Source organism: Camelus bactrianus, chromosome X, assembly GCF_048773025.1.
Source record: "Camelus bactrianus isolate YW-2024 breed Bactrian camel chromosome X, ASM4877302v1, whole genome shotgun sequence".
Lineage (NCBI taxonomy): Eukaryota > Metazoa > Chordata > Mammalia > Artiodactyla > Camelidae > Camelus > Camelus bactrianus.
Genome location: NC_133575.1, coordinates 62,043,875 through 62,188,053, shown reverse-complemented (window position 1 = coordinate 62,188,053; position 144,179 = coordinate 62,043,875).

Below are 144,179 nucleotides of genomic sequence, written 5' to 3'. Positions count from 1 at the left end.
CTCCCTTAGGTGTTGACTGTTTACCTGAATTAGGAACCAGGGCCCCCAGGAACGGATTGAGCTTAGTTGCATGGGGCATTGCTAAGTGCCCTGGGCTGGAAACAAACAGACCAAGACTCCTAGGCCTACCTCTGTCTCAAATCACTTCTTGTGAGACCTGTTTTCTCTCATCTAGAAAGCAAAGATAGCAGTGGCTTCCTAGCCTGCATCCATAGGGTTTTGTGCAGAAAATAAAAAATCCTATCAAAAAATAAATGATAGAAAGTATGGAATAAACTTGTTAAACCCACAAATTCTCAGCCCTAGCCCCAGGGCACAGTCAGTCACTGATTAGGGGTAAGAGTGCTCCAAGAGGGACAATGGAGCAGTTAAAACATGCATTGCCTTCCCAGAACTCATTGTCCACTTTGTTTCCTGGGTCTGAAAGTTATCTAAATTGAGGTGATGGAGGTGCGTGTGTGTGAAGAATATGTGTGAGTAGAGTTCTTCCCCCTGCAGACATGAGAAAGTTCTGGGCATGAGCTCATATGTGTATGAGCAAACATTGGAGTAGGGGGACTAGGGATGCCAATAGGAATAATGGCTAATATGCCAAAAATGTATGAATCACATCTATGTACAAAGTACAGCAGTACCCATTCTCACCCAGCCCTCTTTTCTACTTGCTATTAACTCCTTCAACAAGACCACCCTTTGCTGAGACTTGTACAAGGAAAAAATCCCTTCTCATTGTGATCCTGGTTCAGCTCCAGTCTATGAAAGCAGCCAAGGAGCCCAGGTTCTGCCTTCCAGGAGCTCACATCTCTAATAGGGAAAAGAGACATCCACAGACTTGAAGAAGTAACTGGCTATTTAAGGCATGTTTGATTTGAGCAAAGGGACATCTACATGGAAGTTTCACCAACCAATGAATATGTGAATCTGAAGTTGCATAAAAAGGTCAAGTCTGGAGGTAGGGATTTGAGACTCATCTTGAAAGAGATCATTGTTAAAGCCAAGGGAGTAAATAGGATCTCTCAGAGATCTGAGGGATACCTTCTAGGGCAAGAATGGAAGAGGGCCAAGGATGGACTCCTGGGCCCAATTACTTTGAGAAATGGGAGGAAGAAGTAGAATGGTTTAACCAAGAAGAGTGAGAAAGAGCACTCAGAAAGTAGAAGTAGAACCAAAAGAATATCTTCATAAAAGTCAAGGGAAGAGAGTTGTTAGAAAGGGGGTAAGCACAGATAAAAGTAATCAAGGAAATGAGCACAGAATAAAGGCTATTTGATTTGGTGACGTTTGAAAGAATTAAGCCTTGAGGGCAAAAATCTAGACAGCAGAGAACTAAAGGCCCTATAGGTAGGGTTGCCAGAGCTGACACCCAGGTTTGAAAGATTTGCAGGCCAATTCAGGATGGAGGGAGCAGCTGGATTCTTACATGAATAGCAAGGTCAAGGAAGGGATGTTCAAGGAGAAGGAGAGCTGGACTTTTTGCCCTTCCTATCATTCTCTTATCAAGGTCATCTTAGACTCCCTGGCCTCCTTCCTGTCTTCTTCTGAACTTATCCCACTTCCTGCCTTTTCCTATCCTGTTTCTAATAAGCTACAATGAAATTTACTGAAGAAATATAGAACCACAGCAAACAGTTGCCTTCTGATCCCAACTGGGATCTGCCTACTGTCCAACACATTTTCTAGTCATTTCATGTTCACTCCCCAAAGCAATGGTTTCAGTTCTGATCTGCTTCCTTTTATGCACTGACCTCCATCCATTCTTTCTTGGCAAATGATCTCACTTGCTAAACCTACAAGATAGTCTTATCAGGCCCAAACTCCTTCCACTCTAACCTCAAATATCTCAAACTCTATGCTCTTGCTTTCATGCTCTTCTTTCCTCCTGTCTTTGAGGAGAATACCAGTGCCCCAATCCACACCTTCAGTTCACTTTCCCATAGTACCCCTTCAGAGCTCCAGAGCTCTGTTCCTTCATTTTATCTCCTCTCAGATTGATTTAGATGTGTGCATCTTGTCTCCCCAACAAACCTTTCTGGCAGAAACTGTGTTCCATAGTTTCCACAGCAAAGCTTATAAAGAGAAATTGGCTTGAGAGGGCAACCTGATTTCAAGCATTAAGTACACTATAAATCCCTGGAAAACTGGCTTCTGATAAGCAGTTTAGCATAGTTGTTAAGAGCAAATACTTCAGAGCCAGACTACTTGGATTAGAATCCTGGTTCCATCATTACTAGCTGTACGATCTTGGACAATTTACTTTTTTCAAACTTTCAAACATATGCAAAAGTTGGAAGACTTTTTACAGTGAATACCTTTATGTCTACCACTAGATTCTACCACTAACATTTTACTGTACTTGTTTATATATATATATATGTATATACACATATACTTACTATCCATCCATCAGACCACCCTTGTGTTGTTTTATCTCATAGTATGTTGCAGACATCAGCACTTTAGAATGCATGTTATTAACTACAGTTTAGGATAATTTGCATTTAATTTCTCTGTGCTTCAGTTTCCTCATCCATAAAACAGGGATAATAATAGTATCTACCTCAAAAAAAATCTGGGGGAAGGTTAATACATGTAAACACTTAGAATAGTGCCTGCATATAGAAAATAGTCAAAAAAGTTACTTATTACTGTTATTACTTTAGCAAATCCCACTCAACTGCTCCTAAGAGAAGCAGGCCAGTGGGCCAGTATTGCATCTTCTCCTTTCTCTGTTATCGCCACATTCACACATAGTCATAAGTTGTCTTTTAGGCCTTCCAAGGTCTCCACACCAATACAAGTTTATCCTTCCTCCCCAAAGAGACAACTTCTTCCAACCTTCACAACCCTAGGCACTCAGTCCCAATGGTTTGAAACCATAGAGCTTCCTTCTTGCCTCTGTGACTCCTTTCTTATCTGTCTTTGCTGCATCCTGGTCTAGGTCACTTGGACAGAACACTTGCAAAGGGCTAGAAAGGTCTTTGTCAAAGGAAGGGTCTTTCTTCTACACCATACTTCCTTTGATTCTATCTCAAATCGGAGTCCAATCTAACTTAAAAATCACAGGTTGGGGAAAAAAATGACTGGAATTTTGCCCTGTAAGCCAAAGAAGCAACTTTGGGTAGCAAGGAGGGAATGGCACAGATCATGACTAAAGGCATTCCTCCCCTATCCAAGAGGAGCCATGTTACTGAAAAGACTTGCCTAACAATCCAATCACACTCCCTGTTATTATACGTGACTGACTGGGGAAAGCCTTAAACCAAAGGAACATATTCCACCCACTGCCCTGGAAAATTTTCTCTCCAGGCCCCATTGCCATACTTCTTGACAAAGTTGCATGTACTAAGCAGAATTCTAAGATGGTCCTCCAAGATTCCTGGCCCCTGGTGTACACATCTTCTCCCATTTATTCAATCAAACACTAATTATGGTTGCTGCTGTGAAGTGATTTTGTAGATGCAATTAAATTAATCAATCAGTTGACTTTATTTTAGGGAGATAATCCTGGGTGAGCCTGATTTAATTAGGTGAGCACTTAAACAGAAACATTCAAATCAGCAGAGGTTTTCCCATTCATCTTGGAGAGGCAAATAGCCATGTGAATTGCCTGTGGAGGAGGCCACATGACAAAGACCTAGGGGGCAGCCTATAGAAACTGAGAGTGGTACCCAATCAACAGCCAGAAAGAAAATGGAGACCTCGGTCTTACAATCACAAGGAAGTAAATTATGCTAAAAAATTAGTGAGTTTAGCAATTCTCCTATGAAGACATATGAATGGCCAATAGGCACATGAAAAAATGCTCAATATCACTAATTATCAGAGAAATGCAAATCAAAACTACAATGAGGTATAATCTCACACCAGTCAGAATGGCCATCATTCGAAAGTCCACAAATGATAAATGCTGGAGAGGCTGTGGAGAAAAGGGAACCCTCCTACACTGTTGGTGGGAATGCAGTTTGGTGAAACCATTGTGGAAAACAGTATGGAGATTCATCAAAAAACTAAAAATAGATTTACCATATGCTCCATTAATCCCACTCCTGGGCATATATCCAGAAGGAATCCTACTTCAAAATGACACCTGCACCTCAATGTTCATAGCAGCACTATTTACAGTAGCCAAGACATGGAAACAACCTAAATGTCCATCAACAGATGACCAGATAAAGATGTTGTGGTATATTTATACAATGGAATACTATTCAGCCATAAAAACCAACAACATAACGCCATTTGCAGCAACATGGATGCTCCTGGAGAATGTCATTCTAAGTGAAGTAAGGCAGAAAGAGAAAGGAAAATACCATATGATATCACTCACATGTGGAATCTTTAAAAAAAAGACAAATGAACTTATTTATAAAACAGAAACAGATTCACAGACATAGAAAAAAAACTTATGGTTACCAGTGGGGAAGAGGTTGGGAAGGGATAAATTGGGAGTTTGAGATTTGCAGATATGATTGGTATATATAAAATAGATAAACAAGTTTATACTGTATAGCATAGGGAACTATATTCAATATCTTGTAGTAGCTTACAGTGAAAAAGAATATGAAAACAAATATATGTATATTCATATATAACTGAAACATTGTGCTATACACCAGAAATTGACACAACATTGTAAATTGACTATACTTCAAAAAAAAAAAAAAATCAGTGAACTTAGAAGAGGACCCTAAGCCTTTAATGAAATTGCAGCCCTGTGGACATCTCAATGTCAGTCAGGTGAGAACCTGAACAGAGGATGCAGCTAATCTGTACCTGGACCCTGATGCATAGAAACTATGAGGTAATGTTTGTGTTGTTTTAAGTCACTGAATTTGTGGTAATTTGTTACACAGCAATAGAAAACTAGTACAGTGTGGAAAATCCCTCTTTTCCCTTAGTTCACTGAAGACAATTGGAATTTGTCAGAAAGAGATTTTTTTCCCAGGAAACCAAGGACAAACAAAACAAACACCAACACACACCGGGCTAATTTTATATATAACATTGAACTCTGATCCAAAAGTAACTCAGGTTGGCCTGTTTGACATTTCTGATGGGACATAACATCCCATTTCTTTCTTCTTATGCCTCATTACTGTCTGGGGTGAAGGAGTCAATACTAAAGCAAGGCATTGAGACACAGAACTCCAGGTTCTGGGCTATGTCTTTTTTTCCTTCCAAAGCCTCCCTAGTCTTGAACAGAAATTCCCTTTCCATTTCTGTCCTGAAGATTAGTCTTTGGGGTTACATAACCTTTACACACCCTTCTGCATCAAACTTGCAGTCACTTCTCCAGCTAATCAGAGATATTTTCAGGACCCTGGCCACTGGAAATCTTACCTTCTCTCCTGACCTAGGCTGCCCTGTGATCTGTGGACTGAAGCTTATTCACCAGCCAGTTTGTAGATTTGTGCTCTTTAGCTAAGTGAAAACAACTGCAAATTAAAACATCATGGCGCTTGAGTGAAGTAAGTCAGACAAAGACAAATATCGTATGATATCACTTATATGTGGAATCTGAAAAAAATGATACAAATTTTATTTACAAACCAAAAACAGACTCAGACATAGAAAACAAATTATAGTTACCAAAGGGGAAAGGGAAGGGGGGCATAAATTAGGGGTTGGAGATTAACAGACACATTACTGTATATAAAATAGATAAACAACAAGGACGTACTGTGTAATGCAGGAAACTATATTCAATTTCTTACAATAACATATAATAGAAAAGAATCTGAAAAGAATATATATATATATATATCTGAATCACTTTGCTGTACACCTGAAACTAACACTGTAAATTAACTACATTTCAATTAAAAAAAACTTCAGGGCAGTGCCTCCTTCATCCCTGCTTATAAGATCAAATGTGCCTCCAGAAGCTGCTTTATTCTCTTGAAACAAGGTGACATTCTTCAACTCCAGTCTCCTCAAAATCCATGAAAATTTCCTAAGATCATGCTTAGAGGGTACAATTGAGGTTTGTATAATACTTTATAGGATACATAAAACTTTACAGTCACCAACTATCAGAGCTAGAAGTGACCTTAGAGATCATCTAACTCTGTGGTATTCAAATGTGACTTGTCACCAGAATCCACTGGGGAGATTGTTTGGTACATATTCTGTGTCTCACACTCAGACATCAGCATTCAGGACACCTAGGGTACAACTCAGGACACTGTCATTTTAAAAAATGTCTCCAGCTGATTTTGATGCTTTGGAAACTAATGCTTCTATTTTTCTTCCTTCCAGATACGTGGCTGTCTGTTCCTATATCACTGTGAGATATAGCCCTGTTGAAGGCTGTCAGCTCTACTTTTGGTTCAATTCACTGTCATCTTATTTTTTGAAGCCATGAATGGTAAAAGCAATGGTTAGCAATAATGATTTTAGGAAGAAAAAAAGGTATTTAATCCTCACAAAAACTCTGTGATGTGGGAGTATTATTGTCTCCATTTTATAGATGAGAAAACTGAGGAAAAAGTAACTTGATCAGGGTCACATAACCCTGCAATGAAAATGAAGTTTCCTAAGTGTAGAGTTCCCTTTACTTCTTCCCTGATGACATTATTAGCCAAGTGATGGTGACTTCCCAGTGAGGCTGGGGAAAGGGCTGGAATAGAAGGGAATATCAGGCAGGAACCAGTGAGCAAAGCAGAGGGAACTAGGGAACTGGTTCTCAATCTGGGGTGATTTTTGTCCCTTAGGGGACATTTGGCAATGTCTGGAGACATTTTAAGTTGTCACAACTGTGTCAGAGTCTGTGACTGGGCAAGGGGGTGCTACTGGCATCTAATGGGTAGAGGCCAGGGATGCTGATGGACATCCTGTAATGCACAGGACAGCCCCTTCCACCCACACATGTTTGCATACAAAAGAATTATCAGATCCAAAATGTCAAGAGTGCCAAGGTTATGAAATCTTGACCTAGAGTGTAAGAAATTGGCTGAATATGGGGGAATACTCTTATTTTGGCTAAAAATAGGAAATGAGGTAGAAATTAAGGCAAGGGAGGAATGCCAGGGGCCAGGCACCACAATGTCCAGCCCCTGCCCAAAGGGGTCTCAGATAAGCCATGGAGGTCCTTTGCTTAAGAGCCCTAAAAATGATGTGCCAATTCTCCCCTTGTCTGGAACTTTTGAAAGAGGACTTTAGAACCACACTTCCCATCAGTCTTAGAAGAACTGTCCACACTACTATGAGTGAGAGAAACTTACCCTCACAAAGGAGAGAAGACTCAACAGAAAGGGGCACGGAGAAAAAAAGCAGAGAAACAGAAACAGAGACATGGGCAGCATGCAGAGAGAACAAGCTTCAGAATATGCACAGGAGATAGTCAAAAGAGATTCCACTTGGATATTCACAAAATAAATCATATAAGTGGGAAAAATTAATCTAAAAGACAAATGTTTTTGAGGTAGGAGGAAGCCGAAGAACATCAGGGCTAAGAGATATCTAGCCTTGCTAACCAATGAGCCCAGGGTTGGCCTTAACCTATGGTATGAGTTGCAGAGATCATTCTGGGGATGCCTGGACCATCCCAAGGTTCAACTGGGGCAGAGGGAGATCGGGCTTTCTATGCAGGGTTCTAGTCATTAGGGGAAAAAATACCCTGATCTTGGCAGATTGGCAGTGGGCGGCCTAGAGAGGATCTTGAAACATGATCCTGGAGAATCGGCCAATATGATTGGTGAAGGATAGATGAAAGAAATGAAATCTGGACTGCAAAAAACCTGAGGAGGGAAATGATGGCAGCCTGCATGTATTTGGACTGTGTAAACACAGCTAAACAGAATGACTAGGGATGGAGATGGGGGAATCACGAGCAAGAGGGTGCTGAGTCTCAGTGGGAGAAGGAACAAAAAGGGATTTCAGGACGCTAAAGATCATTTCTACCTGCATTCCAAATGTGTTTAGGCTGATCCTGGGTGCCCAAAACAACTCTTAGCTTAGTCAGTAGAGAGGATAAGGATCAGGTCATGATCACGTTTGTATCACTTCATACCACCCAACCTTTCTTTACCCAAAGTTGTCTCTGTAATATAGTAAACTCTCAAGGAAATATAAAGTTCTGGGGAAAGAGAGGTCCCTTCCAGGTAAGGTGGGCAGAGAAGGCTTCACAAAGGTTGATTTCCTGACTCCATTTATTGAACAAATCTTTACTAAAGGCCAAAGTGTACAGAAGATTGTGCTAGGAAATATTGGGAATACAAAGGAAATACTGGACATTGTTCTTGTCTTCCAATAACAATTAACATCCTTCAGGAAAATAAGTCAACAGAGCCATATAATGTTAGTTGTATCACTGTTTATCACTAATAAAGGCAGGAAGTACATGCAAAGAAATCCTAGGATGCTCAGATAATCTGACAGCTGACTTCAGAGAAGGCACTGAGACATAATGTCCAGTGAGACTTCTTGGAGGAGCGGGCCCTTGATGATAGGTGTTTAATAAGGGTGAAAGAAAAAAGAAAGGTCTGTCCAGAGGAACAGAACAACCAAGAACAGTAGGTGTAAAACAATATCTCATTAAAAAACAGGGATGGGAGGATCCTTCCTGACGATTCTCAATTCATTCTCCAAAAGTGACTACAGAATAGATTACTTAGCTTTCTGTCTACTGATAAGGTCAGCTTTCAAACACTCCTTTACTAAGGTGGATAAAGCCTTCCCTGACTTGGCCCTGGACTTATTTTGGCTTCCTTTCCACAATGGCCCAACTGGCTGGCTCCTCACAATTGCTCTCTGATAGGTGGATTGTGTTGTATCACCAGCCATCTGGGGTTACTAAATGAATAAATATCTGTCTAGTCATGTTATGTCAGGACACCTAGAAAGCTGAGTGATTTAATTTCAATAAGCATGATGTAGAGATGTGTTCTTGGCCTTATGCCTGAGGAATGTTAACAGATATAAACCCCCCAAAGAGTTGTGACTACAACTGAGAGCCAATTTGGGGCCTCCAATGGAAGGAGGGAAGAAAATCCCATGCCCCTTCCAAATTTGTCTGGTATTTGTAGCTACCAGGTTGCAGGAGCTGCTTTTGCCTATTTTTACTATAAGCACAATGAAAGGATATTAAACTACTTAAAGGAAGGTGGTATTTTGCTTTGGCACCTAAAACATCTTACTCTCAATAGAAAATTCTTCCACTATACATTGAATATAGTCAACACTGTAGGACAAGAGTTACTATAATGGGAAAGGGGAACAGACCAATGGTTCCTCTTACCACAGCCTGCAACCTTTCTCTGTAATGACTTGCCTGGTTCCCTGCCCAGGTATTCCTCTGTGCCACACAGCTACAGGCACTTTGTTCATTCATTCATTCGTTCAACAATTTTTACCAAGCAAAAGCTATGTCCTAGGTACTGGGGTATCAGGTACTGGGAGTCCAATCAATGAAAGAAATCCTAGTCCCTGTCCCCCTGAAGCTTACATTCTACTGGAGGAGACAGACATTTAAAAACTATGCAAATAAACATATAACCTGTGATCAGTGCTATGAAGGAAATGAACCAAAGTGCAGGTGATTCTCATTATTCACAGTAGTTATACTCTATAAAGTTGCTGCCAACACTAAATTAGTGAATTCTGAACCATTACTCTTGGGAAGTACAGAGTTAATTTCCTGTCAGCTGCTCGTCACAGTACTTTTATCAACTGATCAATACTTTGCTTTACGTTTGTCTCTATTTAAAGGCAGTTTATTTAATATAAATTGTTGACTCATTAACATTGAACTCACAGCCAACGTCACTATAATGCATGTCTGAATAAAGCTTATCTAACACACATATTTTTTCTGTAAGACATCAGAGTCTTGTGCTTAGGAACACTAGACAACACTTCAGTACTAGGCATGAAGGTTATTTTAAATAGCAAAATCACCAACAAAAAGCACACAAAAGGGGAAACATGGCACTAAACAGACTGCAAAAATATTCTTGCTTACAGTATGAAAGCTGAAAACAGAAAGCAGAGTATTGCCCTATTCATCTTCAGCTGGGAACACACACTTTGGATAACACAAAATTCCACTGCTCTGTGCCTGTTTATGAATGACTGGCAAAGTGCTATGAATATTTTAAAAATTCTTTATTCAATTTAATTTATTTAAACAAAATAAAGTTCTCCCCACCCCCACCTCTTGCAACCACCATCTGTTTTCTGTATCTATGAGTTTTTTAAAATATATAATATTCCACATATAAGAGAGATCGTATGGTATTTGTCTTTCTCTCTCTGACTTATTTTAGTTAGCATAATGCCCTTGAGGTCCATCCATATTGTGGCAAATGGTAAAACATCATTCTTTTTTTTATGGTTAAATAATACACAATTTCTTTATCCATTTATCTATTGATGGACATATCTTGGCTATTGTAAATAATGCTGCAATGAACATGGAGGTGCAAATATCTTTTCAAGTTAAAGTTTTCAATTTCTTCAGATAAATACACAAAGTGAAATTGCTGGATCATATGGTAGTTCTATTTTAAATTTTTTGAATAGTCAAAGCAATCTTGTTTGCCATAATAGTTGTATCAATTTGCATTTCCACCAACAAGTGCATAAGGGTTTCTTTGTCTCCACATCCTCACCAACACTTGTTATTTCTTACATTTTCGATACTAGCCATTCTAAAATGTGTGAGGTGATATCCCACTGTGGCTTTGATTTGAATTTCCCTGATCACTAATGATGCAGCCCATTTTTCATGAACTTCTTGGACATCTGTATGTCTTCTTTGGAAAAATGTCTATTCAGATCTTCTGCATATTTTTAGTCAGTTTTATTTTTGCTATTGAGTTGTATAGATAGATAGATAGATAGATAGATAGATAGATAGATAGATAGATAGAGAGATAGACAGAGAGAGAGATAGATAGATTAGCCCCTTACCCTACCAGATATATGATTTGCAATGATTTTCTCCCATTCAGTAGGTTGCCTTTTCATTTTGTTGCCATTTCCTTTGCTGTGCATAAGCCTTTTAGTTTGCTGTAGTCTTACTTGTTTATTTTTGCTTTTGTTGCCTTTGCTTTTGATGTCAGATTCAATAAATCATCACCAAGACCTATGTGAGGGACATTACCACCTATGTTTTACTCTAGAAGTTTTATAGCCTCAGGTCTTATGTTCAAGTCTTTAAACCATTTTGAGCTCATTTTGGCATGTGGTGTAAGATAGTGGCCCAGTTTTACTCTTACATGTGGCTATCCAATTCTCTCAACACTATTTATTGAAGAGATTGTTCTTTCACCATGCATATTCTTGGCTCTTTTGTCATAAGTTAATTGGCCATATATACATGGGTTTATTTCTGGTCTCTCTATTCTGTTCCAACAATCTATGTGTCTGTTTTTATGCCCAAGCTGGACTGTTTTAATTACTATACCTTTGTAATATACTTTGAAATCAGGCATTGTGATGCCTTCAGCTTTTTTCCCCCTCAAATTGCTTTGACTATTCAAGGTCTTCAGTGTTTCCATACAAATTATGGTATTGTTTGTTCTTTTTCTGTGAAAAATACCATTGGAATTTTGATAGAGATTGCATTGAATTTGGAGATTGCTTTGGGTAGTATGAACATTTTAACAATATTAATTCCTCCAATCCATGTGCATGGAGTATCTTTCCATTTATTTGTGTCTTCAGTTTCTTTCATCAATATCTTATAGTTTTTAACGTACAAGTTTTTCATCTGCTGTCTAAATTTTTTCCTTGGTGTTTTATTCTTTTTGATGCAATTGTAAATAGAACTGTTTTCTTAATTTCTTTTTCTGATACTTTGTTATTAATGTATAAAAATGCAACAGATTTATATACATTGATTTTCTATCCTGCAACTTTGCTGAATTCTTTTATTAGTTCTACTAGGTTTTTTTGATGGAATCTTTAGGATATTCTATATATAATATTATGTCATTTGCAAATAGTGACAGTTTTACTTCTTAATTTCCAATTTAGATGCTTTTTATTTCTTTTCCTTGCCTAATTTCTCTGGCTAGAACTTCCAACACTATGTTGAATAAAAGTGGGGAGAGTGGATATTCTTGTCTTAGAGGAACAGATTTCAGCTTTTCACTATTGAGTATGATGTTAGCTGTGGGCTTGTCATACATGAACTTTATTATATTGAGGTGTGTTCCTTTTATACCCAGTTTGTTGAGATTCTTCATCATAAATGGATGTTAAATTTGTCAAATGCTTTATCTGCATCTATTGAGATAATCATATGATTTCTAGCCTTCATTTTGTTAATGTGGTGTATCACATTTATCCACTTGCTAATGTTGAACCATCCTTGTATTCCTGGAATAAATCCCACTTGATCATGGTGTATGAAAATTTTAATGTAGTGTTGAATTCTGTTTGCTAATATTTTGCTGATAATTTTTACATTTATGTTCACCAGGAAATTGGCCTGTAATTTTCTTTCCTTTCTTTATTCCTTCCTTTATCCTCTCCTCCTCCTTCTTCTTCTCCTCCTTCTTCTTCTCCTCCTTCTCCTCCTCCTCCTCCTCCTCCTCCTCCTCCTCCTCCTCCTTCTCCTTCTCCCTCTCCTTCTTCTTCCATCCTTGTCTGGTTTTGGTATCAGTGTAATGCAGGCCTCATAAAGTGTGTTTGGAAGAGTTTTCCCTACTTGTATTTTTTGGAAGAGTTTGAGAAGAAATGTTATTAATTTTTCTTTAAATGTTTGGTAGAATTCACCAGTGAAGCCATCTGGCCCTGGACTTTTATTTTCTGGGAAGTTTTTGAATACTGATTCAATATTCTTGCTGGAAATCAATCTGTTCAGATTTCTATTTCACTATGATTCAGTCTTGATAGATTACACATTTCTAGGAATTTATCCATTTCTTCTAGGTTGTCCAATTTTTGTAATATAATTATTTATAGTAGTCTCTTATGATCCTTTGTATTTCTGTGATATCAGTTATAATACCTCCCCTTTCATTTCTGATTTTATTTATTCGAGTCCTCTCTTTTTTTCTTGGTGAGTCTAGATAAAGGTTTGTCAATTTTGCTTATCTTTTCAAAGAAGCAGCTTTTAGTTCTATTGACTTTTATGTATCATCATTTTAGTCTCTATTTTATTTATTTCTGCTCTTATCTTTCTTATTTCCTTCCTTCTAACTTTGGCTTCATTTGTTCTTTTTCTAATTTCTTGTGGAGTAAAGTTAGGTTGTTTATTTCAGACTCTTCTTGTTTCTTGAAGTAGATATTTATCACTATGAACCTCCCTCTTAGAATTGCTTTTGCTGTATCTCATAAATTTTGGTATGTTTTATTTCCATTTTCATTTGTCTCAAGGTATTTTTTTTAAATTTGCTTTGATTTCTTCTTTGATCCATTGGTTGTTCAGTAGCATGCTATTTAATACCCACATATTTGTGAATTTTCCATTTTCATCTTGTAATAGGTTTCTAGTTTCATACCATTGTGGTTGGAAAAGATGCTTGATATGATTTCAGTCCTCTTAAAGCTATTAAGACTTGTTTTGTGGTATAACATATGATCTATCTTGGAAAATATTCCATTTACACTTGAGAAGAATATGTATTAAGTTACTTTTAGATGAGATTTTCTGTGAATATCTGAGTCTACCTAATCTAACATGTCGTTTAAGGCTGAAGTTTCCTTATTGATTTTCTGTCCGTCTGATTTAATCATTGATGTAAGTGAGGTTTTAAAACCTCTACCTACTATTACTATACTACTGTCTATATATCCTTCTAGATCTGTTAATATTTACTTTATATCTTTAAGTGTTCCTATGTTGGGTGCATCAGTATTTATAAATGTTATATCATCTTGTTGGATTCACCCATTTATCATTATGTAACACTCTTCTTTGTCTATTATTTATTTAAAATCTATCTTGCCTGAGGTAAGTATAGATGTTTCAACTTTATTTTGGTTTCCATTTGATTGGAGTATCTTTTTCCATTCTTTAAGTCTGTGTGTATATTTACATCTAAAGTGTGTCTCTTGTAGGCAGCATATAGATGGGTTTTGCTTTTTGGCCATTCAGCCACTCTATGTCTTTTGATTGGACAATTTAGTCCATTTACATTTAATTATTGACAGGTACGTGCTTATTTTGTTAATTTTGTTAATTGTTTTCTAGCTGTTTTTGTAGTTCTCTTATTTTTTTCTTCTCTTGCTCTCTTCTTTTGTAGTTTGATGACTTTTATTAGTGGCATACTTTCATTCCATTCTCTTTATCTTTTGTGTATTTAATATAGGTTGTTGTTTTGTAGTTACCATAAGGATTACATATAACAACATATATCAATCACAGTCTATTTTAAGTTGATAACAACTTGAGTTTGAGCCCATTCTAAAGTGCAAAAGTTTTCTCACCTCCATGCCAATGTTTTATGATTTTGATGTCACATTTTACATCTTTTAGCTTATGTATCCCTTAACTGACTACAGGCACACCTCAGAGATTTTGTGTGTTAAGTTCCAATAAAGTGAGTGACACAAGTTTTTTGGCTTCCCAGTGCATATAAAAGTTGTGTTTACACTATGCTGTAATCCATTAAGTAGGCAATAACATTATGTCTAAAAAAAGACAATGTCCAAAAATACTTAATTACAAAATATTACTAAAAAATGCTAACCATCATCTCACTGAAGTGAGTTAATCTTTTTGCTTGTGGAGGGTCTCACCTCAATATTGATGGTTGCTCACTGATTAGGGTGATGATTGCTGATGGTTGGGGTGGCTGTGGCAATTTCTTAAAATAAGACAACAATGAAGTTTGCCACATCAACTGGCTCTTCCTTTCATGAACAATTTCACTATAGCATGTAATGCTGTTTGAAAGCATTTTATCCACAGTAGAACTTCTTTCAAAATTGGAGGCGATTCTCTCAAACTCTGCCACTGCTTTAGCAACCGAGTTTATGTAATGTTCTAAATCATTTGTCATTTCCACAATCTTCTCAGCATCTTCACCAGGAGTAGATTCCATCTCAAGAAACCACTGTCTGCTCATCCCTAAAAAGCAACTCCTCATCTATTAAAGTTTATCATGAGATTGCAGCAATTCAGTCACACTTCAGGCTCTACTTCCAATTGTACTCCTCTCGCTATTTCCACATCTGCAGTGACTTCCTCCACTGAAGACTTGAATCCTTCAAAGTCATCCATGAGGGTTGGAATCAACTTCTTCCCAGCTCCTATTAATGTTGATATCTTGACCTCTTCCCATGTGTCCTTAATGGTACCTAGAATGGTGAATCCTTTCCAGGAAGTTTCCAATTAACCTTGCCCAGATCTATCAGAGGAATCACAATCTATGACAGCTTTAGCTTTACAAAATGTGCTTCCTGAATAATAAGACTTGAAAGTCAAAATGACTTCTTGATCCATGGGCTGCCTAATGGATGTTGTGTTAGCAGGCTTGAAAACAGCATTACTCTCATTGTACATCTCCATCTGAGCTCTTGGGTGACTGGGTGCATTGTCAACGAGCAGTAATATTTTGAAAGGAATCTTTTTCTCTGACCAGTATGTCTCAATCATGAGCTTAAAATAGTCAGGAAACCATGAGTGAACAGGCTTTGTTGTTCCACAGGCAGAGTAGATTTAGCATAATCCTGAAGGGCTGTGGAATTTTCAGAATGGTCAATGAGCATTGGCTTCAGCTTGAAGTCACCAGCTGCATTAACCCCTAATGAAAGAGTCAGCCCATCCTTTGAAGCTTTGAAGCCAGGCATTGACTTCTCTTCTCTAGCTATGAAAGTCCTAGATGGCATTTTCTTCCAATATAAGGCTGCTTTGTCTACATCGGAAACATGTTGTTTAGTGTAGTCACCTTTATTAATGATCTTAGCTAGATCTGGATAACTTGCTGCAGCTGCTATATCACCACTTGCTGCTCCACCTTGCACTTTTATGTTATGGAGATGGCTTCTTTCCTTAAACCCCATGATCCAACCCCTGCTAGCTTCAAGCTTTTCTCCTGCAGCTTCCTCACCTCTCTCAGCCTTCACAGAATTGAAGAGAGTTAGGGCCTTGCTCTGGATTAGGCTTTGGCTTATGGGGATGTTGTGGCTGGTTTGATTTTCTATCTGGGTCACTACAACTTTCTCCAAATCAGCAATAAGTCTGTTTTACTTCCTTATCATTTGTGTGTTCACTGGAGTAGCACTTTTAATTTCCTTCCAGAACTTTTGCTTTGCATTCACAACTTGGCTGTCTGGCATGAGAGGCCAAGCTTTCAGCCTATCTTGGCTTTTGACATGCCTTCCTCACTAAGCTTAATCATTTCTAGCTGTTGATTGAAAGTGAGAGATGTGCGACTCCTCCTTTCACTTGAATACTTAAAGGCCATTGTAAGGTTATTAACTGGCCTAATTTAAATATTGTTGCCTCTCAGGGAATAGGAAGGCCCAAGGTGAGGGAGAAAGATGGAGGAATGGCTGATCAGTGGAGCAGTCAGAACACATGACATTTATCCATAAATTTTGCCACCTTATAGGGGTGTGGTCCACGGTGCCCCCCAAAAATTACAATTGTAACATCAAAGATCACTGATCACAGATCACCATAACAAATATAACAATAATGAAAGTGTTCAAATATTGGGAGGATTATCAAAATGTGATATGGAGACATGAAGTGAGCAAATGCTTTTGGAGAAATGGTGCCAGTAGACTAGCTCGATGAAGGGTTGCCACCAACCTTCAATTTGTACAAAACACAGTATCTGTGAAGCACAGTCAAGCAAAGGGCAATAGAACGAGGTATGCCTGTATAACCACTATGTTCTATGTTAGATCCCCAGAACTTATTTATCTTATCACTGAAATTTTTTACTCTTTGACCAACGATCCAAGTGTCTGTCAATGACTGAATGGGTAAAGAAAATGTGGGATAACTATACAATGGAATATTATTCAGTCATGAGAAAGAAAGAAATTCTTCCATTTGTGACAACATGGATGAACTTGGAGGGCATTGAGTGATATAGACCAGACACAGAAATACAGATACTGTATGATATCGCTTATATGTGGGATGTAAAAAGTCAAACTCTCAGAACCAAAGAGTAGAATGGTGGTTGCCAGTGGCTGTGGCAGGAAAAGTAGGGAAATGGGGGACTTTCAGTGTTAAAAGTGAGAATGTCCTGGACCTACTTGCCCTAAAACAGGTTGCCCGAAAACTGGCACCCCTGTTAGCAGAGATGGTGAAAGGGCCTGAGGAATGCTTTACAGCCCTCTGGTTTAGATGAAAATAAAATGTTGTTTCTAGCTGGGATAGCAGAAAAACATTCAGAAAGGAAGACAGGCAGAAAAAAATTCTGAGGGATTCTGGGCAATTAAAGCCATTGTCAAGATGCTGGTGAATGGTAAACTGTCAGAGGAGACAAAGACTATCTTTTGGTGTAAACCTGGGCTTTATAAGTGTTAAGAGGTGCCATCTAGAGAAGGTGAAATTTTTGGAAGCAGCAGCAGCAGAAATTTTGCTACAAAGCACAAAGAATACACATACTAATTAGGAAATGGGGAAGAACTGGGTTTCTGGCTCTGAGTGTAGGGCTAGATTGATGGCTTGCTCTATTTTGAGGCTGACAGAGGTTATCACACCTAGATCTTAAATGGTCGACAGATGTTAGATTTCCTTTGGGACCTGTATTCAAGATAAGGCATTAATTCAAATGTGTACTGAATGCCTATAATGAACTAGGTCAAATGCTAGAGTTTGTTAGGGATAAAATGGTAAACAAGACTGACATGATCTCTACCTCTATGGCAGGTGATCATTTAAGTGCTACAAGAGAAGTATGGGGCCTCAGAGAGAATACAGGAGAGACCCCCAACATGCCTTGGGAATCAGGGATAGCTTTCCAGAGGAAGGGAGGTTTAAGCATAGGCCTTGAGGACAAATAAGGATCAGCTTGGTGATCAGATGGGGGAAAGGCAACCCAGGCATAGGGAATAGCATGGGCCAAAAAAAAGGGAGAGAACATGTACATTTGAAGAATTGTGATATGGTTCACTATAGCTAGAGTAGGCTGTAATTCTCCAAGTGTGGTCCACAGACCATTTGCATCAGAGCTACACAGGCTGCTTCTTAAAATAATGAAGATTCCCAGGCTCACTGTATATCTGTGGTGGGGTTTGTGAATCTGCATTTCAATTTGTTCCCTTGGTGATTCTGATGCATTATAATGTTCTGTATAATCTATATGGCAAACATCTATACAGTCATGCATCAAGAAAAATGATGTGTGTGTGTGTGTTTGCATGCATATGTGTATACTTAGGAGCCAAATAGAAGGTTAGAGAGGGAGTGAGGCATTAAATTTTTGAAAAGCTTCTTTCCAAACTTTTACTGTATTTACTGTAAAGTTATACAAGTTGAAAGCTTCTCTCCCTAAGGCCAATATCTCCAGGGCTCAGCTACCCCAGGCCTCTCTACATGGCTGAGGTGATCGATATCTGGGTACACCTGTAATCCTTTTAGGGCATACTGATTAGGAAGCTCTTCAGGTGGCCATGATAAGGAGTACAGACTTTGTTCAATAGGCAATGGGGATCCACTGAAAGGTTTTAGGAAGAAAGTGACTGGAACCAATTTGTTGTTTAGAAAAATTATTCAGTTTACAGCAGGAGACTGGATTAGAGTGGGGCAAGGCTGAAGATGAGGAAATTAGTTAGGAGAATATTGCAGTAGCTAAATTCTTCAACTTATCTGGCCTGATAAATAAAAATATATTATTTTATTCAATGATTACAGGTTAACAACACTCTCCTCATCCCCCTGTTTTCTTTATGCCTGATATAATCAGGCACTCATGAGGGTCAGCAGTTGCAAGATTTTGTTCACATTTGAATTTAATTGATTATGATGGCAAACATTTATCCTCACACCTGAAGGTTTTTTTTTAACATTTTAAAAATTGAGTTATAGTCATTTTACAATGTTGTGTCAAATTCCTGTGTAGAGCACAATTTTTCAGTTATACATGAACATACATATGTTCATTGTCACAAACCATAAGGGAAGACCTCTATTACCTTCAACATCTCATATTTACAATTTAAGAATCTTCAGGTGTCGACCTCTATTACCTTCAACATCTCATATTTACAATTTAAGAATCTTCAGGTGTCACAAAAAAAGTGACATCTTAAGTTTCTTAAATTGTAAATATTAGATGTTGAAGTAATAGAGGTCTTCCCTTATGGTTTGCTCTGGGATACCCTCTCATTGAATGGAAGAGGTGAGATCAGAATCTCTGAGATGGAGTGCAAAATCAGAAGTCAGGAAGATGCCAATTGGCACATAGATCTGAATAATCAGAAGTACCAGAAAACAAGAGGTAGCTGGCAGGGGGAAAAAAGTGCCCAAAGTAAATGGGGCATATTCTGGCTGACCCCAGATTAAGGTAATCTCAAGGGCACAGAGGGATTTGCAGAGGGCAGTGGTGTATGAGCCTCAGGATTTGAAAAGCTATTTGTCTATGAAGCATTTCTTATTTGGGGAGGAACTGATTCGTTTGGAGAGGAACCTGGCTCCTGGAGATGTGTGGTGTGGTCTCACCTCCTGGAGCCCACCTGGCCTGCTCAGGGTCAGTCTTCCCACCCTAATTAAGACTTTTGCTGCAGGTAAAGAAATGGCTGCTGCCATCCAGAGCAAATTAGTCACAAATAAATCTGATCCTCATTCTGTCTCTTGGCTCCCCATAAATGCCTGAAGCCCACGGTTGGAGTTGGTATGTACTTTTAATTATTTCAAGAGCTGGCATCCCTTGCCTCATAGTAAAAGTGTCATGAAATTACTGTAAGGTTGCATGAGTTCGGGCCATAAATCTTATTCACTTCAGCTACATCTCATACCTTAATTCACTAGAGTATAAAATGCCATTTCCACTGGTTCATAGTTCACTTGATCATAATTAAATGACCTCAGAGGGCAGTAATTCATTGAGACTCTGGCTTTGATGTGACACAAATAACAAACTTGGTTTGCCATGTGGACATGTTCCTCCACACTTTTACATTGGCCACAGACCTCGTGGAGCATATAATGTTGGCTTTTTGGTGTGGGTATGTGCTCTGGTTACATGGAACATCTGGGCCACAGATGTGGTTGAGGGGACCAGCTAAATGGCCCCCTATGGAATTTTGTTGCACCATCTTCAGGCCCCCCTAGTCCTTCCCTTGGTTCTTTTTAGTTCTCCAAAGAATGAGTGTTTGCCCGATGTTGATAAGAAGGTGATGAGGGCACTTCCTTTTTCAGCTTCTCATCCTCGTGTTATTCTCTTTCTGAAAAGACTAAGGGATCAGTGGTTCAAGGACTTTCAGACTTTATCTCCAGATATAAGTCTCCCTAAGCTCATGTCCCTAATCATGATGTGTTTCCTGGGATCCAGCCTCAAGACCACAGCTCTGGAGGCCATTCCCATTTGGACATTCCACTTAATTTGGCAAAACTTTGTTGTCTTCCCATGCAGATGGATTCCTCTCATCTTCCCCATCATCATCAGTGGCACTACCATCCTTGTGAACTCTGAAGTTCTAACCCCTGAAGCTTGCAGTAGGTAGAATAGTGCCTCCAAACCTCCAAAGATGTCCGTACCCTAATTGCAGAACCTGTGAATATGTTCAGTTACATGGCAAAGGAGAATTAAGGTTGCAGGAATCAAGGAATTAAGTTTGCTCATCAGCTGACCTTTAGATGGGAAAGTCTCCTGGATTATCAGGTGAGCCCAATGTAACCACAAGGGTCCCTAAAAGGGGAAGGGGGAGGCAGAGGGAGAGTTACAAACAGATGTGACTAGGAACAAAAGGTTCAGAGTGAGGCAATGCTGCTGGCTTTGAAGATGGAAGAAGAGGGTAATGAGACAAGGAATGTGGGTGGCCTCTTAAAGCTGGAAAGGAGCAAGGAAAAGAATTCTCAACTAGAACCTCCAAAAAAGGAATTTAGCTCTACTGACATCTTGATTTCAGCCCAGTGAGACCCATGTCAGACTTTTGACTTACAAAACTGTAAGGTAATACATTTATGTTGTTTTAAGCCACCCAGTTTGGGGTAATTTGTTATAGTGGCAATGGAAAACAAAGCCCATTTTGACTTTTCTCTTTCACCATAACTAATCAGATGGTAAATCTTGTGAATCCTTTTTCAGCCACATCTCTCAGATTCTTCCCTCGATATTTTCCACCTGCTTTACAACTTGGTTTGTTTCATGGACTCCAAGGTTCTTTGTGCTAAATGGTCCTATATATGGATACTTTAAGAATTATTATCAAATATGATTTTCATCATATTCTCAAGAATGAGTTATGGCCTTATATTGCTTCAATTCCCAAATTCTTCTTCTGGCCTCTAAAGTTTTACCATTAGAATATGGGATTCACAAGAAAGCACCTTGCTATCTATAAATCATTTATACAAATGTAAGGAATTGCTATTAAAAATAAGGTACTTCAATCTCTATTGCCTCCTAATGAGGCCAATATCTTGCTTTCTTTCCTGTTCAGACAAGCTACTATCACACAGGGAAGAAACCTGACACAGCTCTGTGCTCACATCCCACCATACTATTGTTTTATACATGCTGTCAATAGATCAGTTTTTCAAGTGTTCTTTTTTTTTTTTTTAAAGAAAAGCTTCCTGTTTCAGTTACCCATTGCTGTGCAGCACCCTGAAACTTAGTAGTTTGAAACAACAACGATTTATTAACTCTTATGATGTTGTAGGTTGGCTGGGTGGCTCTTCTGTTCCAGTGATATTTTTTTGGATCATTCTTGTCTGAGTTCAGCTGGTGGGGTACCTTGGTTCTCCTCATGTATTTTCTCTCTGCATGATACCTTTCAAGGCCTTGCTAAATAGCCTCTTTCCCATCCAGCAGGATTAGCGCAGGTTCTGTTATAGCATGACTGCTGGGCTCTAAGAAGGAGTATTTCAAGAAGACAGGCTTCTATTTGTATCATGGTTGCTAATATTTCATTGGCCAAAACAAGTCACAAGGTCAAGCCCAGTGTCAATACTGGGAATGACTCAAGGGCATAAACACTGGCAAGAGTGGTTCATTGGGAGCTAGCTACCCATATAAATTTATCATAGTTTCCTTTCTGTTTTTTCAAAACTTGTTTCTAATCAATAGACTATTTTTTAGAGCAGTTTTAGGTTTACAGAAAAGTTGAACATACAGCGTAGTTCCTGTATACCTTCCCCATAGAGTTTCTCTTTTTCTTATTTTTATTTATTTTGGACAAATAAAATTGTATGTAATTTAAGGTAAACAGTGTGACTTTTTTTTAAAGTATTTTTTATTTTTTTGAGGGGGGAGGTAATTAGGTTTGTTTATTTATTTACTTAATGGAGGTGCTGGGGATTGAACCCAGGACCTCATGCATGCTAAGCATGTGCTCTACCAATTGAGCTAAACCCTCTCCCCCTTACAATGTGATGTTTTGATATGTGTATACATTGTGAAATGATTACCAGAATCAAACTACTTAACATATCCATTATCTCTCATAGGTACAATTTTGTGTGTGTCTGTGTGGTGATAAAACATTTGAGATCTACTTTTTAAGCAAATTTCAAGGGTACAATACAGTATTACTATGGCCACCATGTTGTACATTAGGTCTCCAGAACTCATAACTGAAAGTTTGTACCCTTTGATTGCTATCTCCCCTTTCTTCCCACCCCAAGACTCTAGTAACCACCATCATATTCTCGCTATAAGTTCAACTTTTTTTAAGATTCTATATATAAATGAAATCATGTGATATTTGTCTTTCGTGGCTTCTTTCACTTAGCATAATGTCCTCCAGTTTCATCCATGTTGTCTTGTGGATTTCTTACTTTTTAAAGGCTGAATAATTTTGCATAAGTGTGGTACATTTGTTACAACTGAGGAACCAATATTGATACATTATTATTAATTGAAATCCATAGTTTACCTTAAGGGTCACATTGTGGTATAAAGTTCTGTAGGTTGTGACAAATGCGTAATGTGATGTATCCAACATTACAATATCATACAAAATAGTTGCACTATGTTAAAAATCCCTTGAGCTCCACCTAGTCATCCCTCCCTCCATCCCCAGTCCCTGGGAACCACTAATCTTTTTCCCATCTCCACAGTTTTGCCTTTTCTGGAATGTCATATACTTGAAATCCTGCAGTATGTGGTCTTTCCAGATGGACTTTTCACTTAGAAATATGCATTTAAGTTTCCCTTTCCCATTTGTTTCCCTTTCCCTTTTGTTGGTATTTTGTGGCACAAGCAGGACAGAGGTAGACCTGACTATAGCCCCAGGGCCTTCTCCCACTTGGAATTTCTGCTAGGCATTGTTTGTGGAAGACATTTGAATAGCTTTTAATGAGGAACCCAGACAGGATGGGAAAATAAGCAGATAATCATGCCAGCCACTGGATATGTCTGCCTAAGTTCTGAATAACAGCTGTGGTAGATTGTTAAAGTAATTGTCCCTAATGAGTCATGCCTTCTGGGATCTCTGCACTTTTATGATTCCCTCCCACATGGATGCTTGGCTGAGTAACTTGCTTTGACCAGTGGAATATTAATAAATGTGACACAAACAGAAGCTTGAAAAACCTTTGTGTTGTGTGGTTGCCTTCTCTTGCTCCAGGGAACTCTTCTGCCACCATATGAAAAAGACCAGGCTTTGAGGATGAGAGACCTTGAGGATGAGTGACCACAGTGAGAGGCCCAGCTGACAGCACCTACTGCCACACAAATGAGTAAGGACATCTTACACTATCCAGCTCCACCTGAGCTTTGGATAGATATGAACACATGAGTGACCCAAGAGAATCCAGCAGAAGCAGTACCCTGCTGAGTCCAGCCCAAATTCCTGATTCCCAACATTTGTGAGCATAATTAAATGGTGGTTTCTTGCTACTACGTTTTGTGGTGGTTTGTTACATAGTAATAAATAATTGCTACAAGAGCTATCTAATTTCAAGTTACCTGTTATGGGCCGTTGTCTAAAACTGGTCTGCCTGTAAATGGGCTGCCAGCACCTGTCTGAGCACACAGGGAAGAGTAATTAAACACTTAGGGAACTAAAAATGTATGTTCTTTTGAAATTAGGAAATGTTCTTAATGATGGTTTCATTTTTTTGAACTCTGAAAATATCTTCCTGTTAAATTTGTTTCATAGCTCCTTAGGCACTTTATTTAAATCCCTTTAAATCCCCCCTCCCCAGTTTAAAGAAACATCCTTGTTGAATGCCCCTCTCCTAAGCAGCTGGTGATAGTTCTAACTTCCCTTAGTATCAACATGGCTTGCCCAGAGGTGACAGCATCATATACACTCACCTGTGTGGTACTGACTTTGCATCTATGACAAGGTTGTTTGCTTTTGCCAACTTTTAAAAAATCTACACCCTTTAGGTACTGTCATTTAAAGTTCTAATTACAATTATTTGTAGCTGTTTTCTTTCTGCTTCCAAGTGAGGGCAGTACTATAGCATAGTGATTAAAAGGATATATGCTGGAGTCAGATTTCATGGGTTTTTGTTGCAGCTCCCCTATTTACTAGCTGCGTGATCTTGGACAAGTTATTTAGCTTCATTATGCTTCAATTGCCGCATCTGTAAAATGGGCATTATAACCTATTTCCTAAGGCTGAGATGATTAAAATTATGTAATTCACATAAAGCATTTACAATAGTGCCTAGCACATATTCTCAATCAATATTAGCTGTTGTTTATTATGTAATATGGACAGGGTCTCAGGGCCTAAAAGCAGCTTTCTGTTGGGCCAGGCCTCTCTTAGAAAAAACTTTTAAACATTGGGTCTTTATTAAGACCCTACCATAGGCAAAATCCTCTGCTAGGGGAATAAAAACAGAGCTTGTGTAGGGAGCATGGCTACCTGACATTCTATTCTTCTCTGCCAAGGTCCTTGTTCACTTAGTCGGTGAATGTGTCCTTATTACAGTTGCTGAGGGCCTGCTGTGGAGAATATGGAAAATCACTACACACTATCCTTTGTTCTCAAGGAGCTTCCAGGAAAAATTAAATAACAAAGATAAAAAGACAGGATATGATAGAGGACAATCTATGCTATGTGCCAAGTGACAATAAGTGTTGTAGAATTTCAGAGAAGGGAGAGAGCTGTGAGGCTAAAGGAGGGAAGGCAGACTTCCTAAAAGAAGTAATGCTTGAGCCAGGCCCTGAAGGATTTATTAGGTAGAAAGGAGGAAGGAAGCCATACCAGGCAGGGTATACAGTCTAAGCAAAGCCAGAGGCTGATGTGGCTAAGTGAATTCAGGTAACTGAAGAGACCATTAAGGGATGTGCCAAGGGACCCTCAGCTTGCAGTGTTTTGAGTTTTCCCCATATTTACCCCCCACCTTTTATCTTCTTCCATTACTTCTAGCACAGCTGGTTCCCTCCAAAGCTTCTTCCTAATAAGACAGCATTGTGGGGATTTATTTAACCTGGCAGGTTGAAAGGTTGTTCAGCCCAAGTTCAAGCTCCCTAAGGGCTCTTACTAAGTTGCTGTCTAGCCACGAATGTTCTGTGCATATTCAAGCATGTATTTACTGTTTACTGTATAGAATAAAATGTTCTAGGGAAGAAGAAAGCCATAACTTCTGTAAGAAGTTTGTAGCAGAAGTCAAATTCTAAAGCTGGTTAAAAAAAGTCCTGGGGTCATTAAGAGAAAATTTTGAGCATCCTAAGGCAAATTAACTTCTACACAGCTGTGTGTTCCAAAGAGCAGCAAAATTAGATAGGAGAGGAAACAGTTGGAGAGAAGGTCTCCTTATAAGAAAGCAAAATCATGGAGCTTCATCTGTAGATGTTCCAGGGCATCCAGGCTAGGTATGCATAAGGAATTTTGATGTGGGAATTTTTCTTTATCTAACTGAAACAAGGTGAAAGAAGAGAAGAGTCAAGTGGAACTTAAAATGTTTTTTCCTCAGTACAAAAAAGATGCAGGACAAGTACTCTGAGGGTTCTGAAATCTAAATGGGAGCCTAGTAAGGAGGCCACTCATGACTTTCTCTCTTGCAATTTCTAAGAATATGAAGTAGGTTCAGGTATAGCTCAGTGGTAGAGCATGTGCTTAGCATGCATGAGGTCCTGGGTTCAATCACCAGTTCCTCCATTAAATAAATAAATAAACCTAATTACCTCCCCCACAAAGGAATATGAAGCAACAGAAATTTAATAGTCACAAAGCAGATGGTACAAAAATGTAACCTTTCTTTTAATATTACAGAGCTCAACTTTGCTCTGAACTCAGCTTAGATCCATACAGTGTTTTTTTCCCCCAACAATTAGTATAATTATTATATCAGACCACCTGGTCTCTTGGGCATTGTGGGTTCAACTTGCTGCTGGGGATTATAAATGTTGCTAGGCCCTTATCTAGTCAAGAGGTACTTTGATGTCTACTCTTCTGGATCATTAATCCTTCTTTTAGTATTTTGATGCTCTCTTTCTCCCAACAGAAGTTGAGGAACCCTCTGCTTCTTTCTCTACATCCTGTAAGTGTGTGCAAGCTCCCGCAGGACTTCCCTCAGGCTCACCTGCCTTGCCTCTACTTTCAGTCCTAACTACTCCATAGCTTTCACTTCATATTATGCAAAGCAGCAGGGGCTTTGTGGCTACTTTGTGAGGCTTGTAGTCTCCCTAGGCCATGGCTGGGGAAGCAGGGAACAAGCCTTATATGTTATTTTATTCCCCTAAAGCCCATGAGATTTTGATCCTATGGGGCAAGTCAAGAGAATCAATTCTCAATTCCTTTCCTTCCATCTGTCCCCATCCTTTCCTTCTCCAGCCTTAAAAGACTTCCTTTTTTTCCCATGGGGTGGGAAGTTTCCATACATTATAACTTGCATTCTCAGTTCTCTGATTTACTTGATGGAAAGTCCTTCAAGTTTGGTTACTGAAATTTTAAAAAGTCAGCTTTTTACACTTCTGAGAATAACCTTTCTCCTCTTTAAAAGGCTGAATTTTAAGATTGTTGTCTTTATATGGACTTTTCAAAAGTGTAGTTAGAAACTTGAAGCTGAGCAATGACTTTTGTTTTAGGGACCACATGTCTTTCTTCTTTTTCAGAAGTCACAGTTTCTGGGATCTAGTCTTAATGATAGAATGTCTAGAACAGTGGTACTCATCTAGGGTTGATTTTTGTCCTCCAGGAAACATTTGATGATATCTGGAGACCTTTTTGATTGTCACAACTAGTGGCTGGTGTTACTGGTATCTACTGGGTAGAAACCAGGGATGCTGCTCAACATCCTGCAATGCACAGGACAGTTCCCTACAATGTTAAGAATGCTTAGGTTGAGAAACCCTTGTCTAGGCCCACACAGTTAATGACCAAGAAGGCAAAACTTATTGAATGATCTTTTAATATGTCACCCTACTGCTTTCACCTTGAAAGGTCTAACTTCCTAAGGAGGGACCCAAGTCTAGCAAGAGTCATTGTATTAAACAAATGCACTAAAGTGATATAGGTGTTGAGATCTCATCAAGTTGATACTAGCATTTTTTTAACCTAACACTGTTCACTGTATCCTTTAAACTTAGGAAACTTAGTACTGAGTGATTGGTTAGTATTTAAACTTTTCAATTTAACAAATATTAGGTCACAAGTATTGTCTGTGTTTTCAGTTGTATCTGCCAACCCCCACCTGCCTACAAGTTTTCTCATAAAGCCACATGAAGGCAACATTGTCCACTTAGTGGGAGCCTTCTGAATTGTAATGCCTACAAAGAACTAATTAGCCTTCACAGTATTGGACTTGATAAATTTAAAAATATAACATGATAACAAATATATGGCAAAGATGATCATGTATCTCCCAAACTGGAGCATATCTGACAGTAAATGGGGGTGCTATTAAATAATCATATCAGGACCATAGTTATAAACTGGGACTATCCAGAGCAAATCCTACTCATAGCCCTCTTGAAGGTGACTACCAAAAAAATATCCAATTACTTCCTCATGAAGTGTTAGCTGCTAACAGCTTACAATGTGTCTTCTTCTAGAGGGAGTTGTTTTCACATGGGGCTTTAGGAGACAAGAGAGCCTTTGAGATCTAAAATAACACAGTGATGATACTAGGGTTGACAGACAATGGGGAAATTGGGAATGGAAATAGTTTTCTGGGGCTCTTCAAATTCTACTAGGCAAGTGGTGACCTTCTCTGCCAATCTTTTGGGAGAAGTCCGTAGTTCTGGGCTCCTATGGAACCCTTCCTTGATGACAACTCTCTTCTCTACAAGCGGATCATTTAAAGTGACCATGTAACTGAACCAGGCAAGTCATCTTGACTAATTAGTGCTAGAAGATGCCCAGCTTATAAGTAAGGTAGGTAGTTGCTGTTTGGTTTCCAGAGCTAATTTAACACCAGCAGATGGTGCTAAAATGTAGTTTCTCCCTCTTAAAATAAATATCTAAAATTTACTTAAAATCATAGAACAGAAAAATGTAGGCATATTAATTGCTCTGGGAAATTCAGATGAAGGTGGTGCTCATCATCATTTAACTTCGTTGAACAGAGCTCCACCTGAAACCTAGGGGGCCTCTTCCACCCATACATTCAGGCTCCTTTCAAGCTAAATCACTTTTCTTCCACTAGGAGTATCACCTATAGGAAGGTAACTAAAGCACAGATTTTTCACCTCATGCTCTTATTGGGAGGCAAAACTCAACCAAATATCTATGTAGCTCAGTGAAAGATGATTATTTGCTACTTTTTGGGGATTTTAGTACTTCTTGGGGTTTTCTTCCCAGCAAAGCACTAGTCTCCTAAGGAAAAAAATAGTTATTCTCAATTTATGACTCTTTCTTTACAGACATACAGAACATTGGTGCTTGTAGGGCACTTAGCAAGCATGCAAATCAGTAGCATTCTAAGTATTTTTAGCATTAGAACCATTTTTTCCCCAAATGGAATGTTTCGTGGAAGCCCAATATATAAAACAGATAGAAGCTGAACTGCTGTGCTGAAAATGTGTGTTGAGGAGGGAGGGGTGGTTCTAAATTTTTGCCCTCTTGGTGTCTCCTTGTCTTTCTCATCCATGAGGTAGCCCTTGAGCCATGAGCTCAAGCCATGACCCTGTGTCTGAATCCTAGGGCTCCACAGAATTCTTTGAAAACTCTGATTGCATTCCAACTCCCTCATTTACATACTGAGAAACTGAGTTCAGTGAGGGAAAATGCTCAAGGATATAAAAGATGACTGGAAAGTCCAGTTAGTTTGGTTGGCAGTGCCAGAGTCCATGTGCATGTACAGAGCATGTAGGAGAGCTCTGGTTCTCTGGGGCCTCTGGTGACTGGGGGTAGATGTGCACACAGGTCTTATCTTACTTATAAGAATATTTGATAGTCTGATAGAGCTCATTTAGTTCATTCCCCTTGGAGAAGTGTAACCTCTCTACCTCTGTCAAAGATACCCTTGGGGAAATACCTTATGACCTTCTGATATATCCCCTGTCTGGGTATATGTGGTGTACTCGTGGTTTGGCCCGAGGAAATTTGTGAAATCTTCCATTTAGCTTAAGGCAAATGGACCTCCTTCTCCTGTAGGCACTTGGGCTTTTATGCTAGGGAGAAAAAGACCTGATCTTATTCAGGCCAAGATGCTCCCTTTGAATGTTCTATCTTCAACCAAATTGAACCTCTTTATTCCTTTTATATATAATGCAAGCTCTCCATCCTTTGAACAGAGATGCCACTGCCTATGGGCCCTACATTTTGGGAGAGGAGACCAAGACAGATATCTAGAGATTTATGCTTTCTCAGTGAGGAGGGAACCTGAGGTTTTGAAGTAGGAGACTCCATTACCCACGGTACCAAGGGTTAGTGGAGAAACAGGCTTTAAACCAGAATGCATGGCCCATGATATATATATGCCATGGCAGGCATCATATTCAAAAAACCTTTATCAGGTTCTCAAACATGATGCCAGATGACCTTAGGGCCTCAGGTGAGTGGTCTCCCCCATAATGTGAATGGGACCCCGTGGAGTTGTGTGACCCTGAGGTACTGGATGTTATTAGAGTTTATAGCCCCAACTTCTGGGAGAGTGTATTCTAGCATGGATGTGTTTGTGTGAACAAATCGTGATTATTAGGACAAAAATGGTCCTTAGAGGTTATCTAGTTCAACCCTGTGATTTTACAGATGGATTTTAAAAGCCTAAATAATAGAAAGAGCTTTCTCATGATCACAGACATGGTGGCAGAATTTGGACCAGAAGCCAAGCTTCCTAAGTCCCTCTGATTGCCCTCACCAGTGTACATGCTACTCTTCTACATGTGTAAAGGCCATGAAGCCAGCTCCCTAGATTGAAATGAAGTTCCATGAATGGCACTGAAGTTTTTACACCTTCACTTGTCATTTGAAGGGTGAGAAGCAAATTGAGGAGGTTGCTAAAGGAGCTGGTGTACCTGGAAGGGCTGGGGAATACTACCTGGCTTCATCATACCAACCCAGGAAGACCTCAGCTCAGGTTAGTGCTGGAGACTTTGCTAAGAATAAGGTGAATGGAAAAATAGGCTTGAAAGATTAATAGGAAGAACGTGAACATTGAAAAAAATCTTACTCATTGCTCAGCAAGCTCTAAGGCTACCCTCAGTGCTGGTGGATAAAACCCAAACACTGGCAGATTTTCTTCTCATCACAGTCAGACTTGAGCACCCGAGATAACTTAATATACTGAAATAATGCAATTAAGCAGAATTCTCATGCCCAGCTTCCAGTCTCACTCACTTTAACAAATACAATTTGGATGACATCATGAAAAACAACATTCTTCTTGTGAGTGGATGTAGATTACAAGAAAAATGATCACATGGTTTAGCCTTGGCAAGCAGAAAGAAAGCACTAAATTTGGCCCTTATGAAAATGTGTTCTGTAAATGGCTGGTGCTTACACAAGTGATAGGGCTTGTTTAACATTGTGCTCGTGTACATGTGTGTGCGCGCGTGAGTTTTTCTATGTATCTGCCCATGCGTATGACCCTGACCAGCATCACCTTAATTCTAGGTCATAGATTTAGATGTCAGCTTTCAAAGCAGTCTTATTTATCCTAAGCCCTTTGTCCTGCAGATGATAAACAACAAGAATGAGAACTGGGCAGTGACTTGTCCAAGGTCATGCAATGCATCAATGACAAAACCTGGGCTAGAACATAAGTCTCCTGCCTGCCACTTTCGTGTTCTCCCTTCTCTCCCTTACTTAACACTGGGCTGATGTGATTGGGACACTCCTCCCAAGAGCTATTATAGTCAACTTTTGTCGTACTTTTATAAAAAGTTATCTCTTTATTTGCTTTAAACAGTGGCTTTTGCCTATTGTCCTGGAAACAGTATCTTTTACCATACCAACAGGGATTATCTGGAGCCTAGAGTTGGCCTGTGTTAAGCTGAAAAAGCCCCTATTGCTTTAAAGATAAGTCCCTGGTGAGGCAGAAAGGTGAGCAAGGAGGGCAGTGTGCGTATAGTTACAAGAGGCTGTATGATGGGTAGCTCTAAATTTGAAGGCAAATGATCCCTTGAAGTAGATGACAGTGGCCAAAAGGGAGTTTGGTGTGACTGTTGTGATTGGTTTAACAATCATTTATTGTGTCAACTTTATATCAGGTTCTTTGGAATAGTGGAAGAACACAGCCTTTAACCTCTAAATGTACAACTAAAATTCTACCTAGACCACTTGCTAGAGGTGGGATCTCAGTCAAGCCATCCCAGCTCTCTGATCCTTGGTTTCATCATTTATTAAATAGGAAGTGTAATAGTATCTACCTTCTAGGGTTGTTGGGAGGACTTTAGATGAAATAGTATATGTAAAGTACTATACAGTTTCTGGTATACACTGAGTGTGGAATAAATGTTCTTTACCTGATGTATGGAATGGATAGATGAAGATGTAGTCCCTGGCCTTAGGGGATGTACAGCCTAAAAAGGGAAATAAGCCATGTATTCAAATGACTTATACATTTTTATAATTTGATCTCATTAGATTTCCTTATAAGTGGCAAACAGTACTAATTATCTACTGAATAGGTAATTTCTTAATTCCTTAATTTTTCCTTTAGTAAAATTCCCCTGACTTTATTTGGGGCTGTGATAGGCCCACTTAAAAATTTTGATTTCTTGAGAGCCTTTGCAGCTAAAGGTAATCATATCAAAGGTAATGTGATACAGTTCTTCCTAATGAGATGTAAATGGAAGTCTACAGGGCAAGACTTCTGGGAAAATAATAGTTTTCTTGACAATTCTTGCTGACTTGCCCCATTTGATCTTTTCTCCTTCCTGCCTGGAATGCATATGTTATGTCTAGAGTTGTAGCAGCCATCTTGTAACATGAGATATTGTGGGGCTGCTGTATCTGCCCTGGACTGCATACCATCAGACTTCTGGTTTCATGAGAAAATAAACTCTTTTCTGATTTAAGTCACTGGACTTAGGTTTATATCACATGCAGTTGAACACAATTCTAACTGGCACAATAGAATTTCGGAGATTTTTTTTCACATGTACTGGAATTTTGTGTTAGAATTTGAGAAAATATAGCAACTGTTCTTAAAAAAAACCCCATACTTTTGGAGGTGGCTGGGCACTTTCATTTGGGCCAAAACTGAAAGATGTTCTCTGACCAGATATTTTAGTTCCCTTTCCAATAAGAAGGACTTCATAAGATACAAAAGGGCATTCAAACTCATGTTTTGGGTCTCTCTCATCAGGTGAGTCCACTAGTAATAGGAATTTTGTTGTAGTGTCATCTTTGTTCCAGATATACTGATAGGTTTAGTATAGGAAGTAAAAGGTGAGGCCATGACCTAGCTAATGAAACAGTCCAGTAATAATGGGGCTAAACAATTAGAAGAGAGATTCTTGGTTGAAAGCATATTGATGATGGAAACTAGTATGTAAACAATAGGGAACACTTTTGGAATTGTTTAGCTTTGTCCCTGATCAGCACTCCTAGGGATCCAAATCTGTTCTGAGGTGCCTTGGTGTCTCAGAGAGTGGGGTGCCAATATAAGTATTTGCTTTCAGGATAGCCTTTGCTGTTTCTATCCCCTTTACCCTAGCCCTTCTCCAAAGGGTATAGTCTAAGGTAGAAAGGGCTTGGTACCTCAGGAAGACACAGAGAAAGGGTGTGGGAATTCAGACCTTCAGAAACCCAGAAGACTTTTTGGCAAAGGTGACATTAGAACTGGAAATTAAAGGATGGACTGTATTTGTTCATGGGCAAAAGGTAGTGGGCAGGGGAAGAGGATATCCCAGGCAGAGGGGAAAAGAGTGAATAAAAGCAGATGTGGGAAGTATGGTCTTGCATGATGAGCAGGGTTGATACTTTGGGAATTTAGAGACATTAAGGAAACTTCAAAAGTGCCTTATGCAACCTCACTCACCTCTAGAGTTTTTCCTGGGTTTGACAATGTATCCTAGTTCTAGGCAGCATGCAAATCAGATATGTCACCGCCTTCCCCATTCAAAATTGCCATGGCCTCTCTTCAAATTTACAGCAACACCCACATTTCACACTATGGTGATAAAAAGAATTTGCAGATACTATTTGTAAGCACTCATGCAAATGCTCTTTGAGGAGTTACCAGATTCTAGAAAGTACAGATTAAAAAACTAGATGTCAATGCTCAGCAACATTTTAGAATTGATTAGTAAACTGATGGCCTGTGAGGATCCAGAAAAGGAAGGGATCATTAGGAGCCAGCCTACCGAAAGAAGTCAATTTCTTCTCTGGATGTGGTTTACTAGACTTCTAGACGAGGAGAACTCTTTAGTAATAATGTATATTGATTTCAGTAAATTTTCTCTGTGACATCTTGGTGTACAGAATGCAGAAACATGGGCTGAATTGTGCAACAGTACAAAGTTCATAATTTGAACCACAAAATTGTTGATTTATGTTTTATGTCAGCCTAAAGGAGATCTCTAGTGGAGATGGTCCTTTTCTAGTGAACATTTTAATAATAATATAGATGAAGACATAGACAGTGAGCTGATCAGTTGCAGCTGATGGAAAGCTGAGAGAAAGAGCTAATATGTTGAATGTCAGAATCAAGATATAAAAAATAGTTGGACAGGCTGGAATAACAAGTCAAAACAAACACAACAACACTAAATAGGAACAAAATATGTCCTACTTTTGCAGCAGCAAATGTCTAAGACAGGGAGATCTGACTGGATTTCTTGTAGCTAAGACTTGGGAGTTGTAATTGACAACAAACTCAGTATGAGCCAAAATTATGACATGGCTGCTAAAAAAAATCTACCGCAATCACAGGTTGCTTTTTCCATATGCACATCAAAGGAGGGCTACCTCCAGGGTAATATAGACCTCAAGAGAATTTTCTACCCTTGATTTTCAGGGCACAGTACTCTCCTGGTTCTCCTACTGCTTCTTGGTTATTCAGTCTCATTTGAAAACTCTTCCCTTGTCTCCTCCGTCCAAGGTTTATTGACGTATAATGGATAGATAAAAATTGCATATATTTAAAGTATACAATGTGGTGTTTTGATGTATGTATACATTGTGAAACAATTACCACAATCAAGCTAATTAGCATAGGCTTCCCCAGAGTTTAATTTTTCATTCTGTTCTTTTTTCAGTCTGTATTTTGTCCTAGGGTAAGCTCATCTATTCCCATACTTTTCCTGTATACTGAGACTCCAAATCTATATTCCTCTTCTTCATCCTCATTGTTGCTACTTTAGTCCAGGCTTTTGTTGTCTCTCACCTAGACTACTGAAGTAGCCCCTTAACTGGACCTCCTTCTGCATTCTCATTGCTTTTACTCTGTCTTCCATACAAACACTGGCGTTGTCTTTTTAAGTCAGAGGATTGATCCTGTCACTCTTCTCCCTTGACAATTCCTAAATAATTCAATTTAAAATCCATCATCTGGCATTCAAGGGCCCTCACAATTAAGCCCCTGCCACTTTTTTCTTTCTTTTTTTTTTTTTTTAACATTTTTTATTGATTTATAATCATTTTACAATGTTGTGTCAAATTCCAGTGTAGGGCACAATTTTTCAATTATGCATGAACATATATATATTCATTGTCACATTCTTTTCTCTGTGAGCTACCATAAGATCTTGTACATATTTCCCTGTGCTATACAGTATAATCTTGTTTATCTATTCTACAATTTTGAAATCCCAGTCTATCTCTTCCCACCCCCCACCCCCTTGGCAACCACAAGTCTGTATTCTATGTCTATGAGTCTATTTCTGTTCTGTATTTATGCTTTGTTTGTTTGTTTGTTTTAGATTCCACATATGAGCGATCTCATATGGTATTTTTCTTTCTCTTTCTGGCTTACTTCACTTAGAATGACATTCTCCAGGAGCATCCATGTTGCTGCAAATGGCGTTTTGTTGTCAGTTTTTATGGCTGAGTAGTATTCCATTGTATAAATATACCACTTCTTCTTTATCCAGTCGTCTGTTGATGGACATTTAGGCTGTTTCCATGTCTTGGCTATTGTAAATAGTGCTGCTATGAACATTGGGGTGCAGGTATCATCCTGAAGTAGGGTTCCTTCTGGATATAAGTCCAGGAGTGGGATTCCTGGGTCATGTGGTAAGTCTATTCCTAGTCTTTTGAGGAATCTCCATACTGATTTCCACAGTGTCTGTACCAAACTGCATTCCCACCAGCAGTGTAGGAGGGTTCCCTTTTCTCCACAGCCTCTCCAGCATTTGTCATTCGTGGATTTTTGAATGATGGCCATTCTGACTGGTGTGAGGTGATACCTCATTGTAGTTTTGATTTGCATTTCTCTGATAATTAGTGATATTGAGCATTTTTTCATGTGCTTTTTGATCATTTGTATGTCTTCCTTGGAGAATTGCTTGTTTAGGTCTTCTGCCCATTTTTGGACTGGGTTGTTTATTTTCTTCTTATTGAGTCGTATGAGCTGCTTATATATTCTGGAGATCAAGCCTTTGTCGGTTTCATTTGCAAAAATTTTTCCCATTCCGTAGGTTGTCTTTTTGTTTTACTTATGGTTTCCTTTGCTGTGCAGAAGCTTGTAAGTTTCATTAGGTCCCATTTGTTTATTCTTGCTTTTATTTCTTCTAGGAGAAAATTTTTGAGGTATATGTCAGATAATGTTTTGCCTATATTTTCCTCTAGGAGGTTTATTGTATCTTGTCTTACGTTTAAGTCTTTGATCCATTTTGAGTTGATTTTTGTGTACGGTGTAAGGGAGTGTTCTAGCTTCATTGTTTTACATGCCGCTGTCCATTTTTCCCAACAGCATTTGCTGAAGAGACTGGTTTTATTCCATTGTATATTCTTGCCTCCTTTGTTGAAGATTAGTTGACCACCTGCCACTTTTTTCTGATGTCATCTTTCATTACATTTCTCCAGGAATCCTACATAAAGTCACTAAACATCTAATGAGCACTGGGCCAGGGCTACAATGCCATCTCCTTCAGTCACAGTTGATTACTCACTCATAGCTCAATACTTCACTTACCTGTCTGCCTTCATGTCTTTGCTTATGATGTTCTCTCAGCCCTGATTTAGCCTTATCCTCATTTCTAGCTACTGAAATAAAACTCAGTCTTCAAGCCTTAGCTCCAGTGCTATTTCTCTCTGAAGTTGGCCATGATCTCCCAATCACACTGAATGGTACTTTTCTTTTCCATCCCTTAGCTCTTTGCTTGCACATTATCATATTATTTCATTCCTCCTGGTTGGTATTAATATTTATTATGTACATATCTGTCTATCCTCCTGAACTGTAAACTAAACCTTAATCACTATGCTATGCTTCTAAGTAAACATCTGTCTGTTTGTTAAGTAAAGACAATAGCACTTTTAATAGATTCTGGTAAAGGGATTGGGAGTACAGCCTCAGTTAAAGAGTATCATACCTTGCCCTATTTCTGGGACCCACCATGCTGGATAAGAAGCATGAGAGCTCCCCTAGATACTCTTCTTCAATGCATAACTTAGTTGGTGGGCTGGGGAGTGTTCTTGGAGAAAGTAATATGATCAATGTAATAAAAGAACTGCAATGAAGTCATGCTGATGGGAATTGCCAGCAGCAAGGGGCTGGCTCTCACTCTCTGGGGGATGCCAAAAGCGTAATGAGTCTCTTTGTAAGGAGGACGAAAGAAGGAGAAGGAAATTATCTATACAGATGAGAACCTTCTTCCTCCCTAAGACTTTTCTGTTTTTTTTAAAAATTGAAGTATAGTTGATTTACAATGTTGTGTGAATTTCTGGTGTACAGCATAATGATTCGTATATATATGAATTATATAATTTATATTTTATAAATTTTATATATATATATATATACACACACACACATATTGCTTTCCATGTTCTTTTTCATTGTAGGCCATTACAGGTATTGAATAAGATCCCTGTGCTGTACAGTAGGACCCTGTTATTTATCCATTTTATATATAGTAGTTAGTATCTACAAATTCCAAACTCCCAATTTATCCCCCTACCCCTTTTCCTCCCTGGTAACCATAAGTTTGATTTCTATGTCTGATTCTGTTTCTGTTTTGTAAATAAGTACATTTGTCTCTGTTTTTTTAGAATCCACATATAAGTGATATCATATGGTATTCTCCTTTCTTTTTCTGATTCACTTCACTTAGTATGATGATCTCCGGGTCCATCCATGTTGCTGCAAATGGCATTATTTTATTTTTACTTTCTTTTATGGCTGATATATATATATATATCACAACTTCTTTTTTTTTTAAATTTTTTATTGATTTATAATCATTTTACAGTATTGTGTCAAATTCCAGTGTAGAGGACAATTTTTCAGTTATACGTGAACGTATATATATTCATTGTCACATTTTTTCCTCTGTGAGCTACCATAAAATCTTGTATATATTTCCCTGTGCTATACAGTATAATCTTGTTTATCTATTCTACAATTTTGAATTACTTCTTTATCCAGTCATCTGTCAATGGACATTTAGGTTGCTTCCATGTCTTGGCTATTGTAAACAGTGCCACTATGAACACTGGGGTGCATGCATCTTTTAGAATTATTTTCCTCCAGATATATGCCCAGGAGTAGGACTGTTGTATCATAGGGTAAGTCTATTTTCAGTTTTTTAAAGAATCTCCATACTGTTTTCCATAATGGCTGCACCAAACTACATTCACATCAGCAATATAGGAGGATTCCCTTTTCTCCACACACTCTCCAGCATTTATCATTTATGGGCTTTTCAGTCATAACCATTCTGACTGGTGTGAGGTGTTACCTCGCTGTAGCTTTGATTTGAGTTTTTCTAATAGCAATATTGAGCAGTTTTTCATGTGCCTATTGGCCATTTGTATGTTTTCATTGGAGATATGTTTGTTTAGGTCTTCAGCCCATTTTTTGATTGGGTTGTTTGTGTTTTTGTCATTGAGGTTTATGAGCTGTTTGTATAGTCTGGAAATTAGGCCCTTGTCAGTTGCATCATTTGCAAGTATTTTCTCCCATTCCATAGGTTGTCTTTTCATTTTGTTTATGATTTCTTTTGCTGTGCCAAAGCTTTTTTTCCTTTTTAAACATTTTTTAAATTGAATAATTGTCATTTCACAATGTTGTGTCAAATTCTAGTGTAGAGCACAATTTTTCAGTTATACATGAACATACACATATTCATTGTCACATTTTTTTTTCGCTGTGAGCTACAACAAGAGCTTGTATATATTTCCCTGTGCTATACAGTATAATCTTGTTTATCTATTCTACATTTTAAAATCCCAGCCTGTCCCTTCTCACGCCCCGTCCCATTGGCAACCACAAGTTTGTATTCTATGTCTATGTGTCTGCCTCTGTTCTGTATTTATGTTTGTTTTTTTTTTGTTTTTTTTTTTGTTTTTTTTTTAGATTCCACACATGAGTGATCTCATACAGTATCTTTCTGTCTCATTCTGGCTTACTTCACTCAGAATGACACTCTCTAGGAATATCCATGTTGCTGCAAATGGCATTATGTTGTTGATTTTTGTGGCTGAATAGCATTCCATTGTACAAATACACCACGTCTTCTTTATCCACTCAACTGCTGATGGACATTTAGGCTGTTTCCATGTCTTGGCTATTGTAAATAGTGCTGCTGTGAACATTGGGGTGCAAGTGCCATTTTGAAGTAGGGTTCCTTCTGGATATATGCCCAGGAGCGGGATGAATGGGTCATATGGTAAGTCTATTCCTAGTCTTTTGAGGAATCTCCATACTGTTTTCCACAGTGGCTAACCTTGCTTCCCTCTCCCACTCTTAATGATTTAGATGTCTTCTTTTATAATTTGGTGTTTCTTCTATTTGTAATTCATGGTAGTTATCTCCTTTCCAGTTATGAATTTCTCATTTTTGTAGCATCCTGCTTCTTTTCTATTTAGAGTAGACCTGTCAATATTTCTTTTAGCATGGGTTTAGTACTGCTAAACTCTTTTAGTTTTTGCTTGTCTGTGAAATTCTTTATCTCTCCTATTCTAAAGGATAGCCTTGCTGGATAGAGTATCCTAGGCTGCATCTTTTTTTTTCATTCAGGACTTTGAATATATCTTGCCACTCCCTTCTGGCCTGTAGTGTTTGTGTAGAGAAATCAGCTGAGAGCCTTATGGGGGTTTCCTTGTAACTCACTCTTTGATTTTCTCTTGTTGCCTTTAGGATCATTTCTTTATCCTTGACTCTGGCCATCTTGATTATGATATGTCTTGGTGTGGGTCTGTTTGGATTCTTCCTGTTTGGGACCCTCTGAGCCTCCTGTACTTAGATATCTGATTCCTTCTTTAGGTTTGGGAAGTTTTCAGTCATGATTTCTTCAAATACCTTTTCAGTCCCCTTTGTTCTTTCTTCCCCTTCTGGAACCCCTATTATGCGTAGATTGGCATGCTTTATGTTATCCCATAGGTCCCTTATATTGTTTTCATTGTTTTTCATTTGTTTTTCTTTCAGCTGTTCTGATTGGGTGCTTTCTGTTGTCTTGTCTTTTAGGTCACTTATTGGTTCCTCTGCATTATCTAGCCTGCTTTGCACAGCCTTTAGGTCAGCTCTCATCTCAGCCAATGAGTTTACTAGATCTACTTGGTTCTTGTTTATAGCTTCTATTTCACTTTTGACCTATTTTATATCTCTAAACACTATTTCTTTTAGTCCCTTCTGTACTTTGATCACTTCTTTTTTGAAATCTTGATCTAGTAGGCCATCAAGGTCTATTTCCTTGATTGTCCTTTCAGGGGATTTTTCTTGATCTTTTAATTGGGAGTGGTTCCTCTGCTTCTTCATATTGCTCATACCTCTCTGGCACTGTGGCTGGTGGGCAGGGGTGTCACTCCCCCTCCCACTGCCGCAGTCTGATGCTGTGCTTGGGTGAGGCAGGTGGGTGGATTGTGCCCCCTGCAAACACCGAGGTCAGCTGCTGCATTCCTGCCAGGAAGGCAGGTGTCCGCCCACCATCTCCCGGCACCAGTTGCTCCGCTGCTCTGTGCCGCTGCCCGCTCCGCCTTGGGTCAGTGCTCTGAAGGCAGGCTCAAGGAAGACTGCAGAACAGGCCCACCCTGCTTTTTGCCAAATCTCAGCTCCCTGTTTGTCTTGGCGGCAGGAGTTCTCTGAGGTGTCAGGGCAGAAAGATCTTATCTGCCTCGGGCTGTAACCAAGTCTCAGTCAACAAGTAAACAAGGCAGGCCAAGAGGTTTCGGAGCCCCTGGGTGCGGATTCAGCTCTTGGCCCCGCCCCCGCCCGGGCACCCTGCATAGGAGGAGATGGCGACTGTGGCTGCGCCCCATCTCTCTTATTAAGAAAAGCAGCAGTAATAGTGCTGCGGGTCTGAGGAGATGATAGCTATGGTGCCCCTCCCCCCTGGGCACACCAGCCTTGTTGCTTTGTTTTTTTCAGAATTTATTGGGGACCGAGGTTTTTCTGCTCTGTATCCACTCTCAGCTATGGCATGCAGCCCCCTGCAGTCCCCCAGGGCTGCCTTAGTGTAGCCGCCCCAGTCCTCTGCCTGGCTTGTGAAGCCTGTCCTGGCCCCAGCTGCCAGTTTGCGTCTTGGGCTGGGTGTTGTGGGGACCCTTTGTGCCCATTTAACTTAGTTCTGTTGGTCAAGGGGTGCTCAGGGAAGATCTGAGGCTCAGAGGCTCCCCCTGCATCCCACTGGCCTCTCCGTTGGAGGTGGGAGACCCAGCAAATGAGCACTAGTCCTCCTTTGCTGCTCCCTCCCCACAAGACTGGTCCCACACTGTTTTGTTTTTCCTTCTTTCTTTTTTCCTTTTCTCCTACCAGAGTTTTGGTGTCTTTGTCTTTCAAAGAGGGAGATGTTCTGTTGTTGTTTGGCAGGTGCTCTTGTTGGCTGAGTGCATCTGTAGATGTGAGTTTTGGTGTATTTGTGGGAGAGGGTGAGCTACAAGTGTCCTTCTACTCTGACATCTTGCTTCTTTTCCCAAAGCTTATGTTTAATTACGTCCCATCTGTTTATTTTTGCTTTTATTTCTATTGCCTTTGTAGATTGCCTAGAACATTGCTAAGGTTTATGTCAGAGAATGTTTTGACTATGTTTTCTTCTAGGAGGTTTATAGTGTTTTCTTATGTTTACATATCTAAGACATTTTGAGTTTATTTTTGTGTATGGTGTGAGGGAATATTCTAACTTCACTGATTTACATGTGACTATCCAACTCTCCCGACACCACTTGCTGAAGAGACTCTTTTCTGCATTGTATATTCTTTCCTGCTTTTTCAAAGATTAATTGACCGTAGGTCAAACTGTTAAAATTACCATAATGCCCAAGGAAATCTATAGATTCAATGTAATCTCTATCAAAATACCAATGACAAATTTACAAAAGTAAAACAAATAATTCTAAAATTTATATGGAAACACAAAAGACCCCAAATAGCCAAAATGATCTTGAGAAAGAATAACAAAGGTTGAGGTATCACACTCCCTAATTTCAAACTATATAAAGCTACAGTAATCAAAAGAGTATGGTACTGGCACAAAAACAGATACATAGAACAATGGAACAAAACATAGAGCCCAGAAAGTAACCCACTTTTACACAGCCAATTAATCTATACCAAAAGAGGCCAGAATATACAAAGGGGAAAAGACAGCTCATTCAGTAAATGGTTTGTGGAAAAAACTGGGCAGCTACATTTAAAAGAATAAAACTGAACTACTCTCTCACACCATGCATAAAAATAAATTCAAAGTGGATTAAGGACTTAAACATAAGAAATGAAACCATAAAACTTCTACAAGAAAACAAGCAGTGAGCTATTTCACATCAGTCACAGCAATATTTTTTGGATATGCCTCCTTAGGCAAGGGAAACAAAAGTAAAAATAAATAAATGAGATTACATCAAATTAAAAAGCTTTTGCACAGTAAAGGAAACTATCAACAAAAAGAAAAAGCTGCCTACTGAATGGGAGAGGATACTTGCAATTGATATATGTAATAAGGGGTTAAGTATCCAAAATATCCAATAACTCACACAACTCAACATTAAAAAAACTAACAACCCTATTTAAAAATGGAATGAAGATCTGTTTACACATTTAAAAAAAATGAAAATATACAGATGGCCAGCGGGCACATGAAAAGATGCTAGAAATCACTAATCATCAGGGAAATGCAAATTAAAACCACAATATCACATCACACCTGTAAAATGGTTATTATAAGAAAGATGACAAATAACAAGTATTGCTGAGGATGTGGAGAAAAGGAAACCCTCTTGCACTGTTGGGAATGTAAATTGGTGCAGCCACTATGGAAAACAGTATGGAAGTTCTTTTAAAAATTAAAAATAGAAACATATCTCACCATAATAAAAGCTACATATGACAAACCTACAGCCAGCATAGTACTTAATGGTGAAAAACTGAAAACCTTTGCACTAAAATCTGGGAAAAGACAAGGCTGTCCACTCTCACCACTCCTATTCAACATAGTCTTGGACATCCTAGACACAGCAATCAGGCAAGAGAAAGAAATAAAAGGGATCCAAATCAGAAAAGAAGAGATTAAATTTTCACTATATGCAGATGCCATGATGGTATATATAGAAAACCCTAAAAGTTCCACACAAAAACTACTGGAACTAATAAAAGAATTCAGTAAGGTAGCAGGTTACAAGATTAAATTAAACTGCAAGAATCAGTTGTATTTCTTTACACTAATGATGAATCAACAGGAAAAGAAAGTAAAGAAACAATCCCTTTTAAAATAGCACCCAAAGTAATAAAATACCTAAGGACAAATCTAACCAAGAAGGTGAAAGCCTTATACATGGAGAACTATAAAACATTGATTAAAGACATTAAAAAAGACTTAAAAAAATGGAAAGATATCCCATGCTCCTGGATTAGAAGAATCAGTATTGTTAAAATGGCCATACTGCCCAAGGCAGTCTACAAATTTAATGCAATCCTTATCAAATTACCCAGGACATATTTCACAGAACTAGAACAAATCATAATCAAATTCCTATGGAATCATGGAAGACACAGAATAGCCAAAGCATTACTGAAGAAAAAGAAAGAGGTTGGAGGAATAACCCTCCCAGACTTCAGACAGCACTACAGAGCTACAGTAATCAAAACAGCATGGTGTTGGTACAAAAACAGACATAAGGACCAGTGGAACAGAATAGAGAGCCCAGAAATGAACCCACAAACTTTTGGTCAATTAATCTTTGACAAAGGAGGCAAGAAAATACAATGGAATAAAGACAGTGTCTTTAGCAAATGATATTGGGAAAATTGGACAGCAGCATGTAAATCAATGAAGCTAGAACACTCCCTTATACCACACAAAAAAATAAACGCTAAATGGATCACAGACTTAAACATAAGACAAGATAAAACAAACTTCCTAGAAGAAAACATAGGTAAATCATTATCTCACGTACATCTCAAAAATGTTCTCCTAAGGCAGTCTACCCAAGCAATAGAAATAAAAGCAAGAATAAAAAAATGGGACCTAGTTAAACTTACAAGCTTCTGCACAGCAAAGGATACCATAAACAAAACAAAATGACAACCTATGGAATGGGAGACAATTTTTGCAAACAATGAAACCAACAAAGACTTGATCTTCAGAATATATAAGCAGCTTATACAACTTAATAAGAAAAAAACAAACAACCCAATCCAAAAATGGGCAGAAGTCTTAAACAAGCAATTCTGCAAGGGAGAAACACAAATGATCAATGGGCACATGAAAAAATGCTCAATATCACTAATTATCAGAGAAATGCAAATCAAAACTACAACGAGGTATCACCTCACACCAGTCAGAATGGCCATCGTTCAAAAATCCACAAATGACAAATGCTGGAGAGGCTGTGGAGAAAAAGGAAGCCTCTTACACTGCTGGTGGGAATGCAGTTTGTTGTAGCCACTGTGGAAAACAGTATGGAGATTCCTCAAAAGACTAGGAATAGACTTACCATGTGACCCAGTCATCCCTCTCCTGGGCATATATCCAGAAGGAACCCTACTTCAAAATGACACCTGCACCCCAATGTTCATAGCAGCACTATTTACAATAGCCAAGACATGAAAATAGCCTAAATGTCCATCAACAGGGGACTGGATAAAGAAGATGTGGTATATTTATACAGTGGAATACTATTCAGCCATAAAAACCGAAAACATAACACCATTTGCAACAACATGGATGTCCCTGGAGAATATCATTCTAAGTTAAGTAATCCAGAAAAAGAAAGAAAAATACCATATGAGTTCGCTCATATGTGGAATTTAAAAATAAAATAACATAAATACAAAACAGAAACAGACTCATAGACATAGAACACAAACTTGTGGCGATGCCAGGCAGGATGGGGGTGGGAAGGGACATACTAGGAGTTCAAAATTTGTAGATACTGACAGGTATATATAGAATAGATGAACAAGATTATACTGTATAGCACAGGGAAATATATACAAGATCTTGTGGTAGCTGACAGTGAAAAAGAATGTGAAAGTGAGTACATGTACTTTCATGTATGACTGAAAAATTGTGCTCTACACCAGAAATTGACACAACATTGTAAACTGACTATACTTCAATAAAATAAATATTAAAATAGAATTACCACCCAATCTAGCAATTTCACTCTTTGTCATTTACCCTAAGAAAACAACACTAGTTAGAAAAGATATATGTACTCCAAAGTTTATTGCAGCAATATTTACATTAGCTAAGATATGGAAACAACCTACGTGTCCATATATAGTCAAATGGATGAAGAAGTTGTGGTATGTGTACATATATACTTCAATTAAAATTTGATACACACACACGATAAAATTTTACTCAGCCATAAAAAAGAATGAGATCTTGTCATTTTCAACAACATGGATGGAACTAGAGGGTATTATGCTAAATGAAATAAGTCAGACAGAGGAATACAAATACTATATGATTCCAATTACATGGGGAATTAAAAAACAAAACAGATCAACAAACATAGCAAAACAGAAACACAGAGAAACCGAGAAAATATATGTGGTTGCCAGAAGAAAGGAGGGTAAGGGGAAGAAAGAAATAGGTAAGGGAGATTAAGAGGTACAAACTTCCAGTTTCAAAATAAACAAGTCATGGGTATGAAATGTACAGTGTGGAGAATATAGTCAGTAACTATGTAATACTTTGTATGGTGACATATCCTAACTAGACTTATTGTGGTGTCATTTTGAATAGTATAGAAATATCAAATCACTGTGTTGTGTAACAGGAACTAACACAGTGTTGTAGGTCAATTATACTTCAAAAACAAACACAAAGAAAGTGGTAGAAAAAGATGAGATTTGTAGTTACCATAGGTGGGGGTTAGGGTGAGGGGGAATTGGATGAAGGTAGTCAAAAGCCACAAACTTCCAGTTATAAGGCAAATGAGTAGGGATGTAATTGATGAATGATGATAAATATAATCAACACTGCCATATGTTATATATGAAAGTTGCTAAGAGAGTAAATCCTAAAGAGTTCTCACCTCAAGGAAATATGTTTTTCTGTTTTTCAAATTTCGTATCTATACGAGATGATAGTTACTAAGCTTACTGTGATAATCATTTCATGATGTATGTAAATCAAGTCATTCTGCTGTACACTTTACACTTATACAGTGCGATATATCATATTTTAATAAAACTGGAAGAAAAAAGAAAAATAAGAGAAATATTAACTAAAAGAATACCATTGTTGCCTCATAAAATTGGTGAAGATAATGATATTCAGCGTTGGTACAGACATAGGAAATACACATTCATACATTGCTCATGGAATGAAAATTGGTACAACTTTTCTGGAGGGCAAGTTGACAATATATTTTAAAAAGCATTAAAATTGTTCTTGCCCTTTAAGCCAGCAGTTTCACTCGTAAGTTTTTCTCCTAAGGAAATAATGTGAATAAATGTCCATATATATGGATTATTCAATAAATGATATTGAGGTAGATACTAATTTGTAAGGAAATAGATTCAGATCCTTGCTTTGTACCATATAGAAAAATTTCATAGAATTTGAGATATAAAAGTAAAAAGAAAACTATAAAGATGTAAGAAAATAAAGAGTATTCATATAACTTCTCTTTGATTTTCTAAGTGTTTAATTTTTCATAACAACTTGTTTTTTATTTCTTGGTTATATTTCAGATCTCTGAGTATAATAAAAAAAGTTTTTTCTACTCTTTCCTTTATTTCACTGTTTCATCTGATTTATTCCTTTTGTTCTTTATCTTTCATTATTTATCTTTCTTTTTTTTTGATTTCATAGGCAGACTTTATTAAATCCTGAATGAAACAATAATGTTATTGCATTTTTTTCTTTCAAGGTTTCACAGGTTTTTTTTTTGGTATGAATATATTTATTCTTTTTTATATTTGTACTCTCATCCCTCTCCAATGAAAGCAATAATTTTCATAAGTTTAGTGTTAACATATTTTTGCAAGATGTGCAGTGTTTTGTGGTATTAATTTTTTTTAACATTTTTATTGATTTATAATCATTTTACAATGTTGTGTCAAATTCCAGTGTTCAGCACAATTTTTCAGTCATTCATGGACATATACACACTCATTGTCACATTTTTTTCTCTGTGAGTTATCATAACATTTTGTGTATATTTCCCTGTGCTATACAGTGTAATCTTGTTTATCTATTCTACAATTTTGAAATCCTAATGTATCTATATCTTTCTTATAGGAGGCTTTCCAGTAGGGGCAAGCAACTGGCTCTGGGGCCTCCGGATTGAATAAAACTTCCAGTCTTCTGCCAGAGTAGGGAAAAGGTATTTTCCTTGACTGAACAGGATTGAGAAAGGGAATATCAAAGAATTTCTGAACTTGTTTTAAAACCACCACATATGCCAACATGTTTATAGTCAGCAGTAAGATTATAAAGGATTTAAATTTTATTTTTTATTATTTTTTGTTTTCTATATTACCTACAGAAAAGTATATTACTTCTAAAATAAGAGAATAAAAGATAACCAAGTGCCTTAGAGCAAGTGGGATGGAGTTAAAATACCTGAATTTTAGTCCTAGTCCTACCACTGACTCACTGTGAACCTTAAGCAAGCCTCTTCCCATCTTGGGGCCTCACTTTCCTCATCTGCCACAATTAAGGTTTTGGACTACACGATCTCAGAAGGCTCTCCAAATGCTGAAGTTTTCAGGAATGTTTCTTTTTCTTTTCTTTTTTAAATTGAAGTACCATCAGTTACAATGTGTCAATTTCTGGTGTACAGCACAATGTCCCAGTCATGCATATACATACATATATTCATTTTCATATTCTTTTTTATTAAAGGTTATTACAAGATATTGAACATAGTTCCCTGTGCTATACAGAAGAAACTTTTTAAAATCTATTTTTAGATATAGTGGCTAACATTTGTAAATCTCAAACTTCTGAATTTATCCTTTCCCATCCCCTTTCCCTAGTAACCATAAGATGTTTACTATGTCTGGAATTCTGTTTCTGTTTCTGAAGTGTTTCTTTTGTGATGCCACTGGTTTCTGGCTCCACCTCATTTACCTTTTTTCTGTTTACCCTTTACATTGTGGTGTTCCCTAAGGACTCCATCTGAAGCTTGGGAGTCCAACTTCATTCATTCTCATCATGCTCCCTATTCCTGCTGCCAGACTTGCCCTGTGGAGCTATAACCTAGAATAAGTTCAAGTTTCTACCATTTCTCTTCTCAACACTTAGGCTGTTGGAAAAAACACAGGCACAGATACACACATAAACAGAAATACACAGACACACACACACAATATGCAGTTTGAAGGCAATACAAATGTATGGTTTTTTCATTCTCAGCTAGACCCTCAACTGAGCTGCTCTGTATGTCCCTAGGTAGCTCATTCTTGAATTTTTTAGTGGCTGTTTTACATTTCCAGTTTTCTTCTTAATCCTATTCCTCCATCTCTCTTCTCATTTGTGGAGGTTGAGTTTGTCCCCTACTTGACTGCAAACATGAAGATAGGTAGGACCTCCTTCAACTTCCTCTTTTGCTACCTGTAATCCCAATGTTACCTGGACTCATTATCTATCTCCTCCTTTCCTTCTATCTCAGTGGAGGAGGTATAGCTTCTCCTGCTCTGAGTGTAATCCTCTACCCTAGTTCTGGGTCCCATTCTATCCTGCCCCCTCAGACACTGATGTGATCAACCACTGCCCCCTCCTCAATACACATACTTCTGTACCTTCAACCTCTTCTTTTCTATGAGCTCTTTTTCATCATATTATTGGTGGTTGATTGATATATCCAGTTGATTGATTGTTGTTGAGTTCAGTCATGTCCTTACTGATTTTCTGCCTACTAGATTTGTCCATTTCTGATAGAGGAGTGTTGAAGTCCGCAGCTATAATAGTGGATTTATCTACTTCTCCTTGCAGTTCTATTAGTGTTTGCCTCACATATTTTGATGCTCTGCTGTTAGGTGCATGCACATTAAGGGTTGTTATGTCTTTATGGAAAACTGACTTTTTATCATTATGTAATGCCCCTTTTTATTACTGATAATTTTCTTTTCTCTGAAGTCTGCTTTGTCTGAAATTAATATAACCACTTCAGCTTTCATTTGATTAATGTTATCATGGTATATCTTGTTCCATTCCTTTACATTTAATCTATATATCTTTTTAAAATACATCTCTTTTAGACAGTATACAATTGGATCTTAATTTTTGATCCCCTCAGATAATCCATTTTGTAATTTGTGTTCAGACTGTTGACAAAGAGATTATTGATATAGTTGGATTAATATCTATCATATTTGTCACTGTTTTCTATTTTTTGTCCTTGTTCTTTGTTTCTATTTTTGTCTTCCACTGTATTTCTGCCTTCTGTGGTTTTTTTTTTTGGTAATAAAACGTTTTATTTTTAATCTAAAGTGACTCACAGAAACATAGGATATGTTTATAATTCAGGAAATTCTTTCTTCTTATAATTACCACCTTTGAATCCCCACTCCAGACACCCCTGCACTATATTCTATAACTTTATTCCAGAACATAGTGAACAATATATATAAGCTTAATTTTTATTGAAATATAGTTGGCATACAATATTGTTAGTTTCAGGTGTATTACTTAATAATTTGACATTTGCACACATTATGAAATTATCAACAATCTGTCCCCATACAAAGTTATTACAATATTTTGGACCAATTCCTTATGCTGTATATTTCATCCCTGTGGTTTATTTATTATATAAATGGAGGTATGTACCTCTTAATAGCCTTCACTTATTTTGCCACCTCCACCTGCCTCCTTTCTGGTAACCACCTGTTTGTTCTCCGTATCTCTGACTCTGTTTTCACTTAGTTTTTTTCGTTTGTTTTATTTTTAAAATTCCAGATATAAGTTGAGATCATGTGGTATTAATCTTTCTCTGACTGAGAAAGAAATTATTTCACTTAGAAAAATACCATCTAGATCTATCCATGCCATTGCAAAGGCAAGATTTTACTTTTTATGGCTGAGTAACATTTTATTTATATATATTTATTTATTTACATATATTTATTTATATATATCACAACTTCTTTATCCATTTGACTATGATATATGCTTAGGTTTCTTTCATATTTTGGCTATTGTAAATATTGCTGCAGTGAACTTTGGAGTGCATATGTCCTTTTGAATTAGTGTTTTTGTTTTCTTTGTGTAAATACCCAGAAGTGAAATTACTGGGTCATATGGTAGTTCTATTTTTAATTTTTTGAGGAAACTCCATACTGTTTTTCATAGTAGCTGCATCAATTTACAATCCCACCAATAGTGCATGAGGGTTCCCTTTTCTCCACATCCTCAGCAAAACTTAATATTACCTTTTTAAGGGATGATAGCCATTCCAATAGGTGTGAAGTGATCTCATTGTAGTTTTGATTTCCTGATGATTAGTGATGTTGACCATCTTTTCACGTGCCTGGCAATCTGTATGCGTTCTTTGGAAAAAATGTCTGTTCAGGTCCTCTGCCTATTTCTTAATTGGGTTATTTGGGTTATTTTATATTGAGTTGCATGACTTCTTTGTATATTTTGGATGCTAACCCCTTATAAGATATATTGTTTGCAAATATCATCTTCTATTCTGTTAGCCTTTTTGTTTGTGGATAGTTTGCTTCACTGTGCAAAAATTTTTAAGTTTATTTAGACCCTATCTGTTTATTTTTGCTTTTGTTTACCTTACCTGAGGAGACATATCCAAAAAAAATATTGCTATGACTGTTGTGAAAGAGTTCACTGCCTGTTTTCTTCTGGGAGTTTTATGGTTTCAGGTATTAAATTTAAGTCCTTAATCCATTTGATTTTATTTTAATATATTGTGTAAGAGAGTAGTCCAGTTTGATTCTTTTGCATGTAACTGTCCAGTTTTCCCAAAACCATTATTGAAGAAGCTGTCTTTTCCCCATTATATGTTCTTGCCTCATTTGTCATAGATTAATTGGCTGTATAAGTGTGGGCTTTATATTTTGTTTCATTGATCTATATGTTTGTTTTTGTGCCAGTATGATACTATTTTGGTTGCTGTGGCTTTGTGGTGTAGTTGAAATCAGAGGCCATGATACCTTAAGCTTTGTTCTTCTTTCTCAAGATTGTTTTGGTTATTTAGGATTTCTTGTGTTTCTATAAAAATTTTAGAATTACTTGTTTTAGCTCTGTAAAAAATGCCAGTGGTATTTTGATAGGATTGCCTTGAATCTATAGATTGCCTTGGGTAGTATGGTCATCTTAACAATATTAATTCTTCCAATCCGTGACCACAAAATAGCCTCCCATTTATTAGAGCCTTCTTCAGTTTCTTTAATCAATATCTTATGGTTCTGGTGTACAGGTTTTTCACACCTGTGGTGAAATTTATTCCTAGGTATTTTGTTCTTTTTGGTGTGATTTTAAATGGGTTTGTTTTCTTGATTTCTCTTTATCATAGTTTGTTGCTAATATATAGAAATGAAATATTTTTGTATATTAGTTTTGTATCCTGCAACATTACTGAATTCATTGATGAGTTCTAGTAGTTTTTTTGGTGCCATTTTTAGGATGTTCTATAAATGGTATCATCTCTTCTGTAAACATTGACAGTTTTACTTCTTCCTTTCAAATTTGGATTCCTTTTATTTCCTTTTCTTGTGTGATTTATGTGGCTAGGACTTCCAAAACTATGTTGAATAAAAGTGGCAAGTGTGGTCATCTTTGTCTTGTTCCTGATCTTAGAGGAAATGCTTTTCAGCTTTTCACTGAGTATGTTATCTGTTGGCTTGTCATACATTAACTTTATTATACTGAAGTCTGTTCCCTCTATACCCACTTTGTTGGGATTCTTTATCGTAAGTGGATGTTGAATTTAGTCAGATGCTTTTTCCACATCTCTTCAAATAATCATGAGATTTTTATACTTCATTTTGTTAATGCAGTCTATTACATTTGTTCATTTGCAGATGTTGAATCATCCTTGTACCTCTGGAATAAATTCTACTTTATCATGCTGTATGACACTTTCAATGTATTGTGTTTTTTTGTTATACTTTTTTTTTTGTTGGGGAGGTAATTAGCTTTATATATTTAATTTTTAATGGTGGTACTGGGAATTGAACCCAGGACCTCATGCATGCAAAGCATGCATTCTACTATGAGCTATACCCTCCCCCTCAATGTATTGTTGAATTCAGTTTGCTAATATTTTGTTGAGGATTTTTGCATCTATGTTTATCTGGGGTATTGGCCTGTAATTTTTTTTCCTTTTGAAGCATCCTTGCCTGGTTTTTGTATCAGGATAATGCTGGCCTCATAAAATGTGTTTGGAAGAGTTTGCCCCTCATATTTTTTTTGGAAGGGTTTGAGAAGAAATGTTATTAATCTTTGAATATTTGGCAGAATTCACCAGTGAAACCATCTGGTCCTGGACTTTATTTGAGGCAGATTTTTCTTTAAATTACTGATTAAATTTCATTCTGGTAATCAGTCTGTTTGTATTTTCTATTTCTTCCTGAATCAGCCTTGGGAGAGTGTATGTTTCTAGGAATTTATCTATAACTTATAGATTGAACTTTTTATTTACACATAATTGTTTGTAGGAAACTCTTATGATCCTTTGTATTTCTGTGGTTTGGGTTGTAATGCCTCTTCTTTCATTTCTGATTTCATTTATTTACGCCCTGTCTCCTTTTTCTTGTTGAGTCTGGTACCAGGTTTATAAATATTGTTTAATTTTGTAAAGAACTGGCTCTTACTTTCATTGAAAATTCGCTATTTTTTAGTCTTGATTTCATTTATTTCTGCTCTGATCTTTATGTTTTCTTCCCTTTTAGTAACTTTGGGTTTTGGCTCCTTTAGGTGTGAAGTTGGGTTGTTTGAGAAATTTCTTTTTCCTGAGGTAGGTTTGTATCGCTATAAATTTTCGCCTTAGAACTGCTTTTGCTGCATCCCATAGATTTTGGATTGTTGTGTTTTCCTCTTCATTCATATGCAGGTGTTTTTTAAATTTCATTTTGATTTCTTCAGTAACCCATTGGTTGTTTACTAGCATGTTGTTTAGACTCCACGTATTTGTGTTTTTTGTAGTTTTCTTGTAGTTGATTTCTAATCTTATATTGTTTTGGTTGGAAAAGGTGCTTGATATGATTTTAAATTTAAGTTTACTGACACTAGTTCTTGTGACCAAGCATGTGATCTATCCTGGTGACTGTTCCTTGTGCACTTGATAAGAATGTGTATTCTGCTGCATTTGAATGGAATGTTCTATGTATATATGTCTATTAAGGCTATCTAGGCTAATACGTTAATGATTTTCTGTCTAGATGATCTGTTCACTGATGTAAGTGGGGTGTTAATGTCCCTTACTATTATCATGTTACTGTCAATTTCTCTCTTCATGTTTGTTAATATATGCCTTATATATTTAGGTGCTCCTATGTTGGATGCATGTATGTTTACAAATTGTTTTATCTCCTTGTTGGATTTACCCCCTTTATCATTATGTAATATCCTTCATTGTCTCTTGTTAGTCTTTGCTTTAAAGTCTATTTTGTCTGTTATGAGTATTACTACCCCAGCTTCCTTTTGTTTCCATTTGCATGGAATACCTTTATACATCCATGCAGTTCATTCTGTGTGTCTTTAAGCAGTATATAGATGTTTCTTGTGTTTTTATACATTCAGTCATTCTTTTTTTTTTTTGATTGGAGCATTTAGTACATTTACATTTAAAGTAATTATTGATAGGTGTGTACTTATTGTCTTTTGTCAATTGTTTTGGGCTTTTTTTGTAGTTTTTTTTTCTTGTATCCTTTTGCTCTCTTTCCTTGTGATTTGATAATTATCTTTAGTGTTTTGATTTCCTTATTTTGTGTGTGTATCTATTATATGTTTTTGGTTTGTGGTTACCATAAGGTTCATATATAACAATATATTTATATAAATTATTATTTTAAATGATGATCTCTTAAATTCACATGCATTCTAACAACCCTGTGCTTTCTCCCCTTCCCACATTTAATGTTTTTGACTCATATTTTACATCTTTTTGTTTTGTGTATCTCTTAACCACTTAATGTGAATATAGATGATTTTACCACTTTTATTTTTTAACCTTCCTACTAGCTTTATATGTGGTTGATCTATTATCTTTACTGTATTTTTACCTTTACCAGTGAGAATATTTCTTTCATAATTTTCACATTTTTAGTTATGGCCTTTTCTTTTTCCCTTAGAGAAGACCCTTTGACATTTCTTGTAAACTGGTTTCATAGTGCTGTCCTCCTTTAGCTTTTGCTTTTCTGTAAAACTTTTGACTTCACCTTCAAATCTAAATGGTAGCCTTACTGGGTGGAGCATTGTTGGTTGTAGATTTTTTCCTTTCACCACATTGAATATATCTTGCTGTTCCCTTCTGACCTCCTAAGTTGCAGCTGAAAAGTCAGCTGCTAGTCTTATGGGAGTGTCCTTGTATGTTTCTAGGAATTTTCAAAACCTTAAATTTTTTGTTCTGCTCTCCTCTTGCTTGTATTTTTACTAACATTTTCCCCACTGTTTCTTATCTCTTTTACCTATATGAAAGGTGTTTACCCTCTAGTCTCTTTTTAAGATTTTCTCTTTGCATTTTGTTTTCTGCGATTTGAATATGATATGCCTAGGTGCTTTCTTTTGTTTTTATTTACTCCTACTTGATATTCTCTGAGTTTCTGGTAGTCCTAGTTTTGTGTTAACTGATTTTGGAAAATACTCTGCTATTATTAAAATATTTCTTCTGGTTTGTTCTCTCCTTCTTCTGTTATCCAAGTTATGTATTTGTTATGACTTTTGACATTATCTCACAATACTCAGATGTCCTGTTCTGTTTTTTTCTAATTTTTATTGAAGTTTAGTTCATTTACAATATTACTTTCATTTCATCTGTCCAGAATACTAATTCAGTATTTTTACACATTATACTCCATTAAAAGTTATTACAAGATAATGGCTATAATTCCCTGTGTTATACAATATACACTTGTTGCTAATTCTTTTTTTTTTTTAAATGGGGTGTAGTTAGTTTAAAATGTTCTGTCAATGTCTGGTGTACAGCACAATTCTTCAGTCATACATGAATATATATATATATATATATATATATATATATATATATATATATATATATTCATTTTCATATTCTTTTCCACCATGAGCTACTACAAGATATTGAATGTATTTCCCTTTGCTATGTAGTATAAACTTGTTTATCTATTTTATATATACCAGTCAGTATCTACAAATCTTGAACTTGCATTTATCCCTTCCCACCCCTCTCCCCACTGATAGCAACAAGTTTGTATTCTATGTCTATGAGTCTGTTTCTGTTTTATATATAAGTTAATTTGTATTTTTTTTTTAGATTCCACATATGAGTGATATCATATGGTATTTTAATTTCTCTTTCTGGCTTACTTCTCTTAGAATGACATTCTCCAGGGCCATCCATGTTGCTGCAAATAGCATTATTTTATCATTTTTTATGGCCGAGTAGTATTCCATTGTATAAATATATCACAATTTCTTTATCCAGTCACCTGTTGATGGACATTTAGGTTGCTTACATGTCTTGGCTATCGTAAATAGTGCTGCTATGAACATTGGGGTGCAGATGTCTTTTTGAATTAAGGTTCCCTCTGGATATATGCCAAGGAGTGGGATTGCTGGGTCATATGGTAAGTCTATTTTTAGTCTTTTAAGGAATCTCTATACTGTTTTCCACAGTGCCTGCACCAAACTGCATTCCCACCAACAGTATGGGAGTGTTCCCTTTTCTCCACAGTCTCTCCAGCATTTATCATTTGTGGACTTTTGAATGATGTCCATTCTGACTGGTGTGAGGTAATACCTCATTGTAGTTTTGATTTGCATTTCTCTGATAATTTGTGATATTGAGCATTTTTTCATGTGCCTATTGATCATTCGTATGTCTTCACTGGAAAATTGCTTGTTTAGATTTTCTGCCCATTTTTGGATTGGGTTGTTTGTTGTTTTCTTATTAAGTCATATGAGCTGCTTATATATTCTGGAGATCAAGCCTTTGTCAGTTTCATCTTTTGCAAATATTTTCTCCCATTCTGTAGATTGTCATTTTGCTTTGCTTATCATTTCCTTTGCTGTGCAGAAGCTTGTAAGTTTAACTAGGTCCCATTTGTTTATTCTTGCTTTTATTTCTATTACTTGGGTAGATTGCCCTAGGAGAACATTTTTGAGATGTATATGAGATAATGTTTTGCCTATATTTTCCTCTAGGAGGTTTATTGTATCTTGTCTTATGTTTAAGTCTTTGATCCATTTAGAGTTTATTTTTGTGTATGGTATAAGGGAGTGTTCTAGTTTCATTGATTTATATTCTGCTGTTCAGTTTTCCCAACACCATTTGCTGAAGATGCCTTTTTCCACTATCACCACTCCTATTCAACATAGTCTTGGAAGTCCTAGCCACAGCAATCAGGCAAGAGAAAGAAAGAAAAGAGATCCAAATTGGAAAAGGAGAGGTAAAATTTTCACTATATGCAGATGACATGATACTATATATAGAAAACCGTAAAAGTTCCACACAAGAACTACTAGAGCTGATGGAAGAATTCAGCAAGGTAGCAGGTTACAAGATTAATGTACAAAAATCAGTTGCATTTCTCTAAACTAACGATGAATCCACAGGAAAAGAAAGTAAAGAAACAATCTCCTTTAAAATAGCACCCAAAGTATTAAAGACCTAGGAATAAATCTAACCAAGGAGATGAAAGACTTATACATGGAGAACTATAAAACATTGATTAAGGAAATTAAAGAAGATTAAAAAAATGGAAAGATATCCTATGCTCCTGGATTGGAAGAATCAATATTGTTAAAATGGTCATACTGCCCAAGGCAGTCTACAGATTTAATGCAATCCTTATCAAATCCCCAGGACATATTTCACAGAACTAGAACAAATCATAATAAAATTTATATGGAATCACAAAAGACCCAGAATAACCAAAGTATTACTGAAGAAAAAGAAAGAGACTGGAGGAATAACCCTCCCAGACTTCAGACAACACTACAGAGCTACAGTAATCAAAACAGTATGGTATTTGTACAAAAGCAGGAATATAGACCAATGGAAAAGAATAGAGATACCAGAAATGAATCCACAAACTTTTGGTCAACTAAACTTTGACAAAGGAGGCAAGAACATACAATGGAATAAAGACAGTATGTTGCTGCTTTTAATATTCTCCCTTTGCCTTCTTTTTTTTGGCATTTTGATTGTTATGTCTCATGGCGTGGACCTCTTTGTGTTGCTCTTGTTTGGGATTCTCTGTGATTTCTGGACCTGGATGGCTGTCTTTTCCCCAGGTTAGGGAAGTTTTCATATATTGTTTCTTCAAACATGTTCTCTGCTCCTTTTTTCTCTCTCTATTCTTCTTCCAGGAACTTTATAATATGAATGTTCATCTGTGGCTTTGTCTCAGAGGTCACTTAAACTATCTCAATTTTTGATATCCTTTTTCCTTTTTTATGTTCAACTTGGGTGGTTACAACTACTCTGTTGTCCAGTTCACTTATCTGTTCCTCTGTCCTCTAATCTATTGTTGATTCCTTCTGTATTTTATCACTCCAGTATAAACTTCATAGCCATTAAGGAATAACTCCCCATTCTGCCTTAGCTCCAGGCCTAGTGACTTTTAATCTAATTTATGACTATGCATTTGCTTATTCAAGTTATTTAATACAAGTGGTCATATAGTATTTATCCTTTTCTGTCTGGCTTTATTCACTTAGCATAATGTTTTCAAGGTTCATTCATGTTGTAGCATGTATCAGAATTTCCTTTCCCTTTTAAGGCTGAATAATATTCCATTGTATGTATATACCACACTTTGTTATCCATTCATCTGCTGATGGACTCTTGAGTTGTTCCCACCTTTGGCTGTAGTGAATAATGCTACTGTGAATTCAGTACAAAGTGAGTGCCTTTTAAAAATTCTTTTGTGTCTATACTTAGGATGGGAATTTCTAGTTCATATGATAATTCTATATTTAACTTTTGAGGAAACTTCACACTTTTTCCCACAGGAGCGGTATCATTTACATTCTCACCAGAAATGAATTAAAGTTCCAATTTCTCCACCTCCTCACCAACACTTGATGTTTTCTGTTTTTTTTTTTTAAATTATAGTCATCCAAGTAGATGTGAAGTGGTGTCTCATTTTAATATTATTTACATTTCTCTAATGAATATTGACGATCATCTTTACATGTATATATTGGCCACTTGTATATCTTCTTTGGAGAAATATCTATTTAAGTCATTTGCCCATTTTTAAATTGAATCATTTTTCTGTTTTGAAGTTGTAGAAGTTCTTTATAAGTTCTGGTTATTAAAACCTTACCAGATATGTAATTTGCAAATATTTTCTCCTATCCTGTAAGTTGTTTTTTCACTTTCTTGATAATCCTTTGATTCACAAAAGGTTTTAATTTTGATGAAGTCCAATTTATTTCTTTTTTTTTTTGTGCTTTTGGTGTCTTATATAAGGCTCTACTGCCAAATGCAAGGTCACAACAGTCCAGTTTTGCCAACACTATTTTTTTCCCCATTGAATGGACTAGTCATCCATGTTGATAATCAATTTGCCATGTATGTATGGGTTTACTTTTGGAGTCATTTTTCCTCTTTGAGCTATATGTATATTCATATGCCATTATTGCACTATCTCAATTACTGTAGCTTTGTAGTAGATTTTGAAATTAAGAATTATGAATCCTCCAATTTTGTCCTTTATCATGATTGTTTTGGCTATTTGGGGCTCCTTGCACTTTCATATAAATTTCAGGATTGGCTTTCCATTTCTGCAAAAATACTATTGGAATGTTGATAGTGATTACATTGAATGTTTAGATGGCTTTTGGTATTACTGACACCTTAATATTGAGTTTAATGACCCATGAATATGAGATGTATTTCCATTTATTTAGGTCTTTTTTGATTTCTTTCAGCCATCTTTTCAGTATACAAGTCTTTCATTTCCTTTCTTAAGTTTATTCCTAGATATTTTGTTCTTATTGATTATGTTGTAAATGGAATTGCTTTTTTAAAAAATATTTTATTCATTATTGTATTATTAATTTTTTTTTGTTTTGGGGGAGTAGGTAATTAAGTTTATTTATTTTTTTAGAGGAGGTACTGGGGGTTGAATCCATGACCTTGTCCATGCTAAGTATGTGCTCTACCACTTAAGCCATGCCCTCCACCTCCTGGAATTGCTTTCTTAATTTCCTTTTTGGATTGTTCATTCCAGTTGTATAAAAGTAGAACCGGTTTTTGTGTCTTAATCCTGTTGTCTGCAACTTTGCTAAATTTGTTTATTAGCTCTAGTAGACTTCTCGTGAATTCTTTTGGATTTTCTATAGATAGGACCATGACATCTGCAAATAGAGATAATTTAGCTTCTTCCTTCCTATTTGGAAGCCTTTTGTTTTATTTTCTTTCTATTTATTCTGGATAGAACTTCCATTACAATATTGAATAGCAGTGGTGAAAGTGGACATCCTCATATTTTTCCTGACATGTTATTTTTTTTCTTGATAAAAGCTTTCAGTCTTTTACCATTGAATATGATGTTAGCTGTAGGTTTCTCATAAATACCCTTTATCATGTTGAGGAAATTCCCTTCTATTCCAAGTTAACTGAGTATTTTTATCAGGAGAACATCAGTTGAGATGGTCATGTGGTCTTTTCCTCTTTGTTCTATTAATGTTATAAATTGCACTGATTTTCTTACTTTAAGCCATTCTTCTATTCTGGAGATAAATTTCACTTGGTCGTGGTGTACACTCCTTTTAATGTGCTGTTTTATTTGGTTTACTAGTACTTTCTGTTGAGGATTTTTACAACTATATTAGGGATATTGGTCTGTAGTTAGGTTATGTATTTGTAGTTAGGTTTTGTATTTGTGATTTTCTTACTTTAAAATTTAGACAATTTTAGCTATAAATTTCCCTCTACCTTTGCTGCCTCTCACAAGTTTTGGAATTTTTTTTTTGTTTTCATTTGTTTCCATATATTTTCTAATTTTCCTTGTGACTTCTTTTAGACCCATTGACTGATTAAGAGTGTTTTGTTTAATTTCCACTTAGTTGTACATTTTGCAGTTTTCCTTCTGTTAATGATTTCTAATTTCATTTAATTATGATCAGAAAAGATACTTTATAAAATTTCAATCCTTAAATTTATTGAGACTTGTTTTCTGATCTACCTGGTCTGTCCTGGAGAATGTTCAAAGTACACTTTAGCAGAATATGTATTCTGCTGTTGTTCGGTGGCATGTCCTATATAAATCTGTTAGTTCTAGCTGGTGCATAGTGTTTTTTTTTTAATCCTCTATTTCTTTATTGATCTTCTGACTTGTTGTCCTATCCATTATTGAAATTGGGATATTGAAGTCACCACCTATTATTTTAGAGCTGTGTATTTCTTCCTTCAAATCTGTCAGTGTTTGCTTTATATGTTTTGGGGCTTTTTTGTGAGGTGAATATGTGTTTATGATTGTTATATCTTCTTGATTAGCTGACTTTCATCAATATATAATGTCCTTGTATCTTTAAGAAGTTTTTGACTTAAAGTCCATTTTTGGATATTAATATAGCCTCTCTAGCTCTCTTTTGGTTTCCATTTGTGTGGAAAATATTTTTCCATTTTTTCACTTTCACCCTCAATTCTCCCTCAGTTTTGAAGGACAGTTTTTCCAGATATAGAATAATTGGTTGACAGTCTTTTTTTCTTTCAGCACTTTTGACATATCACCCCCTGTGTTCTGGCCTCCAAGGTTCTTGACGAGAGATCAGCTATTAACATTATTGAAGATCCCTCCTATGTGACTTGTTTCTTTCTGCTTTCAAGTTTCACGTTTTTGTCTTTGGCTCTAAACAGTTTTTGATTATAATGAGTTCATTGAGATTATACTATTGCTCTCATTGAGTTAGTTTACTTGGAGTTTTGTGATCTTCTGGCATGTGTTGGTTCATGTTTTCAATCAAGTTTTATAAGTTTATAGCCATTATTTTTTTCAAATATTTTTCTGTTCCTTTCTCTCTCTCTCTTGCCCTACTATGACCCCCATAATGCATTTGTTGGTTTACTCAATGGTGTCCCACAGTTCCCCTCAGCTCTGTGCACTTTTCTTCATTCTTTTTACTTTCTGCTCCTGCATTCAATTTCAGTTGTCTTATTTTCAAGCTAACTTATTCTTCGTCCTGCTCAAATCCTCTCTTGAATTCCTGTAGTGAAACTTTTATTTCCATTATTTTAATTTTGGCTCAAGAAATTTTGTTGATTCCTTTTTCTAATTTCTAATTTCTATCTCTTCATTGATATTCTCATTTTGTTCATATATCAATTTCCTTTGTTTTATTTTATTTACATTTTTTATTGAGTAATAGTTATTTTACAATGTTGTGTCAAATTCTAGTGTAGAGCACAATTTTTCAGTCATATATGAACATGTATATATTCATTGTCACATTTTTTTTCTGCTATGAGCTACCACAAGATCTTGTATATTTTTCCCTGTGTTATACAGTATAATCTTATTTATCTATTTTGCATTTTAAAATCCTAGTCTGTCCCTTCTCACCCTCCACCCACTTGGCAACCACAAGTTTGTATTCTATGTCTATGAGTCTGTTTCTGTTTTGTATTTATGTTTTGTTTTTGTTTTTGTTTTTTAGATTCTTCATATACGCAATCTCACATGGTATTTTTCTTTCTCTTTCTGGCTTACTTCACTTTGAATGACATTCTCTAGGAACATCCATGTTGCTGCAAATGGCGTTATGTTGTTGGTTTGTGTGGCTGAATAGTATTCCATCATATAAATATACCACTTCTTCTTTATTCAGTCATCTGTTGATGGACATTTAGGCTACTTCCATGTCTTGGCTATTGTAAATAGCGCTGCTATGAACATTGGGATGCAGGTGTCATTTTGAAGTATGGTCCCTTCTGGATATATGCCCAGGAGCGGGATGACTGGGTCATATGGTAAGTCTATTCCTAGTCTTTTGAGGAATCTCCATACTGTTTTCCACAGTGGCTTTCCTTGCTTCCCTCTCCCACTCTTAATGACTTAGATGTCTTCTTTTACAATTTTGTGTTTATTCTTTTTGTAATTCATGGTAGTTATCTCCTTTCCAGTTATGAGTTTCTCATTTTTGTAACATCCTGCTTCTTTTCTATTTAGAGTAGACCTGTCAATATTTCTTTTAGCATGGGTTTAGTGTTGGTAAACTCTTTTAGTTTTTGCTTGTCTGTGAAGTTCTTTATCTCTCCTTCTATTCTAAAGGATAGCCTTGCTGGATAGAGTATCCTAGGCTGCATCTTTTTTTCATTCAGGACTTTGAATATATCTTGCCACTCCCTTCTAGCCTGTAGTGTTTGTGTAGAGGAATCAGCTGAGAGCCTTATGGGGGTTCCTTTGTAACTCACTCTTTGTTTTTCTCTTGCTGCCTTTAGGATCATTTCTTTATCCTTGACTCTGGCCATCTTGATTATATGTCTTGGTGTGGGTCTATTTGGGTTCTTCCTGTTTGGGACCCTCTGAGCCTCCTGTACTTGGCTATCTGATTCATTCTTTAGGTTTGGGAAGTTTTCAGTCATGATTTCTTCAAATACCTTTTCAATCCCCTTTGTTCTTTCTTCCCCTTCTGGAACCCCTATTATCCTTAGATTGGCGCATTTTATATTATCTCATAGGTCCCTTATATTGTTTTCATTGTTTTTTATTTGCTTTTCTCTCAGCTGTTCTGATTGGGTGCTTTCTGTTGTCCTATCTTCTAGGTCACTTATTGGTTCCTCTGCATTATCTAGCCTGCTTTGCACAGCCTTTAGGTCAGCTCTCATCTCAGCCAATGAGTTTCCTAGTTCTACTTGGTTCTTCTTTATAGCTTCTATTTCATTTTTGACCTATTTTATATCTCTAAACACTATTTCTTTTAGTTCCTTCTGTACTTTGAACACTCCTTTTTTGAAATCTTGATCCAGTATGCCCTCAATGTGTATTACCTTGATCATGTTTTTAGGGGATTTCTTTTGATCTTTTAATTGGGAGTGGGTCCTCTGCTTCTTTATATTGCTCATATCTCTATGGCTTTGTGGCTTAACGTGTATCAATTATCTGGTTATCCTAGAGACGGTGTGCTCTTATTGATTTTATTGAGAGGTCTTTGTGTCTTCGCTGTGTTTTGCATACTCAGCTTGCTGTTTCCAGAGGTCCTCTGTTGGCACCCTCGTCTGTGCTGCTCCCAGTGGCTGTCAGCTAGCAGATCACACCCCTTTCCAACACTGGGTCAGGAGCTGAGCTCTTACCTGGTGGGCGGGCAGGTCACTCCCCCTCCTGATGCTGCAGTCAGATGCTGTGCTGGGGGGGAGGCAGGTGGGTGGATCGAGCCCCCTCCCAGCACTGTGGTCAGGTTCTGCATTCCTGCCAGGAAGAGGGGGTGGCTGCCTGCCCTCTCCCAGCTCCAGTCACTCCGCTGCTCTGTGCAGCTGCCCGCTCCACCTTGGGTCGGCATTCCAAAGGTAGGCTTGGGGAAGACCATGGAAATGGGCCTGCCCCTGCTCTGTGCCAAATCTCAGCTCCTTGTTTGTCTTGGTGGCGCAAGTTCTCTGAGGTGCCAGGGCTGAAAAAGCCTATCTGCCTTGGGTTGTAAACAAGTCTCTGTCCTGCCTAGGAGGTTGTGGAGCCCCCGGGTGCGGATTCAGGGCTTGGCTTCGCTCCTGCCTGGGTGTTGTGCACTGGAGGAGATGGCGTCTGTGGCTGTGCCCTGCCCCTCTTCTAGCGAGAAGTGCCAGTAATGGCGGTGCAGGAGGTGACAAAGGTTATTGCACCCCTCCTCCCAGGGCACACCAGTCATGTTGCTTTGCTTTTTTCACAATTTATGGGGGACTGAGGTTGTTCTGCTCCATATCCCCTCCCAGCCATGGCGTGCAGCACCCTGCAGTCTCTCAGGGCTGCCTCAGTGCAGCCACCCCAGTCCTCCACCAGGCTCAGGCAGCCTATCCTGGCCCCAGCTGCTGGCTCGCACCTTGGGCTGGGTGTCACGGGGATCCTTTGTGCCCATTTAACTCAGTTCTGTTGGTCAAGGGGTGCTTGGGGCAGATCTGAGCCTTGGAGCCTCCCCTTCCATCCTGCTGGCCTTTCTGTTGGAGGGGGAGGACCCAGTGAATGAGCACCAGTCCTTCTTTGCTGCTCCCTCCCTGTGTGTTCGATCCTGCACTGTTTTGCTTTTACTTTTTTCCTTTTCTCCTACCAGATTTTTGGCGTCTTTGTCTTTTGAAGAGGGCAATGTTCTATGGGAGTTAGGGAGGTGCCCTTGTTAGCTGAGTGCATCTGTAGATGTGAGCTTTGGTGTATTTGTGGGAGAGGGTGAGCTACAAGTGTCCTTCTACTCTGCCATCTTGCTTCTCTGACCTCAATTTCCTGATTTCCTTTAGTTACTTGTTCATGTTCTCATTAGCACTTTGAGCATACTTATGACAATTTTTTTAAAGTCTTTGTGTACTAAGTCTCTGATATCTGGACTTCTCAAGAGATGTTTATTGTCAATTAATTTTATTCTTTTGAATGGACCATACTTTCCTGCTTTTTTGGATGCATTGTGAGTTTTTTTTAACCTGAGCATTTGAATATTACAATGTGGTGTCTCTGGAAATCAATTTCTTCCCCTTCCCCAGGGACCACTGTCATTTTAATTGTTAAGGCTGTAGCAGAATACATTTACAGTAATCTTCCCAAACAATTCCCATAGAGACTGTTATCCATTGTTGCAAGTGGACATTGAAGGTTTTGCTTCCTAGCTTATGTTTAGCTACCGTTTTGATAGAGATATCTCCAAATGCCAGGAGTCAATAAGAAAAAAAAGTCAACTGTCTCAGACTTTGCAGATTGTCTCTGTGCTTTGTCACTCCTTAAACTTATCCAGACTTACATTGAGCCTAGGGGTCAGCCCAGTGTGAAAGGTTAATATCTTCTCAGGTCTTTCCTGAACATGCATCTTGCCCTGGACATGCATGTGGCTCCCTAAATTTCCCCATGTATATGGCTGCTTTTGAATATCTCAATTTCCCCAGGAAATTCTGCTTAGGTTTTGCTTCTGAAATTTAGGTGATCTATTGTATGATCCAACTCTATAATCTTTTGTCCCAAGTGTCTAAGTTTTGTTAGTTTGGCTTGCAGTTTTTTTGAGCAATACCTGTAACTTGAGTTCTGAGTTAGACAAAACAGTGACAAACACCTTCTTTCATTATTTGAGGTAGCCCCCAAACAGATTAGAATAGACATTGTCAATAATTTGTGAATAAGATCTGCACTGCTTCCTTTGGCACCAAGGACCAGGGTCTCCCACTGTGTTGTTGTCTCTTCAAAATCAAGGCTGCCACTGGACAGAGAGTAGGGCAAAGGCAAGTAAAAATACCCCAAAACTCTCTCATAATTTTAAAGTTGCCCTTTTCATGATACAGTGCTTGTTTTGTTGCCATTAACTTTTGACTTTTTTCCAGAGTTCTGACAAAATTGGTTCTGATACTTTCTGCTTGCTTTTTGATGTTTCTGTAAGGGAATGAGAGCTTGGAGCTAACTATCCTCTCATTTTGCTGATGTCATTCCTTTACTTTGACTTAAATGTTCTTCCTTTGTGGTTCTCTAACACTTGATGCATGACTATAATAGCACATTTTATATGCTGTAGAACAGGATGATATACATTTGATTTACCCCAATAGATTGTAGGTTCCTTTGAGCAGAGTCCATGTCTATTATACTTTATATTTATTATGGCTAACTTAGTGCTGGAAATATAGTAGGTAATTAACATTTGTGAGTTGGATAAAATGAGTGAAAGGAAGGTTGATTGTACAATAAATATGGAGGAGGACATTGCAAGCAGTTAACAAGTAGGAGTAATTTTATGATGTATTTAGATAGAAGATCATGAAGGGCCTTTATGTACCTTGCAAAGGAACAGAGACTTCAGCATATGAGTAAAGAGCAGCTATTGATAGGTTTAACATAGGTGAGTGACATGACCAGATTTGTATTATTTGTATTAGAAATAACACTATGGCTATTTTGTGAAGAATGAATTGAATGGGTTGAATGGCTAGAGTGGATACAGTGTCACTGTTTAGGAGGAAATTTTGGTAGCTTTGATGGGCAATGTTGGTTTCCAGGACCAGGATATCGATAGCAGGGATGGAGGAAAGTGGAAAAATGACTTAAGGGAGGGGGCTTTCTGTGCAGAGGGAGCTGTGTTTTTGAGTGCTCAGTGGTATGAGAGACCATGGCATCATCAAAGAACTGAAAGAGATTTAGTGTGGTGCAAGTACTGAGTCTGAAAGGCAAGGGGCAAGAGATGAATCCCTGTAGGACATGCTAAGGAGTGTGAACTTGATTCTGTGAGTAATGGAGAGCCATCGAAGTGTCTCAAGCATGGAGTGATGCAATCAGAGTATGTTTTAGTAGCTCACTTTGTCTGTGGCAGGCACCATGAAGTCTAGTTTTGAGAGGCTGGTGTAGTAACCCAGGCCACAAAACAGAACCAAGAATCTAAACCCAGAGATTGTTCATAGCCCTAACATAAAGTGTCAAAAGGACAGATTCTACTTCATTGTTTCTACTCTCCTCTTGATAAGAGTAAGAAGTGTCTTTCCCAGACCCTACAATGAATAACACTGATCTCAGAAACTACCCACTTTCCCCTCACATTCTTTGTACCTGTGAGCCATGGAGGTAAAAGCTTCCAGGGATGAAGGCAGAGAGGAGAGAGAAATATGGTTTATGTGTCTTTTGTCTTGTATCAGCAATGTCTTTTCTTCTGGTGATCATTACCCACTGATGTTTTGGGCTGCCCAGATAATAGAACTGGCAAGCTGGAGAACTGGCACACTTAGTAGTTGTGGTAGGTGCCAAAAGACCTAGAGGGAGGCAAGAGTATCCAGACCCAAGGATTTGGAGGGTTCAGGGAATGGATTGAATTGAAGGTAAAGTCTCTGAGAATAAGGTGAGACTCTGATAGCTCCTGTACTATCAACTCTCTACTTACACACATCCCATGGGCCTTCAGAACGAGCACCCTTGTTATTCCTCATTGTTCCTTTAATCTCTTTGCCTGTTCCTCGAGCACTTAGATTATCTTTTTATGAACTGTCAGTCAGTGCATTGCAGCCTCTTCCACAGTTGTCTCCTTTATTCATTCCCTTTTATAGAGCCAAGAAATTTCAGGACAAAAAGGTCATCAAGCACTTAGGTCAAACTCCTCCATCTGCTGCCAGAATCTCATCTCTAAACCGTGCCTGTCAAAGAGACATCCAGAAACTTCTTTAAGACCTCCTATGATGGTGAACTCAGTGCAACACTTTCTGTCTGCCCATTTCTGACCAATCTTATTTTGAATAGTGATCCATCCCTCTGTAACTTCTATTCCTTAATTCCACTATTTGGGGGTACATAGAATAATTTTTTACTTGCAGAAATTTATATTTATTTTGATTATATTTTATTTTCCTCAGATAATGGCCACTCAGTGGGTCTATGTTATGCTATATTTGAATCCTTATTTTACTTTTTTCATCCGTATTTTTCCTCTTTTCTATTACTTTCTCCCCCTTCCTCTCTCTTTCTCTAAACCAAACAGTCTCACTTAGAGAGCCAACTAAGAACTGTATCAGATTATAGGAAGAAGAATTGACTAGGATTATCAGGGAGAGAATCTTGGAGGAGAGAGCTGAGCTAACTCATAAAGAGAAATTTGTTAGGTGAGTAGACAAGGGGTAAGCTGGTGTAGGTAGGAGGAAAAGTCTGAGCACCTACTGATGTGGCAACGAAGGTCATGGGAGACCTATGGAACAACCATTTTACTTGTATCTGGGGCAGAAGCCAGATTCAAACAAGTGAATAGAAAACCCAACATATATTTGTTCCTTGGTTGTTGACTCTCACGCTCTGTGCTAGGTATTGGAGATTAAAAAATGAGTAAAATATGTCATCTGCATATAGTGACAATTTTACCTCTGCTCTTCCAGTTTGTAATGGGCAGAAGACCTAAACAGAAGTTTCTCCAGTAAAAATATACAAATGACCAATAGGCACAGGAAAAGACATTCAGTATCACTAATTATTACAGAAGTGCAAATCAAAACTACGGTAAGGTATCACCTCACGCCAGTCAGTCAGAATGGCCATCATTCAAAAGTCCACAAATGATAAATGCAGGAGAGGGTATGGAGAAAAGGGAACCCTCCTCCACTGTTGGTGGGAATGTAGTTTGGTGCAGCAGTTACCCTATGATCCAGCAATCTCATTCCTAGGCATATATCCAGAAGAAACTCTAATTCCAAAATATAACATGCACCCCAATGTTCGTAGCAACAGTGTTTACAACAGCCAAGACATGGAAACAACCTAAATGTTCATCAACAGAGGACTGGATAAAGAAGTTGTGGTATATTTATACAATGGGATACTACTCAGCCATAAAAAAGAATAAAATAATGCCATTTGCAGCAACATGGGTAGCCCTGGAGAATGTCATTCTAAGTGAAGTAAGCCAGAAAGAGAAAGAAAAATACCACATGATATCACTTATATGTGGAATCTTAAAAAAAAAGACAAACAAACTTATTTGCAAAAGAGAAACAGACTCACAGACATAGGAAACAAACTTATGGTTACTGAGGGGAGGAGGGAAGGGATAAATTGGGAGTTTGGGGTTTGTAGATACTAACTACTATGTATAAAATATGCAACAAGTTTCTTCTGTATGGCACAGGGAACTGTGTTCAATATCTTGTAATGGCCTATAAGGAAAAATAGTATGAGAAGGAATATATATATGTGTGTGTGTGTGTGTGTGTGTGTGTGTGTGTGTGTGTGTGTATCAATCATTATGCTATACACCAGAAATTAACACAACATTGTAAATCACCTATACTTCAACTTAAAAAAATCAATAAGACAGCCTGAGACCTTAAGGAGTGTAGTTCATGGAGACAAAAAGCAAGCAAATAATTCAAATTCAGAGTTACTGTAGAGGTCTGAACAAAGTGCTATGGATTCCTGGAATAAAAAATGATTAAATCCTACCTTGAGGAGAAGGAGGGAGACTCTAACTTTTACAGAGGGCCCACTATGTGTCAGGGACTGTGTCAACTACCTAATTTTTTATTTTTTATATTTTGCTGAAGTACAATATTATATTAGTTTCAGGTGTACAGCATAGTGATTCTGTATTTTTACAGATTATACTTCATTAAAAGTTATTACAAGATAATGGCTATAGTTCTCTGTGCTATGTGATACATCCCTTTTGCTTATCTATTTTATACATAGTAGTTTTTATGTCTCAATCCCATACCACTAATTTGCCCCTCCCCTTTCCACCTCCTCTTTTCTAACCACTAGTTTGTTTTCTATATCTGTGAGTCTGTTTCTGTTTTGCATACACATTTGTTTGTGTTATATTTAAATTCCACATATAAGTGATATCACACAGTATTTGTCTGACTTATTTCACTAAGCATAATATTATCTAGGTCCGTAATACTGTCTAGGTCCACATTGCTGCAGATGGCAGAATTTCATCTCCTTTTATGGTTGGGTAGTATTCCATTATATATCTATATTTCTATCTAACTATATTACAGCTTCTTTTTTTACTTTTTAAATTGAAGTATAGTCAGTTTACAATGTTGTGTCAAATTCTGGTGTACAGTATATCACATCTTCTTTATTCACTTGTCTGTAGATAGACACTTGGCTTGTTTCCATATCTTGGCTATAGTAAATTGTGCTGTTATGAACATTGGGGTGCATGTGTCTTTTAGAATTAGTGTTTTCATTTTTTTCTAGGTATATGCCCAGGAGTGGAATTGCTGGATCATATGGTAGTTCTATTTTTAGTTTGCTGGGGAACCTCCATACTGTTGTCCACAGTGGCTACACCAATTTACATTCCCACTAACTGTGTGCAAGGGTTCCCTTTTCTTCATATGCTCTCCAACATTTGTCATTTGTGGACTTTTTGGTGATAAGACATTCTGACAGGTGTGAGGTGATACCTCATTTTGGTTTTGATTTGCATTTCTCTAATGATAAGCGATGTTGCACATCTTTTCATGTGCCTGTTGGCCATCTATATGTCTTCTTTGGAGAAATGTCTATTCAGGTCTTCTTCCATTTTTTGACTGGACTATTTACTTTTTTGATATTCAATTGTATGTGCTGTTTATATATTTTGGATATTAACCTCTTGTCAATTACATCATTTGCAAATACTTTCTTCCATCCTATAGGCTATCTTTTCATTTTGTCAGTGGTTTCCTCTGCTGTGGAAAATTTGTAGAGTTTAATTGGGTCCCATTTGTTTATTTTTGCTTTTATTTATTTTACTTTAGGAGACAGATCCAAAAAATATTGCTATGATGTATGTCAGAGTATTTTCTTATGATTTTCTCTACTTTTTTGGTTTCAGGGCTTACATTTATGTCTTTAATCCATTTTGAGTTCATGTTGTATATGGTATGAGGAAATGTTCTACTCTAATCTCTTTGTTTTACATGTAGCTGCCCAGTTTTTCCAGTATCACTTGTTAATGAGACTGCCTTTTCTGAATTGTATAGTCTCATGATTATATTGAGATTATGCATTTTTGACAGAAATAACACAGAGTGATTCTGTGTCCTTTTCAGTGCTTCATATTAGGAACCACATTATGTTGGTTTTAGAAGAAACAGTAAAGTTAGAAAAATTACTGTTTTACAACCATCATAGTTGGCATCTTAATTCTCATGTCAATTTCCATTAATGATTTCATGGGTGATAGTGGTGATAGTGTAGGGGAGGGTGGAGTGAGAAGGATTCCTAAATTACCTATGTGTTTGTTGACCTTACCCAGAAGGCAACAGTTCTGGATCTGGAACCAGAGGTATTTGAAAAATCTTAGGTCCTTAGGCTCTTTACCCTTAAGTGTCATGAGCTCTCTGGCCTTAAAAGGGAAGTTGATACAAAATGGCATGCAGATAGATGGGCAGTGAAAGAGCTGATGTAGTTTTTAATTTTTCTGAATGTTGGCTGATATTTCCCAGCCTTCAAAGCTGATTGGGAGGAGTTTGGCTGGGAGTGCAAGACAAGGAGACTCCTTTTTCTTTGTAGTGGCTCTCCTTACATAGTGGAGAATGACAAAAGAATGATTAAAACCCGAGGGAGGGGTGGGGAGGCCTTCTAAACAAAGACCTGTTTTCCCTGTTATCAGGCATTTCCCCTCACCATCTTATGGGGTTGAGCTTTCTCCACATTCACTTTCATTTTTTCTTCCCCCATCGGATTTCTTTCTAATCCCTCTTCATATGTCAGTCTCTAATTAGCAAAGGTGACAGGTAAGAACTTACTAACTTTGGTTATTTTACCCTACCTCTGAGCCTTTCAGCAGGACCAGGCCAGCTGGAGTGTGTGGTGTCACATCTGAGGGAGGTCTCCAAGTCCCTTTCAAAGTGTCCTCTGGTTTGGGGGAGTTGAGGCCTGCAGCTCCAAAGGTACCTGCAAGACAGTGTGCAAATGCTCCAGTAACCTGTTGCACTTTAGCTGAGTAGTGGGGAATTATATTAGCAGCTTGTATATTGTGATGGGACCAGAGTAGAAATGACTGGATTATGAGATCCTTTATTTGGAGGAGAAGAGCAATTGATGTTTGCATTGGGATAATACTTGAAAAAAATTGAGGTGGTCAGAGAGGCCATGGGATACCTTGAGAAATCATGAATTTGCTTTCCTTTGATGGCCTGGGGTCCTGTCATGGTGCTTTGAGAGCCTAAAGTTTATGTGGGTTTGCATTTGGCTGTAACACCTTGTGATGTTAAAACTTCCTTTCCTCCTCTCTTGACCTGATTTCCTTTCTCAGAATATGATTTACTCATCATAGGCCCTGTTTTCTTTACAAAAGAGAAAAAAGATAACAAGAATGAAAAGATGGAAAAAAGAATCAATTTTTCCACATAAGTGATGGTGAACAAGGGGTCAAATTGGTAGGTAAATTGAGGTCTCATATTCCCCTGGAAGTCCATATTTTATGATGAAGACTTAGTTGGATATTTCACTGCATTATACAAAATTTGCTCAGCAACAGTGACTGAACTGAAAGTGATATATAACTAATAGTTATCTACTCATCGTACGAGAGCAAATAAGAAATGATGTACATTTTTCCCTTGGGGATTTATGACCTGAATTCTCTAGAAAAGAAATCACAATAAAATTTGTACTGCATAGAGCAGGATTTGGCTTAATAGGCAGAGAAGGTAAGCTAAAGAGAAAGGCTACCAAAGTGAGCCTTTCACTGGTAGCAAACCTAGAAGGGACAAGCATCAATCCTTCATCATCTGACCTCTGGCCTCAGGAGTAAAAATCTGGTAGTGGAGGGAGAAAATAGAGAATCTAACTTGTACAATATCTATTAATAAAATTGATTCAGTTATTAAAAACTTTCCCACAAGGATAACAAGGCCCAGATAACATCTCTGGTGAATTCTTCCACCTATCTGAGGAAAAATTCAATACTGAAGATTTAGAAATTCTTTCAGACAATACAATAAGAGGAAAAACTTTCTAATTCATTTTATGAGGCTAACACAATCTTGATAACAAAACCTGACTAGGGTATTATAGAAAACAAAATTATTTTAGCTTTTCAGCTTTATTGAGGAATAGTGGACAAATAAAATTTTACAATAATTAAAGTGTACAATGTGATAATTTGGTATATGTATACATTGTGAAAATATTCCCCCCCATGAAGTCAATTAACACATTTGTCATCTAACATTTAATTTTTCTCTTTTTTTGGGAGGGGTGAGAACATTTAAGTTCTACTCTCTTAGCAAGTTTCAGTTATAGAGTACAGTGTTATCAACTGTAGTCAGCATGTTATACATTAGATCTTCAGACTTATCTTATAATTAAAAGTTTGTACCTTTAACCAACCTCTCCCTGTTTCCCTACCCCTCAGCAACTGGCAGCCACTTTTCTACTCTGTTTCTATAAGCTCAACTTTATTTTGTTTTTAAAGGATTTCACTTGTAAGTGTTACCATGCTATATTTGTCTTTTTCCATTCAGCTTATTTCACGTAGCATAATGCTCTCCAGGTGCATCCGTGTTGTCACAAATGATAAGATTCCCTTCTTTTTTAAGACTGAATAATACTCCATTGTATGTGTGTATAGCTATATAGCTATACACATTTTTTTATCCATTCATCCATCAATGGACACTTGTTTCCACACCTTGACTACTGTAAATAATGTTATAACAAATATGGAAGTACAGATATCTCTTTGAGATAATGATTTTATTTCCTTTGTTTATATACTCAAAGTGGGGTTGCTAGATCATATGGTAGTTTTATTTTTAACTTCTTTAGGAGATTCCATACTGTTAATCATAGTGGCTGTACCAGTTTACAAGCCGACCAACAGTGTACAAGTGCTCCCTTTTCTCCACATCCTCACCAGCATTTGTTATCTCTTGTCTTTATGATAATAGATATCCTAACAGTTTTGAGGTTGTGGTTTTGAGTTGCATTTCCTTCATCATTAGGAATGTCAAGCACCTTTTCATGAAACTGTTGGCCATTTGCATGCCTTATTTGGAAAAATGTTTGTTCTGGTCCTTTGCCCTTTTAAAAATTGAGTTATTTGTTTTCCTGCTATTTAGTTGTATGAGTTCCTTGCAGATTTTGTATATTAACCCTTTATCAGATATATGGTTTGAAGATATATTCTCCCATCCTCTGGGTTGCCTTTTCATTTTGTTGATGGTTTCCTTTGATTTGCAGAAGATTTTGAGTGTGACGTAGTCCCACTTGTTTACTTTGGCTTTTGTTGCCTTTGCTTTTGTGGTCAAGTCTGAAAAATCATTGCCAATACTATGATATTGAGGAGCTTTCCCCCTGTTTACTTCTAGGAGTTTCATGGATTCAGGTCTTCAGTTCTTTAATCCATTTTGAGTTAATGTTTCTGTGTGGTATGAGATAAGGATTCATTTTTATTCTTTGCATCTGGGTATCCAATTTTTCCATCACCACTTATTGAAGAGACTATTCAATTGCCACTATTTATTCTTGGCTTCTTGTCATAAATCAATTTACCACATATGCATGGGCTTATTTCTGAGGTCTTTATTCCATTCTATTGATCTAAGTGTCTATTTTTATGCCAATACCATACCTTTTTAGTTGGTATAGCTTTGTAATACAGTTTGAAATCATAAAGTTTGCTGCCTTCTGCTTGGTTTTTCTTTCTCATGTTTGCTTTGGTTATTTGGGGTCTTTTGTGGTTCAGTACAAATTTTAGGAATTTTTTTCTATTTCTCTGAAAAATTCCATTGAAATTTTGATAGAGATTGCATTGAATCTGCAGATCTCTTTATGTAATAATATTTTAACAATATTAATTCTTCCATCCATGAATAATTACATATATGTTCATGAATATAGATGGTATATCTTCTCATTTATTTGTGTCTTCAATTTCTTTCATGAATGTCTTCTTGATGCTATTGTAAATGGGATTGTTTTCTTAATTTCTCTTTCTAATATTTCATTCTTGCTGTACAGAAACACAGAAAATGCTTGTGTATTTCTGTATCCAGCAACTTTACTGAATTCACTTATTAGTTCTGACCGGTTTTTTTTTTTTTTGGTGGAATCTTTAGGGTTGTTTATATATATTGTCATATCATCTGCAGTAGAGACACTTTTGCCTCTTTCTTCCTGATTTTTGTGGCTTTTATTTCTTCTTTTTACTTGATTGCTCTGGCTAGGACTTCTGGCCCAAAGTTGAGTAAGAGTGGATGGAGTGGGCATCCTTGTTCCTGATCTTAGGTAAAAAGCTTTCAGCTTTTCACTGATGAATATGTTAGCTGCAGGTGCTTCACATATGGCCTTTATTATGTTGATGTATGTTCCCTCTATACCCAGTTTGTTGAGAGTTTTTATCTTGAGAGAACACTGAATTTTGTCAGATGCTTTTTCTGCACCTATTGTGTGATTTTTATCTTTCATTTTAAAAATTACATTTATTCATTTGCTGATATTTAACAATCCTTGAATCCCTGGAATAAATTCTACTTGATCGTGGTGTATGAAGTTTTAATGTGCTGTTGAATTCAGTTTGCCAAAAACTTTTGAGTATTCTTGCATCTATTTGTAGTGTACTTGCCTGACTTTGGTATCAGGGTGATGCTGGCCTTGTAAAATGAGTTTGGAAGTGTTCCTTTCTCTTCTACTTTCTGGAAGAGTTTGAGAGGGATTAGCATTAATTCTTCTTTACATGTTTGGTAGAACTCATCAGTGAAGGCTTCTGATCCTGGACTTTTCTTTGTTGGGCTGTTTTTGGTTACTGAATCAATCTCCTTACTAGTAATTGGTCTGTTCAGATTTTCTATTTCTTCATAATTCAGCCTTAGTAGGATGTAGTTTCTAGGAATTTATCCAGTTCTTCTAGGTTATTCAATTTGTTATATAATTGTGTATATACAATTATATAAATAACTGTAATTGGTGTATAATTGTTCATAGTAATCTCATGATTCTTTGTGTTTCTGTGGTATCAGTTGTAATATCTCCTCTTTTATTTCTAATTTAATTCATTTGAATTATCTTTCTTTTTTCTTGGTATGCCTAACTAAAGGTTTGTCTATTTTGTTAATTTTAAAGGAAGCTCTTAGTTTCACTAATTTTTTTTTCCTACTGTCTTTTCCATCTATTTCCACTCTGATCTTTGTTATTTCCTTCTAACTAGTAACCTTGGTCTTTGTTCTTCTTTTTCTAGTTGTTGTGATCTAAAGTTAGGTTGTTTATTTGAAACCTTTATTTTTTCTTAATGTGGGCATTTATCATTATAAGCCTCCTTCTTAGAACTGATTTTGCTGCATCTCATAAGTTTCAATATGTTGTATTTTTATTTCATTTTCACTTTCATTTGTTTTAAGATATACTTAATTTCCCCTTTGACTCATTGGTTATTCAGGAGCATATTGTTTAATCTCCACATATTTGTGAATTTTCCATTTTCATCTTGTAATTGAAATCTAGTTTCATATTGTCTAAAAAGATACTTGATATAATTTCAATCTTTCTAAATTTATTAAGACTTGTTTTGTGGCCTAACACATGATCTATCCTGGAGAATATTACATACATGCTTGAGATGAATGTGTATTCTGTGCCTGTTGGATCAATGTTCTATATATATCTGTTGAGTACACCTGATCTAATGTGCAATTTTTTTAAAAAATTAAAGTATCATAGATTTACAATATTGTGTTAGTCTCTGATGTACAGTGTGGTGATTCAGTTGCACACACACATATACACACATATTCCTTTTCATTATAGGTTACTATAAGATACTGAATATAGTTTCTAGTGCTATACAGTAGGACCTTGTTTATTTTATATACAAGAGTTACCATCTGCAAATCCCAAACCTTCAATTTATTGCTCCCCTTCTTTCCCTCCTGGTAACTGTAAGTCTGTTTTCTATGTCTGTGAGTCTGTTTCTGTTTTATAAATAAGCACGTTTGTGTCATTTCTTTAAATTCCACATATAAGTGATACCATATGATATTTGTCTTTCTCTTTCTGGCTTACTTCACTTAGTATGATACTCTCTAGGTCCATCCATGTTGCTGCAAATGGCATTATTTCATTCTTTTTAATGGCTGAGTAGTATTCCATGATATCTATATCTATATCTATATCTACCTATACCTATACCTATATCTATATCTAATCTGTATCTATATCTATCTATCTCATATCTTCTTTATTCAGTCATTTGTTGATGGACATTTAGGTTGGTTCCATGTCTTGGCTATTGTAAATAGTGCTGCTATGAACATTGGGGTGCGTGTATCTTTTTGAATTAAGGTTCTCTCTGAATATATGCCCAAGAGTGGGATTTCTGGATCATATGTTAAGTCTATTTTCAGTTTTTTTAAGGAACCTCCATACTGTTTTCCATAGGGGCTGCATCACATTACAATCCCACCAACAGTATAGGAAGATTTCCCTTTCTCCATACCCTCTTCAGCATTTATTGTTTGCTGACTTTTTGATCATGGCCATTCTGATTGGTGTGAGGTGATAGATACCTCATTGTAGTTATTTAAAATATATATTTAAAATTAATTATTTTTTTGGGGGGAGGTGATTAGGTTATTTACTTCTTTATTTTGATAGAGGTCCTGGGGATTGAATCCAGGACCTCATGCATACTAAGTGCACACTCTACCACTGAGTTATACACTCCCCACCTCAATGTGGTTTTAATTTGCGTTTCTGTAATAATTAGTGATACTGAACATTGTTTCCTGTATGTATTGGCCATCTGTGCATCTTATTTGGAGAAATGTCTGTTTAGGTCTTCTGCCCATTTATTGGTTGAATTTTTATTTTATTTAGTTGTATGAGTTGTATGTATATTCTGGAAATTAAGCCCTTGTCAGTTGCATTGTTTGCAAATATTTTCTCCCATACTGTAAGTTTTCTTTTCATTTTATTTATGGTTCCCTTAGCTGTGCAAAAGCTTATAAGTTTAATTAGGTCCCATTTATTTATTTTTGCTTTTATTTCTATTGCCTCAGTAGACTGCCCTAGGAGAAAATTGGTACAATTTATATCAGAAACTGTTTTGCCTATGTTTTCTTCTAGGAGGTTGATAGTGTCTTGTCTTATGTTTAAGTCTTTAAGCCATTTTGAGTTTATTTTTGTGTATGGTGTGAGGGACTGTTCTAACTTCATTGATTTACATGCAGCTGTCCAGCTTTCCCAACACTACTTGCTGAAAAGACTGTCTTTTCTCCATGGTATATTCTCTCCTCCTCTGTCAAAGATTTATTGCCCATAGGTGTGTGGATTTATTTCTGGGCTCTCTATTCTGTTCCATTGATCCATATGTCTGTTTTTGTGTCAGTACCATGCTGTTTTGATTGCTGTAGCTGTGTAGTACAGTCTGAAGTCTGGGAGGGTTATGCCTCCAGCTTTGTCCTTTTTCTTCAGTAATGCTCTGGCAATTCTGGGTCTTTTGGGATTCCATATAAATTTTAGTATTAATTGTTCTGATTCTGTGAAGAATGTCCTGGGTAATTTGATAGGGATTGCATTAAGTCTGTAGATTGCTTTGGGTAGTATGTCCATTTTAACAATATTAATTCTTCCAATCCAAGAGCATGGGATATCTTTCCATTTCTTTAAATCTTAAAAGCTCTGCTCTCATAGCAACTTTCAAGTATAAAACACAATATTGTTAACTATAGTCACCATGCTGTACTTTAGACCCCTGGAACTTTTTCATCTTATAACTGAAAGTTTGACCCTTTGACTGACATTTCCCCTACCAGCAGATCCTGGCAACCACTATTCTACTCTCTGTGTCTATGAGTGTGGTGTTTTTAGATTCCATATATAAGTAAAATCATAGAGTATTTGTCTTTCTCTATTTTGACTAATTGCACTCAGCATAATGCCCTCGAGGTCCATTCATGTTGTCACAAATGGCATGATTTCCTTTATTTTAATGGCTGAATAACATTCCATTTTTGTATATAGACCCCAAATTTTTGCTGTCTATTCATCTATCAGTGGGCACTTAGGTTGTTTCTATGTCTTGGCTATTCTGAATAGTGTTGCAGTGAACATGGGAGTGTAGATTTATTTTGAAATAATTATAGATTCACAAGAAGGTGTAAAAATAGTATAGAGGGATCCTATATATTTTTCACTCAGTTTCCCAATGGCTATATCTTAATTATAGTACAATATCAAAACCAGGAAATTCATGGTAGTACAATGTATGTGTATAATTCTATGTCATTTTATCGATGTAAATTTACACAGTTACCACTGAAATCAAGATACAGAATAGTTTGATCACAAATATCCCTCATATTACTTTTCAGTAGCCACAATCTTCTCTCCCCTTCCCCTGTCTCTAACTCAACTACTTATCTTTTCTGTATCTCTACAGTTTTGTCATTTTAAGAATGTTATATAAATGGAATCATACAGTATGTAACTTTGGGATTGACTTTTTTCACTCAGCATAATGGCCTTGAGATCCATCTAAATTATTGCATGTATTAATAGTTTGTTCCTTTTTATTGCTGAGCAGTATTCCATGAAAGATGATATGCACCATAGTTTGTTTAACTGTGTACTCATTGCAAGGAATTTTGGTTGTTTCTGGTTATTAGCTATTATGAATAAAGCTGCTATGAACAACCATGTACAAGTATTTATGTAGATATAAGTTTTAATTTTTCCAGGATAAATGCCCAAGAGCAACCCTCCCTTATTTATAATATAATTATCTTAAATATTTTTCTACATACATTGAGAATCACATCAGACAGTGTTATAATTATGTTATGTTATAATTATAATTCAACTATCAAACAATTTAAAAAACCCCTGGGAAGGATTATTTGTCCTTGTTGTTTCTTCCTTCCTGGTGCTCTAAATTTTCTTTCTTTTTGAAAAAACTTAATTCCTTTCTGTTTAGAGAATTTGCTTTAGTCATTCTTTCAGAGTAAGTATGCTGATGACAAATTCTTGGTTTTCCTTCAGCTGAGAATGTCTTCATTTCCATTCATTCCTGAAGGATATTTTCATTGGGCATAAAAATTCAACCTTCCTGAGATTAGGTTATAAATCCCCATAGCATCTTTCTTCTTTCAAAGCACTTATTACAATTTCAGTTAATTGTTTCATGCGTGTTCCAGCATAAGACTGGGAATTCTCAGCCTAGACTGAACATTAAAAATTATCTGTATCTCAGATGAATTAAATCATAATCTCTGGGGTAGGGAACCCAGACATTAGTATTTTTTCAAAGTTTTCCCAGGTGATTCCACTGTGAAACCAAAATTGAGAACAAGTACCCAAGCCAGACTCTGTCTCATTTACAGCTAGATACATAATGCTTAGCTTAATGCCTTGTATTTTGTTCTAAGTCAATTTTTGTTGAAATCAGTTGAACTAATTGTAATTGAGATTGTAACGAAATTTATAACTCTATATTTATTTAGTAAACCAACTTATTGAAGAGACATTTAATTCAGCCATCCAGTTCTGTAAACTCTTGCTATTACTTACTGTATGCTAGGTGTTGAACATATTAAACTCAATAACACACAATCCCTGACCTTGAGTATCCCATAGTCTAGTGGGGGAGTCAGGCTCATAAGCAGAATTAAAGTACAGTGTGACTAGTGGAATCCATATTATTTTATGTAAGGTACAGAGAGAAGGTAGAGATGAACTTTGGGAAATGAGGCAAAAGAGATGTGAACACATTCTTGTAGATCATCTTTTTAAAAATTTTATTTTATATTTTTAAAAATCACTTCATCAAGGTGTAATTGGCATACAAAAAGCTGTACATATTTTATGTATACAACTTGATGAGTTTGGAGATATGTATATTTCTGTGAAACCATCACTAAAATCTAGGCCATAAATATACTTGTTACTCCAAAAGTTTTCTCCTTCCTTGTTATTTATTTTTACTATTATTTTTGTAATAATAACCCTTAACATAAGATCTACCCTGTTATTGAAATGTTACATATAGCATTGTTAACTATAAGCATAGTATTGTTAACTATAGGTATTATACTGCACAGTGGATTTCTGCGACTTAGTCATCTTGCATAACTGGAAGTTCTTACCCTTTGGCTAATACTTCCCCATTTCTCCCTCCCCTCAGTCTGTAAAAACCACCGTTCCACTCTCTGTTTCTGTGAATTTGACTGCTTTATATTTCTCATATAAATGATATTATGTAGTATTTTTCTTTCTGTGTCTGGCTTATTTCACCTAGTATAATGTCTTTCAGGTTCATCTCCACTGTTACAAATGGCAAGATTTCCTTCTTTTTTAAGGCTGAATAATAGTCCATTGTATATACATACTAAAATTTCTTTATCCATTTGTCAATTGATGGACACTTAGGTTGCTTCTATGTCTTGGCTATTGTGACTGATGCTGTGATAAACACGAGAGTGAAGATATCTCTTTGCAATACTATTTGTAACTTTTTGAATATGTTCCAAGAAGTAGAATTGTTGGACCTTACAGTAGCTCTATTTTAAAACTGTGAGGTACCCCCACACTGTTTTCCAAAGTGGTTACACCAATTTACATTTCCACCAGTAGTGTACTAGGGGTCTCATAGAACATATTTAGTCAAGAATCAGAGGGGCTCAAATGATAAAATGATTGGTTCCAGATGGAGTCTTCCCTAAGTAGGAGAGACTTGAGACTGACCATTTTCAAGGATAAAAATGCTATAACCCTGGCTGACAGACCAGGTACTTGAGACCTTTTGAAACCGAGGTGCTGTTGCACTCCTCACAAAAGCCTGTGATGTCATCAGAGTGGGGGTTATTATCCTCTTTTCACAGAGGAAGAAACTACAGTTCAAATAATTATCTATCAAGGTTACATAGCCAGTTAATAAGAATGTGGGGACTTGAACCTAGGTCTCTTGTCTGTCAGTGCATTGCTGTTTTTAAAGAGGTCATCAATAGATTCATCTCATTTCATGGATCTGGGACACAGTTCCTGAGTTTCCAACTCCCTAGAATTTAGAAAGCAGGTTCGGGCATGCTTACTGTGGGCCTTGCATTCAACACAGAGGAGTTTGGATTATTCCTGGTAGGCAGTGGGAAGCCATAGAAAGATTTTGAACAGTGGGAGTGACTGTGCCTATTGACTGGTCTTCCTTTTCACTTCAGCACTCACTGTTTGGCACTTAAAAAAACCAAGCTGACAAATTAGTTTTACACTCCTATCAGCAAGTCAGAACCTGGTAGTTTGTAGTCAAACTGTTTATGTACTTTCTTTTAACAGTTTTTCCCTCAGTTGCTTTCTGCTTTATTTAAGGGCATACCAGTCATTTCCATCTGTCCTCTATTAGTGGCCAAACTTAAAGAAGCCCTGGTCTGTCCCTACCTTCCCCCCTCCACCCCATCCTGCCTTAATGAGAAAGCTGGTTTCCTTATTTCTGAAATCAGACCCAGCCAAACGAGCAAAGACACAATCACTTTGGACATGGAACACTGAAACGGTGATTAATCTTCTTCCTGAGCATTCTTGTCAAATGCTTACTTCACCTCACAGTTTCTTCATTTCTCAAAAAACATCTGGTATGCAGCTTTTTTTCCCTCTTCCTGTCTACATGTTGCCTAATTTCTACCCCCACCCCCCATCTTCTATTTTTGCTGTTTGGGGAAGGAAATTCTAAAAGAAAGATGAAGATGTCAGTAAGCCATAAGCCTGATACTACCACCCTAGATCCCCACTATAGCTTTGTGAGGGAGGGCAAGTTAGAGATCATTTCCATATTACTAAAAGAGAGAAAGCAATGTTTCAAAGAATACCTAGAAATTAATAGGGCAAAAATCCAGGGCTCCTCATGCCTTGGGAAGTGCTTTGCCCTGCATGCCATGCTTTTTAAGGATGTAGACATTGAGGCTTAGAAAACTTAGGTGACTTGGTGAAGGTTGCAGAGCCATTAAGTTGTGAAGCTGGGATCTAACCTGTCTTGGTCTTCTATGTTACAGGAGGAATCAAGAACTCCTGTACACTACAGGACTTCTTAGAATACTGCTTTCTTTTATTTTGTTTGTTTTAAACTTATCCTTTTAAAATAACTTTAGACTCAGAAGAAGTTGCAAAAATAGTACAGAGTCCCGTGTACCCTTCACCCAGCTTCCCCCAATGATAACATTGCCATGGTACATTTTCAAAACCAGGAAATTGGCATTAGTACAATACTATGAACTAAACCATATACTTTTGTTATGGACTAAATTCTGTCCTTCCTCCCACCCCAAATTCATGTGTTGAAACCCTAGACCCCCACAATGTGATTGTATTTGGAGATAGGGCCTTTAGGGAAGTAATTAAGGTTAAATGAAATCAGAAGGTTGGGTCCTAATCCAATAGAACTGATGTCTTTATAAGAAAAGGAAGAAATGTCAGCGATCTCTCTTTTTCTCTGTGTGCACACAAGGGAAAGGCCATATGAGGACACAGAAGGTGGCCATCTGTAGGCCAGGAAGAGAGGTCTTAGAAGAAATCAATCTTGGCACCTTGATCTTGGACTTCTAGCCTCTAGAAATGTGAGAAAATAAATTTCTGTTGTTTAAACCAGCCATTCTGTGGTATTTTGTTATAGTAGTCTGAGCAGACTAATATAACCAATATAACCTTATTCTATCTCACCAGCTTTTTAAAAATTGAAGTGTATAGTCAGTTTACGATGTTGTGTCAATTTGTGGTGTACAGCAATGTGATTCAGCCATAAATATATGTACATACATTCTTTTCCATTATATATTATTAAAAGACATTGAATAAAGTTCCCTGTGCTATACAGTAGGACCTTGTTGTTTATCTCACCAGCTTTTATATGCACTAATTTCATTTTTGCTGTATAGTGCTATAGTAGTTTGTTAGAGCTACCATAACAAAATACCACAGGCTGGGTGGCTTAAACAACAGGAATTTGTTTCTCACAATTTTGGAGGCTAGAAGTACAAAATCAAGGTGTTGGTGGAGTTGATTTCATTCTGAGGCCTCTCTCCTTGGCTTGCAGGCAGCTGCCTTCTTGCTGGCTCTTCACATGGTTGTCCCTCTGTGTACATGTCTTCCTGGTGTCTCTCTGTGTGTCCTAATCTCCTCTTCTTACAAAAACACCAGTCAGATTGGACTGGGGTGTACCCTAATGGCCTCATTTTAACTTAATCACCTCTTTAAAGGCCCTAACTACAAATAGTCACATTCTGAGGTACTGGGGCTTTGGACTTCAATATATGAGATTTGAGGGGACACAATTCAGTCCATAATAAGTGTTATGACCTTTTATCACAAGTATAGATTTGTTAGCAAACACCATAATTAGGATAAAGAATTGTTCCACTAGCACAAAGAAATTCTCTAGTGTTACCATTTTATCATTACATCCTCCCTCATCCCTAATTCCTGGTACCACTGATTTTTTCTCCATCACTATAATTTTGTTATTTTAAGAATGTTATGCAAATACTATCACACAGTATGTGACTTTTGAGGTTGGCTTTTTTTTTTTTCACTCAGCATAGTGCCCCTGAGATCCATCTAAGTTATTGTATATGTTAATGGTTTGCTCCTATTTACTGCTAAGTGGTATTCCATGGTAATGGGTGTATCATGGTTTGTTTATCCATTCACCCATTGAAGGATATTTGGGTTGCTTAAAGTTTTGGGCTATTACAAATAAAGCTGCTATGAATATTAATGTACAAAGCTTTGTGTAAAGACAGGTTTACTTATTTCCAGAATAACTTCCTAGAAGTGTATTGCTGTGTTGTATGGTAGTTGTATGTTTAGTTTTTTTTAAAAAGCTGCCAAACTATTTTTCAGAGGGACCACACCATTGTACACGCCTAAAATGATGTATGCGAGATCCAGTTTCTCCACGTCTTCACCAACATTTTGTGTTGTTACATTTTTTTAAGCTACTCTGGTAGGTATTAAGTGATATGTCATTATGGTTTTAATTTGCATTTCCCTAGTGGCTAGTGGTGTTGTCTGAGCATCTCTTCATGTTCTTTAACCCATTTTCTAAGAGAATTTTTGTGTATGTGTGTGCGTATTTTACTGTTGAGTTTGTGAGTTCTTTCTATACTCTGGTGGTTTGCAAATGTTGTCTCCCGTCTGTGGCTTGTCTTTTCATTTTATTAATAGGATATTTCACAGAGTGAGAGTTTTCTATTTTGATGAAGTAGAATTTATCAAAGTTTTATGGCTTATACTTTGGTGCTATATCTACAAATCCTTCACTAATCCCAAAGTCCTGAATATTTTCTCTTATGTTACCTTCTAAAAGTTTTATAGTTTCATGTTTACATTTAAATGTGTGATCCATTTAAGTTATGAAGTTTAGGTCAAGTTCCATTCTATACTCAAAAACCTCTGAATGTTTCCCATGATTTAAATTATGATCTAAGTTCTTTACTCTGTCATTCAACATACCCTATGATCACTTCACTATTCCATCTTTTCTCCTTTGATTTCCTACCATAGCTGCCTGTGAGCATGGGCTGTAGAATTATACCACCTACATTCAAATCCTGAGGCTGTCATTTATTGGCTGTTGTCTATGACTCAGTTTTCTCATTTGTAAAATGGGGATATTAATAGTATTGACTTTATAGGGTTGTTGTAAAGATAAAAATCAAGTTAATTTATGTAAGTAGCATCATGCTGGGCAAATAAGTGCTCAATAAATGGTAGCTCTTACCATTATCACACAAAATGTTTACTTAAGACAAGCTTTCCATCTGCTGTCCTCATAGCTCTATTTTCTCCTTTCCCTTTGATTGTTGTAGTCTTCATACATCAAATTCTTACCTGTTCTTGTGATTACCTCTGAGAGTGGTAGGGCAGTCATAATTTACTGGAAAGGGGAGATTTCTGGGATGTTGGCAAGGTTCTATATCTCAATAGTGATTTGAGTTACAGATATATCTGAACTCAGCAAATGATCCCTTATTATTTACTTTTATGTGTATGTACAGTTTACCTTAGAATAACGGTAAACATATTGAATGCTAGTTTAATAACATGCATGCTGAACTGTTTAGTGGTGAAGTGTACTGATGTCTGATACTTTGAAATGCAACAAAAATAAGATAGCTTAATGGATGGATAGAAGGGTGGATATATGATAAAGTAATTTAAGTAAAATGTAAGTGGTAGAATCTAGGTGGTGGTATATGGATGTTCACTATAAAATTCTTTTTATTTTGTTATATGTAGGGTTAACTCCACGAATGTGTGACCTGTGCAGTCACACAGGGCTGTATGCTCAGAAGGGCCCTGTACTTGGTTTGATGCTCTACTGTCACTCTTTTGAAGTTCCTAATAATTTCATCTTTGAACTTGTGTTTTGTAAGTGAAGTCCAATGGGACAATTGAGCATGAACATAAGCATACATGTGTCTACTGTTCCTAGCCACCCCAGTTGCATATAGCATTTTGATGCTGCATGAGCACAGGATTCCAGTGGACCCAGCAAGACTGAGTAAATGGGGGTACTGACAATCCCAAGAGGTTATATTTTCTATGCAAATGAGTTTGCTTCAAGTGTTAAAAAAAAAAAAGGAAATGGCATTCTAAGAAACATGAACAACCAAGGAACTCATCATTCTTTCTTACTCATGTTACTTCCATGTATTACTCAACCACTATTGCTGGATATGATGATATAGAAGTAAAGGGAAAGATAGGAAACCCATAGTTCCTTTCATTTTACTTCTTCATTATTCATCTGTAAACCAAAGAATGTCGATAGAATGTGTGTATATCAAAAAGTGAAATAAAAATAGTCAAAATAATTTTGTGTGGTATTTCTACTGTTCTGGTAAGAACGAATTGCACATGCATGTGAGAAACATGAAATGTGTAATTTTGGTGTATATGAGTTAAATGCTCTTATATTTGCATTTAACATATATTGCATAATATAAAGGTGAGCAGTAAAGAATTCATACTAATCATTTAAATTTTAACTTAGTCTTTACTTAGAACAATATAAAAAATAGAAAATATCATGACAAGTTGAGAGAGTGAGAGAGTGTGCACACATGCACAGAAAAATGAAAAACCGTTCATACTTTAGTATCTTTATTTGGCTCTACTTTCCCCCTATTTAGCTGTACTTTCCCCTATATTTTGAATGAAAGGGCCCACATTTTCACTTGGCACTCAGCCCCACAATTTATGTAGCTGATCCTGGCTGTATGTTGAAAGGTTTTCATAGTAAAATATTACAAAAAAGTCTTCCCTGTTCTTTAAATTTGAACTCAAAACTCCTATGAAACCTGGCTATGTACCTCTGAGAATATTCTTTCCCTCTCTGGGTTTGTGTCTTTACTTGTACAAAGAAAAGGATTAATTACATGGTCCCATCTAAAGGTCTTTCAAAGTGGAAGACTGCGTCTCTCATTTACATTGTTTAAAAGTCTTTTCCGTGTACAACTGAGCAGTGTTTGGGAATGTGTATAGGTTATGCCCTCTTGTGGTATAAGTTTTTGGAGAATGAGCACCTGCCTTGTGTATTTCATAATACTTTGTACATAGTAGGTACATAATCATTATTGTCTGAATAAATGAATGAATAAATGAGCAAATCAGGTTAGTATTATTTGTATTTCACCTCACAGGTGCTTCAGAATCAACCACTTGCTCCATTTTATTGTAGGAAGATTTTGTACCAAGCCAATGCAGTGGACAATCTGAATGTGATAGTAGGTGGCACTAATACTGTCCTGGGCCATGAACCAGCCTCTTGGGACCATTCTCCTCCTATGCTTGGAAAAGGGTTCCCTACTTCCTCACTCTTCTGCCTTTCCAAAGGTATTAGACGCCCATCTCTCACTCTCAGGGAAAGGTAGGTCCACCTTACCTCACTAGGCTTGATGTTGTGTGCCCAGCTCAGAGGCCCATAAAGGAATTGGGTAATGGACAAAGTGCCTCATGTGGGTTGAAAGTGCAGCCCCACAAGAGGCTTTTTAAACTTCCCATCTATACTGGAGACTTTTATTTCCCACACCCATTGGAAGGGTGGAGTGGGGAGTGGGGTGGGGAGGATGGTTTTGTGAAATCCATCTTGAGGCAGTGAGCCATGAACAACTCCATACCAGCAGAAGAGGGGCCTCAGCCTTTGGAGAACCTAGGCTGTCCATCTCCTTTTCACCAGCCAGCATACATTGGTGACATTATAAACCAGGCTAACCCCACTCCCTGCAGAGCCCACTGCTCAACCTCATTTTCCATTTTCACAAGTTCTACTCATCACTTCTCAATGAATCAGGCAGAATTTTTCCAGCTGGGCTCAGTATTGGTTTCCCTGAATGACCCTTAAAAAGTTCAGATTTGAATCCATGGATCTGTCTGAGCATGAGGCGGGCCTCATACATCATTGAACACTCATCTACTCAGAAGGTCGGGGCCTTGGCATGGCTGGGTGTTGATGTCTTTATGGATGGAAAATGTTGGTTTGCATTCTATCAGTAAACCCCACAGAGGTGATATTGGGATTTAGGGATCTAATCACTTGAAAAATGCTTGATTGGAGCCAGCTCTAGTTTCATCTGTATTTTGGAAAGAGAAGACAATGAATTTACTACAGAAATGACTGCCCCTTCACTCTTGTCAGACAGAGTGAGAGAATGACCAAGTCAGCAATGTCAGTAGGGAGGCAGTTCAAGTAAGAGAACCAACAGAGGATCAGAGGCTGCAATGGAAAGAGCACTGGTGGGGAGTCAGCAAACCAGGCCTCTGGTTCTGCTCTGCTATAGTCTCACTTGCTTGCTATGTGACATTTGACAAGTTCCTTTCTCTCTCAGAGTCTCAGTTCCCTCATGTATACAACAAAGAGATGGCTCTTGACAGTCCCTAAGGATCTTTTCAACTCTGATCTGTGACATTGGAGAGGATACTTACCTTCCTACATTTGGGTTAAGAGTATAAGATCTGAAGCCCGAATGCCTGTGTTTATATCCTGGACCTACTCTTTCCTGCCTGAGTGACCTTAAGGAAATTACTTAACCTTTTTGTGCTTCAGTATCCTCATCAATAAAATGGGGATACTAATAGTACTTGTCGTATAGGATTGTTGTAAGGATTAATTGTTTCAACTTATATGAAGCACTTAAAACATTACCTGGTACACAGTAAAAAATGTTAGCTACCATTATTATTATAGAACTCTTTCCTGGGTTATCCCAGGAAACCAGGGTAGAGTATCTGGGATTCCTGGCACTCACCTTTCCCTCCTTTCTGAGAAAAGAGACCACACAGTGGTTGCTTTCCTAGGCATCTGGAAACTTACCCCATCTCTCTTTGGAGAGGGCCATTTACTGCCCCTCCAATGTATAACTCCATGAAGTTGCCGTACAGAGGCCTCAATCTGGACCTCTTTAGAAAACAATATAGGATTTTGCCTTAACTTCCTCAACCTGGAAGTTCCTGCCCATCTTTTGAATGTACTACTCTAACTTCTGCCTGGCTTTTACCTCCTCCCAGCTGAGATCATAAGTGGTATGCAGTAGAGAGGGGCAAGGTGGGGATGAGACAACCGGGGAAGAAAGTAAGATGAGATCTCTTTAATCTCTGTTTGTCCTGTCAGGATTTGTTTCCATGAAAGATTTCTGTGTCTTTGGGACATCTATGTGACCTATACATGTCCCTAGCTTTTCCTTTTCCCAGTGACATATCTAGTCATTTCAAACAATTAGATCAATGAATACTAGCAAATTAAATGTTAGCCCCTGTAAAGTAACATTTGGGCTTGAACTTGGGTCAAAATAATATAAAATGTTATAGTCAGAAGGGGCCCTAGAGATTATATCATCTAACTCCTTACTCATGTAGTATATTGAGGAAACTGAAGCCCAGAAAAGGAATGGGACTTGCCCAAGATCATAAGGCAGAAATGGAGCTAGAATCTAGGGAATTTGATACTTAGTTGTGGGCCCCTTTCTGTATCAATTTGCCTCTCGGACATTTTTGGAGGTACATTTCCTTAACCAAAAGGAGTGACTCCAAGTGTATTGGAGTGTAAGTGAGTGAATGGAGATGTTTTAGGATAGAGAGGTCTTTCAGTTCCCCTCAAAATCCCCTGTGGACAGTTTCCTACTCAGCCTTCAAACCGGGCCAGACTTGTTGATACTCATAGCAGTCTAGAAGAGCCAATATTTCAAAGCTCCATGTCCCCAACTATACTGCCATTGCTGGGTGGAGCCAGGAGGAGAAGTCTTGCAGCTGGATTTCCTGTCTCTAGGGTCTGGGAGGAGCTTATTGCTCTGGAGTAGTACACAAGGCTCTTGGCATCTGCTTTGAGGTGTTTGGTCACATCATCCAAAGACAATGAAGAGATATGAATAGAATTAGTAGAAGAGTGAATCAGGGGTCACTGTCTGGTTTGCTCGGCAGCCAACCCATGGGAGTGGCAGAACAATAAGAACAAAGCACAGTGTGAGCCCCTGGCCAACAAAATAACCTAATAAATAGAGGTTGCACACCCCAGAGAGCACAGTAGATTTTCTGGCAGGATGGAACAGCAGTCTTTCTGAACAAACAAGATGTTAATTTATGTCTAAGCAGAATAAGATTAGAAACCTACTTCACATTCCTCCTGGACAGTGTTTCCAAAAAATCAGTGAAATCAATTTCCTCCATGTGGAGACAAGGCAGAAAAGCTATGCACGTGGCCTTCCAAATATAGTTCCTAGGCCACTTCACTGGAATTCTCAGGCATGATCCTTGAGGTAGCAGCATCTGGTGCCAGCTTGCCATGTCAGGCCAATAGTAGGGATAGTCTTGTCTGGATCAACATCAAAATCTAGATGGCCTGGTTGGAGATTTAGTGTATCTGTGCCAATAGCTGACCAGCTGTACATTCCAGCTTTACCAGAAGATCTTAAACCTATTTTTTCCTGCCTATATTCTCTTCCTATCTAGAAAAACTTTTCTTTTGTGACCCATTAAGTTGTCATTTTCACTCCATTCAGTTCTTTCCTAAAATCTTACCACTTTCACTTCAATAGATTTCCTCCAATGGAAGGGCAATAGAAGAGGACTCATGAAGGAGTCTTAATCTTGGAGCTGGAAGATTCTACAAAGAACATCTAGTATAACCTCCTGAGGCATTTAATCTTCAAGTTTCAACTGCTATTTATTTTCTCATCACTCCCAATTCTACATGCCTATCCTCATCTCCAAGCTACAAATAAATTTATTAAGCTGTCTGCCACCTGGATGTACACCATAGGTATAGTAAACTCAACATGTCCAAGGTAGAACTCATCATACTATCCCATAAACATGATTGTAATCATGAGTTTTTGGTTTCACTTAGTGGCACCACTATCTACCCTGTCATCCAAACTAGAAACTATACAGAGCCATCCTTGACTAGCCTCCCTCCCTTACCTATCAGATCCAAGTCCATCAGCAAACTCTACTATTTTTTTTAATCTCCTAATTATATTTCAAATCCATCTACTTCTTTCTTTCTATTTTCACTGCCTAAATTCAAATCCTCATCACTTCCTATGTGAACTACTGAGGTGGTCTCCTGGCTAATGTCCATACCTCCGGTCTTGGCACCCTCCACTTAATCCTTCACATTACCAAAATAATCTTAAAATATAAAACTTATGGTATTCGAGGTACTTAAAACCCTTCAACAGGCTACCCATTGCCCTTAAGAAAAAGTTAAATTCATTTCAAGACCCATAAGACACTTCATGGTCTTGATCCTGCTTATTTCATAAGCCTTGTTTTTTATGCCACTTTGTTTTGCCCTGTAAGCTCCAGCAACACTGAACTTCTTGAAGTCCCCTATAGATACTATTTTGTTTAAAACATCTGTAACTCTATTTGTGCAGTCCCCAACTTCTTTTGTTTTTCAGAGTTAATAAAATTTTTTAATTTATTTTTTAACATTTATAGTCATTTTACAATGTTGTGTCAAATTCTAGTCTACAGCACAATTTTTTGGTTATATATGAACATATATATATTCATTGCCACATTTTATTTTTGCTATGAGCTATGACAAGATCTTGTTTATACTTCCCAGTGCTATACAGTATAATCTTGTTTATCTATTCTGCATTTTAAAATCTCAGTATGTCCCTTCCCACCCCCCACCCCCTTGGCAACCACAAGTATGTATTCTATGTCTATGAGTCTGTTTCTGTTTTGTATTTATGTTTTGTTTTGTTTTCTTTTTAGATTCCTCATATGAGCAATCTCATATGGTATTTTTCTTTCTCTCCCTGGCTTACTTCGCTTAGAATGACTTTCTCTAGGAACATCCATGTTGCTGCTAATGGCATTATGTTGTCGGTTTTAATGGCTGAATAGTATTCCGTTGTATAAATATACCACTTCTTCTTTATTCAGTCATCTGTTGATGGATATTTAGGCTGTTTCCATGTCTTGGCTATTGTAAATAGTGCTGCTATGAACATTGGGGTGCGGGTGTCATTTTCAAGTAGGGTTCCTTCTGGATTTATGCCCAGGAGCGGGATTCCTGGGTCATATGGTAAGTCTATTCCTAGTCTTTTGAGGAATCTTCATAATATTTTCCACAATGGCTTTCCTTGTTTCCCTCTCCCACTCTTAATGATTTAAATGTCTTCTTTTACAATTTTGTGTTTATTCTTTTTGTAATTCATGGTAGTTATCTCCTTTCCAGTTATGAGTTTCTCATTTTTGTAACATCCTGCTTCTTTTCTATTTAGAGTAGACCTGTCAATATTTCTTTTAGCATGGGTTTAGTGTTGCTAAACTCTTTTAGTTTTTGCTTGTCTGTGAAGTTCTTTATCTCTCCTTCTATTCTAAAGGATAGCCTTGCTGGATAGAGTATCCTAGGCTGCATCTTTTTTTCATTCAGGACTTTGAATATATCTTGCCACTCCCTTCTGGCCTGTAGTGTTTGTGTAGAGAAATCAGCTGAGAGCCTTATGGGGGTTCCCTTGTAACTCACTCTTTGTTTTTCTCTTGCTGCCTTTAGGATCATTTCTTTATCCTTGACTCTGGCCATCTTGATTATGATATGTCTTGGTGTGGGTCTGTTTGGGTTCTTCCTGTTTGGGACCCTCTGAGCCTCCTGTACTTGGATATCTGATTCCTTTAGGTTTGGGAAGTTTTCAGTCATGATTTCTTCAAATACCTTTTCAATCCCCTTTGTTCTTTCTTCCCCTTCTGGAACCCCTATTATGCATAGATTGGCATGCCTTATGTTATCCCATAGGTCCCTTATATTGTTTTCATTGTTTTTCATTTGTTTTTCTTTCAGCTGTTCTGATTGGGTGCTTTCTGTTGTCCTATCTTCTAGGTCACTTATTGGTTCCTCTGCATTATCTAGCCTGCTTTGCACAGCCTTTAGGTCAGCTCTCATCTCAGCCAATGAGTTTCCTAGTTCTACTTGGTTCTTCTTTATAGCTTCTATTTCATTTTTGACCTATTTTATATCTCTAAACACTATTTCTCTTAGTTCCTTCTGTACTTTGATCACTCCTTTTTTGAAATCTTGATCTAGTAGGCCATCAATGCCTCTTTCCTTGATCGTGCTTTCAGGGGATTTCTCTTGATCTTTTAGTTGGGAGTGGTTCCTGTTTCTTCATATTGCTCATATCTCTCTGGCACTGTGGCTTAGGGAATATCAGTTACCTAGTTCTCCTGGAGATGGTGTGCTCTTAATGATTTTACTGAGGTCTTTGTGTCTTCGCCCTGTTTTGCGAACTCAGCTTGCTGTTTCCAGAGGCCCTCTGTTGGCGCTCTCGTCTGTGCTGCTCCCAGTGGCTGTTGGCTAGCAGATCACGCCCCCTCCCAACACTGGGTCAAGTGCTGAACTCTTACCCAGTCGGTGGGAGTGCGGGTCTCTCCCCCTCCTGATGGTGCAGTCAGATGCTACTCTCCAGGGAGGCAGGTGGGTGGATCATGCCCCCTCCCAGCACCGTGGTCTGGTACTGCTTTCCTGCCAGGAAAGTGGGTTGCCACCCGCCCTTTCCTGGAGCAGGTCTCTCCGCTGCTCTGTGCAGCCGCCTGCTCCCCCTCGGGTTGGCGTTCTGAAGGCAGGCTCAGGGAAGACCACAAAATGGCCCCGTCTCTGCTCCATGACAAATCTCAGCTCCTTGTTTGTCTTGGTGGCATGAGTTCTCTGAGGTGTCAGGGCAGAAAGAGCCTATCTGCCTTTAGCTGTAAACAAGTCTCAGTCCTGCCTAGGAAGTTATGGAATCCCTGGGTGCAGAATCAGGTTTCAGCTCCATACACACCTGGGCGCTGTGCACAGGAGAATATGGTGGCTGTGGCTGAGCCCCACCTCTCCTCTAGCGAGAAGTGCCAGTGATGGTGGTGCAGGTCTGAGGAGACAAAGGCTATGGCACCCCTCCCCCCAGGGCACACCAGCCATGTTGCTTTGCTTTTTTCGCAATTTATGGGGGACTGAGGTTGTTCTGCTCCATATCCCTTCCCAGCCAAGGCACGCAGCACACTGAAGTCCCCCGGGGCTGCCTCAGTGAAGCCGCCCCAGTCCTCCGCCAGGCTCGGGCCACCTGCCTCAGCCCCAGCTGCCAGCTCACGTCTCAGGCTGGGTGTCAGGGGGACCCTTGTGCCTGTTTAACTCAGTTCTGTTGGTCAAGGGGTGCTCAGGGCAGATTTGAGCCTCAGAGGTTTCCCCTCTGTCCCAATGGCCTCTTCACTGGAGAGGGGAGACCCAGCAAATGAGTGCCCTTCCTCCTTTGCTGCTCCCTCCCAGAGGGATTGATCCTGCACTGTTTTGCTTTTTCTTCTTTTTTTTTTCCCTTTTCTCCTACCAGATTTTTGGCTTCTTTCTCTTTTGAAGAGGGCAATGTTCTTTCAGAGTTCGGCAGGTGCTCTGGTGTCTGAGTGGGTTCGTAGATGTGAGTTTTGGTGTATTTGTGGGAGAGGGTGAGCTACAAGCATCCTTCTACTCCACCATCTTGCTTCTCCTCTGTCCCCAACTTCTTGAATCTTCCTTACTCATTATTTTGACTGGATAACTGTTTATTACTTTATCATGGAAATCTTTTCAGATTGAGTGAGGTGGTTCACCAGTGTGATCCCACAGCATCCCATCAAATTTTATATTATATCTCTTTATCACACTCTGTTTTGCTGTCTCCCCCACTAGATTAGATAGCTCTTGAGAAAATAATGTCTTATTTATCTGTGTATCTTCATTGTCTAGCATGCTGTTTGACATATAACAGGTGCTTAATAATTGCTTTCTGAACAAATGAAAGGGTAAAGTATAGATTTGGTTATTTTAAAATCACCTAGCCTTTTAACCTCAAATGCCTTCCCACTCATTGACTCATCCTGTTTCTACCAACAAGTCCATGAGGATGGGTGAGTATGTTTGTGTATGCATCTTTTATAGAACTCTTTTTCTGTGAGTGGCTCTTCTGAAATTTTCTAATAGATAAGAACAGCAAATTTGATACTTTTCATTTTGTAAATGCAAAAACTGATACCCAAAGATGCTACATACTTTGCCTCAGCATATGCAGCTAATTAACAGTGGAGCCAAAACCCTGATATCTAGACTCTAATCCCGGGAATCTCCCCTCCCCTACCCTCTTCCACTGTTTCCAAATCATGATCTCTCAACATTTGGATATATCATAGAGAGGTCCTAAGGATGACTGGGTTTGTCTTACACTTCATTTTTCTGCTGCTTTTCTTTTTTAAAGTGAAATTCACATAACAAAAAATAAACCATTTAAAAATGTACAATTCTGTGGCATTTAGTACATTTGCAATGTTTTTGTAAACATCGCTTCTATCTAGTTCCAAAATATTTTCACTACCCTACAAGAGAACTCTGTACCCATTAAACAGTCACTCCTCACTCCCTCTTCCCTTCAGCCCCTGGCAACAACTAATTTGCTTTCTTTCTCTATGGATTTACCTATTATAAAATTTTAATATAAATGGATTCATATGATATGTGACCTTTTGCATATGGCTTTTATTTAGCATAATGTTTTGAGGTTCATTCATGTAGCATGTACAGATACTTCATTCATTTTATGGCTAAATAATATTCCATTGTATGGATATACTACATTTCATTTATGGAATCACTGTTGATGGACATGCGAATTGTTTCCAACTTTGGACTATTGTGAATAGTGCTGCTATGAATGTTCATTTACAGCATTTGTTTGAATGCCTGTTTTCAGTTCTTTGAGGTGTTATACCTACAAGTAGAATTTCTGGGTGTCATGGTAATTCTATGTTTATTTTCTGAGGAAATTCAAAATTGTTTTCATAGTGGCTATACCATTTTAGATTCCTACTACCAATATAGCAATGTTCAAATTTTTCCACACCCTCATGAACACTTAACATCTGATTTTGGATTTGTTTTGCATTTCCCTAATGCCTAGTGATGTTCAGCATCACTTCATGTGATTATTGACCATTTGTTTATCTTCCCTGAACAAAGGTCTATTTAAGTCTTTTGTATGTATTTAATTAAATGGTTTGTCTTTTTGTTGTTGAGTTGTGTTTTTTATATAGTATTTGGGATACTAGACCTTTATCAAATCGATGGTTTGCAAACATTTTCTCCCATTCTGTGGGTTGTCTTTCAATTTTTTAGTAGTCTCTCTTAATGGACTTTTTTTTTGTTTTGTTTTGAAGAAGTCCAATTTATCTATTTTTTCTTTTTTTTTTTGTACTTTTGCTGTCATGTATATCTTAGAATCCATTGTCAAACCCAAGGTCATGAAGATTTACCGTATGTTTCCTTCAAATAGTTTTATGGGTTTAGTTCTGTGATCCATTTTTTTTTTAAATTGAAGTACAGTCAATTACAATCTGTCAACCTTAGAAGAGGGCGGGTGGACCCCACCTTCCTGGCAGGAACGCAGCACCTGACCGTGGTGCTCAGAAGATGCACGATCAGCCCATCTGCCTCGCCTGGGTGCAGCATTTGACTGTGGAATCAGGAGGGGGAGTGACCCTCCCACCCACCCACTGAGTAAGAGCTCAGCACCTGACCCAGTGATGGGTGGGGATGCAATCTGCTAGCCGACAGCCACTGGAAACATCATAGATGAGGGTGCCAACAGAGAGCCTCTGGAAACAGCAAGCTGAGTATGCAAAACAGGGCTAAGGCACAAAGACCTCTCGGTAAAAATCATTAAGAGCACACCATCTCCAGGAGAACTAGGTAACTGATATTCCTTAAGCCACAGTGCCAGAGAGATATGAGCAATATGAAGAAACAGAGGAACCACTCCCAACTAAAAGATCAAGAGAAATCCCCTGAAAGCATGATCAAGGAAAGAGGCATTGATGGCCTACTAGATCAAGATTTCAAAAAAGGAGTGATCAAAGTACAGAAGGAACTAAGAGAAATAGTGTTTAGAGATATAAAATAGGTCAAAAATGAAATAGAAGCTATAAAGAAGAACCAAGTAGAACTAGGAAACTCATTGGCTGAGATGAGAGCTGACCTAAAGGCTGTGCAAAGCAGGCTAGATAATGCAGAGGAACCAATAAGTGACCTAGAAGATAGGACAACAGAAAGCACCCAATCAGAACAGCTGAAAGAAAAACAAATGAAAAACAATGAAAACAATATAAGGGACCTATGGGATAATATAAAGCATGCCAATCTACGCATAATAGGGGTTCCAGAAGGGGAAGAAAGAACAAAGGGGACTGAAAAGGTATTTGAAGAAATCATGACTGAAAACTTCCCAAACCTAAAGGAATCAGATATCCAAGTACAGGAGGCTCAGAGGGTCCCAAACAGGAAGAACCCAAACAGACCCACACCAAGACATATCATAATCAAGATGGCCAGAGTCAAGGATAAAGAAATGATCCTAAAGGCAGCAAGAGAAAAACAAAGAGTGAGTTACAAGGGAACCCCCATAAGGCTCTCAGCTGATTTCTCTACACAAACACTACAGGCCAGAAGGGAGTGGCAAGATATATTCAAAGTCCTGAATGAAAAAAAGATGCAGCCTAGGATACTCTATCCAGCAAGGCTATCCTTTAGAATAGAAGGAGAGATAAAGAACTTCACAGACAAGCAAAAACTAAAAGAGTTTAGCAACACTAAACCCATGCTAAAAGAAATATTGACAGGTCTACTCTAAATAGAAAAGAAGCAGGATGTTACAAAAATGAGAAACTCATAACTGGAAAGGAGATAACTACCATGAATTACAAAAAGAATAAACACAAAATTGTAAAAGAAGACATTTAAATCATTAAGAGTGGGAGAGGGAAACAAGGAAAGCCATTGTGGAAAATATTATGAAGATTCCTCAAAAGACTAGGAATAGACTTACCATATGACCCAGGAATCCCGCTCCTGGGCATAAATCCAGAAGGAACCCTACTTGAAAATGACACCCGCACCCCAATGTTCATAGCAGCACTATTTACAATAGCCAAGACATGGAAACAGCCTAAATATCCATCAACAGATGACTGAATAAAGAAGAAGTGGTATATTTATGCAACGGAGTACTATTCAGCCATGAAGACCGACAACATAAAACCATTTGCAGCAACATGAGTGTTCTTGGAGAATGTCGTTCTAAGTGATGTAAGCCAGAATGTCATTCTAAGTGAAGTAAGCCAGAAAGAGGAAGAAAAATACCATATGAGATAGCTCATATGTGGCATCTAAAAATAAAAGAACATAAATACAAAAGAGTAACAGAGTCATAGACAGAATACAAGCTTGTGGTTGCCAAGTTGGAGGAGGGTGAGAAGGGATAGACTGGGAGTTCAAAATTTGTAGATACTGACTGGCATATGTAGACTAGATAAACAAGATTATGCTGTATAGCACAGGGAAATATATACAAGATCTTGTGGTAGCTCATAGCAAAAAAAATGTGACAATGAATATATGTATGTTCATGTATAACAGAAAAATTGTGCTCTACACTGGAAATTGACAGAACATTGTAAAATGACTATAACTCAATAAGAAAATGTTAAAAAATATCTTAAAATCAATTAACCATAGAGATATGGGTCTGTAGATCACTGTGAGGAATATTGCCATCTTAACAGTATTGAGTCTTCTAATCCATGAACATGTAATATATTTCTGTTTATTTAAGCCTTCTTTAAATTCTTTCAGCAATGTTTTGTAGTTTTCAGTGTACAAATCTTATGTTTCCTTTTTTAAATTTTCCCAAGTAATTTATTCTTTTTGATTCATTTGTTAATAGAACTTTTTCCTTAATTTCATTTCTCGATTGTTCATTGCTAGTGTATAGATATACAGATGATTTTGTGAATCTTGATTTTTATATTGTGCAAAACTGTAGAAATTGTTTCTTATCATTAATTTTTTTTGTGGATTCTGTAGAATTTTCTACATATGGGGTCATACAATTATCAGATAAAGATAGTTTTACTTCTTCCTTTCCAATTTGGATGCCTTTTATTTGTTTTTCTTAATTGGTTTGTCTGGAACTTCTATTATCATGCTGAATAGCAGTGGTGAAAGCAGACATCCTTCCTTTTCCTCATTTTAGAGGAAAAGCTTTCAGCCTTACCCCATTGAGCATAGTGTTAGCTCTTTTTTCATGTATAGTCTTTATCATGTGGAGGATGCTTCATCTTATTCCTACTTTCTTGAGTGTTTTTCTCAGGAAAGGGTGTTGGATTTTGTGAAGTGATTTTGCTGCAAGTGAAGTAATTATGTGGGTTTTTCTTCAATCTATTAATATGCTGTATTATATTGATTGATTTTTAAAAAACGTTGAACCACCCTTGTATTCTGGGGATAAATTCCAATTGGTCTTGATGTATAATCCCCTTAACATTCTCCTGGGTTCCATTTGCTAGTATTTTATCTAGCATTTTGCACCTATATTCAAAAGAGATATTAGTTTGTAGTTTTCTTGTGATGTCTTTGTCTGACTTGAGTATCAGGGTAAGGATAACCTCATAGAATGAGTTAGGAAGTGTTCCCTCCTTATCTATTAAAATTTTTTTTTTATTGAAGTACAGTCAGTAACAATGTATCAATTTCTGGTATACAGCAAAATGTCCCAGTCATGCACATACATACATATTCATTTTCGTATTCTTTTTCATTAAAGGTTACTACAAGATATTGAATATATTTCCCTGTGCTATGCAAAAGAAATTTGTTTTTTTAAATCTATTTTTATATACAGTGGCCAACATTTACAAATCTCAAACTCAAATTTATTCCTTCCCACTCCCTTTCCCCCAGTAACCATAAGATTGTTTACTATGTCTGCAAGTCAGTTTCTGTTTTGTACATAGGTTCATTAGTGTCCTCTTTTTTTCTTTTTTTAGATTCCACATATGGGTAATATATGGTATTTTTCTTTCTCTTTCTGGCTTACTTAGAATGATGATCTCTAGGTTCATCAATGTTGCTGGAAATGGCATTATTTTATTATTTTTTTTATGGGTGAGTAGTAGTCCATTGTATAAATATACCATCACTTCTTTATCAAGTCATCTGTCAATGGATATTTAGGTTGTTTGCATGTCTTGACTATTGTAAATAGTTCTGCTATGGACATTGGAGTACAGGTGTCTTTCTGAATTAAGGTTCCCTCTGCATATATGTCCAGGAGTAGGATTGCTGAATCATATGTTAAGTCTATGTTTAGCCTTTTGAGGAATCTCCATACTGATTTCCACAATGGCTACACCAAACTGTATTCCCACCAGCAGTGTAGGAGGTTTCCCTTTTCTCCACAGCCTCTCCAGCATTTGTCATTTGTGGACTTTTGAATGATGGCCATTCTGACTGGTGTGGGTTGATACTTCATTGTAGTTTTGATTTGCCTTTCTCTGATAATTAGTGATATTGAGCATTTTTTCATGTGCCTATAGGCCATTTGTATGTATTCATTGGAGAACTGCTTGTTTAGGTCTTCTGCCCATTTTTGGATTGGGTTTTTTTTTTTATTAAGTTGTATGAGCTGTTTATGTATTCTGGAAATTAAACTTTTGTCAGTCACATTATTTGCAGATATTTTCTTCCTCTCCATGGGTTGTTGTTTAGTTTTGCTTTTAGTTTCTTTGCTGTCAAAAAGCTTATAAGCTTATCTATTTTTGGAAGAGTTTGAGAAAGATAGGTATTAGTTCTTAAATGATTTGTGGAATGCATTATGAAGCCATCTGGTCATGGGCTTTCTTTGGTTAGGAAGTTTTTTTTTTTTAAATATAGTTTAAATCTCTTGTCTTTGTTTTTCTATTTCATCTTGATTCAGTGTAAGTAATTAGTGCACTTCTAGAAATTTGTTCATTTTATCTAAGTTATTTAAAATGTTGGTGAAAGTTGCTCATAGCTTTCTTTAGTCTTTTTCATTTCTGTAATGTTTAATGTAATATCCCCACTTGGATTTATGATTTTCATAAGTAAATAAGTCAATCTTTTCTTCTTAGTCTAGGTAAAGTTTTGTCGGTTTTGTTGATCTACTCAAAGGACCAACTTTGGTTTCATCAATTTTCTCTATTCTCTATTTCTTTAAACTCCTCTCTATTATTATTTCCTTGCTTCTGTCAGCTTTGGGTTTAGTTTACTATTGTTTTCCAAGTTCCTCAAGGTTTAATTTGAGATCTTTCTTCCCTTTTAACATAGGCATTTATAGCTGTAAATTTCCCTCTGAATACTGATTCTGTTGCATTCCATAGTTTTGGTATTTTGTGTTTTTGTTTCATTAGTCTCAAAGTATTTTCTAATTTACCTTGTGACTTATTATTTGACCCATGTTTAAGAATGCTGTCTAATATCCACATATTTTTGAATTTTCTAGCTTTCCATCTGTTTTTAATTTCTAGTTTCATTCCATTGTGGTGAGAGAAGATAGTTTGGCTTATTTAAATCTTTTAAAATTTATTATGAAATTTTTTGTGACCTAACATATGGTTTATCCTGGAGAATGTTTCATGTGAGAAGAATGTGTATTCTGCTGTTTATGGGTGGAGTGTTCTATATATTTCTGTTATATCTGGTTGATTCATACTGTTTTTCAAGTTCTCTGTTCCTTCATTAATTCTGTTTGATTGTTATATCCATTATTGAAAGTGGAGTATTGAAGGCTCCAACTATAATTGCAGAAATGTCTGTTTCTTTCATTATTTCTTGCAATGTTTGCTTCATACATATTGGGACTCTGTTGTTATGTCCACATGTGTGTATAATTTTTATAGCTTTTTGATGGGTGTTCCTTTTTATTGATTTATAATGTCCTTCTTTGATTCTTGTTACATTTTTTTGACTTAAAGTTGATTTTGTTTGATATTCGTATAGCCACCACAGTTGTTTTTTGGTTATTATTTAGATGGAGTTTTTCCATTTTTTCACTTTCAATGTTTTGTGTCATTGAATCTAAAGTGAGTCTCTTGTAGACAGCATACAGTAGATGATTAAAAAAAATTCCATTCTGCCAATCTCTGTTTTTTATTGGAGAATTTCATCCATTTACCTTTAGAGTAATTACTCATAAGAAAACACTTATGCCATTTTGTTATTTGTTTTCTATGTGACATATCTTTTTGTTTCCTCAATTCCTCCATTATTGCCTTTTGTTTTCTTTAATTTTTTGTTGTCACATGTTGTCTTACTCTATTCAATTTTCTATAACAGAAATACCATTGCTGGGCAGTTTATAAACAACAGAAATTTATTTCTCACAGTTCTAGGGGTTAGAAGTGCAAGGTCATGGTGCTGGCAGAATTGGTGGTTGGTGAGGACCCACTTCCTCATTGACAACCATCTTTTTGCTATAACCTCAGAAAGAGAAAGGGATGTCTTTATGGGGTCTCTTCTATAAGGGCACTAATTCTACACGTGATACCTCCACTCTTATGAACAAATCACATCCCAAAGACCCTACCACTTAATTCCACCTTGGAACTTAGAATTTCAACATGTGAATTTTTTTGGGGGGGGATATAAATTCAATTCACTGTACATGCTTTGATTCTCTTTTCATTTTTTTAGATCTATATGTTGGATTTTTTTTTGTTAAGGATCTTTTATTTTGAATTTTAAGTTGTAACAGCATGCAACAAAAGATCTTGCCCTCTTAATAAATTTTAAAGTTATTGTTGACTATAAGTACAGTGTTGTAAAGCATATCTCTAGAGTTTATTCATCTTGGTTAACTGAAACCTTATGCCCATTGATTTGTAACTACTCATTTCCTTCTCACCTCAGCCCCTAGAAGCCGTCATTTCACTATCTAACTCTATAAATTTGACTATTTTAGATACCTTATGTAAATGGAATTATACAATACTTGTCTTTTTGTCACTGGGTTATTTCATTTAGCATAATGTCCTCAAGGTTCACTTATGTTGTCACATATTGCAGAATTTCCTTCAATAGTCATCCTAACAGGTATGAGAGATATCTCATTGAGGTTTTGATTTATGTTTCCCTGATGATTAGTGATGTTGAGCAATTGTTCATCTATATGTTGGCCATTTGCATGTCTTCTTTGGAGAATTGTCTATTCAATTTCTTAGCCTTTTTTTTTTTTTTTTTTACTGAAGCATATATAGATGAAGTATATATAGCATGGAGTATATATAGGTGTTGTGCTAGTTTCAGGTGTACAGCCAAGTGATATATATATATATATACACACACACACACACATACACACACAGACATATTCTTTTACAGATTTTTTCCCATTATAGGTTATTACAAGATATGCAATATAGTTCCCTGTGCTATACAGTAGGTCCTTGTTGTTTATCTATTATATATAGTAGTGTATTAAGTCTAAACTCCTCTAATTTATCCCTCCACCTTCTTTCCCTTTTGGTAATCATAAGTCTGTTTTCTTTTTCTTTTTTTTTTCTACAAAAAGTTTAAAGAATTTTTTTTATTGTGTAACATAATTTAAGTCAATAAACGTTTTAAGAATTTAACACATGTTCTGATTCTTTCCATTGCCCATCAACCCTTAGGTCCTCCAATGTCTGAGTCATATAATCTTCAAGACAGCCCTTTCAATGATTTTTGGTCAAGCAACAGTTGTCAGTCAGCCCATAATTCTTTTAGTTGGGCTTTGATTTCCAGTGGAACATGAGCACACTTCAGAAAACAACTCACCTGTAATCTTTGGGATCCAATTTTCTCAAGCAATTTACTTCAGGACTATTACATATTTGGGGTCAGGGAAGATTGATCTGCCTGGTTCTGAATTTCAGACACCCTCTAAATATGCATTAAGTTCAAGTCATTTACTCCTAAGCTTATCACACCCTAGAACAGTACTGATCGTTGCCAATACCTAAGATAAAAAAGTCTGACTGTTAGGTTTTTCATAGTTTATTTAGCAGCTCTGTCTAGTAGTTATTTCCACAGATCTAACATGTAGTTCTGTGAGTAAAGGAAACCACATAGTTACCCTATGAGGCATTTCCAACGATGTAGGTCTACGGTCATAAGTCTGTTTTCTATGTCTGTGAATCTGTTTCTGTTTTGTAAATAAGCCCATTTATATCATTTTTTAAGATTTCACATCTTAGCTTATTTTTAAATCATATTATTAGATTTTTAATATTGAATTATAGGAATTCCATATATATTTTGAATATTGATGCCTTATCAGATATATGGTTTGCAAATATCTTCTATTCTCTATTTTGCCTTTTCATTCTGTTGATTGTTTCTTTTTGTTGTGCAGAAGCTTTTTTAGTTTGATGTAGTCTCATTTGTTTACTTTGGTTTTTGTTGCATGTGTTTTTGGTATCATATGCAAGAACTTAATGTCAAGAAAATTGTGAAGAAGCTTTTCCTTTATGTCTTTTTTCCCAGGAGTTTTATGGTTTCAAGTCTTATGTTTAAGTCTTTAATCCTTTTTTGAGTTGGCTTTTGCATATGATATCAGTGAGGGTTTCAATTTCACTTTTTTGCATTTAGATATCCAGTTTACCTAATACCATTTGTGGAAGAGACTATTCTTTCTCCATTGTTTATTCTTGGAACGCTTGTCAGAGATCAGTTGACTGTATAATTGTGGGTTTATTTATGGGCTTTGTATTTTGTTCAATTGATACATAAACCTGTCTTTATGCCAGTAGCATATTGTTTTAATTATTGTAGTGTCATATAATTTGAAATCAGGAAGTGTGATGCCTCTGGCGTTGTTCTTCTTTTCAGAATTGATTTGACTGTCTGTGGTATTTGTAGTTTCATATGAATTGTGGAATTATTTTTCCATTTCTGTGAAATATGCCATTGTGATTTTGATAGGGATTGTAATAGTCTGTAAATTGCTTTGAGTAGCATAGACATTTTAACAATATTAAGTCTTGCAATCTATGAATTTGGTATGTCTACCCACTTATTTGGGAAACTTTGACTTTATCCTGATGTTTGAAGAAAAGCTTTCAATTTTTCACCATTGTGTATAATGTTAGCTGTGACCTTCTTATATATGATCTTTGTTATGTTGGGGTGCATTCTATTCCCAGTTTGTTGAGAGTTTTTTCAGGAAAGGGTGTTGAATTTTGTCAAATGCTTTTTTGTCATCTATCGAGACAGCAACATGATATTTAGTCCTTATTCTAGAAATGTGGTATATCACATTAATTGATTTGTGTATGTTAAGTGTTTTGCATCTATTTACATTAGGGATATTGGCCTGTATTTTTCTTTTCTTGTAATGTCTTTGCCTTGCTTTTGTATCAGGATAATGCTACTGCCATAAAATGAGTTTGAAAGTGTTCCCTCCTCTTTCATTTTTTGGGAAAGAGTTTGAGAAGAAGTTAATTTCTTTGACCCAGTTTTAATTCAGAAATTAATGTTAATTTCTCTTTAAATGTGTGTTAAAGTACACTAGTGAAGCCATCTGGTCCTGGGCTTTTCTTTTTTGGGAAGTTTTTGATTACTGATTCAATCTCTATCCTATTTATAATTCTGTTCAGACTTTCTATTTCTTCAAGATTCAGTATTGGTAAACTGTATATTTCTAGGAATTTGCCATTCTTCTAAGTTATTCAGTTTGTTGGTGTATAAATGTTCATAGTGGTTTCATGATCTTTTGTATTTCTCTGGCACCAGTTTTAATGTCTCTTCTTTCATTTCTGGTTTAATCTATTTGAGACTTCTGTCTTTTTTTCCTTAGTTGGATAAGGTGTTATCAATTTTGTTTATCTTTAAAAAAACCCAACTCTAAATTTTTTTTTTTGCTGTTTTTCTGTTTTCTATTTTGTTTATTTTGGCTCTAATGTTTATTATTTCTCTCCTTCAGCTATCTTTGGGCTAAGTTTGTTCTTTATCTAGCTTATTGAGATGTAAAGTTAGGTTGAATATTTGGGATGTTTTTTCTTTTTTTAATATAGTTGCTCATCATTATGGATTTCACTTTTGGTGCTGTCTTTGGTGCATCTCATGTTTTGAAATGTTTCATTTTCACTTGTCTTGATATTTTTAAAGTTCCTTTTTGACTTTTTTCTTTGACTCAATTTTTGTTCAGGATTGTGTTGTATGATTTCCACATATTTGTGAATCTTTGAGTTTTACTTCTTTAAAAAGAATTATTCCAGTTTTATTGAGATATAATTGACATACAGCACTGTGTAATTTTAAGGTGTACAGCATAATGGCTTGACTTTTATATATTGTGAGATGATTATCAGAATACAGTTAGCTAATGTTCAACATCTCATGTAGAAACAAAAACTAAGAAAAAAATATTTTTCTCTTGTGATGAGAACTCTTAGCTTAACAGTTTTCAAATATACTATACATCAGTATTAACTCTAGTCATCATGTTGTAGATTATATGCCAAGCACCTATTTATCTTATAACTGGAAGTTTGTTCCTTTGGGCCACCTTCATCCATTCTTCCACTTCCTCCTTCATGTCTCTGGTAACCACAAATCTGATTTTTTTCTATGAGTTTTTTTTAATTCCACATATAAGAAAGATAATATGATATTTTTCTTTCTCTTTTCTGATTTACTTACTACAATGCCCTCAAGATCCATCCATGTTGTCACCAGTAGCAGGATTCCTTCCTTTTATGGCTAAATAATATTTCATTGTATATGTATTCATCAAAACTTCTTTATATACATTCACCCATTGATTAACATTTAGGTTGTTTCCATGTCTTTGCTATTGTAAATAATGCTACTATTAATCTGGGGGGTACAGATATCTCTTAGACAAAGTATTTACATTTCCTTTTAATATATTCCTAGAAGTAGAATTGCTAGATCATATGGTAGTTCTGTTTTCAAGTTTTTGAGGAACCTCCATACTATTTTCCGTACTGGCTGTAACAATTTACAATCCCACCAACACTGCAAAAGTGTTTCCTTGTCTCCAGATTCTCATCTGCATTCCTTATCTTTTATCTTTTTGATAATAGTCATTTTACATGTGTGAGGTGATATGATTGTGGTTTTTGAATTGCATTTCTCTTATGAATTAGTGATGTTGAGCAACTTTTTATGTACCTGTTGGCCATTCATATATCTTCTTTGGAAAATGTTTATGCAGGCCCTTTGCTCATTTAAATACTGAATTATTTTTATATATAGTTTTGCTACTAATTTACATGAGGTTTTAAATATATTTTGGGTATTAACCCCTTGTCAGATATACAGTTTTTAGATATTTCTTTCCATTCCATAGGTTTTTTTTTTTTCATTTTGTTGATCCCTTTTAAAAAATTGAACTATAATTGATTTATAATATATTAGTTTTAGGTATATTGCATAGTAGTTCAGTATTTTATAGGTTATACTCCATTAAAAGTTGTTCAAGATAATGGTTATAATTATCTGTGCTATACAATATGTCCTTTTTGCTTATCTATTTTTTTTACATAGTAGTTTGTATCTTTTAATCCCATACCTCTGTTCCTCCCTTCTTCCCTACTCTTTTTGATAACTACAGGTTTATTTTCTATATCTATGTGTCTGTTTCCATATATATATCTATATCTGTGAGTCTGTGAGTGTGTTTTGCATACACATTCATTGGTATTTATTTTTAGATCCCACATATGAATGATATCATACAGTATTTGTCTTTCTCTGACTCATTTCAGTAAACATAATATTCTCTAGGTCCATCCACATTGTTGCAAATGGCAGAATTTTGTTTCTTTTTATGACTGAGTAACATTTCCTTGTGTATATATCACATTTTCTTTATCCATTCATCTGTTGATGGACACTTAGGTTGCTTCCATATCTTGGCTGTTGTAAATAATGCTGCTGTGAATATTGAGTTGCATGTATCTTCTCAAATTACTGTTTTCATTTTTTTTTGGATATATATCCAGGAGTAGAATTGTTGGGTCATATTTTTAATTTTTTGAGAAATCTCTATACTGTTTTCCACAGTGGCTTTCCTTGCTTCCCTCTCCCACTCTTAATGATTTAGATGTCTTCTTTTACAATTTTGTGTTTATTCTTTTTGTAATTCATAGTAGTTATCTCCTTTCCAGTTATGAGTTTCTCATTTTTGTAACATCCTGCTTCTTTTCTATTTAGAGTAGACCTGTCAATATTTCTTTTAGCATGGGTTTAGTGTTGCTAAACTCTTTTAGTTTTTGCTTGTCTGTGAAGTTCTTTAACTCTCCTTCTATTCTAAAGGATAACCTTGCTGGATAGAGTATCCTAGGCTGCATCTTTTTTTCATTCAGGACTTTGAATATATCTTGCCACTCCCTTCTGGCCTGTAGTGTTTGTGTAGAGAAATCAGCTGAGAGCCTTATGGGGGTTCCCTTGTAACTCACTCTTTGATTTTCTCTTGATGCCTTTAGGATCATTTCTTTCTTTTTTATTTTTTTAAATTTTTTTAAACATTTTTTATTGATTTATAATCATTTTACAATGTTGTGTCAAATTCCAGTGTTCAGCAAAATTTTTCAGTTATTCATGGACATATACACACTCATTGTCACAATTTTTCTCTGTGAGTTATCATAACATTTTGTGTATATTTCCCTGTGCTATACAGTGTAGTCTATTCTACAATTTTGAAATCCCAGTCTATCCCTTCCCACCCTCCACCACCCTGGTAACCACAAGTCTGTATTCTCTGTCTGTGAGTCTATTTCTGTCCTTTATTTATGCTTTGTTTTTGTTTGTTTGTTTTTGTTTTTGTTTTTGTTTTTTAGATTCCACATATGAGTGATCTCATATGGTATTTTTCTTTCTCTTTCTGGCTTACTTCACTTAGAATGACATTCTCCAAGAGCATCCATGTTGCTGCAAATGGCATTATGTTGTCGGCTTTTATGGCTGAGTAGTATTCCATTGTATAAATATACCACTTCTTCTTTATCCAGTCACCTGTTGATGGACATTTAGGCTGTTTCAATGTTTTGGCTATTGTAAATAGTTTTGCTATGAACATTGGGGTGCAGGTGTCATCCTGAAGTAGATTTCCTTCTGGATACAAGCCCAGGAGTGGGATTCCTGGGTCATATGGTAAGTCTATTCCTAGTCTTTTGAGGAATCTCCACACTGTTTTCCACAGTGGCTGCACCTAACTGCATTCCCACCAGCAGTTTAGGAGGGTTCCCCTTTCTCCATTTGTGGATTTTTGAATGATGGCCATTCTGACTGGTGTGAGGTGATACCTCATTGTAGTTTTGATTTGCATTTCTCTGATAATTAGTGATATTGAGCATTTTTTTCATGTGCTTTTTGATCATTTGTATGTCTTCCTTGGAGAATTTCTTGTTTAGGTCTTCTGCCCATTTTTGGATTGGGTTGTTTATTTTTTTCTTATTGAGTCGTATGAGCTGCTTATATATTCTGGAGATCAAGCCTTTGTTGGTTTCACTTGCAAAATTTTTCTCCCATTCCGTAGGTTTTCTTCTTGTTTTATTTCTGGTTTCCTTTGCTGTGCAGAAGCTTGTAAGTTTCATTAGGTCCCATTTGTTTATTCTTGCTTTTATTTCTTCTAGGAGAAAATTTTTTAAATGTATGTCAGATAATGTTTTGCCTATGTTTTCCTCTAGGAGGTTTACTATATCTTGTCTTATGTTTAAGTCTTTAATCCATTTTGAGTTTATTTTTGTATATGGTGTAAGGGAGTGTTCTAGCTTCATTGTTTTACATGCTGCTGTCCAGTTTTCCCAACACCATTTGCTGAAGAGACTGTCTTTATTCCAATGTATATTCTTGCCTCCTTTGTCAAAGATGAGTTGACCAAAAGTTTGTGGGTTCATTTCTGGGCTCTCTATTCTGTTCCATTGGTCTATATGTCTGTTTTGGTACCAATACCATGCTGTCATGATGACTGCAGCTCTACAGTATTGTCTGAAGTCTGGGAGAGTTATTCCTCCAGGCTCTTTCTTTCTCAAAGGATCATTTCTTTATCCTTGACTCTGGCCACCTTGATTATGATATGTCTTGGTGTGGGTCTGTTTGGGTTCTTCCTGTTTGGGACCCTCTGAGCCTCCTGTACTTGGATATCTGATTCCTTTAGGTTTGGGAAGTTTTCAGTCATGATTTCTTCAAATACCTTTTCAGTCCCCTTTGTTCTTTCTTCCCCTTCTGGAACCCCTATTATGCGTAGATTGGCATGCTTTATATTATCCCATAGGTCCCTTATATTGTTTTCATTGTTTTTCATTTGTTTTTCTTTCAGCTGTTCTGATTGGGTGCTTTCTGTTGTCCTATCTTCTAGGTCACTTATTGGTTCCTCTGCATTATCTAGCCTGCTTTGCACAGCCTTTAGGTCAGCTCTCATCTCAGCCAATGAGTTTCCTAGTTCTACTTGGTTCTTCTTTATAGCTTCTATTTCATTTTTGACCTATTTTATATCTCTAAACACTATTTCTCTTAGTTCCTTCTGTACTTTGATCACTCCTTTTTTGAAATCTTGATCTAGTAGGCCATCAATGCCTCTTTCCTTGATCATGCTTTCAGGGGATTTCTCTTGATCTTTTAGTTGGGAGTGGTTCCTCTGTTTCTTCATATTGCTCATATCTCTCTGGTACTGTGGCTTAAGGAGTATCAGTTACCTAGTTCTCCTGGAGATGGTGTGCTCTTAATGATTTTACCGAGAGGTCTTTGTGCCTTAGCTCTGTTTTGCATACTCAGCTTGCTGTTTCCAGAGGCCCTCTGTTGGCGCCCTCATCTGTGCTGCTCCCAGTGGCTGTTGGCTAGCAGATTGCATCCCCACCCATCACTGGGTCAGGTGCTGAGCTCTTACTCAGTGAGCGGGCGGGTCACTCCCCCTCCCAATGCCACAGTCAGATGCTGCGCTCGGGCAAGGCAGGTGGGCTGATTGTTCACCTTCCCAGCACTGCAGTCAGGTGCTGCGTTCCTGCCAGGAATGTAGGGGGCCACCCACCCTCTCCTGGTGCTGGTCGCTCCGCTGCTCTGTGCAGGTGCCCGCTTCGCCTCGGGTCAGCGTTCTGAAGGTGGGCACAGGGAAGACTGTGAAATGGCCCCACCCCTGCTCCATGCCAAATCTCAGATCCTTTTCTGTCTTGGCAGCGCGAGTTCTCTGAGGGACCAGGGCAGAAAGATCCTATCTGCCTCTGTTGTAAACTATTCTTTGTCCTGCCTAGGAGGTTGCGGAGCCCCATGGTGCAGATTCAATTCTTGGCCCTACTCCCGCCCGGGCGCTGTGCACAGGAGAATATGGCAGCTCTGGCTGAGCCCCGCCTCTCTTCTCTCGTGAAGTGCCAGTAATGTCGGCGCAGGTCTGAGGAGAAAAGGGGTATGGTGCCCCTCCCTCCGGGGCACACCAGTCATGTAGCTTTGCTTTTTTCACAACTTATGGGGGACTGAGGTTGTTCTGCTCCTTATCCCCTCCCAGCCACAGTGCGCAGCACCCTGCAGTCCCCCGGGGCCGCCTCAGTGCAGCTGCCCCAGTCCTCTGCCTGGCTCGGGCAGCCTGTCCCGGCCCCCAGCTGCCAGCTTGCATCTCACACTGGGTGTCGTAGGGACCTTTTGTGCCTGTTTAACTCAGTTCTGTCAGTGTCAGTAAAGGGGTGCTCGGGGGCACATCTGAGGCTCAGAGGCTCCCCCTCTGTCTCGCTGGCCTCTCCATTGGAGAAGGGAGACACAGCGAACAAGTGCCAGTCCTCCTTTGCTGCTCCCTCCCTGCAGGATTGGTCCCACAGTGTTTTGCTTTTTCTTCTTTGTTTTTTCCTTTTCTCCTACCAGTTTCGTGGCCTCTTTGCCTTTTGAAGAGGGTGATGTTCTGTTGGAGTTCTACAGGTGCTCTGGTTGGCTGGGTGGATCCGTGGATGTGACTTCTGGTGTATTTGTGAGAGAGGGTGAGGTACAAGTGTCCTTCTATTCCACCATCTTGGCCCTGAGTAGCCATTCTTTTAAATTAGTTCTGTTGGCAACAAGTTTTCTTAGTTTTCCTTCTTCTGAGAATGTCAGTTTTTTTCTTTTATTCATTTAAAAAAATGTTTGTTTTTTATTTAGTGTTATTGTTGTTGGGGGGAGGTAATTAGCTTTATTTACCTTTTTATTTTTAATGGAGGTACTGGGGATTGAACCCAGGACCTCATGCATGCTAAGCAGGCACCCTATTAATCGAGCTATACCCTCTCCCCTTTCCTTTTATTCTTAAAATAGATGCAGAGTTGTGTTGATAGTTTGTTTATTTCAGCACTAAAAAATGCTATGCCATTTCCTTCTGGCCCCCATAATTTCTGATGGCAAAAATGCTGCCATTCAAATTGTTATTTTCCCATTGGTAAAGTGTCATTTTTCTATCTGTTGTAAAGATTTTTTTCTTTCTGTTTAGTTTTTAAGAGCTTGGTTGTGACATGTATCAGCATGAATTTCTTCCGGTTTATCTTTGTTGTGGTTCATTCAGCTTCTTGTATCTGTAGCCTTGTGTGTTTGTTAATGTATAAAAATCAGTTGCATGTCTGTACAGTAATGATGAAGCAACAGGAAAAGAAAGTAAAGAAGCAATCCCCTTTAAAATAGCATCCAAAGTAATAAAATACCTAGGATTAAACCTAACCAAGGAGGTGAAAGACTTATACACGGAGAACTATGAAACACTGATGAAGGAAATTAAAGAAGACTTAAAAAAATGGAAGGATATCCCATGCTCCTGGTTGGAAGAATCAATATTGTTAAAATGGTCATACTGCCCAAGGCAATCTACAGATTTAATTCAATCCCTGTCAAATTACCTAGAACATGAGAGTTATTTCAAAGTCCTTATTCCTCCAAGTAACTCTCCAGCTTTTCATCCCAGAAGTTCACCATGCTAATGTTTGCCCAACTTTTTTATCTCCAATGGAAATATCTCATTCATTTGCTTTTCTGTTTTTAAGGAATGCCCTTCACATGGTCACTTTTCTGCACTGAAAGAGTAATGACATGAAACACATCAAGTGACTTATATCATTCCTTTTTTAAAGGCTTAAAATATATTATTGATAAGTTGGTGTGGCATGACTATTGTATTTCTCAGAAAACACCAAGGGTATAAGGAACACATCAGACATGGTATACCAACAAAAAATGCATAGCATATCTATCTAAGATAAGCAAGGCTACAAACTACTGTCTGACCATCAGCATACAGCAATCCTGTTTCTAGAGAGGTCAAAACTAACAAACACAATTCTTTAGGAACAAGGTCCACTGTGTCCTTCCAGAAACCAGGTGTCTATACCTGAATGCACAGTCTTCAACACAGCCACTGTGCTGGGAAGGAGGGTGAGGAAATTTTAAGTTAAAGTGCCTAAAAATTCTCCTACCCTTTTCTAGTCACCTTTCCCTAGATTCAACATTCATTTGTTTGCTGTTGGCCTTTGAATATTTTTCAGAGTTCTGACAAAGTTGATACTAATGGTTTGTGCTTATTATTATTATTATTTGTTTCTGTGAAGGGATGGCACCTTGGAACTCCCTACTCTGCCATTTTCACTAATGTCATCTCTTCTGATGCATTTTTACTAAGAGAGCATCCAAGGTCCTCAAATGTTGACTATTATCTTTTTAACCTTATTTCCAGAACTTTCATTTAAGCAGTCTATACTTTAGCCAAACTCTATTTACTGCTTCATCCATATGGCCTATACATTCCTGTAGTAGTGACTTGTCTTGTGTTTTTGTGTCTTTTGTTTAGAATCTGTCAATCAATAGAATCTGCACATCAGTGGAAAAGCTTCAAGGTACCTATGAGTGTATAGAACTTATACATATGTAAAATTTTGTGAGTCTGGAAATATGATTTTTTTTTTGGAAGAGAGGGTCCTTAGATTCTCAAAAGAATCTGTGACTGGAAAACAAGAACAAAAGGTAATAATTACCTGCTCAGGATATTCTTGCCTTCCTTTCCCCTTTTAGATAAAACAAATCCTACCCATTTTTCAGTGCTCAATTTAAATGTTACCTCCTTCATGATATGTCCCCATTTATCTGGAAATAAGCTCTTCTTTGGCTTAATTCTCAGACTCACTTTATCTCTAATCTCTTAAAATATTTTTCATTTTTTATCACGTAGTATAGTTATGAATATATTTTTAGAGGAAAGAGTTTTGGAGTTGGACATATATGGATTTTATGTATATATATATTTTTTATTGAAATATAGTCAGTTTACAATGTTGAGTCAATTTCTGGTGTACAGCATAATGCTTCCGTCATACAAGAACATACATAGATTCATTTTCATATTCTTTTTCACCATAAGTTACTACAACATTGAATATAGTTCTCTGTGCTGTACAGTATGAAGCTGTTGTTTATCTATTTTATATATATTAGTTAGTATCTGCAAATCTCAAACTCCCAGTTTATCCCCTCCCACCCCCTTTCCTCCTGGTAATTATAAATTTGTTTTGTATGCTTGTGAGTCTGTTTCTGTTTTATAAGTAAGTTCATTTATCTTTTTTATTCAGATTCCACATATAAGTGATATATGGTATTTTTCTTTCTCTTTCTGGCTACTTCACTTAGAATGACAACATCCAGGTCCATCCATGTTGCTGCAATTGGCATTATTTTCTTTTTTATGGCTAAGTAGTATTCCATTGTATAAATATACCACAACTTCTTTATCCAGTCATCTGTCAATGGACATTTAGGTTGCTTCCATGTCTTGGCTATTGTAAATAGTGCTGCTATGAACATTTGAGTGCATGCATCTTTTTGAATTCAGGTTCCCTCTGGATATATGCCCAGGAGTGGGATTGCTGGATCATATAAGTCTATTTTTTGTCTTTTGAGAAATCTCCATATTGTTTTCCATAATGACTGCACCAAGCTGCATTCCCCCTAACAGTGTAAGAAGGGTCCCTTTTCTTACAGTCTCTCCAGCATTTATCATTACTGCATTTTGTAACATTTTTTTTTATTGAGTAATAGTCATTTTACAATGTTGTGACAAATTTTGGTGTAGAGCACAATTTTTCAGTTCATTACTAGACTTTTGAATGATGGCCATTCTGATTGATGTGAAGTGATACCTCACTGTAGTTTTGATTTGCATTTCTCTGATAATTAGTGATATTGAGCATATTTTCATGTTCCTCTTGGCCATTTGTGTTCATTGGAGAATTGCTTGTTTAGGTCTTCTGCCCATTTTTGGATTGGGTTGTTTGTTTTTTGTTATTAACTTGTACGAGCTGTTTATATATTCTGGAAATTAAACTCTTGTCAGTCTCATATTTTGCAAAAATTTTCTCCCATTCTGTAAGTTGCCTTTTTGTTTTGCTTATAGTTTCCTTTGCTGTGCAAAAGCTTATAAGTTTACTAAGGTTCCATTTATTTATTTTTGCTTTTATTTCTATTGTTTGTGTAGGCTGCTCTAGGAGAACATTTTTGAGATGTATGTCAGATAATGTTTTGCTTATATTTTCTTCTAGGATATTTATTGTTTCTTGTCTTATGTTTAAGTCCTTAATTCATTTCGAGTTGACTTTTGTGTATGGTTTAAGAGAGTGTTCTAGCTTCATTGCTTTACATGCTGCTGTCCAGTTTTCCCAACACCATTTGCTGAAGAGACTGTCTTTATTCCATTGTATATTCTTGCCTCCTTTGTCAAAGATTAATTGACCAAAAGTTTGTGGGTTCATTTCTGGGCTCTTTATTCTGTTCCACTGGTCCATATATCTATTTTTGTACCAATACCATGCTGTCTTGATGACTGTAGCTCTCTAGTATTGTCTGAGTCTGGAAGGGTTATTCCTCCAGCCTCTTTCATTTTCTTCAGTAATGCTTTGGCAATTCTGGGCCTTGTGTGGTTCCATGTAAATTTTAGGATTATTTGTTCTGATTCAGTGAGAAATGTCTTGGGTAATTTGATAGGGATTGCATTAAATCTGTAGTTTACTTTGGGCAGTGTGGCCATTTTAAAAATATTAATTCTTACAATCCAAGAACATGGGATATCTTTCCATTTCCTTAAGTCATATTTAATTTCCTTAGTCAATGTTTTATAGTCCTCCATGTATAAGACTTCCATTTCCTTGGTCAGATTTATTCCTAAGTATTTTAGTTTTTGGATATAATTTTAAAAGGGATTGTTTCTTTACTTTTCTTTTCTGATATTTCATTGTTAGTGCAAAGAAATGCCACTGATTTCTGTATTTTAATCTTGTATTCTGCTACCTTGCCAAATTCTTTTGTCAGCTCTAGTAGTTTTTGTGTGGATGGATTTGATTCTTAGTTCAATCACTTAATAATTTCGTGTCCTTGAACAAGACACTGAATCTCTCTTAAGATTTATGAGTAAAAATGATGATAATATCTATCCTATGACACTGCTGTGAGAATTAAATATGATAAAATGTGTTAAACAGCATGTTCTTCCTGGAAGATAATAGATGACTAATAAATGTGAATTATGGTATCAGTTAGCAATGCTTTCATCTGCAAGTAGCAAAAAACCTAACTAGTATTTATATAATTTTTTACTTACCAATAAGTTTGGAGGTGGTGGTTTTATGGTTTATTCAGTGGCTCAGGGATATCACAAAGGTCTTAAACTATTTCTATACTGTTGTTCATTCATTTTCAGTATATGGCTTTTTGTGTTCATTCTTATTGTCTCATGGTTGCAAGAAAACTTCTGTGGCTGTTGGAAAAGCATCTTTACATGTATTGGAAAAGGGATAGGGGTGTAAGGTTTTCTTCCTATTAGACTGGAGTAAGCCTAGCAAAATCTTATGCAGAGCCTTCCAAAAGACTTCCCTTTACATTTCTTTGCACAGAACTTCATCATATGACCACTTCTAGTTGCATGGGATTCTGGGAAAGTAAAGATTTTACAAAAGGAAATGGAAGTATTTTTAATGGCTTAAACTAATCATGATTCATCTACTGAGGCTGGGACATTCTGTTATTCCAAACAAAAGTGAAGTGCTGTTAGTAAGAGCAGGGCAGTAACTTTTGAGTAGGTAATGAAGTCTTCATTGTCCTTTTACCTCTTGTTTCTTCTGCTACGTGATCCTGAGTGGCAGGACCTATGCTTTCATTCTTTCCATAAACCCAGCATTTAATTTAATACTTTGCATATAGTGGGTGCTTCTTGACAGCTCAATCAGTACAAATCAACCTGGTTGTGGTGTGTGAATTCTCCACAAATGGTCATTATTACCCTTGTTAGGAAAACACATGTTAAACATAAAAATTATATAAAAGCTTGCAGGTCTTAATCCCTGAAGAAGTCTTACAGAACATTGACTTCTGGGCAGAGAGATAAACTGCATTGCTATGCTAGGCTGTCTATTTTGTGTGTGCTTTTCAAAGCCTGTTTGGATTTGGTAAAAAGGTCTTTGTTTTGGTCTTGACTGGTGATATTTACATATATTTGGTACTCTTGGTTGTTCTGAATGATCTATTGATGTGTTTGTGGGGGTTTGATCGCCTGGGTTTTGATGAGAAATCCCTGTCTACTGAATGCCTCCAAATGTTGGTTACACAACTCATTTGAGCACTGGAATTGGGAGAGGCAAGAAGACACAACCTATTTACCCACTGGCAGAGGGAACTCAGACCTATTACAAATGCAATAAAGAGTACTTTTAGGGACACAGGTAGAGAGCCAGGGATAGCAGCATTTCTTTTTATTTTTTAATCTTTTCAAAGATTAAAAATAAAACCTTCATCAATTTGAAAGGGTAATTAAAGAACCTCTGCTCCTAGTTACAGTTAGATTACTGCAAAGACTTCCTACCTGGTCTCCCTGTCTCCATTCCCATATCCTGTAATCTGTCTTGTACATGTTGCACATGGAGTATTTTTTAAAAATAGCTTTCATCCTAGCAATTCCTTCTCAAAAACCACTCATAACTCCCTAGGACATATAAGCTAAACACCAGAATTCTAGGCCCAGCACTCAAGACCTTTTTCAGTCTGGTCTCTACTTACCTTTCCAGCCTCATCTCTAATGTGTTATTCTAGTTAGAACACTCTCTTTATTGGTTCCCAAAGATGTTATTTTATTTTTGCTTACACTAGCTCACTATTGTCTCATTTAAATACTACTCATTCTTCAAGCTCAATTTCTACCTCCTCTAGGTCATCTTCAGACCTTATCTTCCTTGCACTCCTTTGGCACTTAATATAGCATGGTATTTGATTGGTGTTTGGTAGTCTCTTTCCCATGTATCTGTCTCAGATTCCTAACTTGACTGTAAACTCCCCAAAAGAAGGGCTTCTGTTCCTCCTCTTCTATGTTCCTCCTCTTCAGCACTCTGGCCTGATCATAAACTTTTCTATATTCTGCTGCATGTTTGTTGTTTCCTCTCATTCTGTCCACAGGTTGACTGACAGGAGGATGCAGCAGCCCAGAAAGCATATTAAAAGCCAGCCTGGAATTCTAAAATATGCCATTAAACCTATGCATTAATAATTAAGGAGACATTATTTCAGTCAAATGACCTTTCTACTATCCCCTTTATCATCATATCTTAACATCAGATGAAAGCATCTTCTTTGTTGCTACACAGTCTTTATAATTATCCTTTTTAATGGTTGCATAATAGCTCATTGAGCTACTAAATACTGCTTATTTTTCTTTGTAAAGTTATAGATGATCACCAGTTCTTGTAATCTAGAGAGCAATGGGCCTTATAACCAGAGCTCCTGGCTATATACCAGTGGTTCTCAAAGTGTGGTCCTCAAAGAAGCAGCATAAGCATCACCTGGGACCTTGTTGGAAATGCTAATTTTCAGGTCCTGCACCAGACTTACTAGATCAGTAACTCTGGGGCCTCTGCCCAGAAATCTGTGTTTATTAAACAGTTATTAAAGTCCTTCACATGATTCTGATGTACTCTCAAATTTGGGAAACACTGGGCTAACTAGAGGTTGATATTCAATAATATCTTTATACCAGAACTCAAAGTGTGTCATGGAAATAGCTCAAGGATTTGGAGTCAGAGGACTTGTATTCAAATTCTAGCTTCTTCCTGTATCAGCTGAGAAATCTTGGATTATCATTAATCTCTGAGTTTCCATTTCCCAATGTATTAAAAGGAACTAATGGAACTAAATAAAATAAAATATAAATAAACAAACACAGGTGTTTATGAACCTTAATAAAGGGGACTAATGGTATTACATACATCGTATATTGTGATGATCAGATGATACAATATATGTGAAAGTTCTTTGTAGACCATGTAATGGACTATAAAAAGGACTTTACATTTACTTTTCTCAGCTATAGGCTCACTACCTCTATGAAACTAATCCCAATCCTGAGTGACCTTGCCCTTATAGAATAAGAATGGCCAGACCACATCTTAGAGTCTCTATCAACTCTTCAGAAAACTAATGACTCCAGATGCAGGATAAAAAGACTGATAAGGGTTGAAAAATGTTTTGCCCTTTGAAATACCTGTGGTGGTAGCCATCTTAAGTCTAAACCATAGTTCATGCAGGGCTGGTCTTCACTGCTAGGCCAGGCCTTCAGGGGATTTATTTTTGCTGTTTAGGAAAAAAGAATAAGGAAACAGCTTTATGCTGGTGCCTAACATTGGGAAGAAAACTAGCTAGCTCCATGGTCTATTTACAGCCCCATAGACAGTTACAGGCAGAAGGGGCAGGTTAATCATGGTAGTCTGAGAGGAACTGGGGCACAAAGTAGTGTTTCAGAGCTGAATTTTTGTGTGCCAATGAGGAGAGATATTCTCCCTGTATACAACAAAGTGTGATTTTGCTGCTTTGAAAATGCTAGGGAATCCAGGAACACTTTGAGAAAAAGAAAGTTTACAGTCTTGGAGCACCTGCAAACGACCCCCTTATTCACAGTGGGCCCTGGAAACAGTGGAAGTGGGGGAGTGCTACTTGCAAATAGCTTTAAGAGCAGTGGGTGTTGCTTGTGGGTGAGGATATTTACAAATCTTCATAGGCCCTAGGCTTTGTAGTCCCCACCCATCATTATATCAAATGTAATAAAGTGCACTCATAGTACACATGAAATAGAATTTTCTTGCTGTGAAAAATTATAAAAAGATTTTTAAATGTTACTTTTGAAATTATTTGGCTACAATGAATTCCTTTAATTTATAATTGGCTATGATTTCGAAGTAATCATCATGAATACTTGGGAATTCTTGTGAAGTGAGAAAATATAACCCACAAATTGTTTTCAAATGTAATGCAAGTTTTTATGAATATTAAAAGTAACAGTGGTTGAAGTTTGCATACATTAAACATTTATTTCCACATCGCAGTTTTTTTCATATTTCAGAGCCAGCGTGAATAAAATGACCCTAATTATGGAATTGGATACCTAAACTTTGTGAGCACTGGTGGTGAACACATGTGAGACAACCATAAGGACTCCCAGAAATACTTGGGAGAAGTTTTCAGGGGCCTGAGGTCTTGCATTATGAAGGTGTGGAAAGAGCTGATGAAACATGGGTTATTACTCTCAGGTGACTCATATTAGTACCTGTAGGCAGGTGAGACTGAGAGAAACTAAAGATATAGACCTAAAATATGTGACAGTGGATTTACATAGGAGTAAGCAGTTACCAATCAGCTCAAAAGGAACTCAGAGAGTGAAAAACAAAATAATAAAAAAAACCCCCAACAGATTGTGGACTCTTACTGAGGACTATGGTAAATTCTTGCTTTTCCTCTTGGTCAGACTGGCTGCCTCAGGAAGGATTCTGTGCTAAAGTTTCTCAAACCAGAAACCTGGGAGTCCTCCTTGACTCCTTCACATTCCCTTAAACTCTATGTCTAATCCCTCATTAATTTTCTGGATTTTACCTCTAAAACATGCTGAATCTATTAACTTTTTTTCTACTTCCTCTGCCAAAACTCTGGTCCAAGATACCATTATTTCTCTCCTGGACTATTGCAACAGCTTCCTAACCTGTATACCTGCTTTTACACTTACTTATCTACTTATATATGCATATAGAAATGCATATTCACTCTATCTACTGTCCATCTTCCACATAGCATCCACAGTTATCTTTTAAAAATGTAAGCCAAGGGCATGTCATTTTCTTCTTAAAACCCTCCAACAGCTTTCTATCTCACTTAGAATTAAATCCAAAAAGCCCATATGTAATCTGGCCTCTGCCTATCTGACTAGATTTATGCCCCACCACTACTCTTTAGATCCACTGTGCTCTAGCCACCCTGGCCTTCTCTTAAACCTTCACACTACTTCCTATTATAGGGCCTCTGCACATGATTTTCTCTCTGGACTAGTCAACCTCCCATTTACCTATTCCTGCCTCTTATACTTTGGGTCTCAGTACAGTACAATTGTTATCTCCCTCTGAGTCCTTCTCTGATCACACTCTTTAATGTAGCTCCCACATTATTCTCTTAGTACTTTATTTACTTCATAGAACTTATTATAATTTATAAATATATTTTATTCACATGTTGGTTTACCTTTAAAATTTTTTTTTGGTTAGTCACCTGAAGTAAGCTTAATGAGAGCAGGGACTGTGATGTTGTTGTCCACATAGTAGGTGCTCAATAAATACTTGTTGACTGAATTAATACAACATATTACATTGAGCTTGTTTACTAGTTGTTTTCATGTGTATGTTTTAGCTCCAGCCCCTGCATTAGAATACAACCAGCAAAAAATGGACCTAGGCAATGTGTGAGATAGTAAAGAAGGAAAGAGACACCTTCTGGGAATCCAGCTGCCTTACAGGTGGAGTGTATGAGTAGGGAACCATCAAATGGCTAAGTGAACAGCTCAGAGGGCATAAGTTTCACCTGATTCTCCAATGGTGTTTGGGAAATTATGCTGCAGAAAGGAGAGAAGAATGGAAAGTTTTCAGGTCTCAAACAGGGTGTCATCTCCATGGAAAGATCTGACACCCACTTATACACCCATCTAGGGAAATGGAGACTATCTCCCCACTCTATTGCTGACACGCTCATTTTTGTCTCAAGTTTTTAGCTTGTATCTGATTCTATCTGGTATGGACATAGAAAATGAACGTGATTATTCTTGTGTTTGGAACTGCTTAAAATCCTCAGTTCAAAATGAACGAATGACCCCATATCACTTTCTCCTCATAAAGCTTAAAACTACAGTGTATTTCAGCTAGTGGGGCTTTTTGGAGCTCCTAGTGCACCTCTTTTTCTTATTGATGAAGAAACTGAGATCCAGGAGAGAGAAGTGATTTGGCCAAAATCGTGTTTGTTGACCTCCAAGTTATCTTTTGATTATATTTCCAGGTACATTATAAGATCTTTAAAGAAAGTGACTATCTTGACATTTTGTTTATTTCCCCTGATGCCCAGCAGAGTGTTAGACACACAGTAGATCCTTATGTACTTATTGGCTGCCATGATGTATGTAGTGGCCACATTGTGAATATTTTTTGTTCTTTAAGAGGTGAATCATGTCTTTTATTCTCTGCCTAGTTTTTTGGTTTATAAATTAAAATTATTGAAGATGGGCTTAAAGATAAGTGATATTGCATTTCATAGTAAACAATATTGGAGAATTCAAGTTTGTATTCATCCTTTCAGTCTATCTTTGATCTGTCTTCTCCATTTATACCTATGACTAGAGTCTTGTTTTTTTTCTTAACACAAGGTTGCTCTATAAAAGCCAGTTACAAAATACCATTTGTTCATTCATTTATTCATGCATTAATTCAACAAATATGTCCCAATGACATGATATATATGGAAGCAAGAGATACACATGCACAGTACAAGAATGTTAGGAGTGCTATAATGGAAAAGCAGGCAAAACACTATTGCAATTGTAGAGTCCAGTTAGGAAAACAGAAGATACGTGTTTTAAGCAGAAGGAAAGTGATAAAAGACAATTAGTTATACTGAAGTTGGAAATATGAAAGAGCAAAGTGAGATAACTAGAGAACTTGGAGATTAATAACTGCAGGAATTTGCTAAGGCTGGGGGAATAAAAGGTCTATAGAGGGAAGTTATGAACAACTGGTTTTTGAAACTTTGAGGAGGAGGCATGGCATGCTGGACCTCTGAGGAGGTAAGTGCAACTTAAGTGGTGCTACAACCCCTGAAGGGGTTGTGGTTCAATGGGTATTGGCCCAGAGGCTGCAGCCTAATTGATGAGAAATTGACTGTGATGTTCAAAGGAACATGACTTAGCTGCTGCTTTGAAGGGATGCAGTGAGACTAGTGCTGGGAGTTCAGAAAGAAGCTACTGGATGTGTTGGTAGTAAACAGAAAAGAGGGGAAGGAAGTCCCTTTTCCCTATTTCTATTTTCATATCTCTGTATAGTTGCCTCCCAATGGCAGAGCCAAATTGGAAGTTAGTTGGCAAGGGTGTCTAGGAAGTGTGGTTTGCAGAATGAATTACAGATCAGTATATAGAAGAGTGGGGTTGCATCTGAGAGACAATAGGTAAATGGCCAGCATAGCAATGAAGAACTAATGAAATCTGAATGAGGATGGTAGTGATGGGGAGGATCAAAATAAGGCTCCATGGAAGAGGCAGTATTGGAAATCAGTAATTCAGCATGAATCACTATGAATAGGATTTTAAGAGACTGAGAAAAAGTGGGGGTAGGGATTGAGATGGGAAAGCATTCCCAGTGAGAGAACAGGAAGAAAGAATACATGGCTGCTGGAAGTACAAAATACGCCTGAGTAATAGCTTCAAGTTCCCTGATTCTGGAGGGTGATGTACATGGACAATGAAGTGGGAATGGATGCTGGAAAAGTTAGCATGGGCCAAGTTACTGAGGACTTTGATCATGTGAGTTTAGGGTGTTCAAACTTCAGTTTTTAGGCAGTAGAGAACTACTGAAAGGCTGTAAGTAGAGGAGGAAAATGGGTCTGATTTGTGTTTCAGTAAGATCACTCTAGTGGCAGTGTAGAGAACAAGTGGCCCATTTTGGGGTAAAGATTTGAGGCAGATGGACTGTCTTGGAGGCTGTTTGTAGTAGAGGGAAGAGAGGGGTTGAAGGAATCCAGTGGAACAGTAACAGTGGGATGGAGAGCCACTGTGAAAAAGCTAAGGAGAGTTTGCAGATACTTCATGATAGAAGCATTTTGTTCAGCTTTCATCACCCACCTCTCAAAACAGTTCTGAAGGTTAGAAATTTCTTTTTTCTACTGTGCTGAAATCTGTCACTGAAGCTTCTAGCTATTGGTCCTTGTTCTATCCTTTAGATGTCATAGAATAAGTATGCTCCTTTTACATGACAGCCCTTCATTAACTTTAAGATAATGACATATCTAAGATCTTCTGGTGTAGCCAGGAACTAGTGTAGTGTTTAATAATCTCAGGTTTCTTGGCTACCTTGATACCATTTTTTTTTAAACTTTAAAATTTTGAATTAATTATAGATTCACAGGAAGTTATCAAAATAATAGAGAGGCACTGTGTACCCCTTCACTCGGTTTCCCCTAATGGTTACTTCTTTCATAACTAAAGTACAACATCAAAACCAAGAAATTGACACTGGTAAAAAGTGTGTGTATAGTTCTGAGTCATTTTATCACATCTAGATTCCTGTGACCACCACTGCAATCAACATAGGGAACTGTTCCATCACTACAAAGGTCTCCCTTATGTTACCCTTTTAGTCACATACTCCTCTCTCCTTGCTATCCCTACACCCTGGCAACCACTAATCTGTTCTACATCTTTATAACCTTGTCATTTCAAGAATGTTATATAAATGGAATCATATAGTATGTAATCTTTTGAGAGTCTTTCTTCACTTAGCACAGTACCCTTGAGATCCATCTGAGTTGTTGCATGTATCAATAGCTTGTTTCTTTTTATTGGTGAGTAGTATTCTAAGGTGTGGATATAATACAATTTGCTTAACCACTCACTCATTAGGGGATATTTTGCTTGATCCTAGTTTTTAGGTATTATGAATAAATATGCTATGATTATGAATAAAGCTGCTATGGGTTTTTCTGTGGACATAAGTTTTCATTTCTTTGGGATAAACCACCAAGAATGCAATTGCTGGGTTGTATAGTAGTTGCACATTTAGTTTTAAAAGAAGCTGCCAAACTTCCCAGACTGTTTTGTTTTATATTCCCATCAGCACTATATACATTATCCAGCTTCTCTACATCCTTGCCAGCATTTGATATCATCTCTATTTTTAAGTCATTCTGATAGATGTGTAGTGATGGCTCATCATGGTCTTAATTTGCATTTCCCTAATGACAAGTTATATTTTGAACATCCTTCATGTATTTATTTGCCACCCACATATCCTGTTTGGTGAAATGTCTTTTCATGTCCTTGACTCATTTTTTAATTGAGTTGTTTATTTTTTTTTTTACTGTTGACTATGGAATACATTCTTTAATATATTCTAAATAGGAGTCCTTTGTCAGAAATGTGGCCTGCAAATATTTCCACCTAATCTGTGGCTTGTCTTTTTCATGAGATCTTTCCCAGACCAAAAGTTAAAAAAGTTAAGTCCAATGTGTTGATTTTTTGTCTTTGTGAATTATGCTTTGCACCTGAAGCCTAAGAACTCTCCACCAAGCCTTATGTCTTGAAGATTTCCTCCTATGTTTTCTACTAATAGTTTGAGTTTTACATTTTACATGATCCATTTTAAGTTCATTTTTATATAAGGTGTGAGGTTCAGGTCAAGATTAATTGTATTTGCCTATTGATATGCAATTACTCCAGCACCATTTATAAGGACACTTCCTCCACTGAATTGCTTTTGTGCCTGTGTAAAAAATCAGTTGGCATACTTGTGTTGATCTATTTCTGAGTTCTCTATTCTGTTCTGTTGATCTATGGGTCTATCCCTCTACCAAAGCACATGGTATCGACTGTTGTAACCATATAATAAGCCTTAAAATCACAGTGATTCCTTCTATTGTATTTTTTTCAAAATTGACTTAGCTAGTCTAGTGCCTTTGCTTTTCCATATCAATTTTAAAAGAAGCTTGCCTCTATCTATAAAAAATCTTGTTGAGATTTTGATAGGGGTTGCATTAAACCTCTGTGTCATTTTGGAAAGAATTGATATTTTTACTATACCGAGTCTTCCAGTCCATGAACATGGTATGTTTCTCCATTTATTTAGATCTTCTTTGATTTCTTTCCTCAATGTTTTGCACACTTTTGGTTAGATTTATACTTAAGTATTTTTGTGTTATTTAAAATTGTATTCTAAATTTTGGTTTCTATGTATTAATTGCTAGTATATAAAATACAGTTGTTTTTGTATGTTTCTCTTTTATCCTGGAAAGTTGCTCAACTCATTTAATAGTTATAGGAGGTTTCTGTAGATTCCTTAGGATTTTCTATATAGACTCATGTCACCTGAAAAATATGGACAGTTCTATTTAATCATTTTTGATCCATATGCCTTTTGTTTCCTTTTCTTCCATATTGTGGCAACAAGAACTTACTTCCAGTAATACACTGAGTAGCAATAGTGAGAGTAGATATCCTTGCCTTATTCCTGATCTTAGGGGTTTAAAAAGAGTTCCATCTTTTATCATTAAGTATCATGACAAATGACAAATGCTGGAGAGGCTGTGGAGAAAAGGGAACCCTTCTACAATGCTGGTGGGAATGCAGTTTGGTACAGCCACTGTGGAAAACAGTATGGAGATTCCTCAAAAGACTAGGAATAGACTTACCTTGTGACCCAGGAATCCTGCTCCTGGGCATATGTCCAGAAGGAACCCTACTTCAGAATGACACCTGCACCCCAATGTTCATAGCAGCACTATTTACAATAGCCAAGACATGGAAACAACCCAAATGTCCATCAACAGATGACTGGATAAAGAAGTGGTGGTCTATTTATACAATGGAATACTACTCAGCCATAAAAACTGACAACATAACACCATTTGCAGCAACATGGATGCTCCTGGAGAATGTCATTCTAAGTGAAGTAAGCCAGAAAGAGAAAGAAAAATACCATAGTGACCGCTCATATGTGGAATGTTAAAAAAACCAAACAAACAAAACATAAAGACAAAACAGAAACAGGCTCATAGGCATAGAATACAAACTTGTGGTTGCCAAGGGGGTTGGGGGTGGGAAGGGATAGACTGGGATTTCAAAATGTAGAACAGATAAACAAGATTATGCTGTATAACATGGGGAAATATATACAAGATCTTATGATAGCTCACAGAGAAAAAAATGTGACAATAAATATATATATGTTCATGTATGGCTGAAAAATTGTGCTCTACACTGGAAATTGACACACCATTGTAAAATGATTATAGATCAATAAAAAATGTTAAGAAAAATAAAAAAAAGTATCATGTTAGCTATAAGTTTTATGTAAATATTTTTTTACAAGTTGAGGTAGTTCCTTTTTACTCCTAGTTTGTTGAGCATTTTTTTTTTATCATGAATGGATTTGAATTTTGCCAAATGCTTGTTCTGTATCAGTTGATATGATCTTTTGATTTTTCTTCTTCTTTTTCTTTTTTAAATTGAATTATAGTCAGTTTACAATGTTGTGTCAATTTCTGGTATACAGCAGAATTTTTCACTTATACATGAATATACATATATTCATTTTCACATTGTTTTTCACCATGAGCTACTACAAGATCTTGAATATATTTCCCTGTGCTATATGGTATAAACTTGTTTATCTATTCTATATATACCTGTCAGTATCTATAAATCTTGAACTCCCAGTCTATCCTTTCCCACTCCCCTCGCAATGACAGCCACAAGTTTGTATTCTATGTCTGTGAGTCTATTTCTGTTTTATATTTAAGTTCATTTTTCTTCACATTCTGCATATGAGTGATATCATATGGTATTTTTCTTTCTCTTTCTGACTTACTTCACTTAGAATGACATTCTCCAGGAGCATCCATGTTGCTGCAAATGGTGTTATGTTGTCAGTTTTTATGGCTGAGTAGTATTCCATTGTATAAATAGACCACCACTTCTTTATCCAGTCATCTGTTGATGGACATTTGGGTTGTTTCCATGTCTTGGCTGTTGTCAATAGTGCTGCTATGAACATTGGGGTGCAGGTTTCTTTTTGAATTAGGGTTCCTTCTGAATATATGCCAAGTAGTGGGATTGCTGGATCTTCTTTAGCCTACTAATTTAGTGAATTACATTGATTGATTTTCAAATATTGAACTAGCCTTGCATCCCTGGAATAAACTTAATTTGGTCATGGTATATAATTCTTTTTTTATATGTTACTGGATTATATTTGCTAATATTTTGTTGAGGGTTTTATGTCTAAATTAAAAATTATAAATGCAATTTCTTTACTATTCATAGGGATATTCAAATTATCTCTTTCATATTGGGTTAGTTGTGGTGATTTTTGTTTTTTGAGAAAGTGGTCTTTTTCATCAATTGTCTGATTTATGTCTGTATGGTTGTTTGTAATATTCCTTCTTATTATTCTTTTGAGATCTGCATGATCCTGTAGTGATATACCCTGTTTCATCCCTGATATTGATAATTTGTGTATTCTCTTTTTTTGTGGTTATTCATACTGGAGGTTTGTCCTCTTTATTGAACTTTTCAAACAACCAGCTTTTTGTTTCATTAATTTTCTCTTTTGTTTTTCTATTTTCAGTTTCATTGATTTCTGTTCTTATTTCTTTCCTTTCTTCATCCTGTTTTGGATTAATTTTGTCATCATTTTTCTAATTTCTTGAAATGGGAGTTATATTATTCATTTGAAACCTTTCCTCTTTTCAAAAGTATTTGGTGCTTAAGTTTCTCTTTCAATATGGTTTTAGCTCTGTCTCACAAATTTTGATATGTTGTATTTTCATTTTCATTCACTGCAGTGTATTCTTGATACCTCTTGAAACTTCTTCCTTGATTTATGGATTATTTAGAAGTGTGCTGTTTAGTTTCCAAGGCTTTGGAGATTTTCCTATTGGTCTTTCTGTTATTGATTTCTAATTTGATTCTATCGTGGTCAGAAAACACATTTTGTATGATTTCAATTATTTCAAATTTGTTAAAGTCTGTGTTGACACAGATTACAGTCTATCTTAGTATATGTTACATGGGCACTGGAAAAAAATTTTGTATTTTACTGTTGTTGAAAGGAGTGGTCTATAAATGTCAATTATTTTCTGTTGGTTAGTGGTATTGTTGAGTTCTATCTCCTTGCTGATTTTTCTGCCTAGTAATTCAGCAGGTTTCTGAGAGGGTGATGTTGAAGTTTCTTGAATCTGTAAGTTTATGTCTTTTTCTCAATCTGGAGTTTTTCCAGTTATAATTTCCTTTTTGGCCCTTCATTCTATCCTGTCTTCTGGGACACTAACAACACAGATATTTACTTGGTGTCTCTCTCTCTCTCTCTCTCTCTCTCTCTCTCTCTCTCTCTCTCTCTATATATATATATATATATATATATATATATATATATATATATATATATATTAATTGAAGTATAGTCAGTTTAAAATGCTGTGTCAGTTTCTGGTGTACAGAACAATACTTCAGTCATATAGGAACTTGCATATATTAATTGTCTTCATTTCTACCATAAGTTACTACAAGATATTGAATATAGTTGCCTGTGCTATACAGTATAAACTTGGTTTATGTATTTTATATATATTAGTTAGTATGTGCAAATCTCAAACTCCCAATTTATCCCTTCCCACACCCTTCCTCTCCGGTAACCACAAGTTTGTTTTCTATGCTTGTGAATCTGTTTCTGTTTTATAAATAAATTCATTTGTCTTTTTGTTTCTTTTTAGATTCCACATATAAGTGATATCATATGGTACTTTTCTTTCTCTTTCTGGCTTACTTCACTTAGAATGACAACATCCAGGTCCATCCATGTTGCTGCAAATGGCATTATTTTATTATTTTTTATGGCTGAGTAGTATTTCATTGTATAAATATACCACAACTTCTTTATCCAGTCATCTGTCAATGGATATTTAGGTTGTCTACATGTCTTGGCTATTGTATATAATGCTGCTATGAACATTGCATATATCTTTTCCAATTAAGGTTAACTCTGGATATATGCCCAGGAGTGAGATTGCTGGATCATACGGTAAGTCTATTTTTAGTCTTTTGAGGAATACCCATACAGTTTTCCATAATGACTGCACAAAACTATGTTCCCACCAACAGTGTAGGAGAGTTCCCATTTCTCCACAGTCTCTCCAGGATTTATCATTTGTGGACTTTTGAATGATGGCCATTCTGACTGGTGTGAGGTGATCCTCATTGTAGTTTTGATTTGCATTTCTCTGATAATTAGTGGTATTGAGCATTTTTCCATGCACCTATAGGCCATTTGTATGTCTTCATTGAAGAATTGCTTGTTTAAGTCTTCTGTCCATTTTTGGATTCAGTTTTTTTTTTGTTGTTGTTATTAAGTTGTATGAGCTGTTTAAATATTCTGGAAATTAAGCCCTTGTCAGTTTCATCTTTTGCAAGTATTCTCTCCCATTACGTAGGTTGTCTTTTTTTTTAATTGAGTTATTGTCAGTTTACAATGCTGTGTCAATTTCTGGTGTACAGCATAGTTCTTCAGTCATACATGGAGATATCTATATCTATATCTATATCTATATTCATTTTAGTATTCTTTTCCACCATGAGCTACTACAAGATATTGAATATATTTCCCTGTGCTATACAATATGGATTTTACATGTACCAGTCATCTGCAAATCCTGAACTCGCAGTTTATCCCTTCCCACCCCCCTCCCCCTGGCAACCACAAGTCTGAATTCTATGACTGTGAGTCATTTTCTGTTTTATATATAAGTTCATTTGTCTTTTTTTTTTTTTAGATTCCACATATGAGTGATGTCATATCATATTTTTCTTTTTGTTTCTGGCTTATTTCTCTTAGAACGACATTCTCCAGGGCCATCCATGTTCCTGCAAATGGCAGCCTTTTTTGTTTTGCTTATGGTTTCCTTTGCTGTACAAAAGTGTATAAGTTTAATTATATCCCATTAGTGATTTTTGCATTTATCTCTATTGCTTAGATAGACTGCCCTAGGAGAACATTGCTGAGATTTATCTCAGCTAATGTTTTGCCTATGTTTTCCTCTAAGAGATTTATAGTATCTTGTCTTATGTTTAAGTCTTTAATCCATTTTGAGTTTATTTTTGTGTATGGTGTGAGAGATTATTCTAACTTCATTGATTTACATACAGCTCTCCAGTTTTCCCAACACCATTTGCTGAAGAGACTGTCTTTATTCCATTGTATGTTCTTACCTCCTTTGTCAAAGATTAATTGACCAAAAGTTTGTGGGTTTAGTTCTGGGCTGTCTATTCTGTTCCATTGATCCATATGTCTCTTTTTGTACTAATAAAATGCTGTTTTGATTACTGTAGCTCTGTAGTGTGTCTGAAGTCTGGGAGGATTATTCCTCCAGCTTCATCCTTTTTCTTCAGTAATACTTTGGCAATTCTGGGCGTTGTGTGATTCCATATAAATTTTAGGATTATTTATTCTGATTCAGTGAAAAATGTCCTGGGTAATTTTATAGGGATTGAATTAAATCTATGGGTTACTTTGGGTAGTGTGGCCATTTTAACAATATTAATTCTCCCAGTCCAAGAACATGGGATATCTTTCCATTTCCTTAAGTCATCTTTAATTTCCTTAGTCAATGTTTTGTAGTTCTCTCCATATAAGTCTTTCACTTCCTTGGTCAGATTTATTCCCAAGTTTTTTATTTTTTGGATGCAATTTTAAAAGAGATTGTTTCTTTCCTTTTCTGATATTTCATTGTAAGTGTAAGGAAATGGCACTGATTTCTGTATGTTAATTTTGTATCCTGCTACCTTGCTGAATTCTTTTATCAGTTCTAATAATTTTTGTGTGGAACCTTTAGGGCTTTCAATATATAATATCACATCATCCACATGTAATGACAATTTTACCTCTTCTCTTCCAATTTAGATCACTTTTATTTCTTTTTCTTGTCTAATTGCTATGGCTAGGACTGCCAATACTATACTGAATAGAAGTGGTGAGAGTGGGCATCCTTTTCTTGTTCCAGATTTTAGTGGAAAGGATTTCAGCTTTTCACTGCTTACTGCTGTGCTTGCTATAGGTTTGTCATAAATAGCTTTTATTATGTTGAGATTTGTTCCCTCTACACCAACTTTGGTAAGAGTTTTTATCATGAATTGGTGTTGAATTTTATCAAATGCTTTTTCTGCATCTATTGAAGTAATTATCTGATTTTTGTCCTCACTCTTGTTGATGTGGTATATAATGTTGATTGATCGGCATATGTTGATCCATCCTTGTGTCCCTGGGATGAATCCAGCTTGATCATGGTATATAATCCTTTTTATGTATTGTTGGATTTTGTTTGCTAATATTTTGTGGAGGATTTTTACATCTATGTTCATCAACGATATTGGCCTGTAGCTTTCTTTTTTGGTAGTGTCTTTGTCTGGCTTTGGTATCAGGGTGATGTTGGCCTCATAGAATGAGTTTGGGAGTATTTCCTCCTCTTCAGTCTTTTGGAAGAGTTTGAGAAGGATTGGTATGAGCTCTTTGTATGTTTGATAGAGTTCCCCAGTGAAGCCATCTGGTCCTGGACTTTTGTTTGTAGGGAGGTTTTTTTTGTTTGTTTGTTTTTTGTTTTTTAAATTGCTGATTCTATTTCACCTCTAGTGATTGGTCTGTTCAAGTGATCTATTTCTTCTTGATTCAGTTTTGGTGGACTGTATGTTTCTAGAAACTTGTCCATTTCTTCTAAGTTGTCCAATTTATTGCCATATAGTTGTTCAAGTATTCTCTTATGATTGTTTTGTATTTCTGTGGTGTTGGTTATAATCTCTCCATTTTAATTTCTTATTTTGTTTATTTGTGTTCTCTCTCTTTTCTTCTTGGTGAGCCTGGCCAGAGGTTTGTCAATTTGGTTTACTCTTTCAAAGAACCAGCTCTTGGTTTGATTGATTTTTTCCTATTTTTTCTTAAAGTCTCTATTTTAATTATTTCTTCCCTGGTCTTTATTATTTCTCTTCTTCTACTGAGTTTAGGTTTTGTTTGTTCTTTTTTTTTCTGATTCTTTTAGATGGTAGGTTAGGTTGTTTATTTGATATTGTTCTTCATTTTTGAGGAAGTTCCACATCGCTATGAACTTCCCTCTTAGGACTGCTTTTGCTGCATCCCATAGATTTTGTGTATTTGTGTTTTCCTTGTCATTTGTCTTAAGGTATTTTTAAATTTCTCCTTTGATTTCATCATTGACCCCCCCCCCTTTTTAGTAGCATATTGTTTAGTCTCCATGCTGTAGTTTTTTTCTCCTTTTTTTTTTTTTGTGGGTCATTTCTAGTTTCATGCCATTGCTGTCAGAGGAGATAATTGGAATAACTTCTATCCTTTTAAAATTGTTGAGGCTCCTTTTGTGCCTGAGTATGTGGTTTATCATAGAGAATGTTTCATGAGCACATGAAAAGAATATATATTCTGTTTTTGGGGGATGTAATGTCCTAAAAATATCAACCAAGTTCAACTGTTCTATTGTGTCATTTAGGATCTCCATTGCCTTATTGATTTTCGGTCTGGAAGACCTGTACAATCATGTTAGTGGGGTGTTAAAGTCTCCAACTACTATTGTATTACATCAATTTTTCCCTTTATGTCTGTTAGTATTTATTTTATATATTCATGTTCTCCTAAATTGGGTGCATATAATTTAGTGACTATAATATGTGCATCTTTTATTGCTCCTTTAATCATTATATACTGTCCTTCTTTAGCTCTCCTTATGACCTTTGATTCAAAGTCTATTTTGTCTGATATGAGTTTTGCTAATCTTGCTTGTCATTTCCATTTGCATGAAATATCTTTTTCTATCCTCTCAGTTTCAATCTACATGTGTCTTTCACACTAAAGTGGGTCTCTTGTAGGCTGCATATTGTAGGCTTTTGTTTTATCACCCAATCTGTGACTCTATGTTTTTTATAGGAGAATTTAATCCATTGACATTTATAATTATTATTGATAGATGTGTGTTTATTGCCAGTTTGAACTTGTTTTCCAGTTGATTTGAAATTTCTTCTATGTTCATTTCTTTTCCTTTTTGTTTTTCTTTTTCTGATTTGATAATTTTCTTTTGTTTAGATTGGTCTCTAACTTGTTTGTTTGTTTGTTTATTTATTTATTTATTTATTTAATTTATTTTTGGGTTACTCTTTCATTTGTGGTACCCTGTTTTCCAAGTATGTTAACGCCTTACGATATCTGTTTGCTTTAGACTGATAGTCATGTAGACTCAAAAATATGCTATAAAAAACAAATAAAAAAAAAGAAGAGAGAAAAAAATCTGTATTTTTTCTCTCCTCTCCTGTCTTTTATGAATTGATATTCTTCCTTTTTCTTTTTCTTTTTTAACATCTTCGTGTTTATTCTCTTGCAATTCACAGTAGTTATAACATTTCCAGGTATGGTTTTCTCATTTCTATAGCTTCCTCTTTCTTTTCTATTTAGAATAGAACTTTTAATATTTCTTTTAGGGTAGGTTTTGTATTGCTGAACTCTTTTAGTTTTTGCCTGTCTGTGAACTTCTTTTTTTAAACATTTTTCATTGATTTATAATCATTTTACAATGTTTTGTCAAATTCCAGTGTAAAGCACAATTTTTCAGTTATACATGAACATATATATATTCATTGTCACATTTTTTTCTCTGTGAGCTACCACAAGATCTTGTGAATATTTCCCCGTGCTTTACAGTATAATCTTGTTTATCTATTCTACAATTTTGAAATCCCAGTCTATCCCTTCCCACTCCCCTCCCCCTTTGCAACCACAAGTTTGTATTCTATGTCTCTGAGTCTGTTTCTGTTTTGTATTTATGCTTTTTATTTTTTAGATTCCACATATGAGCAATCTCATATGGTATTTTTCTTTCTCTTTCTGGCTTACTTCACTTAGAATGACATTCTCCAGGAGCATCCATGTTGCTGCAAATGGCATTATGTTGTCAGCTTTTATGGCTGAGTAGTATTCCATTATATAAATACACCACCACTTCTTTATCCAGTCATCCATTGATGGACATTTAGGCTGTCTCCGTGTCTTGGCTATTATAAATAGTGCTGCTATGAACATTGGGGTGCAGGTGTCATTTTGAAGTAGGGTTCCTTCTGGATATACGCCCAGGAGCGGGATTCCTGGGTCACAAGGTAAGTCTATTCCTAGTCTTTTGAGAAATCTCCATACTGTTTTCCACAGTGGCTGCACCAAACTGCATTCCCACCAGCAGTGTAGGAGGGTTCCCCTTTCTCCACAGCCTCTCCAGCATTGGTCCTTTGTGGATTTTTGAATGATGGCCATTCTGACTGGTGTGAGATGATACCTCATTGTAGTTTTGATTTGCATTTCTCTGATAATTAGTTATATGGAGCATTTTTTCATGTGCCTATTGATCATTTGTATGTCTTCCTTGGAGAATTGCTTGTTTAGGTCTTTTGCCCATTTTTGGATTGGGTTGTTTGTTTGTTTCTTATGAAGTCGTATGAGCTGCTTATATATTCTGGAGATCAAGCCTTTGTCAGTTTCACCTGCAAAAATTTTCTCACATACCATAGGTTGTCATTTTGTTTTACTTATGGTTTCCTTTGCTGTGCAGAAGCTTGTGAGTTTCATTATGCCCCATTTGTTTATTCTTGCTTTTATTTCTATTGCTTGAGTAGACTGTTCTAGGAGAACATTTTTGAGATGTATGTCAGATAATGTTTTGCCTATATTTTCTTCTAGGAGGTTTATTGTATCTTGTCTTATGTTTAAGTGTTTGATCCATTTTGAGTTTATTTTTGTGTATGGTGTAAGGGAGTGCTCTAGCTTCATTGCTTTACATGCTGCTGTCCAGTTTTCTCAACACCATTTGCTGAAGAGACTGTCTTTATTCCATTTTATATTCTTGCCTCCTTTGTTGAACATAAGTTGACCAAAAGTTTGTGGGTTCATGTCTGGGCTCTCTATTCTGTTCCATTGGTCTATATGTCTGTTTTTGTACCAATACCATGCTGTCTTGATGACTGTAGCTCTATAGTATTGTCTGAAGTCTGGGAAAGTTATTCCTCCAGCCTCTTTCTTTCTCTTCAGTAATGCTTTGGCAATTCTAGGTCTTTGATGGTTCCATATAAATTTTATTATGATTTTTTCTAGTTCTGTGAAATATGTCCTGGTTCATTTGATAGGAATTGCATTAAATCTGTAGATTGCCTTGGGCAGTGTGACCATTTTAACAATATTGATTCTTCCAATCCAAGAGGATGGAATATCTTTCCATTTTTTAAGGTCTTCTTTATTTTCTTTCATCAATGGTTTATAGTGTTCTGTGTATAATTCTTTCACCTATTTGGTTAGATTTATTCTTAGGTATTTTATTACTTTGGGTGCTATTTTAAAGGGGATTGTTTCTTTACTTTCTTTTTCTGTTGATTCATCGTTAGTGTAAATAAATGCAACTGATTTTTGAACGTTAATCTTGTAACCTGCTACCTTGATGAATTCTTTGATCAGCTCTAGTAGTTTTTGTGTGGACCTTTTAGGGTCTTCTATATATACTAACTTGTCATCGGCATATAGTGACACTTTTACCTCTTGTTTTCCAATTTGGATCCGTTTTATTTCTCTCTCTTGCCTGATTGCTGTGGCTAGGGCTTCCAGGACTATGTTGAATAGGAGTGGTGATAGTGGGCATCCTTGTCTTGTCCCAGATTTTAGTGGGAAGCTTTTGAGTTTTTCACCATTGAGTACTATGCTGGCTGTAGATTTGTCATATATAGCTTTTATTATGTTGAGATATGTTCCCTCTGTACCCACGTTGGCGAGAGTTTTTATCATAAATCGGTATTGAATTTTATCAAATGCTTTTTCTTCATCGATTGAGATGATCATTTGGTTTTTGTCCTTTCTCTTGTTGATGTGATGTATTACATTGATTGACTTGCGTATGTTGAACCAGCCTTGTGTCCCTGGGATGAACCCCACTTGGTCATGATGTATAATCTTTTTTATGTGTTGTTGGATTCTATTTGCTAAAATTTTGGTGAGGATTTTGGCGTCTATGTTCATCAGTGATATTGGCCTATAATTGTCTTTTTTTGGCAGTGTCTTTGCCTGGTTTTGGTATCAGGGTGATGGTGGCTTCATAGAATGAGTTTGGGAGTATTTCCTCCTTTTCAATCTTCTGGAAGAGTTTGTGAAGGACTGGTATGAGTTCTTCTTTGTATCTTTGGTAGAATTCCCCAGTGAAGCTGTCCATTCCTGGACTTTTATTTGTAGGGAGGTTTTTTAATTGCTAATTAGATTTCATTGCTAGTGATCAGTTTGTTCAAGCGGTTAGTTTCTTCTTGATTCAATCTTGGTGGACAGTATGTTTCCAGAAACTTGTCCATCTCCTCTAGTTTATCCAGTTTGTTTCCATATAGTTTTTCATAATATTCTTGTATGATATTCTGTATTTCTATTTTATTTGTTGTAATTTCTCCATTTTCCTTTCTTATTTTGCTAATTTGTGCTCTCTCTTTTTTTTTCTTTGTGAGTTTGGCCAGAGATTTGTTGATTTTATTTACGTTTTCAAAAAACCAGCTTTTGGTTTGATTGATTTTTTCTATTTTTTTAAATCTTATTTTATTTATTTCCTCCCTGATCTTTATAATTTCCTTCCTTCTGCTGCTTTTTGAGGTTTTTTTGTTCTTATTTTTCTAGTTCTTTTAGTTGGTGGGTTAAATTGTTTATTTGAGATTGTTCTTCTTTTTTGAGGAAGGCCTGTATCACTATAAACTTCCCTCTTAGCACTGCCTTTGCTGTGTCCCATAAATTTTGTGTGGTTGTGCTTTCATTTTCATTTGTCTCAAGGTATTTTTTAATTTCAGCTTTGATTTCCTCATTGAACTACTGGTTTTTTAATAGCATATTGTTTAATCTCCATGCTTTTCTTTTTTTCTCCTTTGTTTCTCTGTTGTTGATTTCTAGTTTCATGGCATTGTGGTCAGTAAAGATGCCTGAGATAATTTCTATCCTCTTAAAATTTTTGAAGTTTCCTTTGTGCCCAAGTACATGATCAATCCTAGAAAATGTTCCATGTGCACTTGAAAATAATGTATATCCTATTTTTGTGGGGGGGTGTAATGCTCTGAAAATATCCACCAAATCTAATTTTTCTATTGTATTATTTAGTTTCTCTGTTGCCATGTTTATTTTCTGTCTGGAAGATCTCTCTATTGATGTTAATGCAGTGTTAAAATCTCCAACTATGATTGTATTTCCATCAATATCCCCCTTTGTCTCTGTTAGTAATTGTTTTATGTATTTAGGTGCTCCTTGGACACTTTTTAACTGAAGTATAGTTGTTGATGCTTGTTCTGTCTCATCAAATTTTTTTTTGCCTTTTGGTATGACTTGTAAATTTTTTCTTGATTGCTAGACATGATGTACAGTGTAAAAGGAGTGACTATAAATTGGCCTTTACTAACGTAGTGGTGGGGGAGCAGAGAAAGCATTTGATAGCTCTTTGATTGGGTCTCAGTCCTCTGCCTCTTGACTGTAAACTTCACACACTTCTCAGTTTTATCTTCCCCTTAGGTGGGGCAGGATGGCTAAAATGGCCTGGAGTTGGGTAATTCCCTTACCTCATGTCAGTTAGGCTCTAGCTCTAGTTAACTGGTTTCCCCTGAGGGCATACCGTGTTAAGAAGAACAGAGTGCTGTAGTGTATTTCAAAATTGTCTCTTTTCCCCTTCCCCTGACAGAAGTATGAGGGGATTTTTCTCTGGTATTTACTGTGGATCCTGATCAGGCTCCTGGAAGTAAATCCCACACAGTTCTGGTGGCCCCCTGTGACTGGGTGTCCTTGGAATTTTTAACTCTCATATTGGTCCACCCTGAGCAATTTGTTAATTACAGTTTAGGTTTTCCTACTCTGACACTGATTCTTGAGGTGGTTTTACCTCTTGAATCTTTGCCCCATAAGCCTTGACTTCCTGTACTTGCCTGTATCTTTAATTGGGAGACAGTGATTTGCCTTGTATCCTCTTCCCTCTCTATGGATCAAGCAGAGTTGTTGATTTTTCAGTCTGTTTAGCTTTTCATTTGATAAGAAGGAAAACTGGAGCATCTTTTTATATGCTTATTTGTCATATGTATATCTTCTTTGGTGAGGTGTCTGTTAAGGCCTTTGGCCCATTTGTTAATCAGGTTAGTTGTTTTCTTATTGTTGAATTTTAAGGATTCTTTGTATATTGTGGATAATAGTTCTTTATCAGATGTATCTTTTGCAAACATATTTTCCCATTTTGTAGCTTGGCTTTCATTCCCTTTTGAAAACGAGCTGCATCACCTCTGTTTCTTACAAGTTGATCTTTCCTGTTTATTTTGGTATTTGTATATTTATTGGAGACTTTTCTTAAATGTCTGATGATCTATGGATTTCTGCACATACTTAAGACTGGAACATTAAAAAGATTATTGTAAGTTTTGTTCAGAGTGAGGGTGCTTGAAATCTGTGGGCTTTACCATAGAATAATATAACTTGGGCTGTTTAGTTTGGAAATCCCAAATATCTGAAGTCTTTCTTTGTAGATTAGTCATATTCTCCATATAAAGCTCTCAAAGTCTTCTGCCCTATGGGAAAAAAAAATTCCATATGTTGTTTAAGTGGGTTTTTTTGAAAGGAGATGAAGGTAAATGTGTGTATTTAATCCTCTGTCTTTACCCAGAAATGGGGGAAGAGGGGCCATATCATTGACATTTTCATAAGGGTGATTATGGCAGTGGTATCATTCTCCTTGGCATCAAGTACATTCAGGAAGTATCAACATGTCCAGAGAAACCATGGACTGATTCTTCTGAAATGGCCAATAATAGTGTCCAGGGATGGGGTGAGGAAATTTTGTTCATCTCAGGTGGTAATAGCTGAATGTGAAGGATTGCTTCTATAATTGCTAGAAAGAAGCTAGAACCTGTGTCTCTAAACAGCAGAGGATTGAAAAAGCAATGAAAAAGTGAAGTCTATAAGATTAATTTCTCTTTGTATCTTATGAACATTCTTAAGGTTCACACACTGTGTGTTATGGAGCCCAAGGCAAACAATTGGTCTGATTGATAACTTGACAAGCCTAACCTAGACTTGTATTAATTTGGCAAATACTTTTTGCATTCCTACTATTTATTAATTTACTCAAGTGTTACTCAAGTATTATTGAATATTTACTATATGCCAGGCACTGTTCTAGACCATGGAGGTATAATGATGAACATAACAAAATTCTGCCTTCACGGAGCTTACTAGATGCTAAACACTGTTCTAGTGGTAGAGAATGCAGTGTTGAATAAGACTGACAAAGTCCCTATATTTGTATAGATTACATTCTAGTTTGATATGGGAGGAGACTGATGATAAACAAAGATGATGGATAATGATTAGTGTTAAGGTAAAAGCAAACAAGGTCATATGATATAGAGTAATTGTGTGAAATTAAGCAGAAATCTGAATGATAAAAAAAAACCCAGTCATGTGAAGTCTGGGGAAAGAACATCTATAAATGGAGGGAACAACTAGAAAATGTGTGAAATGTCAGTGAGACAAAAAGGCCAATAGCATGACTGAAGCATAGTGATGTAGAAGGAATGGTATGAGATGAAATGGACAGAGACAGATCAAATAGGGTCTAGATGTTTGTGTTAAAATATTTTGATTTTATTCTGATAGTAATAGGAAGCTATTGGAGGCCTGTAAGTAGGGAAATTAAATGATATAGCTTATTTAATTTATTTTTAATTTTTTTTCTTCCATGACTGCCTTTATTAGCTATTCAAATTTGATAGAGTTTTAACGTTTTCTACAAAGTTGACTTAGATGTAATTTTTATGCCCTTATAAAACCTTTTATATGAATTGCTAAAATTCCTGATTTGGGATCAGAACATGTGGTCACTGTAACTTTTTAAAGTTCTTCTTAGGTATTTCATATATTTATTCCAAGTTGCCATTTAACCAAGAAAATCCTTAAGTTTTCCACCCTCAGTATAAAGCAACCTTTTATTTCCCATAATCATCACTGACTTCATAGTTGAAGAGGACACGCTTTTGTCCCAATATCCTGGAATTTGATGAACTAGTTCATACTATGTGTATGCTTAATTAATTCATTAAGTTTAGATGCTAAGTTTTATAGTTACCTCTCAGGTAATCATAAATATAAAAGACCATTTTCCATCAGCCAGTTACTTTTCCACTTCGTTAGGCTGCATAGCACACCAGAGCATCCACTATAATCATATTCATCTGCTACAAATGCATACAATTGTATTCATCCTCTAAAACTGTTTCCAAGGAGACAAATTGCCATTATTATTCATTCAGCTGACTCTCTTCCTAACCCTCAGGATTTTCATGCACAGATTTGTGTGCAGATAGGCTATTTCTATTTTATTTTTAAAACTCTATACTCCACAAGTGGCTTCAGCCTATTTTTTTTAAACGATTACACCAGTTTCTAGTTTATTCCAGATATGGCTTCCTAATTTATTTTATATGCCAATTTCTAGCTTATTCTAGGGAATATATTTTATTTATATATCATTTCAGACATTGATACAAATTATATAGTATTTATCCAACTCCTAAAAAATTTGTGAATGGGTAATTTGAATATGAAACTTTTTTTTAGAATCTTGTATCTATTAGAATGAAAATGAGTTGGGTCTATTACAAATGGTGCTTCTATGAGCATTACTGACATGATTTTTTTGGTGGACATAAGCACTGATAAGGTGTATGCTAAGGAGGAGAAATGCTAGCTCAAAGGGTATATGTATGATTGATTTTAGTAATTGTTAAATTAAATGATTTATTTTACTCCACTGATATCATGCCAGATGGAGGTTCAAATGTAAAACTTGGAAAAAAATTTTTATTCAGAATTTTAATTATCTGCCTTTCCCTTTCAGGTTATCATTTAAATTTATTTAAAGATTTTACTGTAAGAAATTATTTGGTTTCTACCTGAAGTTAATCTGGAAATGGTCCATGTTTTTATAGAATATTTTATTTTATTTTTTACAATTTTTATTGTTATAGTCATTTTACAGTGTTGTATCAAATTGCAGTATAGAGCTGAATTTTTCAGTTATACATGAACACACATATATTCATTGTCACATTTTCTTTCACTGTGAGCTACCACAAGATCTTGTATATATTTCCCTGTGCTATACAGTATAATCTTGTTTATCTGTTCTACATATGCCTGTCAGTATCTACAAATTTTGAAATCCTAGGCTGTCCCTTCCTACCTCCCATTCCCTTGGCAACCACAAGTTTGTATTCTATGTCTGAGTCTGTTTCTGTTTTGTATTTATTTATTTATTTATTTTTAAGATTCCACATATGAGCGATCTCATATGGTATTTTTCTTTCACTTTTTGTCTTACTTCACTTAAAATGACATTCTTCAGGGACATCAATGTTGCTACAAATGGCATTATGCTGTCATTTTTATAGCTGGATAGTATTTCATTGTATAAATATATCACCACTTCTTTTTTATTTTTAACATTTTTTATTGATGTATAATCAATTTACAATGTTGTGTCAAATTCCAGTGTAGAGCACAATTTCTCAGTTATACGTGAACATATATATATTCATTGTCACATTTTTTTCTGTGAGCTACCATAAGATCTTGTATATATTTCCCTGTGCTATATAGTATAATCTTGTTTATCTATTCTACAATTTTGAAATACCAGTCTACCCCTTCCCACCCTCGGCCCCCTTGGCAACCACAAGATTGTATTCTATGTCTATGAGTCTATTTCTGTTTTGTATTTATGCTTTGCTTGGGTATTTTTTTACACTAGTCAGAATGGCCATCTTTCAAAAATCCACAAATGACAAATGCTGGAGAGGCTGTGGAGAAAATGGAACCCTCCTACACTGCTGGTGGGAATGCAATTTGGTGCAGCCACTGTGGCAAACAGTATGGAGATTCCTCAAAAGACTAGGAATAGTCTTACTGAATGACCCAGGAATCCCACTCATGGGCATATATCCAGAAGGAACCCCACTTCAAAAGGACACCTGCACCCCCATTTTTTTAACATTTTTTATTGATTTATAATCATTTTGCAATGTTGTGTCAAATTCCGTGTTCAGCACAACTTTTCAGTCATACATGGACATATACACACTCATTGTCACATTTTTTTCTTTGTGAGTTATCATAACATTTTGTGTATATTTCCCTGTGCTATACAGTATAATCTTGTTTATCTATTCTACAATTTTGAAATCCCAGTCTATCCCTTCCTGCCCTCCGCCCCTCTGGCAACTACAAGTCTGTATTCTCTGTCTATAAGTCTATTTCTGTCCTGTATTTATGCTTTGTTTTTGTTTGTTTGTTTGTTTTTGTTTTTGTTTTTTAGATTCCACATATGAGCGATCTCATATGGTATTTTTCTTTCTCTTTCTGGCTTACTTCACTTAGAATGACATTCTCCAAGAGCATCCATGTTGCTGCAAATGGCATTATGTTGTCAGTTTTTATGGCTGAGTAGTATTCCATTGTATAAATATACCACTTCTTCTTTATCCAGTCACCTGTTGATGGACATGTAGGCTGTTTCCATGTCTTGGCTATTGTAAATAATGCTGCTATGAACACTGGGGTGCAGGTGTCATCCTGAAGTAGGGTTCCTTCTGGATACAAGCCCAAGAGTGGGATTCCTGGGTCATACAGTTAGTCTATTCCTAGTCTTTTGAGGAATCTCCACACTGTTTTCCATAGTGGCTGCACCAAACTGCATTCCCACCAGCAGTGTAGGAGGGTTCCCCTTTCTCCACAGCCTCTCCAGCATTTGTCATTTGTGGATTTTTGAATGATGGCCATTCTGACTGGTGTGAGGTGATACCTCATTGTAGTTTTGATTTGCATTTCTCTGATAATTAGTGATATTGAGCATTTTTTCATGTGCCTATTGATCATTTGTATGTCTTCCTTGGAGAATTTCTTGTTTAGGTCTTCTGCCCATTTTTGGATTGGGTTGTTTATTTTTTTCTTATTGAGTCGTATGAGCTGCTTATATATTCTGGAGATCAAGCCTTTGTCG